Raw genomic sequence first — 144,179 nt, 5'->3', positions numbered from 1 at the left:
AAACAAATCTGCCTTGAAAGAAATAAGGCAGTCAGAGTGCTCCTTGGAAGCAAAGACGACAAGACTTCGTCTCAGGTACTTTGGACATGCTATCAGCAGAGACCAGTTCCTGGAGAAGGGCATCATGCTGGGTGAAGCAGAGGGTCAGCAAAAGAGAAGAAAACCCTCAGTGAGATGGACTGACACAGTGGCTGCAACAATGGGCTCAAACATAACAACTATTTTGAGGATGGCACAGGACCCAGCAGTGTTTCGTTCTGTTGTACCTAGGATCGCTGTGAGCTTGAACCAACTCAACTGCATCTAAAAACAACAATATGGGATCAAATTGACAACAGCAACTGAAAAGATTAGCTAGGAACCTCAGGCGGCAGTGAGTTTTTGCTAATGGGGAAGGAGCAACTCAGAAAAGAGGGTGAGACCAGTTTGCACAACTTGAGTGTGATCAATGTCAGTGAATTGGACATGTAGAAGTGGTTGAATTGTTGTATGTTTTGCTGTGTATATTCTCAACAGCAACAACAAAATAAAACTTTGAAAAAAGATTACAGCCAAGAAAACCCTACAGAGCTCAGTTCTACTCTATAACACGTGGGGTCACTATGAGTCGGAATAGTGATTATGGGTTATCACTACATATCATACTTTGTATAGTTATTTATTTATTGTTTTTATCCCATAACAGAATATAAGTTCCATGAGGGCGGTGACATGTTAGTTTATTCACCACTATGTCCCAGCAGGTGGGCTACTGCCTGGTCCATAGGAGGTGCCCAAAATCTATTTGATGTAAAAATGTATAAAGAGTTATTTTCCATCAAACAAACAAAAAAAGAAAAAGAGAAGGAAATGGTGAGAAAGGGTCTCCAGGGTTCCTTTTGTCCTCTCCCTACCCTGCACTGTTGTCTTCTCCTCCGGGATGGATGCTACTGGGCAGGCTTCTGCCTCCTATGTGTGTGGGGGGGCAAGGGGGCTCCTCCCAGGGTAACCTATTAAAGCTGCTCAGAAGAGTGGTTAGCAGTTCACATTTAACCATTTGTACCACCCAGGGACTCCATACATGTATAGAAGACCCTCCAAGTTACAAAGCACTTTGCATTTCACAGACACCTCCCGTGCCCCATTAGACCTGGAAATAGAGGCCAGCTGCTCACTTAACAGATGAGTAAACTGAGGCTCAGAGACAGGAAGTGCCCAAAGTCTAGATGAGTTTAAGGCAGCCAATCCCAGAGGCCATGGCCTTGCAGGGGAAAGGGGAGACTGAAGAACATTCTTGTCCCCCAGGAAATTCTGGTCCTGCTCCCTGCAGGTGGTAAGGACTGAGTCTACCTGCTGTCCCGGCAGAGATCCCCTGCTCCTCAGAGTTCCCACACATGCAGTAAAAGGTGGGCTGGCTTGGGGACCCTGGGCACAGCCTTGGGGCCTGGACAGATTGTCACACTGCCCCATACCTTAGAATTTTGAGAACAAGAAGTGGCCCAACACCCAGGAGGAGACACACCCACACGTTAGCAGTGCCAGATCTGGGGTGTGAAATTGTGGGTAATTTTTATTTCCTTCTTTGTACTTTCCCACAGTTTCCAAAATTTTTATATGGTGTATGTGCACCACTGCTATAATTAGAGAAAAAAAAAACAAAAACTACTGTACTTTTTTTCTTCAGGAGAACCAAGGACCTATCACAGAAAGTGGGTGTAAAATGTGTGAAACTTATTGACCCAAGAAGAGGAAATGGGAGAAGAAGGGAGAAAAACAAGACATGTTGAGTGTCGACTATGCAACAAGCAGGGCGCCGGGAATGCTACATCATTGTCTCTTTAATCCTCAAACCACCCTAGGAATTTGAGGTTATGATCCCATTTTACAGATGGGGATGCTGAGGAAAGCAACGTGCCCAAGTTCACTCAGCTAGTACACAGTAGAGCTAAAATTTGAACCCCAAACTCTCTTGCTACAAAGCCCCTACTCTTTCCACCCCACCAGGCTGCCGCTCCACGAGGTGACAGAAAATGCAACTTCAAAACCAGCTTGGTCGAAAAACGTCCAGAGGACTGACCATCTGGGGCCACTTAGAGAAGGACCCCTGCATCTTCGTGTTGCAGCTGCCCCTGCAGGCATAGCTGTATCGCAACCGGAACAGTGGCTGAGGTTTATCAGTCGTTGTTTTCTTCATGACAGAGGGTCATTCTGATGTCTCGTGCACAGTGTTTTGCCCGGTGACGTTAACGCCCAATGCAGTAAAGCTGAAGTGGAATCAGCCTACTGTTTGTTTGCCAGTAGCACTGAAAATGAGCACAGTTCTTTTAAAAAGCAGTAAGGTGACAGTGGTGCCAGAACCGTAAACAAGCTGGGATCTTTTGACTCAGGAATTCCATTCTCAGGAGTTTATTGCTCTGAACTACTTCAGCAGAAATAGAAAGCTACAGGCATGTAGATATCCATGTCAGCTCTAGCTGTAATAGCAAACAATTTATAATACAATGATGTGATGGAAGATACTATAGAAGAAATGATCTTTTTACAATCCGTAGTTTATCCATACTCGGTACCAGCCTTCTGTGGTTGTTGTTAGGTGCCATCGAGTCAATTTCAGCTCATAGAGACCCCACGTGACACAGTAGAACTGCCCCATAGGGTTTTCTAGGCTGTAATCTTTCCGGGGGCAAGTTGCTAGGTCTTTCTCCCCTAGAGCCACTGGGTAGGTTCGAACCACCAAACTTCTGGTTAGCAGCCGAGTATTTAACCATTGCACCACCAGAGCTCACTGCGTCTCCTAGAGGCCCCCAATGATCCTCGCTTCTGGGTAGCCATGCCCTTGTGAAATCTCCTCCCACACTGAATAGGTCTGGTGACCAATAGGATGTTACAGACATGGCCATGTGTGGCTTCCAAGGACAAGTCATAAAAAACGTTGCAGCTTCCACCTTGGTCTCTTGATCACTTACTCTGGGGGAAACAAGCCACCATGTCATGAACAAACTCAAGCCACACTAAGAAGAGGCTCAAGTGGAGAGGAACTGAGGCCTCCTGCCAACAGCCATGTTGGTGAGCAATTTTAAAAGTAGATATCTTCGAGCCCCAATCAGGTCTTCAGATGACTGCAGTCCCAGTCAATCTCTCAACTACAACTTCATGAGACATGCTGAACCAGAACCACCCAGCTAAGCTGCTCCTAAAATTCCTGACCCACAACAACTGTGAAAGATCATACATGTTGTTATTGTGTTAAGTCACTAGGTTTGGGGGTAATATTTCCACCAAAACAAACACAAACAAACAAAAAAACCCATTACCATCAAGTCGATTCCAACTCATAATGTCCCTAGAAAACAGAGTAGGACTGCCCCATAGGGTTTCCAAGGAGCTGCTGTTAAATTCGAACTGCCCACCTTTTGATTAACAGCCAAGCTCTGAACCACTGTGCCACCAGGGCTCCAATTTGTTCCACAGTAATAGATAAATAATACCCATACGATGGAATACCATACCCCATGATCATGAACAAATCACTGCTACATACTTCAACACAGATGAATGTCACAAACATAATGTGGAACAAAAGGAGCCGGATACCAAAGAGGACCAACTTCAGGATTTTATTGCTGCAACGCATGAAAACAGTCTAAACGAATCTGCTGTTAGAAGCTAAGGCAGCGGCTACCTTTGGGGTGGAGGGGAGAGATCAGGCTTTAGGAGAGGTCAGGAGGCCACTCAAGGTGCTAATAAGCTTCTATTTCTTGATCGGGGGCTGGTTCCCTGGGTGTGTTCAGGTTGTGAAAATTCATGAAGGTGTATATTTATGATTGGCGTATTAGACTGCCGGTACACTCTATTTTGACAAAAAGTATTTAAAATTGTCGTTTCACTGCACCGTGTAAGATCTAGACACTGCTCAAGCTCTGGTCACCAGAAAGGGCAGAACCACAAAAGAGCCCCTAAGGTGATTTGCAGCCCCCATACAATGCACACACACACAGAAGGCAGGATGGAAAAAACTGAAATGTTTGTGTTTCTGGGTAATTTTTCAATATTTAACTATTTCATTTCATAATGTATTACACTGTCTTGTCAAAGAGAATGAAAAAAAAAGAAGGAGGGGAAGAGGGCAGGCAGAGAGGTATATACATTTCTAAAAGGTGTCTAACCAGAGAGTAAAATACAGTCCTCCAAGGAGTTAGGTCTTTATTTGCCAAAAAACTTGGCCACCCAGAAGAACTCCATCCTAGGGATTTTACAAATTGTTCAAGTGTGGTTTCTCTAGCAAAATCGGTTAGTGCAACTACTGTTTTCATTAAGGAAAGGTAAAAACTGGAGGCGTATTTGCAAGGTTCGCAGTCCGGCCGGGCTTGGAGGGAAGCCATGCCAAGCAGAGAGAGAAGGTGTCCGTGACATGGCTGGCAAACAGAGCAGTATCAACTTGCTGTCAAGCCAAAGGGAAGTTTGTGGGTCTGGAGTATCCTTCCCGGTGCTGATAGCACAGAACCAGGGCAGAAATATCACCCTGCAATCCCCAAAGCAGCTGCAGACTCAGACGAAAACAGAGAGAATTCTCAAGTTTCACTGAGCTATGAACTTTGCATTTCCCATAATAGCTTCCCCGAATAGATTTCGCATTGTTCTTGGTAAGAATCCAACATTCCAATACTCAGGTATCGTCCTGAAGATACAGAATCCGTTTTGCAGCCTCTCACATCTGCCATCCCCCTGCTCAAATACCTTCATTAACTCCCCCTTGGTGGTGCGAATGGTTAGCGCTCTCAGCTACTACGGTTGGTGGTTCAAATTCACCCAGAGGCACCTCAGAAGCAAAGCTTGGCAATCTACTTCCAAAAGATCACAGCCATTGAAAAACCTACTCTGAAACACGTGGGGTTGCCAAGAGTTAGAATTGACTCCGCAGCAACTGGGTTGATTTGGTCTGTTTGTTTTTTTACTTATAACCCCACCAGCGGCTGCGGAGTCACTCCTGTCTCCTGGCAAACCCATGTGCATCAGAGTAGAAATGTGCTTCATGGGTTGTCCGCGGCTGATTTTTTGGGATTAGACTGCCAGGCCTTTCTCCTAATGTGCCTCTGGACTTGAACCTACAACCTTTCAGTTAGCAGCCAAGAACAACAACCGTTAGCACCACCCAGGGACTCCTACAAGCCCACAGCACAGCCTTAAAAGGCGTCCCTGATCAGACCCCAAATGACAAGTTCAGCCTTGGCGCCTACCTGTCCCTTCCATACACCCAACACTGTTACCTCCAGCCTCCAGGCCAAGGCCCCATAGTATCTCTCACCTGGGAACTCCCTCAGCCAACTACTCTTTACATGGGGAAGGCCTTTCTAAGCTTCAAAGCTGTGGAAGAAACCACAAAGGAAATGTTTGACTGATTGGTGCTATATGAAAATAAAAAATTCCAGTGTGATTTTAAAAAAAGCAAAATTAAAAGACAACAACTGGAAAAATGTTTGCAGCCGATACCACAGATAGACGCTTCGGGTCCTTAATTTATAAAGAAGCCACATAAAATCGATAAGAAAAACACAAAGATGGCCATGGAAAAAAGGGCAAAGGACAGAAACAATAAAAAGCAACTATAAAATGACCAATCAACATTTGGGAGAGGAAAAGAAAAAGCTCACTTTCTCTAAGGGTCAAAGAAATGCAGACAGCAATGAGATAACATTAAATTAGTCACGGTGAAGAAATGGGTACTGCTCCCTGCTAGCTGCAACGCAGGAAGTTGGCATTAGCTGAGGCACCAGGGTGGGGCTGTGAACTGGTGAAATAGTTCTGGCAAGCCCCTGGCTGATATTCATCAAAAGCCTGAAAAATGTTCCTACCTATTGTCCACGTTTTTTCCCGTTTCCTTAGAAACCTATGGCAAATACTTTAGTGATATTTATCAGTCTTCTTAACTAAAAAAAAAAAAAAAAAGAAAACTAGCCCATTCTTTTTGTTCACGTGTCTGATTATTGTCTCCAAAACCTAGAAGTTGAAATACGACTGGAGATGTACGTACAGAGATGTGCACTGCAATGTAAATGCGTAACAATGCAAAGCTGGAAACAACCTAAACGTCCTCCAAGCAGGGAGGAAGGGTATATGTAATTCACAATACGTCCATGTGACTCAGCGCATTGGGTAAATGTTGTCGCTGCTGTTGTTAGTTGCCATTCGGTCGGTCCCAACTCCTAGTGACCTTCTGTATAACAGAAAGAACGTTGCCTGGTCCTGCACCATTTTCATGATCATTGGTATGTTTGAGTCTACTGTTGCGGCTATTGTGTAGTGTTTTCCAACTTAGGGGGCTCATCTCCCAGCACTACATCAGACAGTATTCTGCTGTGACCCATAAGGTTTTCACTGGTTAATTTTCAGAATTAGATCACCAGGCCTTTCTTCCTAGTCTTAGTCTGGAAACTCCACTGAGACCTGTGTGCCATAGGTAACTCTGCTGGTATTCAAAATACCAGTGGCATAGCTTCCAGCATCACAGCAACACGCAACCCACCACAGTATGACATACAGATAGGATTGAGTAAATAGCCTCACAATATAAGAGTTCTAGACAACATGGAAACACTTATGATATAATAAGCTTGTAATAAAAAGAAAGTAAGCTCTAAAATTCTTAATGAAAAAAAAAAAAATACTAGCCCATAGGCTGGAAAACACATCACAAAATGGGTTGCTTCCGAGTGGTAAAGTTGGGGGAAATTTATGTATGGGTTTCTGTACTTTCCAGAATTTCTACAATGAGCAGAATTACTTTGATAATCATTTAAACAGTTAAAAAACCTTTTAGGAATACCGTCTTGATAACCTGTTGATTTTCCCAGGGGAAAGCAATCATGCCCTTTCAGAGCTGGCACCAAACCACCAAAACCCAGTGCCGCCGAGTCGATCCTGACTCATAGCAACCCCATAGGACAGAGTAGGACTGCCCCACAGTTTCCAAGGAGCACCTGGTAGATTCGAACTGCCAACCCTTTGGTTAGCAGCCGTAGCACTTAACCACTACACCACCAGGGTTTCCAGAGCTGGCACAGAGTAGGCTTAATAAATATTCTAGGGAACAAATGAGTAGCATTCTTGTGAATCGGTTCTCACCTTTTGCTTTTATAGCCTGGCTATTTGTGTTTCTGTCCCTTCTCCATTGCCATTCTGGCAGTTCCTAAAAGGCAGAAATCACGTGTCTCCATTTAGTCCCATCTTCTAGCCAGTGCCTTATACACAGCAGGCACTCAACTGTGGAATTCTTGAATGAAGGGGTATCCTATAGAGTCAATGGTATATCTGTTTTTCAACATGAGATAAAGACTCTGGATGCCAAAGATTCTTTATTAAACACAATCTTTAAGTCCTTAAATTCATCCAGAGAACTCCCTGAAAGCCAAGGAGAATCATGACATCAGGATCAACACATGGTTCTCGAGGCAACTCTGCCCCTACTTGGTGGACATCACATATTTATGCCAAATCCACCTTCTAGTCCTGAGAGCACTATTTTAGGAGTCCCCGCTTTGCAACTATCTAGCTATGGGGCCTTGGACAAATCACTCACCCTTAGTTCCTTCATCAGTGAGACAAGGGGGCCAGGTTGTTTCCCTCGTGATGTCACCATGATCTCTAAAATGCCTCTGACAGTGAATGTCAGTTCGGAATATCAAGTTGAAAAGTAACTTTAGGACACTGCGGAACTTTTTAAAAAGCAAAAATCTCTACTGATAATCAAATCAACACTGTGCACCTGGGAGAGAGGAGCCAGGGATTTGGGCTCCATTTTATTCACATTTTGGTCTTTTTCTCCGATCAAGAAAAAAACTAAATTATAATAGGCAACTTCAAGGTTCTCCCAAGGACCACAGAATTTTGGGAAGATCTATAGAGATCCTAACAAATTGTGGATAACATCGTGAGGAATGGGAATTCCAGACCACTTAATTGTGCTTGTGAGGAACCTATATATAGATCAAGAGGCAGTTGTCCGGACAGAATAAGGGGATACTGAGTGGTTTAAAGTCAGGAAAGGTGTGTGTCAGGGTTGTATCCTTTCACCATACCTATTCAATCTGTATGATGAGCAAATAATCTGAGAAGCACTCTATGAATAAGAATGGGGCATCAGGATTGGAGGAAGACTCATTAACGACCTTCGTTATACAGATGGCACAACCTTGCTTGCTGAGAGTGAAGACGACTTGAAACACTTACTGATGAAGATCAAAGACTGCAGCCCTCAGTATGGATTACACCTCAACATAAAGAAAACAAAAATCCTCACAACTGGACCAATGAGCAATATCATGACAAACAGAGAAAAGATTGAAGTTGTCAAGGATTTCATTTTACTTGGTTCCACAATCAACACCCATGGAAGCAGCAGTCAAGAAATCAAAAGATGCATTGCTTTGGGCAAATCTGCTGCAAAGGACCTCTTTAAAGTGTTGAAGAGCAAAGACGTCACCCTGAAGACTAAGGTGCACCTGACCCAAGCCATGGTATTTTCAATCGCATCATATGCATGTGAAACCTGGACAATGAATAAGGAAGACTGAAGAATTGATGCCTTTGAATTGTGGTGTTGGCAAAGAATGTTGAATATACATACCATGGACTGACAAAAGAACGAACAAATCTGTCTTGGAACAAGTACAACCAGAATGCTCCCTAGAAGCAGGATGGCACGGCTGCATCTTACATACTTTGGACGTGTTGTCAGGATGGATCAGTCCCTGGAGAAGGACATCATGCTTGGTAAAGTAGAGGGTCAGTGAAAATGAGGAAGACCCTGAACAAGATGGACTGACACAGTGGCTGCAACAATGGGCTCAAGCATGACAACGATTGTAAGGATGGCGCAGGACTGGGCAGTGTTTCGTTCTGTTGTGCACAGGATTGCTGTGAGTCAGAACTGACTTGATGGCACCTAACAACAACAACATAGAGGTTAGGAGCAACTCCTCTGCAGTAAACTAATTAACGGAATGAGATGAAATCCTTTGGATAAATGTGCCCAATTAGGGAAGGGAGTGGAGTGAGATCTGGGTTTTCTTCTCCTGCCCCTTCCGTGGCTGGGAAATTTCGGTTCATCCAGCTTACTGTGAGCTCTGCAGACAGCAGGGGGCTGAGCCACCGTTTCTGAGCCAAGAACAGTAGGGGGTGCCTTCTGCTCTCGCTGGCCTCCCAGAGTCCCCTTTCACCAAACAGGACCCCTCCTCATTTACACAATAAAATAGGGTAACAACGCACTCAATGCCTAGTATTGGAACTGTTTAGTTCCACTTCTGTCACCACCAAGGACCCCTCATGGCTCAGTGGTTAAGCGCTTGGCTGCTAACCTAATGGTCTTCAGTTCAAACCCACCAGCGCCACCAACCGCTTGTGGGAGAAAGATGTGGCAGTCGGCCTCTGTAACGACTGCAGCCTTGGAAGCTCTATGGAGCAGCTCTACTCTGTCCTACAGGGTGGCTACGAGTCAGAATCTACTCAATGGCAATGGGTGGATCTGTCACCCCCATTTGATGTGGTGCATCCCTGAGCCTTCTGAGGTTCCAGTAGAAAAAAGCCCACGTGGGGAGCTCCAGGTTCCTCCACTGCTGGGTGGAGAATCAGCCTCCCTGGGCCCCCGCTTCAGCCCCTCCCAACAGAGGGAAAATGAAGGCTTCCAATTCAGGAGCCAGAGGGCCTGTGTGACCTTGAGCAAACTGTCTGGCCTCCCTGTGCTTGAGTTTCCTCATCTAAATGGAGATAACAATAGTACCTACCTCATGAGATTGTTGAGAAGATTAAGGCTAGAAACATGAAAACTAACCTTATAATTTGGCTGAGGAAATCAGAGAGAGGGTACACTTGCAGAAATTGAGGTACATCCATCTCCTATTTTATAAGAAATGGGATCAGAAATGTGTCACTGGCTTTCCCTTTTTACCCCAAAAGATGTCCTGACGCCTGCTCTCCCTACATGATGCCACTTCTCAAGGGGGAGGATCTTCTGCTGGTCCTGGGGCTGAGGGGGGAAGTTTCCCTCTGGAATTGTAGACTGTTTTCCTAGAGAAAAAGTCATCGCTGAAGTCTGAGGGCAGAGGTCACCTCTTCCCAGGGGCCTTCCCTGTCTGTCCTACAGAAGCAGCCCTGACCCTTGGCCACCCACTTTTCAGTGTTACTTCCAGGTGGTACTTGATGTCTTTCAAGGTGGCCTGCTTTGTGTGTGGTTGTCTACCTGTGCGGGCTCCTGGAGAGTTAGGAGCTTGCCCAATGTCCTCACCACCACATCCCAGCCCCTGGCACAGTGGCAGGCACACAGTAGGCCTTCAACAAATACCCTTCAGTCATATGGACGTCAGAGGCCTCTGCGACCCCCGGGGCTGAGGGGTGAGGGGAGGGGCCGGGAGGAGTCCCTCGGCACTAACCGCAGCAGAGCACCTTGCCCTCCCTCGACCCAACTGCCACCAGACCTGTTAGTTTTGCTTCCGAAGCGCTTCCTCCAGCTGCCTTTTTCAACGCCAGGGTTTGCAGAAGTGCTAAAGACCTGCAAGAGCCCAGCGCATGCTGGGCTCTGCATCGTCGGATGGAAGTGAAGCCAAAGCCCTTGGGCGACCTGACCTCAAAGCAGGATCCCGCCCGCCAAAAGGGTACGAGTGGGGGCGGGAAAGGGGGACCTGGCCCTGCTTCTGCCCAGGCAGGAGGCGCGGAGGTGTAGATTAGGGGCTGCGTCAGAGAACGTCCGTTCGACACAGGAAGGAGGGAAGGAGGCCGGAGGTGAAGACAACACGCAACAGCCCTGACAGATCTGATAAAGAGGAAGGAAGCAGACAACGCTGCTGAACCGAGCTGACAGCTCCCCAAACTGCAGCTGTCACAGCCCTGTTTGCAGAAGTGAACCCAAAGGAGGCGAACTGGCGCCCCCTGCTGGTCATTTTAGAACCGCACCCATCTGATGAAGGCGTGCAAGGGCTTTAAGGTCAAGGGCGCCGGTAATGCCTTTTCCAGCAGAAGGTGGTAAACCCATATGGGGGATGCGGGACTTGTCTGGGCCTAGATCCTCTACTTTCTGCCCCAGAGAAACAAACCCATGAATAGATTTGCCTCAGTTGGAGCTCTGCTTACTTGGCAGCCCAATTACCTTGACCATCAGCGATAAGGAGCAAGTCTGTGCTAAAGTGAAAGGCAGAAACAATGTTAAAGATCACATGGCACACTGCACATTGTTACAGTCCCTGGATTCTACTTTGGCTCTGCGACTTACTGGATGTGTGACCTTGGGCAAGTTTCTTAACCTCCTTATGCCTCAATTTCCTTATTTGTAAAATGGAATACTAACAGTCTGTACCACATAAGATTGTTAGGGAGACTAAGTGAATATATGTAAAGTGTTTAGCATAGTTCATGGCACATAAACATGTTTGTTAAAACTTTGAAATTCCTATAAAGGTTGTAGGCTTGTTGCACTTACTGTAAATAACTGCTTCCTTATTCTGGGGATTTTCTTGCTATCTGTCAATTATTGATTTCTAGTTTAATTCCAGAAGAGCCCTGGCAGTGCAGCAGTTAAGCCCTCAGCTAACTGAAAAGTCAGTAGTTGGAACCCACCAACTGCTCCTTGGGAGAAAGATGTGGCAGTCCACTTCCTCGAAGACTTACAGCCTAGGAAACCATATGGGGCAGTTCTGCTCTGTCCTACACGGTTGCTATGAGTCAGAATCAGCTTGACAGCAATGGGTTTGGTTTTTTTGAAAGATCAATTCTACAGCAGACGGAGAACATTACTTTGTATGTGTGATGGTTAAGATTGTTTGTCAACTTGGCTGGGCCATGATTCCCATGATATGGCATTTGTATAATGTTGTGATCACTCCCCTGTTGAAATCTGATATGTGATCACCCCCATGATGGAATCTGCTGAGTGGTACTGGCGGGGGTGGGGCTTGTCCTCAACCCCCCCCCCCCCCCCCCCGCCAGCCTTCATCTCTCCACCTTCCACCCCCTACTTCCTTCCTGCTCACCTTGCAAATGTTGTTGGCTTGTTCTGGATCCAGCAGCTGTCTTTTGTCTGACCTCTGGTTCTTGGGGCTTGAGCTAGCAGCTTACTTGTCTATCTTGGGATTCGCTGATCTTCACAGCCTGCAAGCAAGAGTCCTGCTCCCCAACCTGCCTGTCTTGGGTTCACCAGCCCCTGCAGGTAAGTGATTCAGGAGAAACCTTGCGGTCTTACCTGCTGACCTTGGGGATTCCTTAACTGTCATAGCCTGTGAGCAGGAGTCCTGCTCTTTGACCTGCTCATCATGGGTTCACCAGCTCTGCAGCTCTGTAAATTGGGAAAGGAATCTATTCTGATCCAAGGACTTGGGATGTTCCAGCCCCTACAATCACGTGAGCTGTTTCTTTGAACTAAATCTCTCTCTATATATTTATATGCATTACTGGTTTTGCTTCTCTAGAGAGCCCAGCCTAAGACAGTAGGATTTCAGTCCTTTGAAACTTGTTGAGACTTGCTGTATGGACCAGCACACAATCTACTTTGCTGAAAGTTCCATGTCCAATGGGCATTTTGCAGTTGTTGGATATGTTTATGTTGTCATTAGATGCCGTTGGATCAACTTTCGACTCATAGCGACCCAAGTGGCAGAGTAGGACTGCCCCATGAGGTTTCCTAGGCTGTAATCTTTCCTGGAGCAGATCACTGGGTCTTTCTCCCTCAGAGCCGCTGGGTGAGTTTGAACCACCAACCTTTCAATCAGCAGCTGAGCACTTAACCATTGTGCCAACAGGGCCTAGTGGATATAGAGCTCTAAATATGTCAACTTGATGGAGCCCTGGTGGCACAGTGGTTAACAGCTTGGTGGCTAACCAAGAGGTTGACAGTTAGAATCTACCAGTCACTCCCTGGAAACCTTATGAGGCAGTTCTACTCTGTCCTATAGAGTCACTATGAGTCAGAATCCACTCAAGGGCAACAGGTTTGGTTTTTGGGGGGTTTTATATGTCAATTAGGTTAAATTGGTTAATTGTGTTATTCAAATCTGCTATACCCTTATTGCTTTGTTAGTTTTGTTTTTTCTTGCTGTTCTATCAGTCACTAGGTATTTGTCTGTTTCTCTTTGGCTTGGTCAAATTTTGCTTTATGTATTTAAAACTGGGTTATTAGATGCATAGAAAATTAGGATTGTTGTATCTTCCTAGGAAACAAACCTTTTATCATTATAAAATGTCCTTTATCTCTAGTAATACTTGTTGCCTTAAAGCTTACTTTGTATGATGTATATTACACCTGCTTTCTTTTGTTTATCTTGTCAATGAATTAACTCTATTCCATTCTTGAATTCCAATATTTCTGTGCCCTTAAAGTTTCTCTGTTTTAAACAGTTTTGACTTTTTTTATCCAGCCTGACACTCTTTCACTTTAATTGGGTTGGTTAGTCCATCACATGTAACATAATTCCTAATATAGTTGGGATTATAGCTAACCTTTTGTTTTGTTTTTTTCTGTTTTGTTTTTTTTTGTTACTCTTTCAGTTTGTCCTAGGCTTTGTTCCTTTATTCCTCCTTTTTTAAATATAATTTTTATTGTGCTTTAAGTGAAGGTTTACAAATTAAGTCAGTCTCTCACACAAAAACTCATATACATCTTGCTACATACTCCCAGTTGCTCTCCCCGCAATGAGACAACCCACTCCCTCCCTCCACTCTCTCTTTTCATGTCCATTTCACCAGCTTCTAACCCCCTCTACCTTCTCATCTCCCCTCCAGGCAGGAGATGCCAACATAGTCTCAAGTGTCCACCTGATCCAAGAAGCTCACTCCTCACCAGCATCCCTCTCCAACCCATTGTCCAGTCCAATCCCTGTCTGAAAAGTTGGCTTTGGGAATGGTTCCTGTCCTGGTCCAATAGAAGGTCTGGGGACCATGACCACCGGGGTCCGTCTAGTCTCAGTCAGACCATTAAGTCTAATCTTTTTACGAGAATTTGGGGTCTGCATCCCACTGCTCTCCTGCTCCCTCAGGGGTTCTCTGTTGTATTCCCTGTCAGGACAGGCATCGGTTGTAGCCGGGCACCATCTAGTTCTTCTGGTCTCAGGATGATGTAGTCTCTGGTTCATGTAGCCCTTTCTGTCTCTTGGGCTCATAATTACCTCGTGTCCTTGATGTTCTTCATTCTCCTTTGATCCAGGTGGGTTGAGACCAATTGATGCATCTTAGATGGCCGCTTGCTTGCGTTTAAGACCCCAGACGCCTCTCTCCAAGGTAGGATGCAGAATGTTTTCTTAATAGATTTTTTTATGCCAATTGACTTAGATGTCCCCTGAAACCATGGTCTCCAAACCCCCGCCCCAACTTCACTGGCCTTCGAAGCATTCAGTTTATTCCAGAAATTTCTTTGCTTTTGGTTTAGTACAGTTGTGCTGACCTCGCCTGTATTGTCTGTCTTTCCCGTCACCTAAAGTAGTTCTTATCTACTCTGTAATTAGTGAATACCGCCCTGCCACCCTCCCTCGCTCCCCGCCTCATAACCATCAAAGAATATTTTCTTCTCTCTTTAAACTATTTTTCGAGTTCTTATAATAGTGGTCTTATACAATATTTGTCCTTTTGCAACTGACTAATTTCACTCAGCATAATGCCTTCCAGATTCCTCCATGTTATGAAATGTTTCACAGATTCATCACTGTTCTTTACTGATGTGTAGTATTCCATTGTGTGAATATACCATAATTTATTTATATATTCATCCGTTGAATGGGCACCTTGGTTGCTTCCATCTTTTTGCTATTGTAAACAGTGCTGCAATGAATATGGGTGTGCATATATCTCTTCATGTAAAGGCTCTTGTTTCTCTAGGATATATTCCAAGGAGTGGGATTGCTGGAAACCCTGGTGGCATAGTGGTTAAGTGCCATGGCTGCTAACCAAAGGGTTGGCAGTTCAAATCCTCCAGGCACTCCTTGGAAACTCTATGGGGCAGTTCTACTCTGCCCTATAATGTCGCTATGAGTCAGAATCAACTCGATGGCACTGGGTTTGGTTTGCTTTTTGGTATGGTAATTCTATTTCTAGTTTTTTAAGGAAGAAGTGCCAAATCGATCTCCAAAGTGGTTGTACATTTCACATTCCCACCAGCAGTGTATAAGTGTTCCAGTCTCTCCACACCCTCTCCAACATTTATTATTTTGTGTTTTTTGGATTAATGCCAGCCTTGTTGGAGTGAGATGGAATCTCATCGTAGTTTTGATTTGCATTTCTCTAATGGCTAATGATCGTGAGCATTTCCTCATGTATCTGTTAGCTACCTGAATATCTTCTTCAGTGAAATGTCTGTTCATATCTTTTGCCCATTTTTTAATTGGGTTATTTGTCTTTTTGCAGTTGAGTTTTTGCAGTATCATGTAGACTTTAGAGATCAGGTGCTGATCAGAAGTGTCATAGCTAAAACCTTTTTCCCAGTCTGTAGGTAATCTTTTTACTCTTTTGCTGAAGTCTTTGGATGAACATAGGTGTTTGATTTTTAGGAGCTCCCAGTTATCTAGTTTTTCTTCTGTATTGTTAGTAATGTTTTGTATACTGTTTATGCTAAATATTAGGACTCCTAGTGTTGTCCCTATTTTTTCTTCCATGGTCTTTATTGTTTTAGATTTTATATTTAGGTCTTTGATCCATTTTGAGCTCATTTTTGTGCATGGAGTGAGGTATGGTTCTTGTTTCATTTTTTTGCAGATGGATATCCAGTTATGCCAGCACCATTTGTTAAAAAGACAGGCTTTTCCCCATTGAACTGTTTTGGGGCCTTTGTCAAATGTCAACTGCTCTTATGTGGATGGATTTATGTCTGGATTCTCAATTCTGTTCCATTGGTCTATGTATCTGTTGTTGTACCAGTACCAGGCTGTTTTGACTACTGTGGCCATAGGTACTAAAAATCAAAATCAGGTAGAGGAAGGCCTCCCACTTTGTTCTTCTTTTTCAGTAATGCTTTACTTATCTGGGGCCTCTTTCCCTTCCATATGAAGTAGGTGATTTGTTTCTGCATCTCATTAAAGAATGTCGTTGGAATTTGGATGGGAATTGCATTAAATGTATATGTTGCTTTTGGTAGAATAGACATTTTTATAATGTTAAGTCTTCCTATCCATGAGCGAGGTATGTTTTTCCACTTATGTAGGTCTCTTTTGGTTTCCTGCAGAAGTGTATTGTAGTTTTCTTTGTATAAGTCTTTTACATCTCTGGTAAGATTTATTCCTAAGTATTTTATCTTCTTGGGGGCTACTGTAAATGGTATTGATTTGGTGATTTCCTCTTCGATGTTCTTTTTGTTGGTGTAGAGGAATCCAACTGATTTTTGTATGTTTATCTTGTATCCCGATACTCTGCTGAACTCTTCTTTAGTTTCAGTAGTTTTCCTGAGGACTTCTTAGGGTTTTCTGTGTATAAGATCATGTCACCTGCAAATAGAGATGATTTTACTTCTTCCTTGCCAATCTGGATGCCCTTTATTTCTTTATCTAGCCTAATTGCTCTGGCTAGGACCTCCAGCACAACGTTGAATAAGAGCGGTGATAAAGGGAATCCTTGTCTGGTTCCCGATCTCAAGGGGAATGGTTTCAGGCTCTCCGCATTTAGGATGTTGTTGGCTGTTGGCTTTGTATAAATGCCCTTTATTATGTTGAGGAATTTTCCTTGTATTCCTATTTTGCTGAGAGTTTTTATCATAAATGGGTGTTGAACTTTGTCAGATGCCTTTTCTGCATCAATTGATAAAATCATGTGATTCTTGTCTTTTATTTATGTGATGAATTACATTAATTGTTTTTCTAATTTTGAAGCATCCCTGCATACCTGGTATGAATCCCACTTGGTCATGGTGAATTATTTTTTTGATATGTTGTTGAATTCTATTGGCTAGAATTTTGTTGAGGATTTTTGCATCTAAGTTCATGAGGGATATAGGTCTGTAATTTTCTTTTTTTGTGGGGTCTTTACCTGGTTTTGGTATTAGGGATATGGTGGCATCATAGAATGAGTTTGGTAGTATTCCATCCTTTTCTATGCTCTGAAATACCTTTAGTACTAGTGGTGTTAACTCTTCTCTGAAAGTTTGGTAGAACTCTTAAGTGAAGCGGTCCGGGCCAGGGCTTTTTTTTGTTGTTTTTGGGAGTTTTTTGAATACCTTTTCAATCTCTTCTTTTGTTATGGGTCTATTTAGTTGTTCTACCTCTGTTTGTGTTAGTTTAGGTAGGTAGTGTGTTTCTAGGAAGTCATCCATTTCTTCTAGGTTTTCAAATTTGTTACAGTACAATTTTTCATAGTAATCTGATATGATTCTTTTAAATTCAGTTGGGTATGTTGTAATACCGCCCTTCTCATTTCTTATTCAGGTTATTTGCTTCCTCTCCTGTTTTTCTTTTGTCAGTTTGGCCAATGGTTTATCAATTTTGTTGATTTTTTCAAAGAACAAGCTTTTGGTCTTGCTAATTCTTTCAATTGTTTTTCTGTTTTCTATTTCATTTAGTTCAGCTCTAATTTTTATTATTTGCTTTCTTCTGGTGCCTGAGGGTTTCTTTTGTTGCTGTCTTTCTATTTGTTGAAGTTGTAGGGATTACTCTTTGATTTTGGCCCTTTCTTCTTTTTCGATGTGTGCATTTATTGATTTAAATTGACCTCAGAGCACTGCTTTCGTTCTGTCCCAAAGGTTCTGATAGGAAGTGTTTTCATTCTCATTGGATTCTATGAATTTCTTTATTCCATCCTTAATGTCTTCTATAATCCAATCTTTTTTGAGCAGGGTATTGTTCAGTTTCCAAGTGTTTGATTTCTTCTCCCTGCTTTTTCTGTTATTGATTTCCACTTTTATGGCCTTATGGTCAGAGAAGATGCTTTGTAGAATTTCAGTGTTTTGGATTCTGCGAAGGCTTGCTTTATGACCTAATTAATATGTGGTCTATTCCGCACACGTTCCATGTGCGCTAGAAAAGAAAGTATACTTGTTTGCTGTTAGGTACAGTATTCTGTATATGTCTATGAGGTCAAGTTGGTTGATTGTGGCATTTAGATCTTCCGTGTCTTTAATGAGCTTCTTTCTGGATGCCCTGTCCTTCACCGAAAGTGGTGTGTTGAAGTCTCCTACTATTATTGTGGAGCTGTCTATGTCACTCGTCAATGCTGATAGAGTTTGTTTTATGTATCTTGCAGCCCTGTCATTGGGTGCATAAATATTTAATATGGTTATATCTTCTTGGTGTATTGTCCCTTCAATCATTATATAGTGTCCTTCCTTATCCTTCATGATGGATTTAACTTTAAAGTCTATTTTGTCAGAAATTAATATTGCCACTCCTGCTCTTTTTTGATTGTTGTTTGCTTGATATATTTTTCTCCAACCTTTGAGTTTTAGTTTGTTTGTGTCTCTAAGTCTAAGTTGTGTCTGTTGTAGGCAGCATATAGATGGATCGTGTTTTTAAATCCATTCTGCCACTCTCTGTCTCTTTATTGGCGCATTTAGTCCATTTTACATTCAGCGTAATTATGGGTACGTATTTAGTGCTATCATTTTGACTTCTTTTTTTGTGTGTTGTAGACAGTTTTTTTCTCACTTGATTTTATGTGCTGAGTAGATTATCTTTATATGTTGTCTTTTCCTCATATTTGTTGTTGATTTTGTTTCTGCTGAGTCTCTATTTTTTTTCTTGTATTTTATTTTGATGAGTAAGATAGTTTGTCTCCTTTGTGGTTACCTTATTATTTACCCCTATTTTTCTAAATTTAAACCTAGCTTTTATTTCTTTGTATTGCCGTATCTTCCTCTCCATATGGAAGGTCTATGATTACATTTCTTAGTCCCTGTTTATTGTTTTAGTGTTGTCTTCTTTTATATAATAACATCTCTGTTACCCTGTTTTGAGCTTTTTCTTTTCTTTTTTTTTTTTAAATCTTGCTTTGTTTTTTTGATTTCCCTGTCTGGGTTGACTTCTGATTGCTCTACCCAGTGTTCTGATCTTGGGTTGATGCCTGATATTATTGATTTTCTAACCAAAGAACTCCCTTTAGTATTTCTTGTAGTTTTGGTTTGGTTTTTATGCATTCCCTAAACTTCTGTTTATCTGGAAATGTCCTAATTTCACCTTCATATTTAAGAGACAGTTTTGCTGGATATATGATTTGGCTGGCAATTTTTTTCCTTCAATTTTTTAAATAAGTCATCCCATTGCCTTCTTGCCTGTACGGTTTCTGCCAAGTAGTCCAAGCTTATTCTTATTGGCCCTCCTTTGTAGGTGACTTTTGTAGGTGACTTTTCATTTATCCCTAGCTGCTCTTAAAATTCTCTCTTTATCTTTGGTTTTGGCAAGTTTGATTATAATATGTCCTGGTGACTTACTTTTAACATCTACCTTATGTGGAGTTCAATGAGCATCTTGGGTAGATATCTTCTCATCTTTCACGATATCAGGGAAGATTTCTGCCAACAAATCTTCAACAATTATCTCTGTATTTTCTGTTATCCCTCCCTGTTCTGGTACTCCAGTCACGCATAGGCTATTTCTCTTGATAGAGTCCCACATGATTCTTAAGGTTTCTTAATTTTTTTTAATTCTTTTATCTGATTTTTCTTCAAATATATTAGTGCCAAGTGATTTATCTTCAAGTTCAGAAATTCTGGCTTCTACTTGCTCAGTTCTGCTACTCTTTCTCCTGAGTTGTCTACTTCTGTAATTTTATTGTTAATCTTCTGAATTTCTGATTGCTGCCTTTCTATGGGTTTCTCCAGCTTATTAAATTTTTCATCACGTTCCTGAATAATCTTTCTCATTTATTCAATTGTTTTATCTGTGTGTTCCTTGGCTTGTTCTGCATATTGCCTGATTTCCTTCCTGATGTCTTGAAGGGTTCTGTATATTAATGTTTTGTATTCTGCCTCTTGTAATTCCAGGAATGCACTTTCATCTAAAGATCCCTGGATTCTTTGTTTTGAGAGCTTGTTGAAGTGATCATGGTCTGTTTCTTTATGTGACTTGATATTGACTGTTGTCTCCAAGCCATCTATAAGTTATTGTATTAGTTTATGTTTGCTTAGTGTGTCATAGCTTCTTGCTTTGTTTTGTTTTGATATGCCCAGATGGGTTGCTTGAGTAAGCTAGCTTGATTATTTTCACCTTTGGAGCTCTGACCTCTTGTCCCCAGATGGCTAGAGCTGTTATCAGGTATATCAGTCTAGGAGTCCATTCACCTTTGTATGAATTCAGCTCAGGTGTCCAGGAAGCTGATCATCAAGTGTGCAGTACAGGTTCTGTCCTATAGTCTTAGAGGGGCAGGGGTGATTGGTGTAGGTACCGGTATCTGATTGCTGCAGGGGGTCACACTCTGAACAAGGCAGGGGGCTGAGAAATGACCCCTGAGTGTCTCTAAGCATGCAGGTGGGTGAGTTCTGCAGATGGACCGTGGGCACCCAATGTTTTTGGTTGTAAGGACTGGGAGATAGCAGTTATCCTTGGACCCCTGTTGCCGGTGGCTGGGTGACCTGAGTGGAGCTATCAGTCCTTAGGCCCCTGATGTGGGTAGGTGAGGACCCTGTTTAATAGGCAAAGCAATGTCAAACACCAAACACTCACCTCTCCAGCGCACAGCTGAAATGGTTGGAGTCTGCTAACAAGGGTCTATTCTCCTGAAATAGGCCCACACAGGTCCATGCAGAGGGGAAAGGTGTTCAAAGTCCACAGACCGTTTATGCCTGAACAGGAGCCGATTCTGTCCTGAGCTCCCCCAGTTAGTGGAGCTGGCAAATTATCTTTTCCCCCAAATGCAAATTTTTTCATTCTTCAAGGCCGGTAGGATGGCTCTAGGTGCTTAACAGCGCCTATCTCAGGCCCAGGGAATTCAGCCACTGAAGCCAGCTTGGGGGTATGGGGGCGCGCCAAAATATATGCAAGTATTTAGCTTTTGCTGACAGCGCCATTCTTCTCTGGTTCTGGAGGTGTGAGTAGTCTGTGTGACTGGCTGCTTCTCCCTGAGGAAACTGTGGCCTAACGCTAGTACCAGCTGGCCACCACCACTCTGGAAATGGTGCCTGAGGGCTCCCTGAGATTTAGCTCCAGTAACTCCTCTCTGCTTCTGAATGGTCTCTTCCTTCCCCTGCCCCTCATTTCATTTTCTAAGCTTGCCTTTTACGCTCAGGGCTCCTAGCTTGTCATAAATATACTCATTTCGCTTGTTTTTTTGGGTGTTTGTTGTAAAGAGGGCTCCCCGGAAGCATCTGTCTATTCCGCCATCTTGGTCCACCTCCTCCTTTAATCCTCTTGTCTTGCCTTCTTTTGGATTATTTAGATTTTTAAAAATTTCATTTTCTCCCTTGCATCTTAGGTTTTGGGCTATTTATTCTTGTAAATATTTTAGTTACCCTAGAGATTACAATATTCACCCTTGACTTCTTAGTCTTTTTTATATTAGTACTTTTACCACTTCCCAAATAAACAATTTTACAAGTATTGAACTCCACTTAACTTTTTTCTGGAAACCCTAGTGGCGTAATGGTTAAGTGCTATGGCTGCTAACCAAGAGGTTGGCAGTTCGAATCCACCAGGTGCTCCTTGGAAACTCTATGGAGCAGTTCTACTCTGTCCTATAGGGTTGCTATGAGTTGGAATCGACTTGACAGCAGTGAGTTTGGTTGTTTTTTTAACTTCTTTCCATTCTTGTTACATAATTGTTATATAACTTACTTTTGCATTTCTTATAAATCTTCAAGATATTTTTGTTTAGTCAATATTCTTTTGTATTTGCTACATATTAACCCTTTCCAGTGCTACAGTTCTATCTGGGGTCATTTTCCTTCAGGATGAAGTACTTTCTTTAGTATTTCTTATTAAAAAAAAAAAAAAAAATCTTATAGCACAGTTCTTTTCTCAGCTTTAGTCTTCTAAAAATGGCTTTATTTTGCCTTTACTTTCTTGTTGTGTGTGTGTTTTTAGTGAAAGTTTACAAATCAAGTCACTCTCTCATACAAAAACTTACACATACCTTGTTATGTACTCCTTGCTCTCACCCTAATGAGACAGGACATTCCTTCTCTCCACCTGTATTCCCCGTGTCCATTCAGCCAGCTTCTGTCACCCTCTGCCTTCTCCTCTTGCATCCAGACAGGAGTTGCCCACATAGTCTCATGTGTCTACTTGAGCCAAGAAGCTCACTCCTCACCAGTATCATTTTCTGTCTTATCGTCCAGTCTAACATGTCAGTTTGTCATAGTGGAGGGGGCTTGCATGTTGCTGTGATGCTGGAAGCTATGCCACCTGTATTCAGATACCAGCAGGGTCACCCGTGGAGGACTGGTTTCAGCTGAGCTTCCAGACTAAGACAGACTAGGAAGAAGGACCCAGCAGCCTACTTCTGAAAAGAATTAGCCAGTGAAAACCTTATGGATAGCAGCAGAACATTGTCTGATATAGTGCCGGAAGATGAGCACCCCCCAGGTTGGAAGGCCCTCAAAAGATGACGGGGGAAGAGCTGCCTCCTCAAAGCAGAGTTTACCTTAATGGCGTGGATGGAGTAGAGCTTTCAGGACCTTCATTTGATGACGTGGCATGACTCAAAATGAGAAGAAACAGCTGCAAACATACATTAATAGTCGGAACACGGAATGTATGAAGTATGAATCTAGGAATATCGGAATTCATCAAAAGTAAAACGGAACACATAAACATCGATATCCTAGCCATTAGTGAGCTGAAATGGACTGGTATTGGCCATTTTGAATCAGATAATCAGATAGTCTACTATGCCAAGAATGACAACGTGAAAAGGAATGGTGTTGCATTCACTGTCAAAAAGAACATTTCATTTCAAGGTCTATCCTGAAGTACAACGCTGTCAGTGATAGGATAATATCCATATGCCTGCAAGGAAGACCAGTTAATACAACTATCATCCAAATTTACGCATCAACCACTAAGGCCAAAGATGAAGAAATTGAAGATTTTTATCAGCTTCTGCAGTCTGAAATTGATGAAACATGCAATCAGGATGCATTGACAATTTCTGCTGATTAGAATGCAAAAGTTGGAGACAAAGAAGGATTGGTAGTTGGAAAATATGGCCTTGATGATAGAAACAATTCTGGAGATCGAATGATAGAATTTTGCAAGACCAACGACTTCTTCATTGCAAATACCTTTTTTCACCAACATAAATGGTGACTAGCCTCACCAGATAGAATATACAGGAATCAAATCAACTACATCTGTGTAGATGTATGGAAAAGATGATGGAAAAACTCAATATCATCAGTCAGAACAAGGCCGGGGCCGACCATCAATTGCTCATACGCAAGTTCAAGTTGAAACCGAAGAAAATCAGAGCAAGTCCACAAGAGCCAAAATATGACCTTGAGTATATCCCACCTGAATTTAGAGACCATCTCGAGAATAGATTTGATGCCTTGAACACTAATGACCAAAGACCAGACGAACTGTGGAATGACATCAAGGGCATTATACATGAAGAAAGCAAGGGGTTATTGAAAAGACAGAAAAAAAAAAAAGACCAAGAGGGATGTCAGAGGAGACTCTGAAACTTGCTCTCAAATGTCAAGCACCTAAAGCAAAAGGAGTAAATGATAATGTAAAAGAACTGAATATTTCGAAGGGCAGATCGAGAAGACAAAGTATTATAATAACATGTGCAAACAGCTGGAGATAGGAAACCAAAAGGGAAGACCACACTCGGTGTTTCTCAAGCTGAAAAAACTGAAAAAAAATTCAAGCCTCGAGTTGCAATAGTGAAGGATTCTATGGGGAAAATATTAAACGATGCAGGAAGCATCAAAAGAAGGTGGAAGGAAGACACAGAGTCGTTATACCAAAAAGGATTAGTTGACATTAAGCCATTTCAAGAGGTAGCATATGATCAGGAACTAATGATACTGAAGGAAAAAGTCCAAGCTGCACTGGAGGCACTGGTGAAAAACAGGCTCCAGGAATTGATGGAATATAAATTGAGGTGTTTCAACAAACGGATGCAGCGCTGGAAGTGCTCACTCATCTATGCCAAGAAGTTTGGAATACAGCTACCTGGCCAATCAAATGGAAGAACTGGAAGAGATTCATATTTATGCCTATTCCCAAGAAAGGTGATCCAACCAAATGAGGAAATTATTGAACAATATCATTAATATCACACCCAAGCAAAATTTTGCTGAAGATCATTCAAAAGTGGCTGCAGCAGTATATTGACAGGTAACTGCCAGAAATTCAGGCTGGATTCAGAAGAGGACATGGAACCAGGGATATCATTGCTGATGTCAGATGGATCCTGACTGAAAGCAGAGAATTCCAGAAGGATGTTTACCTGTGTTTTATTGACTATGCTAAGGCATTCGACTATGTGGATCATAACAAATTATGGATAACATTGAGAAGAATGTGAATTCCAGAACACTTAATTGTGCTCATGAGGAACATGTACATAGATCGAGAGGCAGTTGTTCAGACAGAACAAGGAGATACTAGTGAATGGTTTAAAGTGAGGAAAGTTGTGCATCAGGGTTGTATTCTTTCACCATAACTATTCAGTCTGTATTCTGAGCACATAATCTGAGAAGCTGGACTATATGAAGAATAGGGCATTGAGATTGGAGGAACACTCATTAACAACCTGCGTTATGCAGATGACACAACCTTGCTTGCTGAAAATGAAGAGGACTTGATGCACTAACTAATGAAGATCAAAGACCACAGCCTTCAGTATGGATTATATCTCAACATAAAGAAGCAAGATTCCTCACAACTGGACCAATGAGCAACATCATGATAAATGGAGAAAAGATTGAATTTGTCAAGGATTTTATTTTACTTGGATCCACAGTCAACACCCATGGAAGTAGCAGTCAAGGAATCAAAAGATGCATTGCATTGGACAAATCTGCTTCAAAGACCTCTTTAAAGTGTTGAAAAGCAAAGATGTCACCTTGAAGACTAAGGTGCGCCTGACCCAAGCCATGGTATTTTCAATTGCATCATATGCATGTGAAAGCTGGACAATGAATAAGGAAGACAGAAGAAGAGTTGACGCCTTTCAATTGTGGTGTTGGCGAAGAATATTGAATATACCATGGACTGCCAAAAGAACAAACAAATCTGTCTTGAAAGTAGTACATCCAGAATGCTCTTTAGAAGCAAGGATGGTGGGACTGCATCTTACATACTTGGGACATGTTGTCATGAGAGATGTCCCTGGAGAAGGACATTATGTTTAGTAAAGTACAGGGTCGGCGGAAGAGGGGAAGACCTTCAATGAGATGGATTGACACTGTGGCTGCAACAATGGACTCAAGCGTAACAACAATTGGAAGGATGATGATTTTAAGGATGGCACAGGACCAAGCAGTGTTTCGTTCTGTGGTACATAGGGTCACCATGAATTGGAACCAACTCAATGGCACCTAACAACAACAATCCCTGTCTGAAGAGTTGGCTTCAGGAATGGTTCCAATCCTGGGCTAACAAAGGGTCCAGGGACCATGACCTCCGGGTCCCTCAAGTCTCAGTCAGACCATTAAGTACGGCCTTTTAACGAGAATTTCAGATCTGCATACTTCTGTTCTCTTGATCCATCAGGGATTCTGTTATGTTCTCTATCAGGGCAGTCATCAGTGGTAGCTGGGCACCGTCTAGTTCTTCCAGCCTCAGGCTGTTGTAGTCTCTGGTTTATTTGGCCCTTTCTGTTGGGCTCATCTTTGTCTTTGGTGTTCTTCTCCTTTGCTCCAGACCAACTGATGCATCTTAGATGGCTGCTTGCTAGCGTTTAAGACCCCAGACGCCATCACCAAAGTGGGATGCAGGATGTTTTCTTAACACATTTTGTTATGCCAGTTGACCTAGATGTCCCCTGAAACCATGGTCCCCAAACACCCGTCCTTCCTACTGTGGCCTTCAAAGAGTTCAGTTGTTTTCAGGAAACTGCTTTTGGTTTAGTACAGTTGTGCTGACCTCTCCTGTATTGTGTGTTGTCTTTTCCTTCACCTAAAACAGTTCTTGTCTACTATCTAATTAGCGAATACCTTTCTCCCTCCCTACCCTCATAACCATCAAAAAATATTTTCTTGTGTTTAAACTTTTTCTTGATTTCTTATAATAGTGGTCTCATACAATATTTGTCCTTTTGCAACTAATTTCACTCAGCATAATGCCTTCCAGATTCCTCCATGTTATGTTTCACAGATTCATTGTTATTCTTAATCATTGAGTAGTATTCCATTATGTGACTATACCATAATTTATCCATACATCTGTTGATGGGCACCTTGGTTGCTTCCATCTCTTGGCTATTGTAAGCAGTGCTGCAATGATCATGGGTGTGCATGTATCTGTTCGTGTGCAGGCTTGTGTTTACTTTTGAGACTATTTCCACTAAGTATGAAATTCTAGGGTTTTGTTTTGTTTCCCCAGCACTTTAAAGATTCTGGCTTCCAAAGTTTCTGCTGAAGTCTGCCATTTATTTTATTTTTGCTCCTTCAAAAGTTATGTCACTCTTCTCTGGCAAGTTTTGGAATTTTCTCTGTCTTCCAGTAGTTTGACCATAATATTCTTAGGTGTGGTTTCTATGTTTTTATTCCACATGGAGTTTGCTGAGTTTCATGAATCTGAGTCGATGCCCTTCTTTAGTTTTTGAAAATTCTGAGCTATTATCTCATCAAATATTGCTTCTGTCCCGTCCTCTCTGGAACTTGAAATTTTTTTTTTTTTTTTTTTAGACTGTGTCTTACATGTCTCTTATGCTCTATTCTTGTTTTTTGTTTTTGCATTCTTTTTAATCTCTGTGCTGTGCTTCAACTCGGATATTCTCTACTGACCTATCTTCAAGCACTAACTCTGTCTCCTGCTGGGCCTATTCTGCTGTAAATCCATCCAATTTAATTAATTTCAAGTTTGCTTTTTTTTTTTTAAGCTTTAAAAAAGATTTACTGGAGTATAATTTACATACTATAAAACCCACCCGTTGAGAGAGTTGTGCAAAAGCAACACGATTCATTTTATATTTACTTTGGACATTTAAACTGAATTTATTCAAACACAAAGAAGGAAACTCACATCATTAACTATGCCAATCAACCTGTCAATATACTGATTAAAACCTTTAGCAAGACAGAATTGCTCCCTTCAAATTTGTTTATTGATATAACTTACATACCATAAAGTTCACCCTTTTAAAGTATATGTTCAGTGGTTTTAGTATATTCCACAAAATTGTGCACCTAATCCCCACTAATTCCAGAAAATTTTTACCACCCCCAAAAGAAACCTCATATCCATTAGCAATCACTCCCCATTCTTCCCTACCTCCAGCCCCTGGCAATCACTAATCTACTTTGTCCCTATAGGTTTGCCTGTTCTGGACATTTCATATAAATGAAATCATTTGTGACTTCTTTCACTTAACACGTTCCACATTCACGCATGTTGTAGCATGTATCAGTGCCTCATTTCTTTTTGTTGAATACTATTCCATTGTATGAATATACCACATTTTGTTTATCCATTTATCAGTTGACGGATTGTCTCCATTTTATCATGAACAATGCTGTTGTGGACATTTATGTGCAAGATGGTGCTTGGACATTAGTTTTCAATTCCCTTGAGTATTAAACCTAGGAGTGGAATTGCTGGGTCATACAGCAGCTCTATGCTTAAAGATTTGAGGAACTGCCAACCTGCTTTTCAAAGTGGCTTTACCATTTTGCATTCCCAACAGCCACCTATGAGGGTTCCAATTTGTCCACATCCTTGCCAATATTTGTTACTCATTTTTTACAGCCATCTTCGTGGGTGGGAAGTGATATATCATTGTGGTTTTCATTTGCATTCCCCTTTAGGTTGTTATGGAAACCCTGGTGGCTACGACTGCTAGCCAAAAAGTTGGAACCCACCAGGCACTCCTTGGAAACCCTATGGAGCAGTTCTACTCTATCCTATAGGGCCACTATGAGTCGGAATTGACTCAATGGCAACAGGTTTAGTTTCGTTTTTATAGTTTGCTATGAGTTGGAATCAACTCTACCGCTATGGGTTTCGGTTTTTTTGAATGATAAATGATGAGCATTTTTAATATGCTTGTTGGTCATTTGTATATTTCCTTTGGAGAAATGTCCATTCAAATCCTTTGCCTATTTTTTAATCGGGCTCTTTTTATTGTTGAGTTCAAATAATTTTTATATATTCTAGACACCACATCTTTATCCATTTTTACAATATTTCCATCACCCCAAAAAGACCCCTCATGCCCATTCACAGTTAATCCCCACTCCCACCTCAGGCAACCAAGCTGCTTTCTTTGTGCTTGGGGCAGGCTCCCCCCTCTAATAAAATGTTGTCTCCTGAGCATTGTTGAGATCACAGATTTTAGTCTGCTTTTCAGAATCCCTGGGCTTAGCTTCCAGCATGCCATGTGCAGTTCTAGAGTTCAGCAAATGTCCTGTAGGAAAACCAGTCATATGTTTAGGGTGCCTCAAGTTTCCAATGTGCCCTATAACCAAGTCTTTTTTTCTTCAGTAGAGCCCCTCTGCATGGGGCCAAATCCAACCCCCAGCATGGGCCCCAAATTAGCAAATGCATTCGCGGGAGAAAATGGCCAGAGCATCAGCTTACCTCAGAAGAGCTTCCCTGCCCTCTGAAATTTCAAATTGTTTAGTCCTTATTGCTTCCAGAGTTCTCTGGTGTTTAAAAATATTATTTTGGTGTTCTAATCCAGCCTTTGCTGGTTGTTGCAGCAGGAGTGTTGTGTTGCTGTGACAAACTGTATCTTATCCATCAATTATTGCAAGCTTTTAGTAAGTCTTGATATTTTGTCAGGCAACTTCCCTTTCTCCCCACCTGGCCACCTCCAGACATATCTTAGCTATTTGGGGCATAACTCTTCCATATCAATTTTTAGACTCCTTTCACCTAGTCCCCCCGCCCAAAAAAGTCATTGGATTTTGTTAGAAATATACTGAATTTATAAATTATTTGGGGCAGAAGTGAAATCCTTAAGTTTTTGAGTTCTATATCCATTAACATGGTATATCTAACCATTAGGCAGATATTCTATTAGGTTCTTCATAATATTGTTCAATTTTCTACATAAAGGAATTGCATATTTTTTGTTAAATTTGTTCTAAATACCTTAAAATTTAGTATCTTTTTTAATCTTTAAAAGCACTTTTTATTTCTTAGAATAATATGTTCATGTTACAAATTTTTAATGACTCAAGCAAGTAAACATTAACAATCTCCCACCTCTTTTCCTCAGTCACCCAGTTTTCCTGCCCCGGAAGTAACCAAATGCTTTACTAAGTCTTTAATGTGGTTAATATTAGTATATAGTAATATACTGATTTTGTTCCACAATCTTGTGTCCAGTAGAATTCTCTTATTTCTAATGGCTTGTAAGTTCTTTTGGATTTTTCTATTTATATAAATCATTTGAAAATAGCAACTGTTTTGTCACTTGTCATTCATTATTCCTTTTCCTAGTCTTACTGCATTGGCTAGGGTGTCTCTAATAAAAAAGCTGTGGAAAGTAGCTGGATAGTAGCTGTGATAGAGGGCGATTCAGTCTTATATCCTGACTTTAAAGAGAGGGCTTCTGTCTCATCTTCATGTACATTTGCTGTAGATTCTTTGTAGACATCTTTATCCAAGTTAAAAAAAAGTTACCTCTGGTCCTATTTTGCTAAGAAAGAGTTTCATGGAAGTGTTTATCGAATTCTTTTTTTGCACCTATGGGATGATCATATGGTTCCCCCCCTTTAATTGATTAAATATGCTGACTCCTCCACTTGCATAGGGGGGAAAAAAAAAGGTAGTCTCAAAACAGTTTTATCGCAAGTTGTTATTTATATTCATGAAGGGGGGAAAAAAGAGCCCTTTGTGATAGTGAAAATATACTTTATTTTTTTAATACAATAGCTGCCAGCAACATACTGGTGTATAATGTTCCAGAGAGAGAAAAGAAAATATTAGCATTCTGGCTTGGGAAGTTGAAATTTTTTTCCACGATAAAAATACAATTCTGGTGGCTCCAACCTTGATAATTTAAAAGGGTAGAATGAAAAAAAGGCCATATAGTATTAATGAATGCTTCCTTCTCTTTGAATCAAATACTGATTAAAATCAGTGTAAGACTAGACATTGTTTAAGCAATAAACTTAATGAAATGTGTACCAAAATGTGCATGGAAAAAATACATTTCTATTTCCTCTCATTTTTACTTTGTAGCATTTTCTAAATGGATTTTTCTTTTTTTAATGCACAGAAATAAAAGCTACCTATACACAACTCTAGAGATTCAAAACTCCACAGAAGTAAAAATGCCTAAATTCTAGCATTTATCAACTTAGTGTAAGAATAAATGTCAGCAATCTCTTAATTTTATACAGGTTGCTTAAGGATTTAAAAATAAATCTTAAAAGCCAAAGTTACTGAGAAATAAGATCTTATTTAAATTCTATCACAAGTTAACAGTACTAGTAAAAGAAGATAACGACTGTATAAAAAATTTTCGTCTACATAAAAAAGGTGGGGAGGGGATTATGTCAACAGAAACAGTAGAGAGCTTTCTTCAGAGAGTAGGAGGACCTTCCATTCAGATGCTAGTCTCCTCACTGAAGTGGAATAAAAAGAGTTCAAATGTTTGAAGGGGGAAATGATTTGGTAGTTGTAGAAACAATATCAGATGATTTCATACACTATATGAATTGCCATGAACTTTAATGTCCCAAATCTCCCAAGATTTTAAGCTATGATCTTCCCACAAATATATGATGAAGTAAAAGCATGTTGTAGGACCATCCTTTTTCTCAGTTTTTGTCCATTTTCCAATCTCAATTTCATTTGACTATCTTCCCTGATGATGTAATAAAACCTATCTTTCTACAGATAAAAATAATTCTGCCTTGGTCAAAATCACATAGACCAGCCACGTACGACAATTAGCACAATGCCTTCCTTGAACATCCAGTCAAGTATACTCACTGGATAAGTACTTTAAAAAATGATGAAGAGAATAGATATCCAAAGTGAAAATAACTTCACAGCCGAGTTTCAGAATGTGTTTTTGATCACTGTATTTTGAGGAACATAGCTGCTTCCTCCATTTGCCCTCCCCTTTGTACCACTTAGTCCACCATTCACTAGGAAGAATACACAGCCCTTCTCCGGAATCTTTTTCACACCATGTCATCTGCATGCCAAGTTACCACTATTTTAAAAGTAAGTGAAGTGATGATTCCTGCCTCTGTACTGGTACAGATATAACACTCTCACCCACTCAAGCTGGTGAAATGTAATTTCTCAATAATTTGCTTGATGCACCTGACAGCACTTCTTCCTGAAACCAGATAAATCACTGTCCAATATTTAATTACAAAAAGATAAGTGTCAGAATTTTTAATTCAGCAATAAGGAGTTCTAAGAAATGAAAGACAAAGAAATCTCCCTGAACCAAACGGATGAAATGTGGAACTTATCTTTCTATACCAAGCTAATTACTGATAGGTAAAAAAATGCAGTATGCTTATAAAAGTCAGGCTGCTATCAAAAAGCCAGAGTTTACTAAATGTTAGCATATAAGAGGGGGAAAACATTGCCATTTTAAAGCAATGTACTTAAAATTTCTAAAACTAGCCTATGAGAAATAGCACTTCTTAAAACAAGTTAGGTATAAAAATTTACCAAAAATGTATTACAGTCACAACCACAGTCTTTGGAGTAGTACTTAGAAAATCTATTAAAAAATAAAAATGAATAAATACATAGAAACTTTTGTTTATTTTCACCAAGTCTGTCCTCCCCTGTTAGAACACAAATAATTCCTGGTTTAGGACTTCTAATTTAAATAAACAAAAATATGCAGAGTGCTACTCCTCAATATAGCTGTAGAAAAATTAAAGTCACAGAAGTGTGTTGATTGAGATTAGGCAAAACTGTAGAAAATACATAGTCATCACAACTACAATTTAGTTCAAAAGGTGTGAACAACCCTCTACCCAAAGTCTAACGTTAAATGGGGGTGGAATGGGAAAGTTGGTGAACTGTGTTTTACCTTATATTTAATATAGGATGGTTAATGCACTCTTTAGATTAACTATCTACATTAAATATGCTTTAGAAACAAAACTTCACTTGATATTTTGACAAGCCCGGTCTACATTACTTAGGTTAATTTCTTTAAGTGTTAATACTTACGTTACTAATCATTGTACTGCTATAGCTAAATCAACTAAATATTAGTTTACGTAGTGAAGTTCAAAAGATCTACAAGCAGCAGAAGTCTATGCTTACCTTAAAAGGAACTTTAACAATTAATACAAAACAGAAAAAAGCAATAATGTTCCAAATGAATGGCACTGGGCAAAATACATATACCAAACAACAGATTTAGACAGAGTGTTATCAGGTGCCCATCAGCTTCTCTTAGAAGGATAAAACGCTTGAGCAAGATCTTGCAAGCTTTTAGCTTATATACAGTGTCAGATGTTAAAATTGATATAAATGATAGATGCCTTTAGGCAAAAATAAAAATCCCTCTACAAAGGAAAACAGCAAGATCTGTAGTGACTTTTCATAAAAGGCTCTCTTCTCTGGTGGTAGTACATATCCAGGATAGACTAAATTGAAACAGCATATTTCTGATACAGTAGCAATCCTTTCACATACTCTTACTAAATATTATAAAATTCCAAAAATACATAAATAGTCCTTGTACCATGCATTGTGCACCAGTTTGGGGCTGACTGATGAAGTCATGGCTATGTTAACAGTTAAACATTGCACCTTGAAAGTCCTGCCAGCTATACACAGTGAAGGACATACAGTGAGGGCTCCAAAAAGATGGCAAACTACCTCTAAACTGCAAAGTTTGTGACAAAGTGTCCTCCAAATTAGAGGAGAGGAGGAAAGGGGTAGGGAAGGTAAGCGGGGCAAGAGAATTTTCAAATAATACTGCTTAGGAGTGTGTATTTTAAGATAGCTACTATACCATCGTGTCTATCCCTTTATCCTAATCTTGAGTAACTACATGTCCATGCAAAATAAAATTTCTGCGTCACAGGAAGAGGAACAGTCTGTTAGGAAAAGCATATTCTGTTAGGGCAAGATGTGAAAGCCTCACTAGTTTAAGTAAAGCCTCCTTTACTTGGTAAGCCTTTTGGCTACATCACTGTATGCTATTTCAACCTCCTTATCGCTGGGACAAGTATTGGTAAACTCATCCCTACTATAAGCATTCGTTAAGTATCTCCAGATGCCAGTCATTTCTTTTGGAATATCAAAGTTGCGATATTTTTTGGCCACCACCTGAAAAACAAAGAGATCAAAAGTTAACAATTATTTTCCATTTCTTATAAATCAGACCTATCTGTGATTTTAAAGCAAATTATTAATTCCGTAAATCTTTTTAAGAAGTGCTTCTATTTGGAAAGAAGCCCGCTATCTTCGTTCTAACTAGAGGTTTAAATAATGACCAGAACTTCAAGACACACCAGAGGTTTAGAAGTGTGACAGTGATTGCAAATGCCTTTCCTGGACATGCAGACAGCCAAGTGTAATCACTGGATAAATACTTTTGAAAACACACATACTATTTTAGACTTCTGTTTTTCTTACCGTAGACCTCTACTTTTCAACTAGTGTTTATTGCTATTCTATTTACCACTGTGCCTAGCACAGTGTCTCACATAATAAATGCTCGATAAATTTTTTTTGCCTTGAATAGAAAAGGCCGAGTGATCACAGAACAGAATGTAACAATATGAGTCAGTGTATAAACTCCAACTCAAAGTCATCTATTACATCTTTGAATTTTTATGCAGTCATGGAAAAAAAATAATTCCTCTTTCTCATATACCTCAATTTACAAGACATAATTTTCTACTTAATTAACCCTTGGGTGTTTAAACTATTGTCTAAGCATTATTAAGTTCTTAGTCAAATACCATAAGGAGCCCTGGTGGCACAAACAGTTAAGTGCTAGCCTAACTGAAAGGTTGGTGGTTCAAACACACCCAGCGTTTCCACAGGAGAAAGGCCTGGCAATCTGCTTCCATAAAAATTACAGCCAAGAAAATCCTATGGGGCAGTTCTACTGTGTCACATTGGGTTGCTATGAGCCTAAACTGGCTCGATGGCACCTAACAACAACAAGTATCAGACCATCAGAAAAGTTTTAAGCACAAATGAAGTGCTATCTTAGTAAAAAGACTATTGGGTCTAATGGCAATTTGAAACCACATCCAACAGGCCTACCTTGACAATGTGCAGTTTGGGCAGCAGGTTGCAATCGGCTAATGTCATTTCATTGCCATCCAGAAATTTACGTGTAGAAAATTTAATGTCCTCCATACTATTCTCATCAATTTCATCAGGGAGGGGAGAATTCAGATATTCATCCAGTTTCTGCAGCGTTTTCAAGAGACCCCTTTCTAACGCTGAAACAAAGACCGGAGTGCTGTTAAGAAGGGAACTATCAAAACCTCAAAGTAAAAGCATTGCTTTTTCATCCAAAGCTGTTTATCTCATGTTTGCTCTGACACTAGGCACTATAAAACACTACAGATAAAGGTTTCTGTTCTCCTGAAGTTTATTGACACTGGGGGGTAAAGGTGGAGGAACAGGGAATGAGACAGACAAGTTTATTCAGGTAAACACAGAAGCAGGACAGTTTCAGGTAGTGGCATCTGTAAAAACTGGCTCATAGCTAAATGTCTCACCACGAACACATATGGCCTAAAACAGGTAATGTTTAAACTGGAAAAATGGATGAAAAGAAGCAAACCTATTAAATCTAGGGGAAGAAAATCTTGCAGAGTCAGAGATTCTTGCCCTCAATTCTAAATCTTGCTCCACCAAGACTATTAGATTTAGTACCAAGAAATGTATTAAGAAACTCCAATATAAACAGTCTAAGCAGAAAACTTTTAAGTCAAAGCGTTTCTTTTTGGAGTTTTTACACTATCTTAAAAATAAGAAGCCCAGACCAGCACGGGAAAAACACAGGGGTCAGATGAGAGCGGTTCAGAGACTAATCCAAAGAGACTAAGATGTTATGATTGTTACAATTCAGAGTGAAGTGGGACAGAGCCACCACTGTGTATCTGGAAAGTCAATGTTAGTGACCCTTAGCACAGGGGAACTGGGAATGTTACTAGAAAAGAATGACCGATACGTAATAACAACAGATAGGTCCTCTATTCTCCCTTTTTATTCTTTACATTCCCAACCCACCTTCACTCCCACCTCCAGAATAAAGTAACTTAAACTGATAATTACAGTACTTGGCCATAAAAAAAGTGAAATCCATGAGGTGACAATCTATATAGTTACAAGTTTGAATAAAGTGTCACTGTTGGGACCTTTAAGGAAAAAGGCAAAGTTTCAGATGTTGCACACTGGATATTTCACCAGCAACTTAAATATGTCTTACAAGCCAATACTACTTCTTTCAAATTGTTCCCACCCATTCATCCCTTGGTCCCTTTATGGCAGTCCAGGAAATAGATGGCAGACTTGGCTAGGTAAGGGGCTGGAGGCAGAAAAAGGACTGAATGGATTTTAGACCAAAACCAACAGAGCTTGGAAACCAAAGGGAATATGGAAAAATGGAGATGGATGTGTTCAACAAAATAAAAATTGAACCCCTACTACGTGCCAAGTATTGCTCTAAGCATTGTTAAATTCACTATTAAACAAAACATTAAAGGTCCCTAGTCACAGAGAGTTTACATTTTAGGACAGCAGGAGAACTACAGAGAAGCTGATCAACAAACTGCTCCCAGGGTGAATGCTGGAACCCTAGAGGAGACGCACATTTAGGGAATATGGAGAGGTCTTCAATACATGTTGAGTCTGAGGTGTCTGTAAGACATTTGAGCAGATGCATCCAATAGACAGCTAGGTGTCAGGGGCTGGAACGAGACTGAGGCTAGAACAACATTTTTGGAAGTCCTTAAAACATAAATGAAAACTGAAGCCATGGGAGTGAAAGTTTCTGCTTAGCTTTCACTTCTGAAGAATATTTCACTGCTTATAGAATTCTAATTCATATATTTTTTTAGCTCTTTGACGTTCTCATACCATTGTCTTCTGAATTCCATTGTTTCTGTTGAGAATCAATGCTCAATCTTACTGAGCTGTCATTTTTTAGATCTTGTCTCTAGCTTTCAGCAATTTAACTAGGATGTATATAGGTATAGTTTTCTTCATACTGGGCCTTCTTGGGTTTCGTAATGCTAGACTCTATTGCTTGTTATCTTATGTCAATTTTGGGAAATTCTTGGCAATTACCTCCTTAAATATAGCTTCTACTCTCTTCCTAACATTCTAATTACATATATGTCAGCCTGGAACAGGCTGCTTAGCCGTATCTTGAACAAAACCTGCACCATTTTTCCTCCCCTAGCCTGTCTCTATCTCCAAGTATGATTTTGCTGTTTAGTTCCTCTAAAAGTTAAAAATTAAACAATGTTCCTCTTAAGACTTTGGAAAAACAAGTGATATTGATCTAAGTCCATTAGACAGGACGATGCACCCATCTTGTGATCACGAACCAGGATGGTGCCAGTCACCCCTTGGGGTGATGAGATAATGACAGAAAAAGGTCAACATGTCTCAGACATGACCACCGTGACCACACAGAAGGAGAACAGACATTCCACAAGTTCCTAAAACCCATGTCCCCTTTCCTATAAAACCTCAAGCTCGCCTACAGTTCAGAGAAGCAGGTTTAGGAGGAGATTATTCTCCTCTGTCTCCTATATATCAGTATATAACAAAGCTCTTGCTACCCACCTCACCCGTCTCAAGAACTGGCTGTTTGCAGCAGGCAGCTCTAACTTGCAAAATTTCGGTAACAAGCCCTTTTCCACTGTGCCCGTATTTGTCACATTATTTCCTATATTTTTTTGTCCTTTTGTCTTTCTGTGCTTCCATTTAGATATTTTCTTCAGACCTTTCATTTCACTAATTCTTTCTTCATCAATGTTTAATCTTAAATTCATCTATCAAGTTCTTTAATGTCAGATATATTTTTTCATTCTAGAACTTCCATTTTCTTTTATAATTTCCAGTTCTTTGCTGAAATTCTCCATTGTCTTTTAGTTTTTGAATATTTTAAAGTTATTTTAAAGTCAGTATCTGATAACTGAATATATTCTATTTTGAAACATACTTTTAAAATGTATTAATTATGTTCAGTCCTTGATATGAGTACCTACCATTACTATTAGACTTCTAAAGGTATTAATTTTTTAAACTCAGGGCTAGTTTATACTAAACTTATAGTCTACCAAATCATGAACTTCTCCCTTCTAATGCCTGTTATTAAGTTAATGCACTATTCTTGCTTCCGCAACTTCATTATACATTCTTTGAAGGTAAAATCTGTGTCTTGTGCTTCTTTTGAATCCCCTACAATTCCTGGCACTACTGAAGTACATTCTGGGCACTTAGTCAACAGCTGGCCCAGACTTAAAAGGCCCATAACTAAGTATACGAATTTTGGATTTCTGAAATATATGAAGAAGGATCAAAAGGAAAATAGGTGAAAATGTAGAATGGACACTCAGTTTTAAAGTAAGATGAGTGGAAAATTTTGTAGTTGATGGTTATATCTTTATGGGCAGCTGAGAAGGTAGGCATTGTATATTTCTACAGAGAGAAAAAAACTTTTGTAGTAGTTTTATGTATCAACTGGTTAAGCTATATTACCCAGTTATTTAATCAAACATTAATCAAGGTGTTGCTATAAAGGTACTCTGTAGATGAGATTAACATCGACAATCAAATTTAAGTAAAAGGGATTACTCTTGATAATGTGAGTAGGTATCATCCAATCAGTTGAAAGGCCGTGGTGTTGTTAGGTGTCAATGAGTTGGTTCTGACAACAGAGTGAAACACTGCCCAGTCCTGGACCATCCTCATAATCGTTGCTATGTTTGAGCCCATTGTTGCAGCTACTGTGTCAACTCATCTTGGCAAAGGTCTTCCTCTTTTTTCCTGACCCTCTACTTTAACAAGCATGATATCCTTTCCCAGGGATTGGTCCCTCCTGATAAAATATCCAAAGTAAGCAAGACAAAGTCTTGCCATCCTCCCTCTGAAGGAATAATCTGGCTGTACTTCTTCCAAGACAGATGTGTTCTTTCTTCTGGCAGTCAATATTCTTCACTAACACAATTCAAATGCATCAATTCTTCCTCGGTCTTCCTTATTCATTGTCCAGCTTTCACATGCATATGAAGCAACTGAAAATTTTGCCCACAGAATCCTTAATATTGCAACTCAATGCTTGGATTTTCTCTTCAGTTCTTTCGGCTTGAGAAATGCCAAGCGTGTTGTTCCCTTTTTGTTTTTCTAACTCCGTCTTTGAAAATTTCATTATTATACTTTGTTTCTTGAGCTGCCCTTTGAAATCTTCTGCTCAGCTCTTTTATCATTTCTTCTACTCGCTTTAGCTACACTAAGTTCAAGAGCAACTTTCACAGTCTCTTCTGACATCCATTTTGGTTTTTTCTTTCTTTCCTGTTTTTTTAATGACCGTTTGCTTTCTTTATGTATGATGTCCTTGATGTCATTCCACAACTCGTCTGGTCTTCAGTCATTAGTGTTCAATGTGTCAAATCTTTTTTTTTATTGTGCTTTAGGTGAAAGTTTACAAATCAAGTCAGTCTCTCATACAAAAAGCCATACACACCCCGCCATGCACTCCCAGCTGCTCTCCCCTTAATGAGACAGCACATGCCTCCTCTCCAACCTATATTCCCCGTGTCCATTCAACCAGCTCCTGTCCCCCCTCTTCCTTCCCATCTCACCACCAGACAGGAGTCGCCTGCACAGTCTCATGTGTCTACTTGAGCCATGAAGGTCACTCCTCACCAGCATCATCGTCTATCTTACAGTCCAGGCCAATTCCTGTCTGTAGAGTTGATTTCGGGAATGGTTCCAATCTCGGGCTATCAAAGGGTCCAGGGACTGTGACCATCATGGTCCCTCCAGTTTCATTAAGACCATTAATCCTGGCCTTTCTACGAGAATTTAAGATCTGCATTCCACTGTTCTCCTGCTCCATCAGGGATTCTCTGTTGTGTTCCCTGCCAGGGCAGTGATCAGGGGTAGGTGGACACCATCTAGTTCTTCAGGTCTGAGGTTGATGGAGTCTCTGGTTTATGCGGGCTCATATTTACCTTGTGTCTTTGGTGTTCTTCATTCTTCTTTGCTCCAGGTGGGTTGAGACCAATTTATGCATCTTAGATGGCCACTTGCTAGCATCAAATCTATTCTTGAAATATTCTCTAAATTCAGGTGGAATATATTCAAGGTCATCATTTGGCTCCTGTGCACCTGTTTTAATCTTCTTCAGCTTCAATTCAACTTTAACTTGCATATGAACAACTGATGGTCTGTTCCACAGTCGGCCCCTGGTCTTGTTCTAACTGATGATATTGAGCATCTCCATCATCTCTTTCCACAGATGTAGTCGATTTGATTCCTGTGTATTCCATCTGGCAAAGTTCACGTGTATAGTTGCCATTTATGTTGTTGAAAAAAGGTATTTCCAATGAATAGGTCATTGGTCTTAAAAAATTCTATCATGCTATCTCTGGCATTGTTTCTATCACCAAGGCCTTATTTTCCAACTACTGATCCTTCTTTGTTTCCAACTTTCACATTCCAATCACCGGCAATTATCAACGCATCCTGACTGCATGTCTGATCAACTTCAGACTACAGAAGCTGGTAAAAATCTTCAGATTTCTTCATCTTTGGCATGAGAGGTTGATGCATAAATTTGAATAGCAGTTATATGAACTGGTCTTCCTTATATGCGTATGGATATTTTTATGTCACTGACAGTACTGTACTTCAGGATAGACCTTGAAATGTTCTCTTTGACAATGAACGTGATGCCCTTCTTCAATTTGTCATTCCTGGCATAACAGACCACATGATTGCCCAATTGAAAATGGCCAATACCAGTCCATTTCAGCTCACTAATGCCTGGGATACCTATCTTCAAGTGTTCCATTTCATTTTTGACAACTTCCAATTTTCTTTGATTCATACTTCGTACTTTCCACGTTCCGATTACTAATGGGTGTTTGCAGCTGCTTGTCATTTTGAGTCACGCCACATTAGCAAATGAAGGTCCCCAAAACTTTACTCCATCCACATCATTAAAGTTGACTCTGTTTTGAGGAGGCTGCTATTCCTAATTGTATTTTGGCTGCCTTTCAGCCTGAAGGGCTGATCTGCCAGTACTATATCAGGCAATGTTCTGCTCCTATCCATAAAGTTTTCACTGGCTGATTTTTTTCAGGAATACAGTAGATCACCAGGTTCTTCTTTCTAGTCTGTCTTTGTCTGGAAGCTCCACTGAAATCTGTCCATTAAAGATGGCCCCGCTGGTATTTGAAATACTAGTGGCATAGCTTCCAGCTATGTGGGTATCACAGCAATACCCACACCACCACAGTACAACAAACTGACAGACAAATGGAGGTGAAAGGCCTTAAGAGTAGAATACTGTGGGAGAAGAAATTCTGCCTCAAGACTGCAGCATCAGCTCCTGCCCAAGAGTTCCTGGCCTGCTTGATTAGCCTACAAATTTTGGATTTGTCAGAGCCCACAGATCATGTAAGCAAATTCCTTGAAATCAATTAATGAATCGATTTCTCATTCTTTACCTATATATATATATATATATATATATGTATCAATCATCTATCTATTTATCTCTGTATCTATCCTACTGGTTCATTTTTCTGGAGAATCTTGACTAATACGCATTTTAAAAATGTAAAGAAGAATTGGTAGTGTTTTTTATCTTAGGTAAATATCAAACAGATAGGAATGTGTTATCTCAAGCAATAGGTGAAAAGATTAAAGATCAAAGAATTACCTATTTTATTAATAAAAGGTCACCCTGGCCATAGCCAAGATCAAACTAGTTTATTTCTTAGAGAGAACAGATAAGCAGCAGAGGGTACTAGAACCCAATAAGATAAAGTTGATGAGTTAAGAGTTCTCAATTGGAATTGGAGAAGTGACAGGGAATGCAGCCATTAACAATAAAAGACTAAAAACACAAACATAATAGAGAGATCTTTTTATCAATTATACGCATGTTCTTCAAAATGCATACAGTTAGCTGAGATGTAAAGTTTATAAATTAACAAGAGAATGCAATGTGAGAAATAGCTAGGTTAGTAAGAAGTCCAAGGTATGATGGAAAATTTTTCATGGTAGTCTTAAAGGGAAAAAAGAAAAAAATGAGACAGCAAAATCTCAGCATTATAAAAGAACAAACTTAAAGATTCAATACGTGTCCAAAGAAAAGCAGTGAGTACAGAATAACTGCATATTAGAGTCTAAGGACCTATTCTTCGATTTGATTACAATGAATACAATCATGGTCTATAAAGTAAATAATATTGCCTGAATTAAAACACTGAAATAAATGTCTTCAAAGTGGATTTGAGAGGTATAGCAAGTTTATGATCTCGGAACTACAGTGCAGTAATCCTCTTCCTGAATTAATTTTCAATGTGTCCAATACAAAAATAAAATAACCTACATTTACAATGCTTATTACATACAATGTTTATAATCCTTGAAGTAAGACACTGACAAAATTAAGAAAAACATGATAGTTACACTTTTCTTTCTATAATTTTGGCCTTAACAAAACTCCTGTAATGACACTGGCTTCTCTTCTGTACCTGACTGGAACATCAGGGATTTTTCTTCGTCAGTTAAGAATGTCCGAATGAAGGCCATATTAATGAAAACAAAGAGCACGTTAATGAATTAGTTTGATATAATTTTTTATCTACCAACATAAGGAACGGCCAACAAAACAAACAAAAAAAAGATACTAAGTAGTCCTAAGACATACTAAAGAGCATCATTCAATAAACCTAATAAAAGTTTTGAAGACAAACCATTCCCATTACCAGAGAGAAAGAAGTGTTTTTTTTTTTTTTTCTCCCATTACCAAGGAACATGAAATTGGCTAATACAAAGAAAGTGTCAAGCTTAACCACTAGAAGGCAGTAGAAGGCCATTAAAGTAATACTTGTTTTGTAATTAGTAAGGAACACTGTTATTCTCTAACACTCCTGTTGTAGTAATGTTGATGTCCCTGAGACTATTTCAAATAATCTTCAAAAAAAGGAAAAGAAAAGAAAAAGTGCTAGAGAGGCTGCACAATCACTGAATAATTATGAAAATCAAATCACTTTTTTGCCTATGAATAGAGCGAAATTAAAAAATACACACATACACACACACCAGGGTTGGAGTGTGGGGAAACAAATACTCTCATTTAAATGGAAATGTAAACTGGTATAGACTTGGGGAACAATATGGCAAAATCAAGCAAAACTTAAAATGTATGAACTTTTGGACCTATTCGACTTCTAGGAATATAGCACCAAGACATCACTGGCAACAGAGTTTATCAGGGTAAAAAACCTGAGACAACCTAGATGTCTATCAACAGGGAAATGGTTAAACAAAAATCCATATTATAAAATATTAAGCAGCATTTTTTTAACGAGGGTATACCCGCATTTTTATGCAAATAACACGCACCCTCACGAGTGCTGCCATGCCAATCCTCTTACACATATTGCTGTAAAAAAAAAAAAAAAATAGCACAACTTGCTAATAAAAATACCTCACAGGAGCAGCTGGCGAACACACACAGAAGGCACACGCATTATCTGCACAAAAAATACGGTATTTATATTTTGATATAGAAGGATTTTTACCCTAAATGAAAAAAGCCAACTGCAGAATTTAACTCTCTATATAAATACATTTACATACAATATTTGCAAAATTACACAGAAAAAAAGAAGGGTGCATATTAAATTTGGGGGGAGAGGTTATGGAACAGGATTAAGGCAGGGCTATGAATTTTGTTAAAACTTACTTCCATGCTATTTTTACCTTTTAAAACACACACATTCCTCCATAATTTATATAATTTCAATGTGTAAGACTCAAGTCAAAGAGCATTAAATGTAACAAAGAGGGTATCTGTTGTTGAAAAGCAATACAAGTCACAATGAAGACCACAAAGACCTTTTAAAAATTATGAGCACTTACATGGATAAAATTATATTTTAAAACTACTATTAGTTTTAATAAAAGTGACCTTATAACAATTTTTAAAGGCCAGGTTACATAATCAGTGGAAAATGGGTATTTAAAGACTATTAAATATACTGTGTGCTTTCACAGATACCGTAATGATCAAACATCCTGATTCCAGAGACTTTTCCTTAGAAAGAAGATCTTGAATAAAAAGCAACTACAAAATAAGACACCTTAGATTTCTTGCCTTCATTTAAAAATAGGAATTTGGACATTATAAAAGATGCTTCAAAGCATATAATGACATATTTCATCACTACCAAATTAACTGATCTCTTAAGAATATTATAAATACCAAGAAACTACATATTACAGTTGTGAGCTTAATAAAATATATAAATTGATGAAATCACAAAACAGAAAAAAATTAAATCTGAAACAAGTCATACCTAAATCATCCCCATAAAATGATTTATCTATTAATTGCTCTTTTAATGCTTCAAAACACTACGTAAACTCTTACTCCCTATCAATTTGGACAACTTACCAAAAGAATCATATAGTTTATTTTTCTTTCTTCCTCCTTCCCTCCCCTCTTCTTCCCTCCCTTCCCTTCCTCCCCTACCTCCTTCCCCTACCTCCTTCCCCTCCTCCTTCCACCCACCTATCTATCAATCAGTCATCAGGGTTTCTCTTCATCTTGTTCTTTAAATCTTATTTGTTTACTTTGTACCCCAATCTAAACATTAGTCCTTTTGTTTCACTTTCACTAGCCTAAAACCATAGCATCTAGGCATCGAGCCCCTTACTCAGAATTGGGTCTTAAAACAATCCAAATACATTAGATCTTGTAAAATACTTTAAAACAAACAAAAAAAAAAAAACCCACTGCCATCGAGTCGATTCCAACTCATAGCGACCCTAGAGGACAGTGTTGAATTGCCTGATAGTTTCCAAGGAGCGCCTGCTGGATTTGAACTACTGACCTCTTGGTTAGCAGCCGTAGCACTTAACTACTACACCACCAGGGTTTCCTATAAAATACTTAATAGGCTAATAAATCAAAGACTCGCCTACTCTGAATTACCACACAAATGACAAATCTCTGTATAAGTTGTTTATTGTTTGGGTGGGTATTTAGGGGAATAAGAAGGCAGATCACTAATTTCCCAGGCTTATAAAGAGCATTTCATTGCACTAAGCAGACAGATAAGGGACCTGCAACACACACCCATCAGGGAGGCCCATTAAGCTCCAAAGTGATTTAGAATATGTTTTCTAATGTCTCATGCCAATGACAGGTCCCTGTGGGGAGAAGTTGCTTGGCAGCCAAAATTCTTATTTATCAATAGGTAATTTGATATAAAACCTTGTAAGCTGTGCACTATCTAATCCATTATGTCATTTGTTCTTATTCGGTACAGCACTCTGAGGACAGTAAGCGTAGGTGGCTACTTAAGACAGTATTACGATAGGAAAAAATAGAATACAAAGTTATACTTAAATGAGTCACTTTTTCCCTTGCTCTCTTCCCCCAACCGTGTCCCCAAAAGCAATTGTTTTTTTAAAAGTAAACACATTTTCTTCCTCTCTCCTTCCCACCAAGTGTCAGAAGAAATTCAACCACCCTCCAGTTCCCAGAAGTCACAGGGAGAAATAAAAACATTATGACTCTAATCAATCAAAGAACTATGCAGCAAGAGCATCAGGGTCTAAGAAGACAGCTTCATGAAAAGAGCAGTCGGCCTACATGAAGGAAGGGGAAAACAGAGAAGACACTGTCTGTGGGGAGCAGGGGACTCCAGTGTAACTGTTAATGTATAAATTGCTGCAACAGAAACATACAGTCAGGAAAATAAAAGGCCAATTACTAAGGAAAATTGCTCCCAAACCAAGGAGCTACTAGAACACCTTCAATAGATGTAAGCCAGGCCTGTGCAGTACAGTTTTTCCCTTCCCACCTGCCCGCCTTTTGCTGTAGAAAAACATTCATGCAGTGGATATTACTGCAGAATCCAAGAGCAAAAAAATGGAAACTCAATACTAAAATACGAAATATTGCAATTATGAAAAAATAAACAGCGTGATGACCTGGACACCTGCCTACTGAGACAGCATGAGGAAATGAGCAAGTGCTTCGGTTTTTAGAAGATACTTACGCCCGCTTAATCAGCACTGATTTTCCCCCTCTGGTATTCTTGTTCATTTGCCACCATAAACATCTAGTCAAGATAACCCCACCCAAGCTACCAACTTATCTAAAACTATGATGAATTAAAGTGTTTTTAGAAGCTAGGTATTTTGGTTATTGTTACATTTAAATAAACTCTAATGTTCTTTATACAGCTTTCCTAGAGAGAACAATACTTAACATCCCAAAGAGAGGAAAAAGGGAAATTACCAAATGGTATAAGACACACTATTCATTAAATGGGCCCTCTGTCAAAGTGACTTCATGTCACTATACCATAACTTTGAAAAATGAAATAATAAGATAGTGTCCTTGATTAAGTAAGAAAATCCTATCTGTACGGCCTAAGCAATTTTCACCATGAAAATATAAATTAGAATTAAAATCCTAATTAGCACAATGCAGAAAAATTTGGGAAGGCTAGTAAGTCTAATTGCCTTTTTAAGCAACTCCAGTTATTACTTTTTAAGGGTAGTTAGCACACACACACACAAAATCCTCAAAACTGGACTAACATCACAATAAATGAAGTAAGATTCCATTCTACTTGGATCAATAATCATATGTCCATGGAAGCAGCAGTCAAGAGGTCAAACGACATACTGCACTGGGCAAATCTGCTCCAACAGACAGGCCTCTTTAAAGTTTTAAAAAGAAGTCACTTTGATGACTAAGGTGTGCCTGATCCAAGCCCATGGTCTTTTCAATAGCCTCACATGACATGCATGCAAAGGTTGAACAATGAAAAAGGAACACAGAAGGAGAACTGACGCATTACAATCGTGGTGTTAGCAAGAAATATTAAGTACATGGTGGACAGCCCGAAGAACAAACAAATCAATCTTAGAAGAAATACAACCAAAATGCTCCTTAGAAGCAAGGATGGCAAGACTGTCTCGTTTACTTTGGACACGTCATCAGGAAAGACCAATCACCAGAAAAGGGCATCGTGTTTGGTACAGAGTCATCGAAAAGGAGGAAAACCCTCACAATGAGATGGACTGACAAGATAGCTGCAAAAATGGGCGCCAACATACTAACGATGAAGGTGGCGCAGGGCCACGCAACGTTTCATCATGTTATGAACAAGGCGTATGCCAACTTGATGGCGACTGACAACAACAACACAAAAAACTACTCAGACTGATATTAGGTTGTTGGCACTTCATAATAAACAAAAGATTTAGATTTAGTAATAGTTTACATTAAGCTAAATTAATCTATTCCAAACTGTCCCAACCATACAATCCATTAGTTTTTGATACCATTAATTCTCTGCAAAGCTATCTTCACAGTAACTTCTCAGAAGAACAGGAGAACAAATTCACTCAATAAACATTTTATCAAGCACCCACCATGTGCTAAGCACTGTGCCACTAGCTGGGGAAGCAGCAATTTAAGGGTTTATCCCCATTTATCATCAAATCTCTGACAGACCCTAAAAGACAGTTTTTCATACTTATGGAAATGCTTAGACTCCAAAATATTAATCTATAATCACTGTCATGATACATTTTTGTTTTCATTTGTTTGTTTGCAGGGCTAATTCAATCTTTTCTCTGTTACCTTCATTCGCCTCTGGTCTTGAATTCTTGATATATGCAGAGAATTTGGCAAAGATGTCCATTCCAGCAGTGTTTGATTCTGGGTGTTTTGGTGAAAGCTTTAAGTACCTAAATAGAAAAAGTGACAAAGATTATAGATCCTCTAAAGACGCATCAGCAGAACTTCTCTCAATCAACAAACCATTTGCTAGTAGTTCCTGGACATCTTCTAAATAGTTTATTACTCAAAGAAATGCCATCGTCTGTTTTCTATGGTAGCTTTAAGATGCATTTTTCCCCTCCTTAGGAAACAACAAAGCTCAGCAGTTTGTTTTTAATTCACATACTAATATTCTTGGCAACAAAAGGGCACTTGTGCTCTATTTCCATTTTATAAATTAATACTGGGGTAAACAGTCTACTTGTTCAGAGATCTGCACCAGGCCAGCGGGTATCTAAGAATGAGAACTTAAGAGCAGCGCTGTCCAAGAGGACTTTCTGCAATGATAGAACTGTTCTATATCTGCACTGTCCAATACAGCAGCCACTGGTGACACATAGTTATTTGAATTTAAATTAATCACAATTAAATAAAATAAAATTTTACTCCTTCAGTTGCACTAGCCATTTCAAGCACTCAAAAGCTAGTAGACAGCATAGCTCTAGGGCTTGCTCAAATAGCAATGTCCACAAAATCCTTGGTATGCCATGCCCTATGCAGCAGAGAACCTTGACAGTAGGAAAAGAGTCTAGGCTGGTCAAGCATCTTGATCATCCACAGCAGGTTAAGGTCAAAAGCAGTAGGAGGCTGTTATGGATTGAATTGTGTCCCCCAAAAATGTGTGCCAACCTGGCTAGGCCATGATTCCCAGTATTGTGTGGTTGTCCTCCATTTTACAATCTGATGTAATTTTCCTGTGTGTTGTATATTCTAATCTCCATGTTAGTAAAGCAGGATTAGAGGCAGTTATGTTAATGAGGCAGGACACAATCTACAGGATTAGGTTGTAACTTGAGTCAATCTCTTTTGAGATATAACAAGAGAGAAGCGAGCAGAGAGGAGAGGGACCTCTACCATCGAGAAAGAAGAGACCGGAGAGGAGCGCATTCCTTGGACCCAGGGTCCGTACACTGAGAAAATTCTAGACCCAGGGGAAGATTGAAGACAAAGACCGTCCCCCAGAGCTGACACAGAGAGAAAGCCTTCCCCTGGAGCTGGCTTCCTGAATTAGGACTTCTAGCCTCCCAGACAGTGAGAGAATAAATTTGTTTGTTAAAGCCATCCACATGCAGAGTTTCTGTTATAGGACCAGTAGATGATTAAGACAGAGGCATATCACTCACTTCAATCCTCTACTCAGGATTTTCCAAAACTAAAAATTTCCATGGTAAATTTATAAGGGTATCCTGAACGACAGAAAAATAAGCTATAAGAAACTATCATGACAAGTGCTCTGTTGTACTGTTCAAAGTTTTTTTTTTTTGTTTTCTGTTTTGAGGCTGGGCATTTAAGACACATCAGCTTTAAAAAAGAAAAAAAATCACACAAATGTGTATTTTACATATTTGATTTCAAACACATATACTCAGTGTTGACCATGACTTTCAGAGAGGTATTATTTCTTCCTTTAATTGGAAAATGCGTGTGCAAAAGCTCAACCGTCCACTCATGCCTGCAGCAGAGCTCGCGTCAGTTCTAGTGAGACTCGCCAGAGGAAGTCCGATTCTTAGCAACATTTCAGGGAAGATCTATTAGCTTAATGGGCCTGCAAAATTTCACAAGAAAATGGTCTCTGAAGCAGTTAAGGCTTTGGAAAGAATCTCACATGGAACCAGTTATTCTGATTTACTCATATATTTTAAGAGGCACTGTCTTGCCACAATTGTTTAAATTAAAAATGGGGTTATATTTAGAAAGAAATTTAGTTCAGTTGCAAGCTGTAGTTTTAGGTTAGTTTATATATTCTTCTCATATTTCTTCTGGTTACTATTTAAAATTCAGGAAGAGATATAGCTTCTAAAAATTGGACATAGATATTGACAAGAAGGATATAAAGGAGGAGCTGTAACAGGAGTTAATCCCCAGGCTCAATATATCCCTAGGTTTCCCTTCAACTATAAAAACAACCAAACCAGCCTCCAGTTTAAAATGTTTTTACTGCTTATAATACAGTACACTCATTGACTCATTCCAAACCAAAAATAGTGCCAGGAACATAAGTACCTCTCCAATAAATCTGTGTCTTCCTCTAGCCAAGTTTCTAAAATTAGTCTTCTTTTCCCCAACCAATATTTAGCTGTACCTACTTTATCTAATAAAGTAAACCTCATGATTCTCGAAATAACTTATAGGAAGGCAGGCTTGAATTACACACCATTTATATATTCGCTTATTCATGCACACATTCATTTGCTCTTATAACTATTATCTACTATGTGCAAAGCATTGTACTAAATAAGTGCTAGGATGTAATGATGAGCACACAGAAACACACTTAATACTTTTTAGAAAGTTCCAACTAGAAATATATTTTAGTAAACAGGTAAGAATGAAGAATGACTTAAAATTAGCATACTTTTATTGTATGGAAATGGATGCTACCAGGATTCTTAAAAAACACTGCTCTCTAAAGCAAATTAAACATGTCCATTCTCCCCCATCCAAATTATTAAATTTGTACGATTAATTTAATACATATAATAGCATAGCTACACGAGGCCACTCATCCCGAATGTCTCAGTCTGCCTAAAAGGAAAGGATGTTCCAAAAAGCTTACATATTTGGCCCTCAAAGTCACTCAACAAGTTAAAAGTATGACAAAACTAAAACTCAGCTATCCTGCCCCTTAGCCCAGTGTTTCTTTTCTATTACAGAGCAGATTCTCTCTAAAAGACAAATCACAAATTCTGAACAAACTGGTCCAAAATCAGTTGCCAACTTTGTATGCATCACCCCAGACACTGAATTTTAAATAATTCGCCCGTTGTTTAAGTTTCAGCAAAGAGCTTGATCAAGCAGTGATTTACTTAATGTGAGCATTTGTTTTAACATTTAACAAAAGAAGGGCAAAGATTCAGAAAAGGCCGAGTGCCAACGCCAGAATGGGTATGAGCTTCCAGGGGCTACGGACTTCAGATCAGTCCCTTGTGCTGTATGACATCACGGACTATCAGTGGTACACTGGCGAAGAATATTTCCATCCTTTTAGGAAAGAACGCAGACATTTTCTCCTTTCTCACATTAATCTAAGACTAAAGGCTGTTGACACTGCCTATCGAATTATTCTTGGAAGTCAGTTTCTGAAATTCAGCATTCAGTGTCTGCATTTCTCATTTAAAAAAAGAAAAAAAAGCCTAACGCTGTATAGAGCTCTCCTCCAAAATTATTTAGCTTCCTTCTATCTTCCTTCTCGTCTTTTACGAGTAAATTAGCCAGGTAGAGAGGTCTGCTTCAATTAAAAATCCAAGTTTCAAGGCTTTTTGACAAAGTAGCTCCTTCATTCACGTAAAGGGGAAAAAAATACAGAAACACTTTCCCCAGAGGAGACGAGAAAGTTCATTTTAAAATCTGTAGTTACACAGGCCAACAACAGTTCTTTAATTTAACGTTTCATTAGTCTCTAAATTATAAACAACTCTAGGGCAGACAGTTGCTTGCATTTATCTATGTTTATATGATTAAATCAGGAAGTGCTCACATCAAAACACCGTTCTCAGGAGCATCAAATGCCAGAAGCATGTTATTAGAAACACTAGAGTTTTTTTTTTTTTTTTTAGAGTTTAGTCTACCAGCTTGCACAACACTTCTGCCTTTTCTCCTCATCCTAAGAATGTGAGGAGGATCTGCAACACTGGTCCCAGAGGGAAAGAGCAATGAGCCAAGATGGTCCCCAAGTACCCTACAACAACAGGAGAAAGGAAAAGGGATGCATGCACTGGGCCCAGAAGCATGTCCTCTTCCCACTCACCCTCTAGAAACAATTCCCCCTGACAGAGATTATGTTGTTTGATCAGCATTTCAATTATGGGTTGCAGCGCCCACTAAGGGGGAAGGTAGGTCCAACGCAAACACGCTGTTCCCTGTATTTTCAATGTACAGAACAAAAAAATTTCATCTGATGTTATGTACCTCACCTGCTTTTTCAAAGGATTCACTGAGTTAAGTCTGACAACCTCCTCAGCTCCACTTGCTCATCACTGTCAAGTAAACTGTCTTTGGTTTCTCTTCCACCCTTCCTCTAAGCTTAGGCTAGCCTCTAATTTTGTACTGATTAAAAGCACAATCCCAATTAAAGACTTATATTTTACCTCTTTTATAAAAGCCAGCCCCACTGAAATGAGAAGTGGAAACCAAAAAACAGAAGAAACAAATTTTTAAAGTCATATTGGCCTGGCTTTGAAAGTATCCCAGCTCTGCCACCAGTAACTGTCAATATTTGGACAAATTATTTGGATTATTCATCTTTAGTTTCTTCAAAGCCTCTGTGAGGATTAAGTGAAATAATTCACAGAATAATCTAAAAAGCATAGTGCATAAGTATTCAAGTGTTAATTAATAATAACTGCACAGACATTAGCAGCATCGAGAATTATCCTCCCCATATATAGTAAAAATTTAAAAATATATTTAGAAACTTTCTTCAGACCAGCAACTATAACACAAAGACAAGGAAAGTACCACTAGAGAGAATTTAGCATGCTATGAACACTTTATAACAGAAATGTCTTCAAGGGTTTAATCTAAACCAAAAGAAAAGCCCATCTCTGATTACAGTGTCTTTATGAATGTACCCAAACAAAAGTGAGAGTGTTAGAATGTCTATATATAAAAAGCAAAATGACAATGCTTATTTTTAAGGTCCAATCCACAGTTATTATGTCTTGCAGAGAGCATTGCATGCCACCAAAAAAAAAAAAAAAAACACCAAACCCGTTGCTGTCGAGTCAATTCCAACTCATAGTGACCCTAGAGGACAGAGTAGAACTGCCCCATAGGGTTTCCAAGCAGCGCCTGGTGGATTCAAACTGCCGACCTTTTGATTAGCAGCCATAGCTCTTAACCACTATGCCACCAGGGTTTCCACTGCATGCCAAGAAACCAGAATACTCTGATATTACCTCTACTATTTCTCTTAATGTGTATTCCCTCTGAGAGAAATAACAAGACGGAAAAATAAATTCTCGATTTTTGTTGTTGTTGCTGAAGGCCAGAAGAGAATATGAGAAAATGTCTATTTTCTCTATTTATAATTTAATACTGATACAATGATCTGTAGTTACATGAGAGGAAGACTACTTTCAATTAGTGTCTGAGGACAAGTCGGTAAACGTGAACTTCCCTTAGAGCTGGCCAACTTTAAGAGTAAAAAGAGATCAAGGGGGTTCCATTATGCAATAATCTCTCAAAAGTCATTTCCTCTAAGTTGAATGCATGCTCATAACAGTTCCTAACTCATGTGCATAAAACTTCAATTTACAGTTTACAAACATCCCAGCTTTGATTTATTGGTGTTCTAACATAGCCCAGGGGAAAAGTCAAGATACAGTTTTGTTAAAATTGGTCTGGAGATATGACTTTATTGGGCATGGAAGGAAGCTTTAGCATTTCTGGAAAGTAGAGATAAAGGACGTTTGAGGCTCTGAAAAGCACAAGAAGGAAGGCAGAGGATATGCTTCTAGAATATAGCATTAAAAAGGTTTAAGAAAATGAAATTTTAGGCTTAACACAAGATTGCTAAACAGAGGGCAGTTCTGTTCACCACAGAAGGTGGCGAGTTGTAGGCAGAGGTATCATTACTCATACTTCTCCTAGCAGCCTTCCTACCTACCGTCTCTGATCCTGACCATCTCACTGGCTGAACCACCATCTGGTCCCCCCAAAAAACATTATTCATTAAAAATATTTCTCCTGCCTAGAATGCTTGTCACTCTCTGGTTCACCTGCCAAATGCCACCTTTTTTGTTTTTTAATTAAAGCTCAGTTCAAGTTTATCTCTTCTCTAAAATTTTTCTTGATTCCACTCACCTTCCCATCCCCACCAGCCCACACCTGACTGTGCTTCCTAAGGACACGAACTGTGTGCCTTGTTCACTAGGATACTCATAGTGCTTTGCTGCTCAGTAAACTGCAGAAGGAACAAATAAATAAATGAATGGGTGAATACTGAGTGAGTGATTATTTTCGAGCCTCCTAACTCACTAATCTCATTCCTGACAATTTATTTGGACATGGAGTTTTTTTGTAGAAGTCAAAAGTTGTAAGAAGCAAGAAAGGCTCGGGTCAGAGAAAAAGACTAAAATACAATATTTCTGTTTTCAGGATAGTGAACATGAAAAACCTTAAAAGAAACCAATTATGATTTGAACCTATGCCAAGATTATAGTATGATGCAAAACTGCACATTTGCAATTTAGGTTAACTAAGATAAAAAAAAAAAATTTTTTTTTTTTATCTTCACAATACATCTGTTCTTCAACTGTACCTCACATTATAGAAATTACTTGAGCACTTTAAAATCCTTAACCGTGTAGGTTAATATGCTCAGTCTAGGGACCTGAAACGCCTTGAAAAAAGTAAATACAAAACTCTGAATCCCAAGGACAAAGTCTGAAAAGTCAATTCCCTTGCAAGTTCCATCAGAAAGTTACCTTTAAAAAGGCCTGACGGCAAATCACCTGACAGCCTGCACTACACTCCTGCTTAAACATTCTGGCTGCTGGGGGTTCAGCTTGAAACCTGGCCTTCTCCCATTTTTTTCTCCCCACTAAACTTCCATCTCTGTTTGGGACCTATATCCCTCAAATAACCAGTCTCTCCTCACCTATCTCACATGTTCCCAAACCTGCTTTTACCATACAGCTTAGCCAGCTTCCCACCTTTCTTAGAATGGCTTAATAGCCTAGCTGAAAGCCAATTCTGACATCTATGTAGCATTAATGATAAATCACCTTAGAAGGGACTCCTAGTCATCGCAAAATTAACCCTGTGAAAATTAAAGTGCCATCAGGAGAAAGGTCTCTAAGGGTCAGATAAGACAAAGCTTCAGTATTTCCACGCACATTCTGTTTCATACTCACTTAGGAGGGCATAAGACTTCTTCGAGAAATTCCTCTATCTTATTTACATCCGTTCTGACTTCATTGTTGTAAGTTATAAATGGTGGGTGGGTCCCTGGTGCCAAGTTCTGCAGGTCTGCAGGCTTCCTGTTGGGCAAAATAATGGTCAAAATCTGATCTTTTTTATGTTAAGAAGACAACAATACTTTAAATCCTCAGAAAGAGTCTTTAATTTTAACCAAAAGACAAAGTCCTTCATTCTCATTCCAAAGTAAACTTACGTGCTTAATAGAAATGGTGGTAGGATGAGGTTAAAAAAAAAAAGACTTGGGAAGTCAGCCCCTGGTCTCAACTCTGGCACCAACTCATCATGTAAAGACAGATAAGTCAGAACTTCTCTTCATGTTTTCCTAAGAGAGAAAAGCAGCTGATTCCTACAGTCCTTTCCAACAGCAAGATTCCAAATTCTGGTTCAACCTCTTTTTCATTCTCCTGGAAGTTCTGGCTTACAAGGATAACAATTACCACATATGACTACCTAATAACTACTTCAGATATAAAACATAGCAAAAGAAGCCCTGGTCGCACAGTGGTTAAGTGCTTGGCTTCTAACTGAAAGGTTAGTGGTTCAAACCCGTCAGCCGCTCCACATGAGAAAGATGTGGCAGTCGGCTCCCGTAAAGATTATAGCCTAGGAATCCTGATGGGGCAGTTCTATTCTGCCCTATAGGCACTATGAGTCTAAATCAACTGGGCAGCAACAGGTATGAAATACACCTCCTCCTCATTTATGGACTATCTTGTATCCAACATTTTGCATTCACAACAATAGTAAAAAATCTACTCTCCGACTATTTTACACATTAACGACGTATGTCTGGCAGTAACAAATGCCGAGGTGCAACACAAGAGTAACAGTGGCTGTGATGGTTAAGGTTAGGTGTCAACTTGGCTGGGCCATGATTCTAAGTGGTTTGGCAGTTATGTGATGATGTAATCTGACAGTTGTGTAATAATGTAATTTGGCAGTTATGTAATGATGCAGTCATCTTCCATTTGTGATCTGATGTGGTCATCCTCCATCTTCACATTACACCAATTTTCACATAATGACTGGACTTTGGACAACTGCAAAAATGGTGTGGGGGCAGTGTCTGACGTCCTCTAACTTCAAAAAGGGAAAGGAGAATCAAGATCAACAGCCCAAGGCTGATTCCTATGAGGTGGAAGTCAGACATGCCTCCTCTCTCCGCCATCTTTACCAGTTCTGACATCTATCGCCCGCTCCCCCCCCCGCCCACAGTACTTTCTACTTCTCTTCTGAGTTCAGTACATCATTGCAATGGCTACACAGAACTCACAGACAATACTCCTGATTATGAGGTTTATTAGGGAAGTAACAGATTACAGTTCAAGCTAAGGAACACTCAGAATACACTTCTTCCATCAGGACAGCCTCTTTTCAGCTGTGCTCACAGGCACACCTCTTCCTGGCCCTGGGCCTCTGCCCAAAGGCACTCATCTTTCTCTCTCCTGGGCCAGGAAGCCCACCATACCATCTCCTGCTGCCACGTCTCTGCCACTGCTTCTCACTGTCTTCAGGGTTACAACTCGCTCATGCTCTCTCAGTCTCCTACTTCCAGGAGCTTCTCAAGTGCAAAGATCCCGAGTCCAAAGGATGTGGTGACTCCTGGCTGTTCTTCCTTGGTGGTGGTGAGTTTCTCCCTTTCTTGCCTCTGGGGTGGCTCATTTCAAACCCAGCAGGATGGTAAAACTGACCAGTTCCCTTGGTGGGCCGCAATTACCCTAACACTCAGCCCCACCCAATCACCTGGGTGGGAGTTACAAAACCATGGCGAGAAAGGCCACACAAAAGCAATCCATTACACCACAGACCCTAACCATGTCAATAAGTGAGGAGTGGGTATAGCACAGCCAGAAGAAAAAAACGAACGTATAGCATAGCCAAAGGAAAAAGGCAAAACAAACTGGACAAAATAACATGGTGAGTAAGGCTTAAAATCTTTATTACATAAGGATCTTGTCTAAATTCATTTTGAAACTCATAAAAAAAAATCAAATAGGTAAGGGTCAAAAGCAATTGATAAGTGATAGATATAATAAGTGAACACATGGAAAATGTAAAACATCACAAGTATCAGAGAAATTCAAAGCTAAACAATGAAGACATTTTTCTTCTATGAATTAGGAAAAACTGGAAATACCACAGAATACATAATACGGTGAAATTGATATCTTTACAACTCTTCATATCAAGGAATACTGGTACTACCCTATTAAAAAGAATCATTAAGTGACAAATCATCTATTATGTTCCTCCTAACCTGCAAACACTATGGGGCAGTTCTACTCTGTCCTATAGGGTTGCAATGAGTCAGAATCTACTCTGCAGCAGTGGGTTTGGTTAATGATAAAATATAAAGCATACACACCCCTATGAAAGATTCCTTACCAAAAAATCTAATCAAGTCTCTACAAGAAGAGTGGTTTCTCAAAATGTGATCCAGGTGACTGGTGGTCCATGAGGTCAAAACTATTCCAATACTAGACGATCATTTACCGTTTGCACTCTCATTCTCTCAAGCGTGTATAGCACAGCTTCCATAGGCTACTTGGCATGTGATATCACAACATAATTAATATAGAGCCACCAATGAGAATCCAACTGTCTTCTACTAGGAAAGACATTAGAGATTTGCAAAAATATAGAACTCGTCTAATTTTTTTGTTTTGGGAAATAGTTATTTTTTATTTTAAGATGTTACTTTTAACAAGTGATAGGTTCATTATTGTTATATTTGAATTAATTAGTATTTGTTAAATTTCTCGGCTTTAATTTCTAATACAGTAAAATCTATAGGGATAACCGCATAACTGAAAGTTATCTGGTATCCTTGATAATTTGCAAGCATGAAGGGGCCCTGAGACCAAAGAGTTCATTTACGGGAAACACAGAAGTTAGAGGACAAAGTGAAATGATAACACAAGGAAGCATTGAGCCAAATCCAAAATCTGGGACAAAATATACCTCCACTGATCTACAAGTCAACGGCATAAGGAAAAAAGTCCTAAGTGGGAACTGGGAGAGACTTATGGATTAAGAAAAACTTAAGAGACATAGCAACCAAATATAATGAGTGGAATTTGTCTGGGTCCTGGTTTGAACAAGCCAACCATGGACAAACAGATATTTTGGAGATAAAAGGACAAATCTGATTATACAATGACAACAGGATGTGATAATGGCATTGTGGTTAGATAAGAATATGTCCATACTGCCTGGAGATATACACTGAAGCAAGTGTGGGGAGATGGTATGTCCCGGATTTGCTTAACATTTCAGGAAAGAAAATTAAAAAAAAAAAAAAAGAGGGACAAAGCAGATGTGGCAAACTCTTGATAACTGTACTATTATTGCTATTCTTTCATAGGTTTGAAATTTTTTCATAATTAAAGAAAAAAGGCAAGCTACAAAAAGCAATATGGCCTGACAGCACTCAGTTAAGTGCTCAGCTGCTAAGCAAAAGGTTGGCAGTTCGAACCCACCCAGAGGCTCTGAGGGAGAAAGAACTCTGTCACATGGGGTCGCTATGAGTAGGAATCAACTCAATGGCACCTAACAACAATTATAAGAATATATGCTTACTGTAAAAAAAGTGGAAAACACAGGACAGTTAAAGAAAGCAATCATTTAGAAAATCAAGCTAACTTAGAATAGTACCTCCTTCCAACCTACTTAAGTTTTAACAGAGAGATCATACTGTATTTACCAATTTTATGTTCTTTTAAAATAAGTAAGGTGACGTGTGAGCTTTTACTATGGGCCAAGCACTGGGCTTTACATGCATTATCTCACATAATCTTTACACCTTACTCCCAGGAGGGAGGTATCCTACCAGGCAGGATGCTCACAAAAAGCAAGTAACTTACTAAGGCCATAAACCTAGTATGTGGCAGAGGTGGACCATGACTCACGTTTCTCCAATTCCAAAGCCCAGAATCATTAAAAACATTATAAACATCTTAAAATGATTGTCCAATATGTCACTGTATAGTTGACTCATAATTAACTTAATCATTTTAAGGCACATTTACAACAAAAAAACGGGAAGAAAGTAAATAACATTGCAGCGCACAACTTTTATTATAAGTAAATCTTCCTGGTTTTTAGGTTACTCCCTTAGGATATACAGGCAGTCCCTGGGTTACAAACGGAAGCCATCCCTAACTGTGTCTTCAAATCTTTCAATCGAATTTGTAGGTAAGGTGGAACGGGTGAGTACGGTTCTTGTTTAGCCTCACTTTAGTGCAAGAAAAGGCTCGAAGCCTTCTCAATGATTTAAAAGCTGCACATGCAGCAAGTGAAGGTGCCTGTGATGAAGATTTTGTTCCAAGTAGGGGCTGGTTTGATTGTTTCAAAGTGAAGGTGAATTTACATAACATTAAAGAGCAAGTATGAGTTGTCCATAAATTAGAAGAGCTGTCTGTAAATTAGACGTTGGTAACCCAGGGACTGCCTGTATTCCCCAAAACTGAAATTACTGGGTAAAAAAGGGTAGGAACATGAAGTTCGTGACGCACATCTGGCAATATGATTTTAAATTTTTTATTATGGAAAATGCTTTAACTAACCAGAAGTAGAGAGAACAGGATTATAACCCCCCACGTACCCATCACACAGCTTCAACAAGAAATCAATTTTGGTCCATTTTATTTCATACACATCCCACCCTACTAACCCCCACTGGATTAGACAATGGCATTTTAAAATCCATGAAAATGTTTATATCCTTAACTCAAGTATATATAACTCCGAAGAATCTGTTGTAGGCAAATAATAGCTAAAAAGTTCTGCAGTATTATGTAGCGAAGTGTACGAAACAATCTAGATGTTTAATTATAAGGGAATAATATATCCACCGCCATCGAGTTGATTCTGACTCACAGCGACCCCATGGGGATTCCAAGGCTGTAAATCTCTGGGGAAGCAGACTGCCACGTCTTTCTCCCACAGAGCAGCTGATGGTTTTGAACTGCCAGCCTTTCAGTTACCAGTCAAGTTGCTTTAACCGCAATATATTACGCAATCATTAAAAATAATTAATATTAATGTAAAAACACTTAAATATCACGTAAAGGAGAAGAAAGCAATACCGTGTCAAAGCATATGTACAGAAATGAGCCCAACGCATACCTGGAACGGAACGAAAGAACACTGAAAATTAGCAGGCTTTTAAAACCAGAACCCAAACCCACTGCCGTCGAGTCAACTGCGATTCACGGCAACCCTGCAGGGCAGAAAAGAACTACCCCCTAGAGTTTTTCCAAGGAGCACCTGGTGGCTTCGAACTGTAGACCTTTTGGTTAGCAGCCATAGCACTTAACCACTATGCCACCAGGGTTTCCAGTAGGCTTTTTAGGATGACAAATTAGGATTGTGGAATTGTAGGTGTCTGCTTTAAAAAAAATTTTTTTCTCTAAAATTTCTAAATGGTTCTTTTCTATATCCACCTGTTCTTATTTCCTTTCTGCCTGTTCTTGTTTCATCTCATGTTCTTTCTTAAGAATGTTATTCTTCCCTTTATCTCTTTAAAGGTCACAAACCAACTTTTTTTTATTCTTTATTTTTGGTGAAAGTTTACACAGCAAATTAGGTTTCAATTTAACAATTTCTATATATATTGTTCAGTGACATTGGTTACACTTTTCACAATGGGTCAGCACTCTTATTATTTCCATTCTGGCTGTTCTGTTTCCATTAATCTAGCTTCCCTCTCCTACCCGTACGTTCTCATCTTTGCTTTAGGGTAAATATTGACTGTGGGCTCATATAAATGATTATTTAAAGGACAGCAGTACTCACGGGAGATATTATTTTATAAACCAATCTATTATTTGGCCAAATGATGACCTCCAGGAGTGGCTTCAGTTCCAAGTTTAAAGGGTATCTTCAGGCAATAGTCTCAGAGGATCCATTAGTCTCTACTGGTCCAGTACGTCTGACCTTTTTTTAGGAATCTGAAGTTTGTTCTACATTCTTCTTCCATTTTATCTGGGATCATCTATCGTGCCCATGTTAGAATGGTCTTTAGTGTTGGGTCCCAAACTAATTTTACAGAATTTTTCACATCTCACATTGTTCCACTAATTTTGTCTGGAGTGAATTCATCCTAATTTTTATTTTATCATCTTTCTCTTTCATATTATTAGTTTTCTTCTCATTGTTTGAAATCTTGTTTACAGACGTATCTTGAATGTAGGGTACTGTTTTGTATTGGTTTTATTTCCTCCTGATCTGTGCTCATCCTTCTTTGATTAGTACTTCTATACCTGCCTCCATGTAGATCCTGTGGATCTCTGATCCAGTACCAGATTGTGTATTAATAACTTGATGCTCTAAGCCTGTGGTAACATTCTAGGTACAAACCCTGTCACCAAGAGAGCAAGCAATCTGAGGTATTGTTATGCTCCCACTTCCCTGGATACACACAGCTTCACATAAGCCATAAACCCAGGCATTAATAAGTAGCTTTTTCCTAGCTTTTTAAATGGGTGGAAGAGTCCCTGCCAGCCCCTGGTTTCAATCAATGGACCACTTTACACCCTCAGAAATCAAACCCCTGGTTGCCTCTGCCTGCTTCTGAAACCAGAGTCCATCACACTTAAAGGTTTCAGCCCTACTCCCTGGATTTCTATTCTGTATCTAGCCCATAGAGATGTTTATCTTGTTTTTGAAATAGGTTTCCTTCCTTCTTTTTTTAAGGAACACAAACGCACAGAATTTGCATAAAGTAAAGGTACTGTGAAAGTGAAATACATTTTCATTAACAAGAGTTTTCACAATAGAGTGTGCCCTAAAAACTATACTGAGCCTTATAGCCTAACTTATCCATTTCCCCTGGTCTTATTCATTCTTCTTCCTTTCATTTCTCTCTCTTTCTCTCCCAATTTCTTTCTCTCTCAACCTCTTCCCTCCCTTATTTCTTTCAAATTAGGTTTCGATAGTATCTCATTTTCCTATAAATACATTCCAACCAAAGATACAAAACTTACTTAATTACCTGACTTGTCCAAATTAACTTTTCTAACTCAGAGTCCTCCCTCCATCCAAGTTCTAAAGCCTATGTCTCCTCCCAAAGCTAAAGAAAGGAAAAGAAAAAAAAAATGTTTTCTATCAACTCCTATAAGAGCTTAGGCTTCAAAGGTGGACTTTAAAAAATCAAAATCTGATTTTATTTTCAACATTCTTTCACTGCACATTCTTTGGTCTAACAATGTAAAAAAAATCAGCACAAAAATGATGGGAATACATGAAACTTGAATGAGGTCTTCCCACATGTATTTAAATAATGAGATAAAAGATTCCAGTTACTTTTGTAACTCAGCCTCAAATTAGAGCTAATACTTTTCTTCATTTCATCGGTTTCTTTTAGTTATTCCTTTTCACTCATCATCCAGACCACCTGTTCTACCTTGATCACTAAAGGATGGCATCATATCTAAGACTGTAGTTACCTTTTGTCTTCAAGTCTCCCATTCACATTCTCACACACAGATGCACATTTTTTTCCCACTTATAATTTGTTTCCTCCTCAACTCAGGGAGACCTTGACACAATCAAGAATCTAGAAACCCTAATAAGTTAAAGATTATGTTTATTTTCAAACCTTAACATCTTAAAAAAGATTTAAAAAAAAAAAAGGTAGCACAAAAGTCAAGAACAACAGTATCTGATCAAAGTAAGTAGGATTAAAAAATTTTGTATAAAATACACAGGAAAAAAGAGAACATATACATCTCAAATGGATTTATGTCAGTGATAAGAATGTTCTTTAATCTTATCATGTACAAATTGCAAGTATCCGGAAAACAATTTGCTCATTCCAAAGTTGTAAAATGTAACCATCAGCATTTTTTATGATTAGCAAATAGTCAAACGCTTAAGTGTAAGGTTATAATATAAATCTGTCTTTTTACAAATAACTTTTCCATAAGCAAGTGGAGGTTTGAGTAAAGAGGAAGAAAGGGGCCAATGCTTTAAAGTGACCCATAATGGTGGGGTGGGGGGACGGGCAAACATAAGTAACAGCTATTGCTTCTATAATTATGATAGCTTTTAAGGTCTCCAAACAAAAGTAATTATTAGAGGAGGGAGAACGCTAGCATGGTAGAGACAAACCAAAGACTATAAGAAAAAGAGCCTGGTTGAAGCCCCAGATCGAATAGCTCTGCCAATTCACCAGCTATGTTATTAACTGAATCACAGCTTTGCGCCTGGGTTTCCTCATCTGTATTGTACTATGGATCTAACACCTACTTTGCCTGTAAAGATCAAATCAAATAATATACGTAAAAGTGAACTAAACAGAATTATGCAAATGAAAGGCATTACTACTTTCGGTATCACAGGAGATAAAACTGGCAGTTTTAACTTAAACTCTATTTGAGTCTGATGGTGCATAGCTGATTAGGCAGCATTAACTGATTAGTAATAAGAAATTAAGAAGCCCTGGTGGAGCAATGGTTAACCACTCAGCTGCTAAATGAAAGGCTGGTGGTTTGAACATACTCAGCAGCTGCATGGGAAAAAGACCTGGAGATGTGCTCCCATAAATATTACAGCCTAGAATACTGTATAGGGCAGTTCTATTCTACCACATGGGGTTGCCTGGAGGCAACAGCGGCCTAACAGCACATAACAACAAGAAGAAACTGGATTAATTTAGAGGCATATACACAGCCAAGGAAAGTGAAACAAGGCCTATCATTACCAATATTTCATTAATATTAAAAAACAAAACCCATTGCTGTCGAGTCAATTCCAACTCACAAAGACCCTGTAGGACAAAGTAGAACTGACCCATAGGGTTTTCAAGGCTGTAATCCTTACAGAAGACGACCACATCTTTCTCCTTAGGAGCGGCTGGTAGGTTCAAATGTTCGACTTTGCAGTTAGCAGCTGAACGCTGTAACCACTGTGTCACCAGGGCTCCTTCAGTAATATTAGTGACTAATTAATAGTCAATCTTGTTTTTCTTCAAAGGCTATATAGATTTAAAATATCAAAGATAATAAAATTATTTTCTAGGATTAACTGTTGAGATGAAGAACAACTATGTCAAGTCCTTATTCCATTTGAAAGTAGATTTGAGGAGAAGATTTAGTGCCTCTAAAAAAAAAAGAAAAAAAAAAAACTAGTAGACTTCAATGAAAGGGCAAATTCTAAGCAGTGAGGTGATTAGCTTACAGCTATCTCAAGTCATCAATCAAATAGAATCTAAGATTCTTCAACGTCTAGGGCTCACCTGGCACTCTGAGGTCTCAGATGTTTTATCTGACCCACAAAGGTTCATTTTACAGATGCTTCACAGAAATGTAACATTACAGGAACTGCCATTTGAGATAAATGCTGAACCAATAGGCAATGGTTGAAGATTTCATGATATCTTTGGCTTCTTTCAATACATATTCAACAATTCATTCCATTTCATCCAAATGTTTATATCTCCCTTAAAGTGATAAAAGGCAGTCCCCGGGTTACAAAAGAGATTCGTTCTTAACGGTGTCTTTAAGTCGAATTTGGAGGAAAGTCAGAATAGGTGCATATGGTTCTTATTTAGCCTTATTTTAGTCCAAGAAAGGCTTGAAGCCTTTTCAATGATTTAAAAGCTGCACACGCAGCAAGTGAAGGTGACTGTGATGAAGATTTTCAGGTTGGTTCAACTGGTTAAAACTGAGGGCAAATTTACGTAACACTGAAGTGCAGGTACAAGTTGCCCAGAGTTGTCCAGTAAGTCTGAAGTTTGTAACCCCAGGACTGTCATTACCTATAAAAAGCATAGGGTATAGAACTCACAAGCCTTGAGATGAGAACACAGAAACTCTTTAGATTTTGTTTTTTAAATCTTACCACACTAGCCTTTTAGATAAAGGAAATTATTCTGTTCTACTTTGTTTCTAGATGAAGAAAAGGCAATAAAGAGAAATAAACAAAAAGAAGAAACGGGAGGAAAAACGAACAATAAGGAGGAGTCTTGTAGGAGCTAATACTTTAAGCAACTTAAGTGGTTTAGCTTCAATTAAAATTTAATTTGGTGCACTTGCGACAAGTGGAGAATGTCAGGCTGGTGGCTCAGTTTCAGCTGCTTGGTATAAAATAAATTCAGCACAGGTACAAAATACTGAGGACATTGGAGCTGGCTCTTGGAGATGACCTACCTATAACTGGCTGACTCGATAACTGGGGGGCAGGCAGGTGGAGGGAATACTAAGAACATAGAACACAGACTTTAAATAAGCTCCCTTTTGAAGGCTGTCTTAGCTATCTAGTGCTGCTGTAACAGAAGTACCATAATTGGGTGACTTTCCAATAAAAATTTATTTTCTCACAGTTTAGCAGGCTAGAAGCCCGAATTCAGGGTGCCAGCTGTAGAGGAATGCCTTCTCTCTCTGTCAGCCCTGGAGGAAGCTCCTTGTCTCTTCTGAGTTCCTGCTACTGAGCGATCTTCATGTAGCTTGGCATCTGTCTTTTCCCATCTCCGCTTCTCTCCCTTGCTTGTTTAATCTCTTCTATATCTCAAGAGGCTGAATAGAGACCTACACTAATCCTGCCTCATTAGCATTACAAAGACAGCCCACTCCCAAATGAGATTATAACCAAAGGCATAAAAACCTGGTAAACCAAACTCACGATTTCGACTCACAATGACCCTTTAGGACAGAGTAGAACTGCCCCCATAGGATTTCCATGGACCAGCTGGTGGATTCAAACTGCCAACCTTTTGGTTAGCAGCCAAGCTCTTAAATACTACACCACCAGGGCTCCTAGAGGTTAGGAATTATAATACATACTTTGGGGGAACACAATTCAATCTATAACAAAGTTTCAAGGCATAAAATTAATTCACGCAGATCAAGAGAATACTGGACACACAAAAGAAGTTACCACAGAATCCTACATTTGTTTCAGAACAATTTAATTATTCTTTACTAGATTTGCTGCGGAGCCGTGGTGGCACAGTGGTTAAGAGCTCAACTGCTAACCAAAAGCTTGGCAGTTCGAATCCACCAGCTGTTCCTTGGAAACCCTATGGGGCAGTTCTACTCTGTCCTATACAGTCGCTATGAGTCGGAATCAACTTGATGGCAACAGGTTTTTTCAGATTTGCTGTATTCTGGCTTGACTAATATAAAAGTCGTTAAATGAATGATAAACGAAAAAACCAAACCTGCTGTGGTCGGGTTGATTCCGACTCATAGCGACCCTATAGGGCAGAGTAGAACTGCCCCACAGAGTTTCCAAGGAGCACCTGGTGGATTCAAACTGCTGACCTTTTAGTTAGCAACATAGCTCTTAACCACTATGCCAGCAGGGTTTCCAATGAATGATACATAACTCAAAACACACAAAAGACTCCCAGTTATTAAGCATTTGTCTATTTTCCCAATTTAACCATTTAAGAATTTTATTTGTTTTTATTATTATTTTATTAACTTTGCTAAACTGCTAATATTTGCATAATTTAATGTCAACTTGTACATCAATCATTTTAAAACAAAATGGTAGCTATGAAGTTTTCAAATAGTTTCTATAACTCTTAATGAACTTTATAGAGCTTATAGGGATGACAGGGATAGAAAAATATTCACCAGCAACTAATTTTTCTAATTCAGCTTTTGGTGGCCTCAACAGGATTTATCATTTTTTAAATCATCTTAAAAAGGAACACAAAAACATGCAGCAGGAAACTTCTCGTACATACCCTATACGCGGTAAACGTGTAATTCTGAATACATACATGACATACATGTATCTTGAATCCAGGACTGTTGTAGTAAAGTAGCGAAAATGCATTTTCTTTAGTGTTTTAATATTAGAGAAAATATATTTTCTCATTTGTTTTAATATAACTATATAAACTGTAATTAATCTCTGCCCATCCTAGTCCTTAAAAAATAGTACAGACTCTGTTCAAAATATAACTGAACAGCCTGTTCCACTCTTAAACATAACAAACACCCTAATACCTTACGACATGTTTTCCCCTATTCAAAATAGGTGATTTAAAACTTAACATGACTAACACCATAATACTCTAATCTCTAAACATTTTTTAATTACACCAACCACACCAATCTCTTCCCCCAAAATACAAAACTATCTCAACTCCTGTAGCCTCAGTCTCTCTTCTTCATTCTGTTAAAAAATGGCCTTCAGCCTAAAAACCAACAGAAAAACTTTCTTTCTTACTCCCTATCTCAGCCACAGTAGACTTAACAAAATGACTCTGCTAGCCGAGAAATTCTTATAAAAGTTTTTCAGCCTATTATAAATATACTAATCAGAGTCCAAGTACCTGACATATTTATCTTTAATTTAGTAAAGAATTTTTATAATTGTTTTATAATGTATAAAACCATCTGTAAACTACGTACTCAAAACATTAAATAACCCTGATCTTTCCCGTATAAAACACTCCCATCAACCCTTTAAGACGGACAAAATTTTTTAAAAATTTAACCCCCTGTCTCTTAAATACCAGTATTCAATAAAACCTTCCTACTACTTTTTTTTTTTTTTACTACTTACCTCCTCCTGTCTCAATATTAACTTTACAACAGACAACTCAAACCCACAATTTACAATAACACTAGCAAGAGGTTCAAGTAGCTCAAGTTAACTTTACAAAAGGGAAGAGCCAAAAATGTATTGTCCTGACTGGCCAGCAATACAAAATGAATGGATGGTTTCTCTACAATACTGATCTGTTCCATCCCATTTAGTTTCTCTGCATGCGTCATTCGGGCTATTACTGAAGAACTTCCTGGAAATCAGTGTCTCAACTTGCTGAAGACTGTTTTTCAGGAGAGTGGAACTACAGAGACATGATAATGAAAGCAAAACTAACAGAAGAATCTATTCGGAAATCAGATTTTGTTCTGAGTTTGTAACAGCCATTTAAGATGTGCAGAACCCTCGATTTCATATTTCCATTATAAAACTTTAAACTATTACAATATTGTTAAAGTCTAAAGTATGACAATGATCTTCCAAACCTTTATGCCATTATTACAGCAACCTGCACGTGGGTTGGCTCATACAACAAGTTACAAATTGTATGTTTACATATGAAGAAGGAAATCATTAGTGACAATGCAAAGGATGAGACAGTTTCTGTTATTTAAAACGGGTATGGGAGAATGGAAACATTCATTTTCCAAACATTTTATAAGTGGTATTGCCCAATTTATTTATTCTCTCAAAGAATACCAGGGATTTTACTCACTGGTAACGTAATACAGAATTGCTATTATGTTTAAAAAAAAAAAACTGATTTCTGAAATAGTTATCATTTCTATACCCATTTCTCAAAACACAAGTTTACCCTAACATACATGACAATATATGGTCACAATCAGCCATATCCAAGTCAGTGTCTCAATGTGTCTGTCTCTCATCACAGTTCTACTACTTTCTTCTTTCAGGCTTATTTGTGGCACTTACAGGTTTCACTAAGATCTAACTGTGGACTAAAGATGCTGATCTCTGATTTAGGAACTTCCGGGTATAATGAAGACAGTGGAAGTCTTTCAGATAAAGATCTTGATCATGGCCATGAACATGTCAGCCAGAAAGGCCCTATGATACCAGCAAAACGAAGCACTGCATTCTATTCAACAGCAGGTCCGAAAATAGGATGGTAAGAGTAGTACCCCCAACAGTGTCTTGCACACAGTAGACACTGAAGAAATATTTTGGTTTTTTTCCTTTCTCTTATGGATCAAATTGTGTCCCCCCAAAATATATGTCAAATTGGTTAGGCCATGATTCCCAGTATTGTGTGGTTGTCCTCCATTTCGTGATTGATGTAATTTTCCTATACGTTGTAAACCCTAATCTCTGCCTGCAGTTAATGAGGCAAGAATGGGTTATGTTAAAGAGGATTAGGGTAGGATGCCAACGTTTTTACTCAGGTCTCATCCCTGAACCAAAGGAAAGGGAGTTCCCTAGAGTGTGGCCTGCATCACCTTTTATCTTATAAGAGATAAAAGGAAAGAGAAGTGAGCAGAGAGTGGGGGATCTCCTATCACCAAGAAAGCAGCACTGGGAGCAGAGTGCGTCCTTTGGACCTGGGGTTCCTGTGCAGAGAAGCTCCTAGTCCAGGGTAAGATTGATCACAAGGACCTTCCCCCAGAGCCAACAGAAAAAGCCTTCCCCTGGAGCTGACACCTTGAATTTGGACTTCTAGCCTCCTAAACTGTGAGAGAATAAACTTCTGTTTGCTGAAGCCATTCACTTGTGGTATTTCTGTTACAGCAGCCATAGATAGCCAAGACAACTTCCCTTTTGTGAATTTAAATATGAGGGTATGCTCACGGTCCCAGTAAGCCCTATCCACGTAGAACCAGGTTTCTACTCCTGGTACTTTCTACATACCATGGCTACTCTTTATTTGATGACCTGTAATAACACCTTTAAATATGTCCTGTATTTTTGTATTTTCATTTATAATATGGACAGAATTTTTTTTTTTAATTTTTATTGTGCTTTAAGTAAAAGTTTACAAATCAAGTTAGTCTCTCACACAAAAACTTATATACACCTTGCTACATACTCCCAGTTGCTCTCCCGCTAATTAAACAGCCTGCTCCCTCCCTCCACTCTCTTTTTTCGTGTCCATTTTGCCAGCTTCTAACCCCCTCTACCCTCTCATCTCCCCTGCAGGCAGGAGATGCCAACATAGTCTCAAGTGTCCATCTGATCCAAGAAGCTCACTCCTCAACAGCATCCCTCTCCAACCCACTATCCAGTCTAATCCCTGTCTGAAGAGTTGGCTTTGGGAATGGTTCCTGTCCTGGGCCAACAGAAAGTCTGGGGGCCATGACCACCAGGGTCATTCTAGTCTCAGTCAGACCATTAAGTCTGGCCTTTTTTGAGAATTTGGGGTCTGCATTCCACTGCTCTCCTGCTCCCTCAGGGGTTCTCTGTTGTGTCCTCTGTCAGGGCAGTCATCAGTTGTAGCAGGACATCATCTAGTTCTGGTCTCAGGCTGATGTAGTCTCTGGTTTATGTGGCCCTTTCTTTCTCTTGGGCTCATAATTACCTTGTGAAATACAGACAGAATTTTTAATTCTCATGGAATCCACGTTTTCTGGAGCCACAGAGGTTGAAATGACCCACCTGAAACTACTGCCCTGAGGTAATCTTAGAACCTTAAAACTGGTCTCCTGAAAGTCATCTTTAAGTCAAACAATAGTTAGTTTGCCCCTGGTATTCTGCTCTTTTAAAGAATCATCCATGTGCAATCAGTTTTGACAACAGCAATTCCAAAAGTCAGGCTAGAAGTTTTGTCTTAAGGTCAATCAGTAAGTATTTTAATTGTCTTCAAAGAAAATATATGGAGTTCTCATAAAAAGACCAGACACAATGGTCTGAGACTAGAAGGACCCTGGTGGTCATGGCCCCCAGATCTTCTGTTGGCCCAGGACAAGAACCATCCCCAAAGCCAATTCTTCAGACAGGGATTGGACTGGACAATGGATTGGAGAGGGATGCTGGTGAGGAGTGAGCTTCTTGGATCAGGTGGACACTTGAGACTATGTTGACATTTCCTGCCTGGAGGGGAGATGAAAGGGTAGAGGGGGTTAGAAACTGGCGAAACGGACACAAAAAGAGAGAGTGGAGGGAGGGAGCAGGCTGTCTCATTGGGGGAGAGCAATTGGGAGTATGTAGCAAGGTGTATATAAGTTTTTGTGTGAGAGACTGACTTGATTTGTAAACTTTCACTTAAAGCACAATAAAAATTAAAAAGAAAAAATATATATATGGAACCCTGCATGTCCACAATAACCCGTTGATAACCCACTGCTGTCAAATCAATTCCCATTCACAGCGACCCTATAGGACAGAGTAGAACTGTCTCATAGGGTTTCCAAGGAATGCCTGGTGGATTCGAACTGCAGACCTTTTGGTTAGCCACCAGAGCTCTTAACCACTACACCACCAGGGTTTCCCATGTCTACAAGTTATTCTATAAACTTCATTCTGGCCCTGTTTCCATGGCAATGTATAATTACTAACAATAAACTGGGGTATCAAAAAAAAAATCTGTGAAGGTTCTTTCTTCTTTGAAACATTTTTGACTCTCTAGTAGGAAATGGGAGCCCTGGTGGCACGGCGATTAAGAGCTTGGCTGCTAACCAAAAGGTGGGCAGGTTGAATCCAAAAGCCAGTCCTTGGAAACCCTATGACGCAATTCTACTCTGCTGACCCGACAGCAACAGGTTACACGTTAGTAGGAAATGCTGCCCCGATTTGCAAATCATATATTAAATAAACTTCAATTTCTATTATTGGCTTAATATTATTTTTAGTTTTAACAATAACTACCTGAACTTTTTATTCAAATGGTAGTTGATGTAAACCTAAATTTCTTCTGAAGACTCTTTTTTATCCAAAAGTTCTTTAATACATTTGCAGCATGAACAGAAAATTAGGTTTAGAAATGACTTCCACAAAAGCATTAAGGCTGCACTGGCAGGCAAGTAATGGGAGACTGTTCAAAACCTCACAAGGGATACATGAACACTACCAGGATAGTCATTAACACCTATTGAGATTCAAAGAGAACATGTCACACAGTGCCAAAACTCAAAATGGTTTTGTTCTTATGGGTATAATGCCATATAACAATCATTTTTCCAGAGCATAGAGTAGGCTGCTAAAATGGCTCTCAGGAGAGGTCTATTGCTCTCCACTGGTTTGTTCTGGGATCAGTACTTTCAGCTGAGGAATTAGGCAACCACCAGGAAAAGCAAGAAAATAAGCACCGTGGGCATTTTCTCCCCCACAGCTTTCTAAAAACAGTCATATTTAATGTTTTAAAATAAAAGAGATATTACTATAGGATGTTTTATTTCTCTATGACAACTTTATTTTACACTGTACTTTTGAGAGATGTTCACTCTCTTGGAGTACCTTCTTTTTGAAACGCTTTTCAAGGCTGTATTTTTATATTTTAGCACGTAAACTCATAGGAAACATGTGGAAGGATGAACACCAAACCTGAACGCAGTTACCTCTGTGAAGGAGAAGTTGATGACCAGTGGCTGGTGGAGAAGGGAACTCATTATCACGTATCTAACACTTACATATTTTTAATTGCCCTTCAGAAGTATTTTTTAGATGTACTGGAAACCTAAAATTTTTTAAGAAACACTAAAAATCTAGCCTCTAATTTTAAGTGCTATTAGAACTGTTGATTTTAATCAAAGCCCTAGGAAATAAGCATACATCTTCTTTTGAGTGGCAATATTTTCTAATTATAGAAAATAAAACAGATCTCTTTGAAATAAAGTTGGTGGGTTCACTTTCTTTTCTGAACCACAGATTCACATCATTTATGACACTATTACTGGTATGTACCATAATCAAGCACTGTATTGAGCTGTTCAAAGAGGGCTTTTTCAAAGCATGGCCGTCAACTCACTTACTCCAATCCAAAAATGGAATAGGAGAAATCCATGTATTTTAGGACACAGTAAGGGTGTGTGCTGGACAGCAGAGTCTATTTTTAGGAGTTATGCTGGGAAACTTACTTTGTGAATGCATGTAGGAAAAAAACAGTAATAGAAGGGTAATTCCATGAATTATTTCATTCTTACAACAGCTCTGTCCAACATGAAAAGGTAACGTCTTCCAAGAGCCTAGAGTTTTAATTTTAACTCTTACTATTCTCCAAATTTTATCTCTATATTCATACATATAACAAAAAAACCCCATTGTCATCGAGTCAGTTCCAACTCATAGCTACTGTCTTAGTCATCTAGTGTGGCTATAACAGAAATACCACAAGTAGATGGCTTTAACAAAGAGAAGTTTATTTTCTCAGTCCAGTAGGCCAAGAAGTCCAAATTCAGGGCATCAGCTCCAGGGGAAGGCTTTCTCTCTCTGTTGGCTCTCGAGGAAGGTCTTTCTCGTCAGTCTTCCCCTGCACTAGGAACTTCAACGCACAGGAACCCTGGATCCAAAGGACACGCTCTACTCCTGGTGCTTCTTTCTTGGTGCTATGAGGTCCCCACTCTCTGCTTGCTTCCCTTTCTTTTTATCTCTTGTAAGATAACAGGTGGTACAAGCCACACTCCAGGGAAACTCCCTTTACACTGAAGCAGGGATATGTCCTTAGTAAGGGTGTTACAATTCCACCCCAATCCTCTTTAGCATAAAGTTACAATCATAAAATGGAGGACAAACACACAATACTAGGAATCATGGCCTAACCACATTAACACATATTTTGAGGGGACACAATTCAATCCATGTCAGCGGTCCTACAGGACAGAGTAGAACTGTACCCATATGGTTTCCACAGAGTGGCTGGTGGATTTGAACTACCGACCCTTTGGTTAACAGCCAACCTCTTAACCACTGTGTCACCAGGGCTCCATACAAGGTGTTCCTAAAAGACTTCATGGCTCATTTTCAATAAATAAATTTTAAGTTTGGGAAATTTCAAATATGTGTCACTGGCAGTTAAGTAAAGGATAAATTTTAAGGAACTGATAAAGACCCCAGAGTATGACCACCTGTAACTCGGAATGACATCACAGCTCTCAAACAACTTTCAGTATGTGATGCCCACAGAGAGGTAACAGACAAAGAGTTCTGCCATCTATTAGGTAATGCCTTGTCTATATTTTCTCTTGGATACCATTCATGACTTTATACATTTAAAAAATAAACAGCAAACCATGCTGTGGCATTTGTGCCCAGAGTAATACATTCCCACTGCCAAAATCCTAGATTTTTCTCTTGGTACCAAAAATCAAACCCACTGCCGTCGAGTCGATTCTTATTCATGGTGAGCCCATGTGTTACAGAGTAGAACTGAGCTCCATAGGGTTTTCTTGGCTGTGATCTTTATGGATGCAGATTGTCAGGGTGGGTAAGTTTAAAAGTGGGGCTGCTGGGTGAGTTTAAACCGCCAACCTTTCACTTAGCAAACTATTTGCACCACCCACGGACCAGATAGCCATTCTTAATCCTTGACATGATCTTTTCTTTTTTTTTTTTTTTTAAGTATGAAGTTCTTTACCTTAGACCTGTTTACTAAGGGAGAACAGAAGTTCCTGAGTACAAAGAGCTTACACATCAGGGTTCTTCTCAGCTCTGCCCACTATGAAGAGAAAGCTAGAAGCAAATTTTCAACTTGCAAGAACAATCGCAGGACAATGGAAAATTGCTCTTATTTTACTATTTCATTTAACCAAACATGACTAAAATCATTTTATGGAAAACTCTAGTTATTCCCTGAAAAGCAGACTAAAGGAAATAAGCATCAGTGGTATTTATCCTCCTAAAATTCCATTCTTGTCTTTAGGGATCCGAATTATATAGGCCATGTGTTATTTGCTTAGAAAGTACTTTATAGCTCCAAGTTTACACTAGAAAGTTCAAAGAGTTCCTCGGGTCTTTGTGAAAATTTAGGTCCTGGTGCTCCTCTGGTAAATTTAAGGTAAACACACAAGAGTTCCTAAAAAGGCTGAGAGGCTACATGTAATTTACTGACATTGTGAGTTGTCCAAAATACTTATTGTTGTTGTTAGGTACTGTCAAGTTGATTCTAACTCATAGCAACCCTGTGAATAACAGAACGAAACACTGCCCTACCCTGAACCATCCTCACAATCATTCCTATCTTAGAGCCCATCATTGCAGCCACTGATCAATCCATCTCATTGAGGGTCTTCCTCTTTCTCAAATACCCTCTATATTACCAAGCATGATGTCCTTCTCCAGGGACTGGTCCCTCTTGATAACATGTCCAAAGTGCATGACAGGATGTCTCACCATCCTCGCTTCTAAGGAGTATTCTGGCTGTACTTCTTCCAAGACATATTTGTTCAGTCCAGGGCTTCAAACTGGTTCGTTCCAGTTGGAACCCCTGCTGAGAACTTACATTTCTACCCCAGATATACTGAATCAGAAGCTACGTTTAACAAGATCCCCAAATGGTTTTCATGTAGAGTAAATTTTGAGAACCACCACTCCACTAGTGGTTCTCAGAACTGGTCTCCAACCAGCAGCTTTAGCATCTCCTGGGAGCTCATCAGAAATGCAAATTCTCAGCAGGAGTTCAAACCGGAACAAACCAGTTCAGAGGCCTGGTTCCTTCTTCTGGCAGTCCACAGCATATTGAGTATTCTTCACCAACACCACAGTTCAAATGCATCAATTCTTCTTCGATCTTCCCTATTCACTGTCCAGGTTTCACATACACACGAGGCGATCGAAAATACCATGGCTTGGGTCAGGCGCACCTTAGTCCTCAAAGTGATATCTTTGCTTTTTAACACTTTAAAGAGGTCTCTAGCAGCAGATCTGCCCAGTGCAATACGTTGTTTGATTTCCTGACTACTGCTTCCATGGGTGTTGATTGTGGATCCATGCAAAATGAAATTCTTGACAACTTCAATATTTTCTCTGTTGATCATAATGTTGCTTACTGGTCCCGTTGTGAGGATTTTTGTTTTCTTTATGTTGAGGTGTAATCCATACTGATGGCGGTGGTCTTTGATCTTCATCAGTAAGTCCTTCAAGTCCTCTTCACTTTCAGCAAGCGAGCTTGTGTCATTTGTGCATCGCAAGTTGTTAATGAGTCTTCCTCCAATCTTGATGCTGCATTTTTCTTCATATAGTCCAGCTTCTCCGATTATGTGTTCAGCATATAGACTGACAAAGTATGGTGAAAGGATACAACACTGACATGCACCTTTTCTGATTTTAAACCATGCCGTATCCCCTTGTTATGCTGGAATGACTGCCTCTTGGTCTATGCACAGGTTCTGCATGAACACAATTCAACCCACACAGTCAAATGCCTTTGCATAGTCAATAAAACACAGGTAAACATCTTCCTGGTATTCTTTGCTTCAACCAAGATCCAGCTGACATCGGCAATGACATTCCTTGTTCCACGTCCTCTTCTGAATCCAGCTTGAATTTCTGGCAGCTCCCTGTCCATGCACTGCTGCAACTGTTTAATGATCTTGAGCAAGTTTTATTATCTTCAGCAAAATTAAATTCGTCTAGAAATCAGATAAACTTTAATACAATATATGCAAAATGTGAGACTGGGGAATGGATCAAACTGAAAAGACAGTAAAGCATATGCTCTCAATTTAAGTTGATCCCAAACTGCAATCATGTCTTACCTTTTCAGGTCAACGGTTGTGACACTAAACACAACTCCTTTGAGCCAAAGAATCATGAAGAGCCTCTGGGAGAAGGGGCAGTTTCCTATGCTTTCACCATCACTGCCGGCCTGAGGAACAGAAGTGTTAAAAAAAAAAAAAAAAAAAAACAAGGTCAAAAAGATGATACTCAAAACAACAGACCTCTTTCTGAATTTTAATCAAGAGTACAAGAAGACAGGAAAAGTTATATTGTGGAAGGAAGGGCAGAAATCCAGGTCTTTATTATTTTACTCTTTCCTTTGCTTCTTTCCTTTCTAAGAAATGGCCAGTATTATACAGTACTGTCCAAAAGAACTTTCTCCAATGATAGAAATTGTCAATGTCTGCACTGTCCAATATGGTAGCCACTAGCAACATATGGTCATGGAGTACTTGAAATGAATTTTTAATTTCATTTACTTTTTAAAAATTCTTAATAGCCACACGTAGCTAATAGCTGCCATGTTAGATAATGTCAATCCTAGGGCGTACATATAACTTTGCCTCAGGACAAAAACAATGTCTGTCATGGGTTTTATGAAATGTAGAAGTCATTTCTTATCCTATTTGACAGTATTCATTACATGTCAACATCAAAAAGGAAACTTACAAGTGTACCTGTCTCCAAAGAACTTAAATAAGCACCACTCCCCCTCTCATTTTAATAAATATTCATAATAAATATCCCATATCTTGTTTAATATATTCCTTCAGGGAACAAGAACATAACAAAGGTATCTTTATAAGCTATTTCTAATCCTGCTTAATGAAGAGCAGTTGGCTCCCAATTTCAACCATGAGGTAGAAGAAGAAATCATCTTTCATTCAATCATGTAGGGCCCAACTTTAAAAAGGAGGGAGGGAGAGAAGAAATAAAGTAGGCGGGGGAGGAAAGAGAGTGGGCCTGCTGGAAGAGGCTGCTCTAGCACTCACTAGGGATCAACACAGCCCACTCAAGCATGGAGTACATGGAGAGAAAGCCAGAAGCAACTCTTAAACAAGTCATTCAAAGATGCTGGAAAAGTACCATGGATTTTCTTAAAGCATCCCTCAAAAAAACTCGAGGGCACTTGTGTAAAATGCTACATTAGTAAAAGTCATTAATTCCTAAACCAATGGTGGGGTGGGGGGGGCATTAAAAAAAAAAAAAGGGCAGTTAACTGTTTAAATATAATGCAATCAACAAAACAATGGGCATACAAGGAGGATCCCAGAACCCTACCCTAATAAGAGAGCATGAGTTAATCTGAACTTGGTTTAAAAAAGGCGATCATTCTTTATTAGTAACCAAATACACACAAAATTTTCACCAGAGCAGGACATATTAATTCCTAATACTGCAACTGGTACAAAAAGTTACTTCCTAAAGATGGCATCTAACTAACAAGTTTTTAAACTTGAGTGGGATTAATAACAACCTACAGGGAATTTTTAAAATGAAGATTTCTGGGGCTTAAATCCAGAGATTCTGTATGCAAGAGATTCCGTAGTAAGGCATTTGCTGACCACATTGAGAAACACTGGTCTGGGAAGGCTAGGATATTCCTTCCTCAAGGCACAAGTCCGTTTATAGGACTAAATCGCCCTGCTACTGGGTGGGTATATAACAAACTACTACCCAAAATTGCTTTTTTGAAGATGCTGACTGTTCATTCACAGGATGGAACAAAGGTGATATACAAGTGATTTTATAGACAAAATAAATTTAACACATTACCTTTCTAATTAAATAGCTTAACGGTGAATATTTTCACACCAAGTTCTGGCTTTCAGATATCTTGTTGTTTTTGTTTTTTCCCCCTACTGGTTTAAACATGCTTGCAGTGGTATAAATACAAGATACAACCTCTTCTAAGAAAAAGTATCCCAAACTTGAGACTTACTGAAAAAGCAGAACAGTTTGATAAACAAAAAACTAGTCTTGACTCAAGATCTTTGTACTAGTCCATTTACTTAATCTATAAAATGAACTATAAATTCCCAAACTACGCGTCATAGCAGTATTAAAATAAGTAAATTGGTAAAGAAGATGTCATAAAGATCTTACATGTAGACACTTAGAAACTCACATTAAACTAAAGGCCAGTTGGAAAAAAAACAGGCTGGTGCTTAGATCAAAAACACCACACCGCAATCTCCCACAACGGTCTGCAGAGTATACTTTAAAGCACAGACATGAGAATCCCTAAACACCAAAAAAAACCCAAACCCATTGCCGTCGTGTCGATTCCGACTCATAGCGATCCTGTAGGACAGAGTAGAGCTGCCGCATAGAGTTTCCAAGGAGCGCCTGGTGGATTCGAACTGCTCACCTTTTGGCTAGCAGCTGTAGCACTTAACCACTATGCCACCAGGGTTTCCCCCTAAACACAGGCAGGTTCAAAATACCTGCTCAGTATGTAAATGCCCTTTTGCTTTCAGACTGCCTCCTCTGTTTATAATTCTCTGGAAAACTTCTCAATTTACTTCTCCTTCAGGTATATCAGAAACTTGTTACACATTTCTTACTCCACACCAAACTACTTTCCTTCACACACATGCAACATGCCCATCCTTCCAAGATAGGTCTGAAAAACAGCCTTTCGTTAACGAACCCCCCAAAACTCATGACAACTCAAACAAGAAATACTGCCATGTACAAGTTCTTTCAAAGTTTTAGGAGTATTAGAAAATTGGAAGCTACTTAGTCAGATGATATTTTCAGTAAATACTGTGAAATTGTGGAGAAATTCTGATTTTTAGAAGTTACAAATAAAAAACTACCTCCTTTAAACCAAGTTATACGGATAAAATGCCATTTCAACAAAGAGGTATGATCAAAAATACATGTTATCTAACACTAGCATCAAAGAAAAGTATGTCTTTTTAAAAAAACTGCTAACAGTAATATAGGCTCATTATTTTAAAAATAAATAAAACACTACAGGAAGTCAAGAGTTCTCTTACCCTGAGGTAACCATCCAATAGTTTGTCACATACTCTTCCAGATTTATTTTCTATGTATATACCTTTTTCTTTCAAAAAGTGATCATACCAAACATAACTTTTTTACAATTTATATTTTATTCTAAACTTAATGTAATCAATCTTAAACTCTTTTTCTTATAGGTGTTCTATAATTTAACAAAATTTCTTACTGATGGGTGTTGGATGGTCTCCAGTGTCCTGCTATTACAAGCAATGCTTCAATATTTCTCCTTTTTTATTTGTATCTTTGGACAGCTGCATAAGTGTTTCTATAGAAAAAGTTCTGTATGTATAATTGCTGGGTCAATAGAATAAAATGAAGCCTCTGAAAAGGACAGTTAGATGGATAACATCAAACCTGGAAATACAGAAGTATTAAATGTTCAGTGTATTTGTTATTCAGATTGGGTAATTTCTGTTCATCTGTCTTCCAGTTCACTGATTCTTCTGTCCACTCCATTCTGCTGTTAAGCCCATCCACTGAGCTTTGTATTCCAGTTACCGCCTATTTCAGCTCTAAAATTTCCCCTTGGTTCTTCTTTATACCTTCCATTTCTTTGCTGAAGTTTTCTTCCTCCCCCCGCACCCCCACCCTGCCGCCCCATCTGTTTCAAACATGTTCATAATTGCTCACTGAAGCATTTTTATCACAGCTCCTTTAAAACCTTTGTTAGGTAATTCTAACATTTCTGTCATCTCAGTGTTGGCATCTACTGTCTTTTTTCATTCAGTTTGAGATGTTCCTAGTTTTTGGTCTGGTAAATGATTTTCAACTGAAACCTGAACATTTTCGTACTATGTTGTGATACTCTGTATCTTGTTTAAACCCTCTTGTTTTAGCTGGCTTTCTGACACCACTCTGGAAGGGTAGTGGGGAGCACTGCCTTGTTACTACCAAATGGAGCCAGAAGTCCAGGTTTCTCACTCAGCCTCCATTGACACCCAAGGAGAGAAGGCTCCTCATTATTGCCAGGCAGGAGTGGAAGCTCCAGCTCCCCATGTGGTCTCCACTGACACAGCAGTGGATGTGACTCATTAGAGAGTCCTGACTCTCCACTAGGCCTCCTCTGATACCACCCATGCGGGCAAGGAGAAGGGCTCCTCTTTACTGGACAGCAAGGAAGAAAGCCCCGGCTCTCTACCTGGCCCTCTCTGATACCACCCTGGCAGGGGTGTTACAGTCTCTAAGGGTAGAAGTCTAGGCTCCCTATTCAGCTTTTGTAGGCATTGGCATGGGGGGCAGTTTTTTCTGTGGCATCTGGCTGAAGCAAAGCAGTTATTGTCTAAATGTTTTGTCTTAGTAGGCTGCCCCTTTCCTGGTTCTCTGACTAGAGAGAGCAGACTTTTGTTAGAGCTTTTTTTTTTTTTATCTATACCTGCTGGTGTTTCTAGGTTGCCAGCTTCTTCTGCTTCAAGTCTGGGATGTATGAGGTCAAAAAAACCTCAGGGAACTCAGCACTGCATCATTTCTTGGTTCCCAAGGTCCCTAGCTGGTCTTGCTTCTCTCCCCACCTTTCAGATTGTTTTTATGTTTGTTTTATACATAATGTCCAGGGATTTTCGTTGTACTAAGTGGGAGGAATAGCAAAAAGTATATCTACTCCATTTTCCCAGTAATGGAAGTCCCTTAGAAGTACAAAATTGAAAAAGCAAAATAAAAAGTATATAAAATGTGGCATGAAAAATAGTGGAATATTATTCAGCAATAAAGAGAAGTACTGATACATGCTATGTGGATGAACTTCGAAAACACTATGTGAAGTGAAAGAAGCCAGTTACACAAGACCATATATTATATGATTCCATATACATGAAATGTCCAGAACACGTAAATCCACAGAGACAGAAAGTAGACTAATGCTTGTTAGGGGCCAGGGGAGAGGAAGAAAGGGAAACGAGGAGTTACTGTTAATGACTACGGGTTCCTTTTATAGTGATGAAAATATTCTAAAATTAGATGGTGGTGACAGTTTTATAATTTTGTGAATATACTAAAAACCACTGAACACTCTACATAGGTGAACTGTACAGTGTGTGAATTATCTCAATAAAGCTGTTTAAAAACATATACCGATAGATTCTCGTCATCATTTAGGTGCCACTGAGTCAATTTCAGACTCAAAGAGACCCCATGTAACAGAGTAAAACTGCCCCATAGGGTTTTATCGGTTGTAATCTTTACAACCGATAAAACCCTATGGGGCAGTTACAGAAGCAGATCACCAGGTCTTTCTCCTGTGGAGTGGCTGGGTGGGTTTGAACTGCCAACCTTTTGGTTACAGCTTAAACTGTTGTGCTACCAGGACTCCTCAGATATAGATTACAAGTATAAATACACACACACACACACACAAACACTGAAAAGAAATTTATTAATTTTGAATATATATTTTTCAAATAATGATTCTGTATTACAGAAAAACACACATCTATGAAATTTTCTTAAAAATTTGGGAACCCAAATAATCAAAGAAAAAACTTGAATAATCCCACCAACTCAGAAATAACTGCTATTTTCCAGACAAAGAATGAGTTTTGGCATTAATTTGGTTTTATTCTTACAAAAGGGGGTATTTTTGCTTACCTTGCTACCTGTGGTTCCTCTCACATACTATTCCTCAGAATAACTACTAGCCTCACTTTCCTTTCCCCAGACCTCTGTTGTAATTATTGAATTGTATAATACTGGTATTTAATCAGAAACTGCTGGATTAACTCCTACATTGCAGAATAGGGGTCAACAGTAAATGCAACAAATATTTTAATGTTTTACTAATTCAAGGTTAAGGAACTGCTCACTTAGAAAACCTAGCTTAATTAGTCTTTAGAATAGTTAGACTTTAAAACACCCAAAAAGGAGAACCTTTTAACATCATTCCTATCTATTTCTTTGTGTTTATGGCAGGGTGAGGGGTGAAAATGACTGGGTAAAAGAGAGATGCTGGGACCTAAAGGTAAGAATGAGCTACTCAATCATTAAATTATTTTCCTTGATACATCTTCTATGGAATGTCTGAAGCAATGTGCTGTCAAAAAGAATAAAGTTAAACACTTCAAGACACAAATTAGTTTGCCTTGATTTAGGTTAACTTAAAAGTCACAAAACAACCTAATTATTGAACAAAGTCACCTGATGCCATTGCCTATTTCTTTCACGTTTTTGCTAAACACATGCTGGAACCAAGGTTGCAGTCTAGAGGTTTAATAAACTGTTATCCTTCTACAGGGCCTACATAGCACGCAGGAAATAAAAAGGTTTTAGAATCAGATATATGTGGATTTGAATCCTGACTTCACCACCACTTCTCAGCTGTGTAATCTTTAGTAAATTACTTTCGTATCTGTGAAACTCCTGTCTGTTCACAAAACTAAAGATATCTTCCTATACCATGTTACTACTGAGATCAAATCCATTAGAATACACACGATTCCTGGCATACAGTAAGAATTTAGTGTTACCTTAAAGACACTTCATGCACAAAACTTAAAGGTTAGCAACAGGTTTTTCAGTTCAACCACTTTGTCATTAGAATCCCTATTCTTTCAAAAAACAATAAGAGGAGAAAGAGTCTGAGTATTTTTAATATAAGTTCTTCTAAATGATATATATTATGGCCCTATGCTGTAAGAATTAGTCTATATAAAGTTTAAACAGTCCAATAAATGGAGGGATGCAAAGATAGCCTTTATTTAAGAAGATGTTATGCTGTAAGAATTAGTCTATATAAAGTTTAAACAGTCCAATAAATGGAGGGATGCAAAGATAGCCTTTATTTAAGAAGATGTGAAAAATCTCTGGGCCATGCAAAGAAGAATGTATTATTTTTTCCTGGCCATAACCATATCATAAAACTCCAGCTAGGACTAAAGAGTTCCCATGGAACATTTGCCTTACTAAAGACAAACTCCCTGCTTTCCTAAAACAAGCTCTTTACATGTATTAATCTGTTTAATCCTTATATCCTCCCACTCAGCAGAGCCGGCCAGACTCCAGAGCCAGACTGCCAGACAACTCCACCACTTTCTAGCTGTGTGACTTTGAAGAAGTGTTTTTAGTTTCTCTGGGCCTGTTTTCGGCTTCTATACAATCATGATAATAACCACCTATCTCATAAGGTTGTTGGGCGAACTGAATAAATTAATATATAGAGAGAACTCAGAATAGTACCTGCTCAATGTTTGAAAACTGAGAGACAGGGGAGGGAGATTTACTTTTCATTAAATTCTCTTTTCATACTTTTTGATATTTGTACTATGCACATGAATCCTCCATTTAAAGAAAAAAGCAAGCAAACAAAAATCTTCCCGCCCTTGTTGCTGTATGCAGTCGAGTCAACTCCGACTCATACTGACCCTACAGGGTAGAAAAGAACTGCCCCATATGGCTTCCTAGGCTGATATCTTTACAGCAACATATATACAGATGTTTTCTCTCAAAGAGCAGCTGGTGGGTTTGAACCACCAACCTTTTGGTTAGCACCCAGAGCTGAATGATTTCATAAACACATGCAAATGAAGTAAAACACCATAAATTATAAAATGAATGTGAAAAGCTCTGAAGATGAAGGAAATACAGATAACAAAAGTACATAGGAGGATTCTAAATCTTAAAATACACAAAAATCCTTAAGTAAATGGGTTTAAAATGCAGATTACCAGGTCCCACCTCCAGATATTCTTATTCAGAATGTCTCCACTGGTGGAGCAGTAGTTAAGTGCTTAAATGCCAACAAAAAGGTTGGTGGTTTGAACCCACTAACCACTCTGCAAAAGAAAGACATGGCAGTCTGCTTCCGTAAAGATTAAACCCGGTGCCGTCGAGTTGATTCCAACTCATAGCGACCCTATAGGACAGAGTTGCACTGCCCCATAGGGTTTCCAAGGAGCTGCTGGTAGATTCAAACTGCCAACCTTTTGGTTAGCAGCCGAACTCTTAACAACTGTGCTACCAAGGCTCCGCTCCATAAAGATTACAGCCTTGGAAACCCTATAGGGCAGGGCAGGGCAGTTCTACTGTGTCCTGTAGAGTCACTATGAGTCAGAATTCGACTCAAAGGCAATGGGTAGATGGGTGATTGGTAGAAAAGCATTTCGTGTGATTTTAATTCTGATGCATTTGATGGGCAGACAAACACTGACTTAGAGAAAAAGTACACCCCCCCCCCCCCCGCCAAAAAAAATCAGGACTGGAAATAAATTCGCTCCATGGTTAACCTTTGAATTCTTTCTTCACGATGCCTGTTGGACTCTGCCCTTTGTAGGCCCGTAACCTGGTCACTGTCAGGGTCAGATTAGGTAAACAGCAGCCTCCTCTCTCACTTTAAAGGAATGCCAAGATATCCTGCCTCTAATTTGGGCATATCGAGACTTAAACCAAGCCAGCCTGAAGCTTCATAAGACCCAGACACTCTAATCAAAGGACATTCTTATGCCACACAAACTAAGAAGCAGAGGCAAGTATCTCTTAGTGTAAAACAGAAGATTAACATTTCTAAGAGTCTGTCTTATAACCAAACAGGGACAATTTCAGTGATACAGAGTCCCTTTATAGATCCAGTGCTGCAGGGTAGTTATATCTGGTTTAGAACAACAATTTTAAGTTGTTATTACTATATGATTTCTCACAGGAAAAAACCAAAAGATTCTGCTGTGATGTTGCTGACCAGAGATAATATATGATTTTCAAAGCAGGATCGATTTTCCACTTAGAAGTATATAATCCATGGGTAGTTCCTCTTTGAGTCTTAATTTTTTATTCTGGAAAGGGGCGGGGAGAAGGCAGGATTGATTTACTAAAGTTGTCAATTATAATGTTATAGAAGATATCACTCATCTTAGGGAATACACACTAAAATATTTCGAGGTAAAGGGCCATGATATATGCAACTTACGAGTGAAAGAGCAAATAATTCAGCTAATGGGATAAAACACTAAAAATAGGCAAATCTGGGTAAAGGGTATGTGAGTGTTCTTTGTACTGTTCTATTCTTGCAACTTGGTAGTTTGAAATTATTTCCAAACAAAGTTTTAAAAAATTATCTAGCTACCACTTTAGTCCTAATGGTTTCTAACTATATTATAGTTCACTTTTATTGTATATACATATTATCTCCAAATGTAGATAAAAATCAATCTTTTAAAGTTAAAATTTTTATTTTTTATTCATTCACCAACCATGTAAAGACCTACACTAAACACTGGAGATTCTGTAACAAACGAGAAGATATGACTCTCATCTTTGTATCTATGTTCTAGAAAGTTTAATCTGAATAATTTAAAATTTGAGAACACACCAAAAGTAAATATTCCTATTTAGGATACAGTGCAACCTGAAAATATATTTACTGCCCCAACTTTATCACAATTGAAATAATACCTGTTTAACATTTTTCAAAACCTTCATGAACATTCCCCCAATAAATCCTGGTTTTGTGAGCTTCAGTTTTATAAGCTTGCCAGTGGCTCCTCCTGTGAGTTGGTGATTCAGCTTATAACACTAGATTTGATATTTTCTTTCTTTAGTTTAAATCAGTGTGAATTCAGAAATCATTCAAAACTATAGAAAAACATGTCTTTTCATTTTGTTTTTAAATTTTAATAAAAGGAAGAGGTGACTAAAGTTATAGCCAAAGTTTATCATGCTTACCTATCAGAAATAACCTACTAAAAAATGTATAGTTATTACTAAAATCATTAAGATTCAAAGTAACCTGAATGCTGCTTGAGGAAATAAACTAAAATATACAATTTTGCAAATGATTTCAGCTAATATCACAGTTTGGGGAAACAGCATTCTTTTTTTTAAGCTGTTCCACCCATAGCTATCCACGTTTAAACTTACTGAATGGGAAAGATGATTCCCCTTCTAGTAGTTTCAAGGGTTGTCTGCTTCTCTTTCCTTTAGTTAATAACTAAATTATAATTCAGTTACCTAATGCAGCCATTTAATTTAAAAACAAAAACTCTGAATGTCTACAACACTCTCTAAAAGTGAGGTCTTATGCATTGTCCTTTCCTAGGATAGCTTTCCCTTTGGTGTTCTGTAGGACCCATACCACTCCTCCACATTCCCCCCATTCATCCTGTACAACAAGGCCACATAAATCTGGACACTTAGGTGACTAAACTCACATCAGCTTAAACCTAAAATGCCCACTGCCACACCCGTCCTTCAGGTCAAGCTTAAGTCTTATCTCTAAGAAATCTTTCTAGATCGTTCTAGCTTAAACCAGTTACCTGTCCTAGAAACCTCTACTGCAGTGCTTTCAAATCACCAAGGGATCTTGTTAAAATACAGATTGCGATTCAGTAGATTTTGGGTGAGGCCCAAGATTCTGCATCTCTAACAAGCTCCCAACCTATACCAGGTGTTTAACGACTAATCACGGCTTGCCTCTTCATCTCTCCAGCTGTTACTCCACATTATTACTTTTCACGTGTCTACGCCTTGCCTCTTCATCTCTCCAGTTGTTACTCCACATTATTACTTTTCACGTGTCTACGCCTTATCTCCTGAGCTAGGCTGTAACCTCACTAAGGGCATGCTTTTTTTTTTTTTAAGTTTCCCACAGGACCGCACCGGCTACAGATGCTTTACTGCTTATCAGCTTCTGCTGACTGCATGACAATAAAAATCTTTGAGTTCTAAGTAGTGTATTCCAGGTTATCAGTATAGGAAGAAAAGAAAATCTACTAAATCAAATCTTCCTGAATAGTTCATTTTTCTCAAAATTTTAAGTTAGGTCTCCGAATCATCTAGAGGCAGTTTACAAGCCATAAAAGCCACTACAGCAGACTTTGAGAGCTGGCTGCTCAGCATCTATCCTCCCACTTTTTTCTGCCAATTCAACGCCTATTTTTGATCAGGCACCCATTCCTCCTTCCCTCAAGAGATGCGGGAGATGATGACCCAATTCCCCAATTCTAAGAGTAAATCCTGATTGATTTTCAGTCAGTCATGAGAGTTCCATTTCTCGTACCAGTGACTGATGTAGGTTTAATCGTGTGATCAGTTCTAGTCAATGAGACACAAGGGCAGGCCTGCTCCAGGACATCTTGGAAAAATTCCTCACTCTTCAAAGACACCAGAAGAGGAAACCCTTGGATATGACACCTGTTGCTGCAGTGGCCAGCTAGATACTAGTCGGGAGCTGAAACCAACACCAGAAGAGCACAGAGCCAAGAGAATCACAAAGAGGGAGAGCCACACCCTGACATACTACACTTGAAGCAGTTCTCCTACTAGACTACTACTTCCCCTTAGAGGTTAAAGCCCATTTGAGGTGCCATTTTCTGTTATATGCAGCTGTAAGAATCCCAACTGATATTGCTATCTATCTCTAATTAAGACTAGTAGAAAGGTCCCTGGGTGGCACAAACAGTTTGCACTCGGCTGGTAACCAAAAGGTTGGCGGTTCAAACTCACTCACCCAGCGGCACTATAGAAGAAACAGGCCTGGCAATCTGCTTCCATAAAGATTAGCGCCAGAAAAACCCTACGAAGTAGTTCTACTCTGTGAGATGGGGTCCCTCCAAAGTCAGAAACCAATCAACAATAAAACAACAACAAAGACTAGTAGGAAGAATAAAAATGTTTGAGTGGTTAAAAATAAGAAAATTCTACATATAAGTTAAAGGAGAAATAGCAGCCATTCCAGGGCTCTGGTTGCTTATAAGTAATTATATTTTCCATAAGCTGCCATTTAGACTTTGCTCTAAGAATTCAGGGGTCACGGTAGCATTTACCACTTAAGTTCAAACTGTGGCTCTTTTTCCTCACTCACCTAACATGTTACAGAACACCTCCTTGCCTACCAAAACAAAAACCCATTCCCAGTGAGTTGATTCTAACTCACAGCAGCCCTGTACGACAGAGTAGAACTGCCCACTGGCTTCCAAGGCTATAATCTTTACACAAGTACACTGCCCGTATCTTTCTCCCCCAGAGTGGCTGGTGGGTTTGAATCACCGACCTTTCAGTTAGTAGCTGAGCACTTAACCACTGAGCCACCAGGGCTCTTTTCTCCTTTCCTAGAACCCCAATATACTTCCTCACCATTCAACAGCTACTGAGGACTATGTGGCATTGGGGAAACAACTATGAATGAGACAGGTAAGACCTGGCCTCATGAGACTCAGATTTTTGTAGTAGAAACAGACAATAAATATATCAAGTTAGAATTTTTAAACTGTAATAGCTGCCTAAAGAGAAACAAAGTACTAAGAGTGGACAAGAAGCACCTACTGAAAAATTGGACCTAAAAAATTAGAAGGAGCCAGCCATGCAAGCAGCCACTGTAGATGGACTGCTGAGAGTACAAGACGCAGCTGGTTAATGATAGTAGGGGCCAGATCATGAAAGACTTCCTAGATCTAAGTAAAAAGCTTGAATTTTATGCTCACCAAAGGGAAGAATTTATTCATTCAGTTAACAAATATTTACCAACCACCTACTGTGTCAAAAAAAAAAAGCATAACACAATAGTTAACTGCAAGGACTCTAGAAGCAGACTGCCTGGTAAGAGACATTATTGATTCTTTTACTTAACCACCTATGTGACCTCAGGCAAGTGACTTAAATTCTCTGGCTCTCAGTTTCCTTATACATAAATGGGGAAAATACCTATGTGGTGGTTAAGTTATGTGGTTTGGCAGTTATGAAATGATGTAGTGTGGCAGTTAGGTACTGATGTAGTTACCCTCCATGATGTGATCTGATGTGAACAGTCAACGGAGTTTCCTCAAGGGTGTGGCCTGCATCCAATATATATATGGATGTCCTGGCAAAGCTCGCTGGCTTTTGCTCCCTCTGGATCCTGCATCCAGCTCGTTATCATCCGACCTCCAGTTCTTGGACTTGAGCCAGTGGCCTGCCATCTTAACTCCCAATCTTGGATTGGTCAGCTTTCGCAGTCCATGAGCCAGGGGCCTGCCATCTGATCTGTCAATCTATCTCTCTACATGTAAGACAACATGCTTCGTTGAGTTGTCATAAGTATTAAATTAGTTAATATATAAAAAGCTCTTAAAATATTGCTCAGCATATGGTAAGCGCTCAGTAAAAAATTATGTGCCAATCAGAGAACACGCTCCTGACTTCATGGGGCTTCCACTGAGGAGGGAGAGGGAGGAGATGCCAGCGAATGGGGTAAGAAGATACCACTGAAGGGTTTTGGTGGAGGCATATGAGGGCAAAAACCAATTTCCATCTTAAGACAGTAACACTCGCTACCTTCCGCAAAACAGAGCGAGAGCATGGTGCTGATGAAGAATGGAAGCTGGGGTATCTATTACAACAGTCCTGGTGAAATTTGGCTTGAATTAGCGTAGAGGCAATGGAAAGAAATGCATGGATTAAATGTAATGGTGAGGGTACAATCCTAAAGATTTGTCAATGGTTTGGATGTGGGAAGTGAGAGAAAGAATGAAATTGAGTAACTCCTAGTTTCTGGTTTGAACAACTCGGTAGAGGAAAGCCTTGGGTTGGGGTTGTAATACGCTTTGCTAATGGGTAGAAAGGAAAATCCCTCCAAGAGCTAGTAACTAATAACCCTCCAAGAGCTATAATCTTTGCATTTATATCTGGACAATATTTCTCAGATGGCGGATGGCTACAAACCAAAATTAACGTTGTTTTCCCAGGACATACTTGGGGAGAGGGCTACACACTCTGTACTATTTGCCTTTTTATAATGAACATGTTTTACTTTTCTTTTTTCAGATTTAAGAAAATCATACAAGAATATGTTCCAAATGCTTAGACACACGAGAACCTCATTCCTTACCCTAATCCTTGCCAAAATACGAACTTGCTTGAACACTATAAAACTTCTTTTTAATTCTTTATACTGCCTGGAAAAATGCTGGATGCAAAACTGCCACTCTAAAACTACTAGCTGAAAAAAGAAAGGGAATTAATGACAGTTGAGAAAAGATTCTAAGGAGTACTTTTTGTTCTGTTACATATGTGAAGCACATGCTTAAGATGAAAACTAAAGCTCGCTATGATTAGGAACAACGATGGTACTAAAACCAAATCCGAAATGTCTCAACCAGAACTTTCTTTAAAACGAAGTATCAGATATACAAAGACCAGACTTTCTACCTAAACACAACAGAATCATAATGAAACAAGTTCTGCTGGGATGTTTACATCATTCATCAAAAGCCTACAACAGGAGGAGCAAAGTCTGTTATTTCTTCAGAACGAATTATAAACCGTCTGATTAAAAATACTAAATGACAAGAAAGAAAATCAAAAGGTAACCAAAGGCATAATCCATTTTCCTGTCTGGATTAATGCTAATTCTACTCCCCGTTAAGTATCACCTAGAAGAAATCAAAATGTCTCCAAAACTGCCTGGAAGCAAGTTAACAGTGACCGTTCATTTAGCACTTGATATGCACTATAATCGTAGTGTTTTACATATATTAATTCTCACAATAACCATATGAAATTAGGTATTGTTTTCTTCATATTTCAGATGAGGAATATGAGGTTCAGAAAAACTAACTTGCAATAGGTCACAGAACTGATGAGAGGCAGAACTGAGGTTAGAATTCTAGGGTCCATGCTATCACCCACGACTCTACAGTGTCTTACACCAAGGTAGGGATGAGATGTTGGAATCTCACCTGCTCAGTGTCACGATTCTTACTGTACAAGCACTACCTCACTCACATGGACATTACTATCAAATAAGATAAATTCTGAACTACAACTAATAAAATGTAACTACAAATGCTACTTTAAGTTTTCTAGCGGCCACATTAAAAAAGTAAAAAGAAACAAGTGACATTAATTTTTAATAACATATTTTGCCTAACCTAATATATCTAAAATATTACCACTTCAACATGTAATCAATATATGAAGTTATGAAGTATTATTTTACATTATTTTCTTTTTATGAAGTATTTTACATTATTTTCTTTGTGCTAATAAGTCTTTAAAACTGATGTATATTTTATACTTCACAACTCAAATTAGATACATTTCAAGGACTCAACAGTCACATATGGCTAGAAGCTACCATACTGGACCGCACACATCTACATAAAAAGCCTCTGGACAATCAACATCAATGTCACCAAGATCATGTACCTGACTCATAAATTCAACATTCAAGCTCTCAGAAATTATTATTTCAAATAAATTTTAACAAATTTGTTCATCTGGCTTACTGAGCCACAAACAGATTACAATAGCAAATTAAAGGAAATGGATTGCCTCAGTTGAGCTAAACTGCCAAAGGAAGAAATAGAAAACACACACACACACACACACGAAAACACACACACACACGAAAACACACACACACACACACCCAGGTTCCTAAAGCCTAACAGCTGAGGCCATTTTGCCGAAAGGCAAAAGCTGTCTTACATACCTCAACAGCTCCTGAGGCCATCACTGCACTGCAGAGATTAATTTATATTTGGAGTATTGAACCTTAATTGGCAGTTACATTCAGCATTTTAAGAAGTTCAGGAAGCATTAATACATTTCAGAAATAATTTCATTTAGAATTAATTTGCAAACTGTGTACTATTTTTGCAATTTTTCTGTAAATTTAAAACTATTCTAGAATTTAAAAGTTCATTTAAAAAATTTTGTTTTGATCAACCTCCTCACGCCTCCTCATCACCCCATAACCATGATTAACTTCTAGATAAAAACAACCACCTGAAAGTACTGGACAGTAAAAAACAGACAGATTTTGGAAGGGAGTTGACACGTGAAAGAAAAGATCTGCACTTGGATGACTGTCCCCAATTTTTATCTATTCCCCAAAAGTGCCATGCAAAGCAACTAAAACGCCAATGGAAAATGCACAGTCCTGCTGGTTTGAAGAACCAAAGGAGAGAGTTTGAAGCAACCTAGAAAATGAGGTTAAGAACCCCCTGAAAAAGAGAACCCAAGGAGGGAAGCCCCAAATTCTGTGTTATAAACTCTGTCCAAATCTTTGGCTGATCCCTGAAGCACACATGCAGAGTGGATTCCAAGGAGGCCAGCTAAAGGAAATGAACTGAAGTTTGAGCTGCCACCTACCACAGTGGAGACAGAGTTTTGAAATTTAAGTTCAGCTAAATTAACTGCCTACTTTAAAAAAAAAAAAAAAAAAAAAAATCAATATTCTTCAGCGGAACATCACAAAATCCAAAATTCCTAAAACATGTTATTCACAATACCCAAAATTACTCCACATAGGAAGTACGAGGTACAGATAGCAATTTGGCCTTTGGTTCTGGGTTCAGAGAGCTGGACCACCCAGGGGACTGACACTAAGCCTCAGGAGGCACAATGAAATTTATAATGGCCACTTGCTGAAGCTGACAAGAGTCCCAAGGACAGAGGCTCACCTGGGGGCCCAATATTGACTAAGCCTCACTATCGTGAGCCATGATGTAATTGATCATGGCCACGGGGCAGCTGGCAACTAAGGATGGAGAAGTGGGAAGGTGAGGACTGAATCCATTTCCAGGTGGGAATTCAATTCATGCTGCACGCAGTTAGCAATGAAAGTGGGACTGCCTACTCTGCCCCTTATTTAGCACAGGAAGAAAACAGAAAAATACACGATATCCTCTCAAGAGAAAAAATAATCAAGGAGGCAGACCCTAAAATGACCCAGATGCTACAATTTGCAGACAAGTATTTTAAACCATTTATTGTAACTATTCTCAAGGATATAAAGGAAAATATGCTCATAAAGAAAATAGAAATTTTCAGTAAAGAAAGAGATCACAAAAAAAGAACCAAATGTAAATTCTAGAAGTAAAAAATATATGAAATTTTTAAAATCACTAGATGGGCTTAACAGGAGAATGGAGAAAAGAGAAAAAAAGGTCTGTGAACCTGAAGATAGATTCAAGAAATTATTCCATCTGAAAAGGAGGTGGGGGGAAAATTAAAAAAAGATCTTCAGAGATCTGCAGAAAATATCATAATTTCTATATGTTTAATTAGAGTCCCAGAAGAAGAGGAGGCAGAAAAATATTTCAAGAAATAACAGCCAAAATTTCCCAAATAAAGACAAATCTAGAAGTTTTGTGAACATCAAAATCAGGATTAATATAAAAAAAACACATGTAGGTATATCATAATGAAAACGCTAAAAAACAAAAATAAAATCTTTAAAGCAGCTAGAGAAAAATATACTGCACACAAGGAAACAGTGATCTGAACGACAGTTGAATTCTTATCAGAAACACTGGAGGCCCGAAATCATAAAACAACATATTTAAAGTGCTGGGGAGGGAAAACAGCAGCAGCAGCATAAATCAACCCAAAATTCTATATCCAACAAAAATATCTTTAAAGAATGAAAGCAAAGGCAAGACATTTTCAGATAAAACTATTCTGAATTTGAATGTTTGGCAATTAAACGAGCTAATTTCCGGACTACAAAAAGCTAATTTGTGTTTACTAAGGCATGAAAATATTTAAAAAAGAAACATGCACCCTTTATAACTGGCTACTCTCACTTTGGTCACATTAAAAAAAATTGTCTCAAGCTTTTCATTGCCTAAGTCTCATTCTTTTAATATCCTCTTTTTTTTTTTTTTAACTAAAGATAATAAAATCACTAACTGCCAGGGCCTTCCCCTGTTTATCAAATAAGTTAGGAGATTAGTGAAATTCTTCTGCAAGTCAAAATCCAGCAGTCCACTTTCCCTAGAGTAGTTTAAAAATATACATGCCCTAGCATAAACTGGGTTCAGAAAGAATCCTAAGAGTGACAGAAACCAATTAAGTGTTCAAGAAAAATACCCTCTTCCCCCATCTGTGCTTATGGCAGCTACCTAAATTTAGTGGGTGAGAGAGCTACTGCTGTTTATCAACAAGTTCCCAGACCAAACAATTTTAACTAGAATTCCAAGAGTTCAGCAGTAAAGTAAAAATCCAATTTCTCCCTTTGTACAAATTCAAATTCTCCAGAAAGCATTTTTTTTTTCCTAAGAGATTACACGTTAGGCAAACAAAAGAAAAGTAAAGAATTGAAAGGATAAGTGAGGTTTGTGTGGGATTTTTAAAACAGAATCCCACGATATGGATATACACAAAAAACTGGCTATAAAGATATACCTCACAGTATTGTTTAAGAGCAGAATTTTGAACCTTTATATGACTAAGTGAATTAGCTACTCTGAATGATGACAATGAGCAATAAAAAAATTATAGTGGTTCAGATGCTAAAGAAAAATATTTCAATAACAAAATAAGTGTATCAATGAGTGTATCTGAGATATTATTTTGAATTATCAATTTTCCATAAAAACATTACCAAATAAGTTACTAATGAAGCTGTGAAAAGTTAATATTCAGAATTCTTATCTATCTTCTTGGCTGGCCTAAAATAAATTTTGAACCCTGAATAGTACAAGACAGTATGCTTATTGAAATTTTTTATTTACCACTTCAATGCACAAGTGCTTTAAATATTATAAAGGCACATTTTAACTTGGAATAGTTCTGTGTGCTTTATTTTAGATTTAAAAAAAAAAAAAAAACCTTCCCTTCAACTGTATCGTTCAGCTAGTTCACATTTGGAAAATATATTCTTACAGGTCAAAGAATTCACTCTAGCAGTATTTTCTACTTGCAGAGCAAATTTCCTATTATCACAGAAGACTTTTACTTGGTCCACCATTTTGTTTTCTAATAGGGTACTTCTAGTTATGAGAATTTAATTCTCCGGATCTGACTTTGGAATCTCAAGTCTCAAAGTTATGTCTTGAACTAAACACCCAAGACTAAGGTTAATCTGGTGCATAAAATAAATCCATACTAGGTTAGATATCACCTCTAAAAAACATACCCACTTTATAGATGAGAACAATAGCAGATCAGTATGATACACACAGGACTTGAACCTGGCCTTCCAGTCATGTAAGTTCAAGATTCTAGTCCTCTAAACTAATCTGTTACTAAGTTTAGCTCAATAGCTATCTAGTGAGCGACTAGTCATAAAACCCAAATTACATGTTCAAGTTCAGTAACTGAATACTTTTATCTCTGGTATTTTACTATGAGGTAACACACAACACAACACTAGAAACAGACCTGATACTCTCCTACATGCTTCTATCCCCGTACCACTCATACCAATTTGCCCAAATGAACTAAAAGATGTTTACTGAATTAATGCATTATCTCCCAAATATCAAGGTTTGTGGTTTATTATTAAATTTATTTTAGTCCCTGAGTAGTGCAAATAGCTAAGTGCTTGGCTGCAAACCAAAAGGTTGGTGGTTTGAACCCACCCACAGGCGCCTCAGAAGAAAGGCCTGGTGACCCACTGCCACAAGGCACTGCCACTGGAACACTACGGAACACAGTCCTACTCTGTAACATACGGGGTCTCCATGAGCAGGAACCAACTCCACAGCAACTGGATTGGTTTTGATTTGGTGGCAGGTGTGGTAGGTAGATATGGTAGGTTTGTGGCAGGTAAAATTCACATTCTAGCCAGGATCAAAAATGTGAGAAAAAATTATTCAGGTTAACTGGCAGAGTATGAAAATGCAAAGTACTCCAGAGAGACGGGAGGAACGATTATCTCAGCTAAAGCAGCAACAAGGTCACGGAAAGAGTCAGAAGATATTTGAACTAAGTCTTGGAGGGCATTTGGTTTCATGAACTGACCCCCCACCCCGCCCCTAGAAATGAGATGTTAAGCTAAACTTTTTACAGTGAAGTTGTATTCCAAAATATCTCTAATAAAATATGCCATAACCCAAAACCCACTGCCGTCAAGTCAATTCCGATTCATAGCAACCCTACCGGACAGGGCAGAACTGCAGAACTGCACCCCATAGTTTTCAAGGCTATAATCCTTTACAGGATTGCCCCATCTTTCCCCTGCAGAGCAGCTGGTGGTTTCAAACCGTTGACCTTTCGGTCAGCAGCCAAGCGCTTAACCACTGCGCCACCTGGGCTCCTTAAAATATGCCATAAACATATATAATTCTTCTCTTCAGAAGCCAAGCGCATTCATAAGTGCCTGAACGTTCTGGCATGCTTGCAAAGAGCTCTGCAGAGCAAAGAGCTGAAAACAGTTATCGTGAATAAGAATGCTTCTGGGGGGCTTTTAAAAGTCTTTTTCTGAGAACAACATGTGCTTTGGCCAGAAGCAGATTTATTCCCTCTTTCTGTTCTACCAGAATCTCTATAACCAGCCAACCAACCACATGAGACCTGACTTAATGGTTAAAAACAGAATAAAGCAAGAAAATACTAAGTAAAAGAGATGTTTCTTACACAAGACAAGAAGAATCCAGCCTCACGGTGAAAAAGACTTAAGGATAATACCAACTTAAAAAAAAAAAAAAAAAAAAAAATTGGCAATAAGAAAATGACAGAATAAAGAAATTTAAAGGAATTACTATACAAACAACCTCACCTCAAAAGGAGACACATACAAAGTAGAATTTGTTTTAAGGAAAGATTCCTTGTAAAAAAAAAAAAAATTTTTTTAAGGGACATAGAAAGGCAGACTATAGGACTAATCAGTTTGGCAACATTTTAAAGAGAGTCAAAAGTTAAAAAAAAAAACAAAAACTGGCTCTAAAAGCACTGGCTGATCTCATAAGTTTTGCTTAAGAAACTATTTATAGATGTGACTTCACCTCTGGATCATACAACTATATTTAGTTTATACCTAATATGGATAAAGTCCTGAACTGACAGCCATTTCCTCTCTCCACGAAAAGAAACTTCCTTGCTTTTTTGTCTATCAACAATGTAAAGATTAAGGATTGGGTCCTTTGAACAAGAAGAGTTATTTAAAAAAACAAAAGCTCAGAGAAAAATACCAACAGTTTAGTATGTGACTTTTTAAAACCCAGACCACTTTCAGATTTCTAAGTTGGAAAACAAACCTAAAACCAAAAACCAAATATACGTGAAATTCAAGTCAGCTTCCTTACAAGTTTATAACTCTTAAAAAAATACTAATTACCCAGGTCCCCAAACAAACCTAAAACCAAATATATGTGAAATTCAAGTCAGCTTCCTTACAAGTTTGTAACTCTTAAAAAAATACTAATTACCCAGGCCCCCGAAATGCAAAGAGGTGAGATAATGGAAATTTTACAGTTTCCTTTCAAAGTTAACCAAGAGACTAAAAGCAGCCACATTCACCTACTGAGCATCTAGGCTCACTGGTGTTAGTATGTTTTAGAAATATTCTTAAATGTTCTCAGAATTTTTTCTTTTCTTCTTTTTTCAAAGTAATTGAAAATAGCAAATAATGAAAACCAAACCCCTGTTAGGTAAAAACTTAAGTTTTAAATAGAGAAGAATATAAACCAACAACAAAGCTCTTTGTTAGGTGCCCTGGAGTCACCATTCCAAGCCCCCAGCAGCTCCACAGGAGAAAAGGTCTGGTGATCTATTCCCTTAACGACAACAACCTTTGCAGCACTGTGTACAACAGCAGAAGACGGAAGCAACCGAGGAGCCCATCAGCGGATGAGTGGATAAATCAATTAGGGTGCAGTCACACAACGGAATACTACACATCGATAAAGAACAATGGTGAATCCATGAAACATTTCATAACATGGAGGAATCTGGAAGGCATTATGCTGAGTGAAATTAGTCCGCTGAAAAAGGACAAATACTGTATGAGACCGCTATTATAAGAACTCGAAAAATAGTTGAAACAGAGAAGAAAATATTCTTTGATGGTTACGAGAGTAGGGAGGGAGGGAGGGAGAGGGGTTTTCACGAATTAGATAGTCGATAAGAACTATTTTAGATGAAGGGAAAGACAACACACAATACAGGGGAGATCAGCACAACTGGACTAAACCAAAAGCAAAGAAGTTTCCTGAATAAACTGAACCCTTCAAAGGCCAGTGTAGTAGGGGCGGGGGTTTGGGGACCATAGTTTCAGGGGACATCTAAGTCAACTGGCATAATAAAATCTATTTTAAAAAATTCTGCATCCCACTTTGGTGAGTGGTGTCTGGGGTCTTAAACGCTAGCAAGCGGCCATCTAGCGTCCATCAATTGGTCTCAACCCACCTGGAGCAAAGGAGCATGAAGGATACCAAAGGCACAAGTTAATTATGAGCCCAAGAGACAGAAACGGTCACATAAATCAGAGACTCCGTCAGCCTGAGACCAGAAGAACTAGATGGTGGCCAGCTATAACTGATGACTGCCCTGACAGGGAACACAACAGAGAACCCCTGAGGGAGCAGGAAAGCAGTGGGATGCAGACCCCAAATTCTCATAAAAAGATCAGACTTAATGGTCTGACTGAGACTAGAAGGACCCCTGAGGTCATGGTCCCCAGGCCTTCTGTTAGCCCAAGACAGGAACCATTCCCAAAGCCAACTCTTCAGACAGGGATTGGACTGGACTAGGGGATAGAAAATGATACTGGTGAGGAGTGAGCTTCTTGGATCAAGTAGTCACATGAGATTATGTGGGCAGCTCCTGTCTGGAGGGGAGATGAGAGGGCAGAGGGGGTCAGAAGCTGGCTGAATGGACACAAAAATAGAGAGTGGAGGGAAGGAGTGCGCTGTCTCATCACGGGGAGAGCAACTAGGAATATATAATAAGGTGTATATAAATTTCTGTATGAGAGACTGACTTGATTTGTAAACTTTCACTTAAAGCGCAATTAAAAAAAAAAAAAATACTCAATATACAGAAGGTCAGCTCAAATGGACTGGACCAAAAGCAAAGAAGTTTCCGGGATAAACTGAATGCTTCAAAGGTCAGCGAAGCAAGGGCGGGGGTTTGGGGACTATCGCTTAAGGGGACTTCTAAGTCAATTGGCAAAATAATACTATTATGAAAACATTCTGCATCCTACTTTGAAATGTGGCATCTGGGGTCTTAAATGCTAACAAGCGGCCATCTAAGATGCATCAATGGGTCTCAACCCACCTGGATCAAAGGTGAATGAAGAACACCAAGGTCACACGACAACTATGAGCCCAAGAGACAGAAAGGGCCACATGAACCAGAGACTTACATCATCCTGAGACCAGAAGAACTAGATGGTGTCCGGCCACAACTGATGACTGCCCTGACAGGGAGCACAACAGAGAACCCCTGAGGGAGCAGGACATCAGTGGGATGCAGACCCCAAATTCTCATAAAAAGACCAGACTTAATGGTCTGACTGAGACTAGAGGAATCCCGGCGGTCATGGTCCCCAAACCTTCTGTTGGCCCAGGACAGGAACCATTCCCGAAGACAACTCATCAGACATGGAAGGGACTGGACAACGGGTTGGAGAGAGATGTTGATGAAGAGTGAGCTACTTTTATCAGGTGGACACTTGAGACCGTGTTGGCATCTCCTGTTTGGAGGGGAGATGGAAGGGTAGAGAGGGTTAGAAACTGGCAAAATTGTTACGAAAGGAGAGACCGGAAGGGCTGATTCATTAGGGGGAGAGTAAGTGGGAGTATGGAGTGAGGTGTATATAAGCTTATACGTGACAGACTGACTTGATTTGTAAATGTTCACTTAAAGCTCAATAAAAATTATTAAAAAAAAAAAAAGATTACAACCTAGTAAACCCTATGGGGCAATTCTACTCTGTCATATAGGGTTGGTATGAGTTGGAATTGACTCAATGGCACACAACAACAATTTTATGGGAGTAGATCTCCAAGTCTTTCTCCCACGCAGCCACTGAGTGGGTTCAAACCTTCAACCTTTCTGTTAGCAGCCAGGTGCTTAACCATTGTGCCACCAAGGCTCCTTACAGCTCTTAAAAACCCAAACCCATTGCCATCAAGCCATTTCCAACTCATAGCGACCCTACAGGACAGAGCAGAATTGTCCCATGGCGTTTCTGAGGCTGTAAATCTTTACAGAAGCAGACTGCCACATCTTTCTCCCATGGAGTGGCTGGTGGGTTTGAACCACCAACCTTTCAGTTAGCAGCCAGGCGCTTTAACCACTGTGCTACCAGGACTCCTTAAAAAGAAAAAAAGTTCTTAGTGGTCAAGAATTCATGCTCTGTCATCACAAAGACCTTGGTAAAAATTCCTGCCCTATGGACAAGCAATGACCTGTCTAAATCTTATGTGTAAAAATTGATAGTACTTACTTTAGAGTGTCTATTTTTTTTTTATGAGGATTAAATTAGCTAACATATATAAAAGGGCTTGTACCTGGTCCATAATAAGCATTAATGTTATGGGAAAACAAAAACCTACTGCTCATTTTTATCTATAGTGTCCTCTATCCTGTATAGAAATAAACTAAGCAGTTTCAAGGGGTTTATAACATTATCATAAAATGAAGAATTTTAAAGTCATTTCACAATCCTTACCTCTATCAATTACGGCCATGCTAAAGTTTTAAAACATTATTACCATCCTATTGTGGTATAAGGCAAAAATAAAAAAGTAAAAATTCTTAGGGTCTAGAAACAAATTAAGAAATAGGAGACTTCAACTCTACCCTTACCTCTTCACCTAACCCAGTTGTCGTGAATCGATTCCTACTCACAGTGGCCACATAGGACAGACAAGAACTGCCCCATAGGGTTTCCAAGGCTGTAATCTTTACAGAAGCAGACTGCCACATTTTTCTCCCACAGAGCCCCTGGTAGGTTCAAACTACCAACCTTTCGGTTAGCAGGCGGGCGCTTAACCATTTCACCTCCAGGGTTCCCTACTGCTTCAAATACTAAGCATAAAACCTATAAACCTACAGTATCTTATTTTCTTCTGCTAGAAATTAGATAAAGAATTCTCTGGGATAATAAAGATTAAAACATTATTAAACATGTCTATATTTCTCCTAAAGAGATCATTAGATAAAATGAACTGAATACCATAAAAATAAGGGAATAGTAAAATTTAGTAGCAGAGGGAGAGAAACACATAGAAGCCAAAATCCATAATTCAAAGGTACTCCTCAGAACCACTCTGGCCTATATGTAGTATCTTATTCCTATTCTTTTAACATCCACTTAAAAAAAAAAAAAAACTTACTAATAACGGACTCTCAGCTTTAGCTACAAGTCCAGAAAGAGCTGCTGAGGCAGACGGTCTAAGATGTCAGAGTCCAATCGCATTGTCTTTTAGTTACCTAGTAAGTGTTGACACATATTAGGATCACGCTTCACTGAAGTTCACAGATAAATGCAAGTCTAACCTCAGACTTTTTTTGCACTAATCATGCTTTTCTGATAAATAAGGGAAAGTTCCCCACCTATGTGTAGTGGCAGGCTGGTAGATACTCCTCTTAGTAACATCCTGGAGGTTTAAACTACACATATTGAACTAATATAAACTAATCAGGGGTCAACACATTCTCAACTCAGCATCCCCAGAGGTTCATGGAAGAATAAGCAAACAATGCTCACTATGTGTGAGGCACTGTTCTAAGTGTTTTTCTAATATTAACTCTTTTAATCACCACAGAAACTCAAAGAGGTAGATCCTATGACCCCAGTGGAGATTCTAGGGCATAATCAGGATTCAAATACAGGCTACCCAGCTCCAGAGTCCACGTTTTAACCACTACGCTATGACAACATAACACTAAAGATCCAGTCTTCCACACGAAAACTCAATTGCCTAGTTGACATACTAATTCCAACAATCTTCAACTTCAAAACAGACTATTTCAGTGCCTACGCAGGGAATACAAATGATACTTCAATTCAACAACCATCCCGTTGCACTCATCTTGAGATTTCAAGTCTGCAACATTACAAAGGATAGAAATAACCTTCATAAGCAATACTGAGGCAACATTATCATCCAGCATAGGGGTCCCTGTTGGATCATCAGGACAATGACTGTCACGGCTCTTCATTCCAGTGACAAAGAAATGGAATCACAAAGACCTTGCTGAGGGCCGAAGCACATTACTTTGAGAGGAAAAAAAAAAAAAGTAAATCTCTTCATCTCAATCTAGAAGAATCATTTTGAAGCACTAAATCAAAACAGCAAATACGAACTGAGCCCTTGTTATTTGAGGTGATTTGTAATCACTCTCTCAACCTATTTCTATGGCTTCTTATACAATGATTTCTGTAAATTTAATAGGCATTTGCTTTTTCCCAGACAATTACATGATCTTTTATTTCTTTTGTTTCCACCACCCTCTCTGGAATCAAGTCTGTGCAAGGAAAACAGAGCTTCAGTACATTTCTTCAACATTTTATTGAGTAACAACCAAATGTATTATTACAGGAAATGCACTTAACACAGTGCCTGGCATATAGAAAATGCTGTAAAAATGTTTACAATTATTAAGCATGAAATATTCTTCTATATCATGTATTTAAGAAATGAACAGAAAAGTAAGTCAGTGGGAATAAATATGCAAACCAGACCTTCCAAATAGTGAAAAAGGCCTCAGTCTCCCCTGCTGATGAGTTATGATGATTCCATGGATAATATTTTCCCCTCTAAGAGGATGGTGTACAGTATTCCTTCCTACATTATGGACCATGTCTGGTCTACTGGAGCTTGAAGACACATTTTCTTTGTTTCCCCAGAGTGTAGAGCAGTTCCTGGCACTTAGCTTGTTTAATGAATGATTGCTTAAACTGGTACTAAAAAAGGAGTTGCAGTAGAAGAATGCACAAACTCCTTCGTAAATAAGAAGGAATTTAGGGCTTTATCGGTGAGTCCTAAATTTGAGCACAAGATATTATTTTAAATAAAAGACAAAGGAATAGGTTTAGGCAAGTATCCAAATGCCTTACATTACAACCGTCTTACCACATTTAAAGGGATATTTGCCAGTAATAAAGGAAGGAAGCAATGATAAAAATTCTGTGAAATGCCAGGAGAGGATACCAGAAGCAGGGGAAGTTTTATAAGAGGTCAAATTAAATGGTAAAGGACAGATTTTATTCAGGCTAGAACTTCATTTTGCCTATGGGAAGGACTGTTCTTAGTTCCAACATCAGAGAAAAAATGTACAATATTAATGCCCCCAAATGTACCATCTTATGGAGAGTTAATCTTGCAAAGTCTAGCCAGGCATCAGGAGAAAACTTTTAATACTTTGCATTCAATTTCCAAAACACAATCTTATCTTACTTGGACTCCCAGCAGCTGCAACACAACTGGTCAGTCTCACCTTAAAACTGTCTCCTAGATACATGTGGGGTCGCCATGAGTCCAAACCGACTCACGCAGCTAGCTAGTAGCTTCTCAAGCACTTCACTCTCATAGTTGTCCTCTTACTACTACTACTGTATTTAAACCCCTCCCTGTTCTCCTTTCCCAGCTTTTCCTCCATTACCCAACCCTTAAAAAAAAAAAAATTTTTTTTTTCCCCCCAACCCTTAAGTGTTGAGAATTCCTGAGAACTTGGTCCTGGGCACTTTCCTTATTCTTCACTCATGCAGAGAATGACTTCGACCACTTTAAATAAATAGCACCTGAATATCATATATATGTCAAGTCTTGAATTTCTCTCACCTGCCTAGACTTCTTTCTAAGCATCAGACCTGTACTAAATGCCTACCTTTCTACTTGATATCTCAGTCACTTCAAACTCATTAGGTAAAAAAAATGAACATCTGATAACCCCTCCAACATCTGCCCCTCATCCATCTCAAAGGCACCTCATCAATTAGAAACCCAATTCTCCTGCACACACACGTGCTCTTTGTCAACATCTCCTATTCCGCTACCTCCAAAATCTCAAATCTCTTCTCTTCTCTCCATCACCACCCTAATCCAAGTCACCATCATCTTTCCTGACTGTAATGGCCTCCAAAGAGTTTTCTTTGTTTCCACTCTTGCTTCCCTTCAATCTATCCTCCAAACAGCAGCCAGAGTGCTCATCTTAAAATACAGATCTAGCCGTATCACTCCCTCACTGAAACCCTTTTGAAAACTGCCATTTTATGATAAAATTCATACCATGCAAGGACCGCCATGATCTAGCCTCCCGCATTCCCCACTTTGGTTCTCTATATTCCAGCCATACTCACCTCAATTTCTTGAGTATTTCCAGCCTTTACATACGCCGACTCTTTCAGGCTGGAATGCTCTTCCCTATGTCATTTCCTCAGAAAAGCCCTCAGTGAGCTTCCAGCTAATTTCCATCATTCTTTCTCAAGATGCCCTATTCTCTTCCTTAATTACATACTGTATTTACTTTTGTGTTTAACAGAAGTCTCTCCCACTAGACTACAGGTTTCATGAAGTCTTAACATATTTAACATGTCAAAAATTGATTTTCTCCCCATCAGAACCAGCTCTTCCCACAGCCTTCCCCCATCTCAGTTAATGGCAACTCCACCATTCTAGCTACTCAGGACAAAAACCTCAGAATCATCCTTGGGTGCTCTTTCTCTTGCATTTCACATCCAAGCCATCGGGAAACCCTATTATCTCCACATCAGGAAATGCTTATCTCCACTTCAGAAGTATATCTAGAATCAGACTACTTCTCACTCCTCCCTGTACTGTATCCATTCTGGTCCAAGCCACCATCATCTCTTGCCTGAATTATTGAGACAGTACTCCTGCTTCTGTCCTTGTCTCCCTATATTCTATCATGCACAGGGTTACCAGAATGATCCTATTAAGCTAAAACTAGCACCCACTGCCATTCTCTATGGGGCCCTGGTGATGCAGTGATTAAGAGCTTGGCTGCTTACCAAAAGGTCTTGGGGGTTTTGGGGTTTTTTGTTCGTTTGTTTTGTTTTGCCATTCTCTATACTCTCTACGCTATTTTATTTTTCTTCATAGCACGTTATCACTAGTAGACATATATTTATCATTTGCCTCTCCGAACTACAACACAACTGCTATAATGCAGGGACTTTGTTCATTGATGTATCCCAGCACCTAGAACAGTGCCTCAATTATTTGTTAAACAAATGAATGAAAGGAGACAGATGTTATTCTGACAGGCAGAAATTAGGGATAGGGAAAGAGGCTGGAGAGGCCAAAGGTATGTCAAGCAACGGAACCATCAGAAAAAATCTTCTACAAAGGTAGAAAAGTACACAGCATGTTCAGGACCAATCTTGCTAGAATATGAAGTATATCTGGGGCTGCAGTGGTGAACAAGGCTGGAAATATAATACATCATCTGAAAGACTATAACTACAGGATCAAGGAGTTTATACCTAATTCAATAAGCAACTAGGGACGGTCGGATCCATTTAAGATTTGAGGCAAAAAACATCAGTTTTATTTTAGATTAAAATTGCAAAATATAACACAGAACTAGTTATTGAGGGAAAATATACGCTTCTTTAAATAAATGGCAATAAACTGCACTTAGCAGATTTAGAAATACCAGCTACCTTTTACCTATTAGAATATAACATAAACACCTCATTTATCTGTAAGTCAATTATCTCATTTAAGTTGCCACATAAATCATTTCTTAAGGCTTTAATTCAGCTGGATTAAAAAAGCACATGAGACAAAAAGTCAATATATTTTATGGAAAAAAGATGATGCTAAGAACCTGACTACCATCATCAACCATGACGGTTTACTTGCCATCTGACTGTTCATTAGGCTACATTGTGAGATCCTTGAAGACAAAGGGCCTGTTCTTACTCTTTGATCTCTCGGCACTTAGAACATGGAAAATATTCAACATTTACTTCTATTTTAGTCCCTATACTGTGCTAGACTGTTCCTAGCCAAAGACTGTATCTTATAATCTCCAACTATAAAATGGGCATATCTTACCCATTACATAGATATTAAAGGGAGAAATTAATACTAAAAAATAATTTGGACTTTCAGAACAAATTTCTCCTAAAGGCCAACAAAGGAAACGCCTGCCTTCACACCATTTAAACCGTATGTACTGCATGAGCAATTCTAGGTGTTGCCAGATGTCACAACATAAAGGTTTGTATTTGCTTCCTTCCAGCAAAGATCAAACAGAGTAAATGCTCTTTTAGTGTTGCTAGAAAGATAAATTCAGATATAATCTGAGTTTCTTTTATAAAACCTAAATAAAATAAACCAATTCACTTGATTTGTTGCTGTTGTTGTTAGGTGCCACCAAATCGGTTCCGACTCATAGCAACCCTATGTACAACAGAATGAAACACTGTCCGGTCCTGTGCCATCTTCACAATTGCTGTTATGCTTGAGCCCACTGCTGCTGCCACTGTGTCAATCCATCTCCTTGAGGGTCCTTCTCTTTTTTCACTGACCCTTTACTTTACCAAGCATGATGTCCTTCACCAGGGACTAATCCTTCCTGATAACAAGCCCAAAGTATGTGAGACACAGTCTCACAATTCTTGCTTTTCAGAGCACTCTGGTTGTACTTCTTCCAAGACAGAGTTGTTTGTTCTTTTGGCAGTCCACAGCATATTCAATATTCTTTGCCAACATCACAATTCAAAGGCGTCAGTTCTTCTTCAGTCTTCCTTATTCTTTGTCCAGCTTTTGTATGCATACGAGGTAGCTAAAAACACTTGAGTTAGGTGCACCTTAGGCTTCAAGGTAACATCTTTGTTTTTCAATACTATAAAGAGGTCTTCTGCAGCAGATTTGCCCAATGCAATGTGTCTTTTGATTTCCTGACTGCTGCTTCCATGGGTGTTGATTGTGGATCCAAGTAAAATGAAACCCTTGACATGACTAACTTAATTCATAACATGCTACATATCATATTGGATTTCATTTTTCACTGATCTAAATATTCTATTACTATGAAGAACATTAAAAGATTATATATAAACTTTCATTAATAATTCATGCAAGTTTATGAAAAATGACTAGGACATATAACAACATAACAATAGTCATTTCTAGGAGGTAGGGTTATAGTAATGTTTATTTTTATTTTGTAGGTTTTACAAATGCAAAAAACACTTATTTTCAAAAAGCATAATACACACGTGAATATACTAGAAAGCAGAAAGGCAATGACATTACTTTTCAAATTTTGAGCCAATAATTAAAAACAGACTTAAGGTTAAAAATTAAAAAAATTACTCATGCTAAATTACTTCAAGTGAATTTATAATCAAGGATCCTACTGACAATTACAAAATGTAAATAAAGTCTGTGTTACTGATGGCTAGCAGCAGTTTTTACATGATTTAATGAAGAACTGACAAGCTCTAAATATTTTTAAACCAAAATTTTAGATCCCTGTGTTAACTGAAATGTGCTGTAACCTAGAACATCAAGTAATATAAAACTGCACATTCTTCAGAAGTTTATGTCTTTGAGAAATTTTCACTTCAGTCTTGTGAATATGTTCTCACAGCTACCACTCTTGCACTTTTCTAAGTAGCACAACAGCCTAATTTGGTTTTAATCAACATCCACTCTAGGAACTTTTCTGAATATGTTCTAGAATAACTGCACCTGGTCTCTACCTCCAAAATTAAGTATCTGGTTGTTATTGGAGGAAAACATACATGGAATTCACCTATTCTTAGAAGTTTTTAATTAATCACCTCAGCTTTTGTCTAAATGTTTTTGTATTCATTCGGCAATGTTTGTTCAGATTCTTTTTCTTCTCCCACATACAAAACTGCACAGCTAAACTGCATGGTGGTAGAATTCAACACTTGCAGTCTTTACAGATGACTGACACTTTTATTATTCTATAACAAGAATTAAATCCTTTTCATGAGAATGAATTATTGCACAGGTAAAGCTGGAAAAATAATTTTATTACCATAAAGAAAAAAATAAAATCTGTTATACTCCTAGCGTAAACTTGAGTCATGCTGTATTGCAACTTCAAGAGAAACAAAAAATGTATGAAAGGTAGTTTAAAAGTATGTAAAATACATACAGGATGAACTTTAAGGCCAATACTTGGCACTGGTTCTAATACTATTACTTCTTCAAAACATGGATGTTAAAATTTAAGATATTCCTAATCTATCTTCGGCACAACTTTCAAATACAGTCTTATTTATCTACATTAAGTTGTCGCTTTCATAAATTTATAATTAGGATAATGCAGTCTCTTGGTTTTGTATTTTAAATAAAGGAAATAAACAGAACCCAAATAAGGCTAATTGATATTCCTTATACCTGTACTTGGTACTGAGCGCTGAGGGACAGCCAAGATTCAAAAATGGCAACAGAATTCAAAGTTCCAAGAAAATTCACAAACTGATACCCTGAATTAAATTTGTTAAATCATACTTAGGTGCTTTGTAATCATGCCATAAACGTTATTTTCCTTCAGAAATTCCCTGTCCATTCCTTATCAAAGCCTCTAAAATGGACAAACCCATCCTAACTTACTCCCTACTTGATCAAAATCTTAATTCATGCCTTAATCATACTTCCCATCCTAACACATTTCCCTTATATGAACTCACTAATTTCCTATTCACGAGGCTCCAGAACACTAAGGCTCCACAGCTCTAAAAAACAGGAAGTGGGAAAGTCTTGCTCACCATCCTTTTATCGGCTTCTAGACACCTCTGTAAGCATCCTTCTAAAACAACTGTGACTTTTAGTGACAGTCAGGTCCTCCTGATTGCCTCTTTCCTGTCATTGCTCAGGCTACGTTAGGTTTCTCATGTGTCCAAACCACTTGGCTAGGAAGCCTCCTGTCTCTTCCCCATTCTGGGCCCCTTTCTCTCAGAATTTTACATTTAACCAAAATCACCACCTTGGGTTTTTAGGAACAGCTCAGGCAAAAAGTAACAAAGAAAAGAGTTTTCAATAACTTCACATTTTATGTTCATTTCTATCTCCTAAATTTTCCCATCTGGAAATCCTGAATAAATGGCAAACCTATTAGATTCAAGGCAATACTGTCTTGATGTTAAAATACTTTTTGTTCAATTACTGGAACAAAGTTCTTGGCATAATTTCCTATAGAAATTTTATTTCATTTGCTCTGTGTATATAAAACAAAAAGTTCAGGTTGAAGTCTACCATTGAAACAAAGTATAAAGAACTTCCATTTTAGACTGGCAAAATAGCTGAGAGTCTGCTCATCTGTATCATCCATTTTCCCCTTCCTAACTGCTACCGACAGGAGCCTTTGGTGGTGCAGTGGTTAAAGTGCTCAGCTGCCAACTAAAAGGTCAGCAGTTTAAACCCACCAGCCACTCCACAGGAGAAAGATGTGGCAGTATGCTTCTGTAAACATCTACATCCTTGGAAACCCTATGGGACAGTTCTACTCTGTCCTATAGGGTCACTATGAGTCGGAATCAACTCGACAGCAGTTATTGAACAGACAGCAATCTGAAAAATAGGCAAATGCAGGAGCCATGAAAAAGGCTAGAAAAATTGTAATGTATGAGCAAAGACCTAAACCATCCTCAAGTTTTAAATAACTTGTCTCCCTGACATTATATAAATTGTCTCCCTGGCACCATGGATTTGAATCATTCTTGATTTCCTTCTTTCAATCTTACCAATCTATCAAATGTTTCCTGCATAAGGAGTTTGTAACTGATGGCCAAAAGCTAACATTCCCATTCTTGGATACTCCCAATCCACCTATTCACTCACTTTTTCAAGCTCAGGGTCGATCCTACTTCCATCTTTCCCCACATCTCCTAGCCCAACTTAATGTGAACCACATTTGACTCCTTAAGCATATGCCATCTTTTTGTTATTCTCTCCAACATAATGTATAGACCTAAAGACAGGAAATATAACTTTTTATATCTTCCACAGTACCTAGCTCAGTATTAGGCACTTAGCTCATGCCTAATACTGTAAGTCACAGATAACCAGAACCAGAAATGACCTTAGTGATCACCTAGCCCAACCCCTTTGTCATGGATTGAACTGTGTCCCCGAAAAATATGTGCATCAATTTGGCTAGGCCGTGATTCCCAGAATTGTGTGACTGTCCACCATTTTGTCATCTGATGTGATTTTCCTATGTGTTGTAAATCCTATCACAATGATGTTAATGAGGTGGATTATGGACAGTTATGTTGATGAGATCTACAAGATCGGATTGTGCCTTAAGACAATCTCTTTTGAGATATAAGAGAGAGAAGGGAGCAGAGTAATTTGGGGACCTCATACCAAGAAGCAAGGGCCAGGAGAATAGCGGGTCCTTTGGACCATGGGTCCCTGCACTGAGAAGCTCCTAGTCCAGAGGAAGACTGATGACAAGGACCTTCCTCCAGAGCCAAAAAAGAGAGAAAGCCTTCCCCGGGAGCTGATGCCTTGAATATGGACTTCTAGCCTATTAAGACTGTGAAAGAATAAGCTTCTGTTTGTTAAAGCCATCCACTTGTGGTATTTCTGTTATAGCAGCACTAGATGATAAGACACCCTCCTTTTATATTTTAGTTGTATGAATTATTGTAAACTCTCAAAATTCTACCATTTACTTCTTTTACAATAGTGGTTCTTAACCAAGGGTTAGGAACCTCTAGGAAGAAGGTTTACATGGAGTTTTATATGTAATTTAAAAGATTTACAGAATCCTCTGAATTCTATTGATGAAGCCTGCAATTAATATTAACAACAATTCAGAACAACCAAGCACCGTTCTTAGCGCTTCACAAAAAACCAAAAACCAAACCCAGTGCCGCTGAGTCGATTCCGACTCATAGCGACCCTATAGGACTGAGTAGAACTGCCCCATAGAGTTTCCAAGGAGCGCCTCGCGGATTCAAACTGCCAACCCCTGCGGTTAACAGGCGTAGCACTTAACCACTACGCCACCAGGGTTTCCCGGTGGTACACGGCTAGTCAATATTTCTCAGCCTTTTTTGCAGTTAAATGAGGCCATGTGATTAAGTTCTCTGCAGTTAAATGTGAAACGAAATGACAGGTGGAACCTCTGGGCTGGAAACCGTGAGAGAGATGTAGCTCCTTTACACTCTCCACTTCCCACTAGCTGCAGTCAGGACTTGCCAGCCACTCTGACAACTCAGAGGAAGACAATAGCCGAGGGGGTGGCAGAAAAAAAACTTGGTCCTTAAATTACTCTGAGAGGAAAGCCCCCCAACATCTACGACACCCTCCCTGGACTGCTAGGTAACAAAGAAACTTCCATCTCATTTGAGCCATTGCTTTGGGGGGATACTTTTATCAAAAGCTTGTTGGTGGCATTGTTAGCTGCCACTGAGTCAGCCCCTGACTCACAGAAACCACATACTCAGTGGAATAAAGCACTGCCTGATTCTGTACCATCCCCACAACATTCCCAACATAGGTTGGGTACTGGACCATTGTGATCCATAGGATTCTCATTGGCTGATTTCAGAAGTAGATCACCAAGCCTTTCTTCCTAGTCCTTCTTGGTCTGCAAGCTCCACTAAAACCTGTTCAGCATCATAGCAACATGCAAGCCTTCACTGACACGGCTGCAGATGAGGTGCACTGGTGGGAAATCGAACCCGGGTCTTCAGCATGGAAGGCAAGAATTTTATCACTGAACCACCATTGTCCCCTTAGACAACCCTAATTAATACATATAAGTTATCATTTAATAATTTAAATTATTAAATTTAAATTTATTAAATTATTTAAATTAAATTATCAGCAATGATAAAAAATAGCTGTTACTATTCACAGCAGTACAACGACAAGTTTAAATTCTAGCCCCTAAAGCTCTGCAAAGAGACCACTTCCAAAACTGACATCGGAAACAGCCATCATCTCACACAACACTACGTGGCAGGCCTGAGAGAGGCAACAGCATCAACAGGAGCTGGGCTTATACAAACAAATGAAAAAAATCCAGTATCCTCCCAACTTCTCTCATTTTGTGGCCCAACAGATGTTTACTTTTACCCATTACAGAAGTCTTGGTTCTCCAAATTAGGAACACAGCCAAGAAGAACAGTCGGTAGAAAATATGGTAGATACAGGAAAAAAACTAAAAGTAATAATGGAGGAAAAAAGAGATGGGTAGATAAAATCACATGGAGTTTTGGTGCCTAGGTAAAGTTGGACAAAGGACCAAGGTTTGAAATTCAGATAGTCAGGATCTATTTAAGTGGTTTCTGATTCAAAGCCCAGAAGACACATATATTGACAGCAAAATGCTGTGAAATAGGAGGGAGAAACCTCATTTTAAACACTTGGTACCCTCTATGTACCAGGCACTGTGAAAACAAAGGTCCTACCCTCAAAGAACTTATTGTCTATTTAACACATGAGATCTACATATAAACATTTACATACAAGTGACAATAACACATATTTGCTTACTGAGTACTGGACAACATTCTAAACTTATTGCATACTAAAACCAAAAATCCAACCCACTGCCGTCGAGTCGGTTATAACTCATAGTGACCGCACAGGACAGAGCAGAACTGCCCCATAGGGTTTCCAAGGAGCAGCTGGTAGATTCCAACTACAGACCTTTTGGTTAGCAGCCAAATGTTTAACCACTGCGCCAAGAGGGCCCCATACTACATATATTTAATCCCATGAGGCTGAGTTGATTAGTATCCCAATTGTGCAGATGAGACACAGACATGAAGTAACTTGCCTTGGGGTTAGAAATCCAGAGAGAGAGATCAGATTATAAGGGTGATTCCCAAATGAGGCTGGTATCAGAACATACACACCTGTCTGGACCTACTCTGTCCTACAGGGTCGCTGTGAGTTGGAACTGATTCAACGATAATGGCTTCGGTTTTTGTTTTTTGGTATTGGGATCCTTAGGGTGTGCAGGAGGGCATCTCCACAGTGGAGGAAGACTGCCATTAGAAGCCTCTTTTACTAATGAGAGGGTGTCTTATCCTCTAGGTGTTGCGGTAAACAAACAAAAATGGGAAACAACGCCAAAACAATACTCAAAAGGAAGGAAATGTGGCTGTAAGTTTAGTCACGTTAGTTGGGAAGCATAATTCTCTTAAATTTAAAGCTCAGTCCTAGATAGATACCCTCCATATCCTCTTAGACCCCCTATATGCCCCCCTCCCATTTCTAATTATCCTATTTCTGCTATGTGCAATAACTGTAAATAATAGTTTTCTGCTACAGACTCAGACACCTCTGGGCAAAATAATTAGCACGGTTTAACACACTACTCTGGACAACTGGAGCCTCTGCCCCCTCACTGCTTTCAAAATAATTACATTTACAAGGTTGTTACTGTCTTTAGGTGCCGTCAAGTTGTTTCTGACTCACAGCGACCATATGCACAAAAGAATGAAAAACTGTCTCGTCCTGCGCCATCCTCACAATTGCTATGTTTGAGCCCATTTTTGCAGCCACCATGTCAATCCATCTCGTTGAGGGTCTTCTTTTTTTTCACTGACCTTTGACTTTACCAAGCATGATGTCCTTCTCCAAGGACTGGTCCCTCCTGATAACATATCCCAAGTACATGAGACGAAGTCTCACCATCCTCAACTTCCAAGGAGCACTCTGGCTGTTATTTCTTCCAAGACAGATTTGTTTGTTCTTCTAGCAGTCCATGATATATTCAGTATTCTTCACCAACACCATCATTCAAAGGCATTGATTCTTCTTCAGTCCTCCTTATTCATTGGTCAGCTTTTGTATGCATATGAGGCAACTGAAAATATCACGGCTTGGGTCAGGTGCACCTTAGTCCTCAAAGTGACATCTTTGCTTTTTAACACTTTAAAGAGGTCTCTGGCAGCAGATTTGCCCAATGCAGTATGTCGTTTGATTGTCTGATCGCTGCTTCTATGGGTGCTGATTGTGGATCCAAGTAAAACGAAATCCCTGAAAACTTCAACCTTTTCTCCATTTATCACGATGTTGTTTACTGGTCCAGTTGTGAGGATTTTTGCTTCTTTTATGTTGAGGTGTAATCCATACTGACGGCTGTAGTCTTTGAACTTCATTAGTAAGAGTTTAAGACCTCTTCGCTTTCAGCGAGCAAGGTTGTGTCATCTGCATATCGCAGGTTGGTAATGAGTCTTCCTCCAATCCTGACGCCACATTCTTCTTCATATAGTCCAGCTTCTCAGATTATTTGCTCAGCATACAGATTGTGTAAGTATGGTAAAGGCATAACAACCCTGATGCATACCTCTGGCCCCTCACTGCTTTCAAAATGATTTATAAGGTCATTTTCCCCCATGTGCATATCCCACACACAGGTACTGACAAGAAATCAAGAATAGCTTTACCACAATTGACCTGGTCCCTTTCTTCGTCTTTGAAATAACTATCCTGGTCTGTAACAGTGCAAAATTTTGCCTACGCTGAATCCCAGGGCAGCAGAAACCTGTCATTTCACAAATGAGGAAAATAAATCTCAGAGAGGGGAAACAACTTGCCAGTAAGTACAGAACTGTGACTTGCACCCTGGTTCTCTGCCATCAAACCTAGTGAGAAAGGCTCACAACTAATAGTAAACAGGACACTTTTAGGCAGTTCACAAACATTTTTTACTTTTAAAAGCTATGCATATAAAAAACATAATTAGCACATTTAATCCATAGTTTTATAGATATTATGTCTACAACTAAGCTGTTTTTTAAAAAAAAACAGGTTGTATTAGTAAATAATAGCACAGATTTAACACAAATATAGAAACCTGGGAAGGGGTAAAAGCAAGTAACTGAAGTTTGGAAAACAGTGTACCACACCCACTTCCTTCTCACTGAAGGGTTACATTAATACTGGGGGATTCTGAGGAACTCTGGTGGCACAGTGGTTAAGCACTCAGCTGCTAACCAAAAGGTTAGCACCCACCAGACACTCTGCAGGAAAAGATGTGGCAGTCTGCTTCTGTAACAATTACAGCCTTAGAAGCCCTGTGGGGCAGTCCTACTCTGTCCTACAGGGTCACTATGAGTTGGAATTAACAGCAACAGGTTTAGATTTTTTGTTTCTGTTTTTGTTTGGGGGGGGGGGCACTCAGCACTGATCTCTTCCCTTCTATGCATCATTTCTTTTTCTTGTCTTATTACATTAGTGAGGACCTCCAGTACAATGCTGAATAGAAGCCATAACAGATAGATCCTTATCTGATTCTAAATTTAATGCTACTTCTAAAGTTTCACTATTAAGTATCATTTTTGGTGGATACACTTTTTGAGTTCATGGAAAGTCCTTTCTACTCCTAGCTGTCATGGATTAAATTATGTTCCCCCAAAAGCATTTTGTATCAGTTTGGCTGGGCCATGATTCCCAGTATTGTGGGGTTGTCCTCCATTTTGTGATTGTAATTTTATGTTAAAGAGGATTAGGGTGGGATTGTAACACCCTTACTAAGGTCACATCCCTGATCCAATGTAAAGGTAGTTTCCCTGGGGTGTGGCCTGCACCACCTTTTATCTCTCAAGAGATAAAAAGAAAGGAAAGCAAGCTGAGAGTGGGGGACCTCCTACCCAGGAAAGCAGTGCCCGGAACAGAGCATGGCCTTTGGACCTGAGGTTTCTGTACTGAGATGCTCCCGGACCAGGGGAGGACTGGTAGCAAGGACCTTCCTCCAGAGCCAACAGACACAGAAGGCCTTCCCCTGGAGCCGGTGCCCTGAATTCAGACTTCTACTTTGCTGAATTGTGAGAGAATAAACTTCTCTTTGATAAAGCCATCCACTTGTGGTATTTCTGTTGTAGCAGCACTAGAAGACTAACACATTAGTTCAGTAAAAAAATTTTTAACACTGATCTCTAACCTACATCTCTCCCTTCTCCATGCTGCTTCTCACTCTCCTCTTTTTCTTTCTTCCTTTCTCTTATTTGAGGTTCCTTCCTACACCTTCTGAACCACTAAAGTACCGTGTCAGGAGAGTAAAGATGCAAATAACCAAAATAAAAAATTAAAGAGGGGACATTACAATTGACCTGATAGAAGGAGAATTATGACAGACTATTAGGAACACCATATGACAACAAACTAGATAACCTAGATGAAATGGACAAATTCTTAGAAGCACACAATCTAATAAAACTGACTCAAGGGGAAATAGTCTCACAGACCCATAACAAGTGAAGAAATCAAAAACCTCCCAACAAAAAAAAAGTCCTGGACCAGATGGCTTCACTGGGGATTTTTACCAAACATTTAGAGAAGAATTGACACGGATACTGTTTAAACTCTTCCAAATATAGGGAAGGAATACTCCCTAATTATTCTATGAAGCAAACATAACCCTGACATCAAAACCAAACAAAGACACGACAAGAAAAGAAAACTACAGCCCACTATCTCTCATGAATATAGATGCAAAAATCCTCAACAAAATACTAGCAAACAGAATCTAACAGAACATTAAAAGAGCCATACACCATGACCAAGTGGGATTTATTCCAGGAATGGTGGGACAGTTCAACATTAGAAAATCAAACAACATAATACACCACATCGATAGAACAAAGGAAAGGAACCATATGATCATCACTATCGATGTAAAAAAAAGCATTTGATAAAATTCAAAACACTCTCTTACTGAACACCCTAAAACAGGATTGGAGTAGAAGGGAAACTCCTCAATATGATTCAGGGCATACATGTAAAGCCAACATTATACTTAATGGAGAAAGACTGAAAGCTTTCCCCTTGAAACTGGAATAAGACAAGGGTGCCCACTCTTGCCACTTCTACTCAATATTGTATTAGGAGTCCTAGCCAGAGCAAATCAAGACAAGAAAAAAAAAAAAAGGTACCCAGATTGGAAAAGTAGCAAAATTATCTCAATTCATAGACGATATCCTACATAGAGAAAATCCCAAAGAGTCCACAAGAAAACTTCTAGACCTAATAGAGGAATTTAGCAAAATTGTAGGGTACAAGGTCAACAAACAAAAAAAAACTGGGGTTTCGATACACCAGCAATGATAAATCTGAAAGGGAAATTAGGGAAATAATTCCATTTACAATAGCATCTAAGAGAATAAAATACCTAGGAATAAATCTAAGCAGAAACATGAAGTAGTTAAACAATAAAAACTATAAAACATTGCTGAAAGAGATTAAAACCAAGAAAATCAAACCCATTGCCGTCGAGCTGATTCTGACTCATAGCAACCCTACAGGACAGAGTAGAACTGCCCCACAGAGTTTCCAAGGAGCACCCGGTGGATTCCAACTGCCGACGTTTTGGTTAGCAGCCCTAACACTTAACCACTACACCACCAGGGTTTCCGCAAGAGATTAAAGAAGACATAAATAAATGGAAAGATGTTCCATGTTCATGGATTGGAAGACTTAATATTGTTAAGATGTCAACACTACCCAAAGCAATCTATAGACTGAATGCAATGCCTATCAAAATTCCAATGGTCTTCTTTACAGAAATAGAAAAACCAATCCTCAACTTTATATGGAACCGAAAGACGAACCAAACAATGCTGAAAGAAAAGAACAAAGTAGGAGGACTCACACTTCCTGATTTTAAAACATACTATACAGCTACAGTAATCAAAACAGTCAGGTACTGGTATAACAAGAGACACACAGACCAATGGAAACAGAAATGACAGTCCAAAAATAAACTCACACATCTATGGTCAACTGACTTTTGCCGAGGGTGCCAAGACCATTTGAACGGAAAAGAAGAGTCTCTTCGATAAATGGTGCTGGGAAAACTGGATTGTCACATGCAGAAAACTGAAACAGGATCCATGCCTCATACCATACGCAAAAACAAATTCAAAATAGATTAAGAACCTAAATGTGTAAACTAAAACCATAAAATTCTTAGAACAAGCAGAGGCAACTCTGTCAGGCCCACCTTTTAACAATGGATTATCCAATATAATAACAAAAGCACAAAGAACAAAAGACAAATAATTGGGACCTCACAAAAACTAAAAATTTTGTTCATCCAAAGGCTTTACCAAAAAAGTGAAAAGACAAGATACCAAATGGGAGAATATCTTTGGAAACCATGTATCCGACAAGAATCTAATAACCAAAATGTATGTAAAACTTTGACAACTTAACAAAAAGACAAATAACCCAATCATAAAATGGACAGAGGACCTGAATAGACATTTCACCAAAGAGGACATTCAAATGGCCACCAAACACATGAGAAGATGCTCAGCATCATTAGTCATCAGAGATGCAAATCAAAACCACATGGAGATACCATTTCATTCCCACTATGATAGTTAAGATTAAAAAAACAGAAAATAATAAATGTTGGCAAGGATGTGGCAAAATTCGAACTCTTACCCGTTGCTGGTGGGAATGCAAATGGTACAGCATTGTGGAAAATAGTGTGGTGGTTCCTCAAAAAATTAAAAATAGAACTACCATATAACCCAGCAATTCCACTCCTAGGTATATATCCATGACTTGAAAGTAGAGATTCAAAGAGACTTGTATACCAATTTCACTGCAGTACTATTCACAACAGCCAAAAGGTGGAAACAATCTAAACGCCCACCAACAGATAAATGGATAAAGAAAATGTGGTACATACATACAATGGAATACTACTCAGCGAAAGGGAGAAATAAAGTCTTGGTACATGCTACAATATGGATGGAACCTGAAGACACTGTGACGAGCGAAATAAGCCAATCACGAAAGGGCAAATATTGTATGACTTCACGTATACAAGGAGACAAAAAAAGGCAAATTATATGTATAGAGACCAATGTTTATTAGTGATTACCAAGGGTGAGAGGAAGGGGAAAAAGGGGGGTTAACAGCGATAGAAAAATCGCACTGATTAATGGTAGGGTCGCACAGCCAATTATTGTAACTGCAGCCAATAAGCTGTACACATGTAAAAAGTTGAACTGGCAAAAGTTTTGTGATATATTTACATCAACAACAACAAAAAAGTTGCTGCTGAGGCTGCTTCTGTACAACCAAACACCTCACGGGATTTGATTCCTTGGTTTGGAGGTTTAGGGTCATGGTTTCATGGGACATCCCAGTTAATTGCTTAATTAGTGCTCCTGATCTACCTCCTAGTTCACTGTGTAGTGCCTGGGGTCTTAAAAGCTTGCAAGGGGCCATGCAGGGCTCAACAAGAGTTCTCTATGCATCTGCAGCAACAGAAGAAGGTGAGTCAGGAATAGGAGGATATGGAGTGTGTGGCTAATTGCCTCCATGAACTACCTCCTTTGCCATGAGACCAGAACTGGGTGGTGTTGGCTACCATTACCGAACATTTTGATCAAAGATTCCATCGAAGAATCTTGATCAAAAGGAGAAAATACAGAACAGAATTTCAAATTCTCATGGACTCCAGACTTTCTGGAGCCATTAAAAAGATCTGCCTTGAGAATTATGCTCTTTGAAGAACTATCTCTATGGGATCAAAGTGACAACAGTTAACTTGAAAGATTATATAGGAACCTTAAGGGGCAGTAAGTTTATGTTAATGAGGAACAACTCAGAAAAGGAGGGTGAGAATGGTTACATACCTCAAAGGATGTAATCGGTGTCACTAAATTGCACATGTCGAAACTGCTGAATTGGTGTATGCTTTGCTGTGTATGGAAACCCTGATGGCGTAGTGGTTAAGTGTTACCGCTGCTAACCTAAACGGTCGGCAGTTCGAATCCGCCAGGCGCGCCTCAGAAACTCTATGGGGCAGTTCTACTCTGTCCTATAGGGTCGCTATGAGTCGGAATCAACTCGACGGCACTGGGCTTGGTTTGGTTTTGGTTTTGGTTGCTGTGTATATTCTCAGCAACAAACTAAATAAAACTTAGAAGAAAAACAAATAAAAACGTGGATGTAAAAAGAAAATACTGTTATCTGCCACCCAAAGTAAGAGACCTTTGGAATATTCTCTAAGGATTCTATACCTGTCTATTTCCGTTCCAGGACCAAATAGCTTCCAAAGCTATTACTTAAAAGAAAATCCTAAAATAAGCACAGTTTTGATCACTTGCACATCATTTCTTCTCTCCATCTCTCAAATACACGCTTCATTGTCACCCTTTCTTGAAAATAAAAACTCAAGGAAAAAAAGAACGAAATAATTCTAGATTCCTGCAAACTTCCCAGTATGTTGCCCAGCTCTGAATGAGACTGTTTAAGGAGGTTACTGAGAACTCTAAGGATTTCCAAGAAGTTTTGAGGAAGGCAGCTGGATCCAGATGTTCTTAAGTTCTACTCTCTCTCCTCTCCTAAACCGAAAAAATATTACAGAAGAAAAAGAAAAGGGGTAGTATTTGTAAGCAAAAAGGGTAGTTCCAGGATGTAAAAAGTCAGGAGACAAGAGGGGAAATCAACCCTTTCAGAGCCCAAGCAAGTTATGAATTCTTTCTCCGAATCAGTTTTTCTTTCAAAACAAAAGAGCACACACAACCTTTCCCGAGGCAACAACACCGGGGGGAGCAGCCAAAATGTTGCATCATACAAAGCACTCCGCGTTTGAAAACAAGAAAACCAGATGGTGGTAAAATACCTAAGGAAGGAAAATCCAAGTTGGGAATCTCGGTCTTTTCCGGCAGCCCAGGTGTGTGTCTTTTTTTTTTTTTTTTTTTTAAGATTGCTTCGAAAATTAAAGTTATGGTTTCATACCTATAGAGAGCGGAATTTTCTTTCAAAAAGCGCCTTGAGAAGTTCAGTTTATCATCTCACGACTGTCTCAAGGCTCCGGCTCCCGGGCTGAGCCTAGATGTAGGGGGGCCAATGGGTGGGGTGCGGTGGGGTGGGGTCGGGGACCACCGAGCGCCCGGGTGGGCTGGGTGACAGGACGCTCCGCCGCCCTCACCCTGGGGAGTCGCGGGAGGGGAGCGGCGCCTTCCAGCCGGCAGCTCTGCCCGACCCACCAGGGCGCGGGACGACCGCCCGACGCCCGCGGAGCCCGCCGCCCCGTTTCTGCTGGTTTTCTGTGTCCCGGTCCCCACCCCGCTCCCTCGACAGGCCCTCGGAGGCGGGAAGGCGCGGGTGGCCCGGAGACAATGGGCCGGGGGCGCGGGGGCCAGCGCTCCCCTCAGACCCGGGCGCGGGGCGCCGCGCGGGGGCGCTTCCAGCACGCTGGGGCGGGGGGCGTCCCACGCCCGGGACACCGCCCCCGCGGCCCAGCAGGCACCGAGGGCTCGTCCCGGCTGGGCAGCGGGGCGAGCGCTCACCTTGACGAAGAGCTCGATGATAGGCTCTTTGTCCTCCTCCTTCAGCCCGTTCAGCGGCATAGACAACGCCATGGCCGGTCGGCTGGGCTCTGCGGTCGACGGCGGCTGCTACTCCGAGGCTGCTCTGGCTGCCGGCTCCCGCCGCTCTGCGTCTCCCTCGAGAGTCCGGGCGTCAAGCTCGCGGCCACCAAAGCGAGTCAGTACCGCCCCACGTCCCGCGCGCGACTCTGAGGCGGCCGCAGCCCGAACCACTTCAAATCGCGGGGCGGGGCGCGGCGGGGCGGGGCGCGGCGGGGCGGGCTCCCGCGCAGGGGGCGGGGCCAAGGCCCTGCGTCTTCGGACTCTCCAAAGGAAATAGAGCGGCTGGAGCTCGGGGGCGTGGCCTCGGGCGGGGAAGGCGGAGGGACCAGCCTGGCGCCGGCGGAGAAACCACTCGGACGCCTCCAGGACTTGCTATGGGGGCGTGGTCTAGGGCCGGGGCGAGGCCTTGGGGGGCGGTTGAGAATCAGCCTCCGGGGAGCGGCGGATGGATCGCCTTGCCACCCCTTTCGAGGGGGCGGGAGAGAAATTCTCCCCGGAGACCCGAGCCTGACACCGCCTCCCGCTGCAGCAGAGGCGAGTCCTCCGCAGCTGCGCCTGGTGTGGTGCCAGGTGACCTCACGCCTTTGACCCGCCTGGGGAGGCGATAAGGCGCCTCTCGCCGTCTCCCCCGGCTCAGGCCCCAGGACTCGTCTCCCCTTCCCGCAGCGGCCACCTCCCCAGCTCCCTCTGTTACACGGGGCTGCCTTTTACTGGACAGCCTTTCGGAAAGTTATTTTCATCCCCTCAGAGACACCCCTTTCTTCCTCTTGTGACTTCTTAGTTTCCCTTTGACTAAATGTTTCTATCTGGGGAGCCAGAATACTAACACTTACAGGCCCTGTTGTGTTCCAGGCTCTGAGCTAGGCCCTGCGTACTAAATAATCCCTCTTTAGAGTCTAGTCCTGAACTCCAGCCCCTGTGCTTAAAGGCTACTGAGGACTTCCAAGCGGCCTATGCTGTTCCCCTGCCTGGAACCATCTCTTTCTATTCACCTGGCAATCTCGGGTTTGCATTAGGATCACCTGGATTCTACACCCAGAGCTGCTTCATCAGATTCTCGGGAAAAGGGAGGAATTCACATTTCAACAAGCTCTGGGGCAATTCTGAAGCAGGTGATCCTCAAACCAGTGGAACTGCTTTGAGTTTGAAAGAAACTCTTGAGGGCAGAGACTGTGATGTGTTCACCCAGGCACGTGGTAGGCACTCCCATCAAATTTTCTGCTGTTGACGGCTTGACCAATACAAGGTCATAGGAGCTTCATAGACAGAGCTAGTCTCCCTGAGTGACCAAGTTACTGGGCTGAGGGCTGAGGACCGTGGTCTCAGGGGACAACTACTTCAATTGGTATAACATAGTTTGTAAAGAAAATGTTGTACACCCTACTTTGGTGAGTATCATCTAGGGTCTTAAAAGTTTGTGAGTGGCCACCTAAGATACTCCACCAGTCCCACCACACCTGGATCAAGGAAGAAGGAAGAAAACCAAAGACACAAGGGAAAGATTAGTCCAAAGGACTAATGGACCATAACTACCACAGCCTTCAGCAGACTGAGTCCAGCACAACTAAATGGTGCATGGCTACCACCATCGACTGTTCTAACAGGGATCACAATAGAGGGTCCCAGACAGAGATAGAGAAAAATACAGAAAAAAATTCAAACTCACAAAAAAAGACCAGACTTACTGGTCTGACAGAGACTGGAGAAACCCCAAGAGTATGGCCCCGCGGATACCCTTTAACTCAGAACTGAAGTCATTTCTGAGGCTCACCCTTCAGCCAAAGATTAGACAGGCCCATAAAACAATAATACATGTAGCTCAACCACGTAAATGAGACTAAATGCGCACACCAGCCCAGGGGCAAGGACAAGAAGGCAGAAGGGGACACCGAAAAGCTGGATGAATGGAAATAGGGACCCAAGATCGAGAAGGAGAAAGTGTTGACATGTTGCGGGGTTGCAACAAACATCACAAAACAATATGTGTATTAGTTGTTTAATAAGAAACTAATTTGCTCTGTAAACCTTCCTGTAAAGCACATTTTTTATTTATGTATTTTTTCCTGCTGTTGAATGTCTGGGGCAAATGTCACGTCCTCTGGAAACAGTTATTTATCTCCTCTTATGACTTTCTGTAATATTTGACTGGTAGCTTCTGCTCCCCACTCCCCAGGTTAGGTTGAATGGTGAGTTCTGGAATGGCTAGACTTTGGAGATTTGTCTCCATACCCTTAGTGTACAGCACATCTCAGAATGTTTGAACAAATGGAAAATACAGTGAAACTTAGAATTTCTTCCTCTCCCAGCAAGTTGCTCCAGTTGAATTTAATTGCAACAACTGTTAAAGAGACAGTGTATCCCAGAGATTAGGAGCACTCTGGAGTCAGACTGTTTAAATCCTGACACCTGAAGGTCCTTAAAACTTCTAAACCTGTGTTTGATTATCTACAAGGGGGTGGGGCTAATTACTGGTACTTGCCCAACCTTGTATCAGCTCAATGATGGCTGTTATAACTGCATTGGGTCTTGTACTGTCCCCTTTTGCCCCTGCAGGCCATACTCAAGGCACTCAGTGACTCGCTTGTTTGTTGAAAAGGAAGTCCACCAGTCTGCCCCTTAGATGGGGATATGAACCAAAAACAAACTGAACTGACTGGCTGGATTCTGAACTGGATCCAGTGTTAATTTTTTACCAGATCGTGAACTGAACCAAAGTCCCTTCCAGGCTCCCCCTCCGCCCCAAATGAAAAGGAACAAAAATGGTGAACCTGTTCAACGCAGATCCAAGCAAAAGAAGATCAAATGGAACCTCAAAGAAAGTCCCAGCTCGGCTCTTAGGCAAGGAACACCTTGTGTGTGTTCCTGTTGGGGGAGGGGCGGAGATGTTCCTGTTTTCTGAGGTGTGCCTGAGGGATTCATCAAACTCAGTTTGAGTCAGCAAAGAGTCCCTGTGGTGAGTGTTGTAGGCCCAGCTCTGCATCCCAGCACCGTGTACGGAGATGACTTGACCAAGGAAGCAGGAGAAGACCAGGGTTCTTCAGGCCTCATTGACCAGGTACAGATATTATGTTGGAGAAAGTGAGTGGCATTCCCCTCCACAGAGCCCCGAGGCAGTGAGGATCTCTCAGGGACTCTATCTGCTCCCCAGAAAGCCCCCAGGCAGAGGCTCCAGAGCCCAGTCACAATCACTCATACCTCGGGTTTCCCAATTATTTCCACCCCTGTGTGGCTTACTTAGATTGACAGAGCTGGCCTGGGGAGATAGAGAGGAAGAGATATTTATAGAGGAGAGGTTTCATAAACACATGGCATTCAAGGCTCCTCTTCCAACTTTAACAATGTATGCGTGTTTTATATTCCAAACTCATGTTTGTTTTTATAACACACACACAAATCTTGAAGATGGGTGGAGATGCTCTCTCTCACACACCCCTGCTGCTTTATCTCTTACTGCTCTTAGCTTTGTTCCCTCCTCATCAGCCATGTTGGCCTCCTTGCTGCTTTCCTGAGCCTACCAAGGACACTGCCTCAGGGCCTTTGCATCTGGAACTTTCCTCCCCCAGAATTCCTGTAACTCTCACTCCCTCACCTCCTTCAAGTCTTTGCTCACATGTGACCTTTTCATGGACATCTCCCCAAATACCACCCAACTCAATATTGCAGGCTGCACCTGCCATTTTATTTTTCTCCATAACACTTACCACCACCTGATATATATTTTACTTGTTTATTTGTTTATTACCAGTCTCCTCCTACTGGGGAGTCCCAGTGATGGTTCAGATGGTCAAGCGCTATGAGTTGGAATCGACTCCACAGCAATGAGATGTCTAATTCATATATCATCAGGAAAGACCAGTCACGAGAAAAGGTCAGGGAAAACAAGGGAAACCCTCAGGAAGATAAATTGGCACAGTAGCTGAAACAATGGACTCAGACAATCATGACGATGACTCAGGACCTAGTAACATTTCCTTCTCTTATACGTAAGGCCTCCATGATTTGGGGCTGACCCCATGGCAACTAACAAGAACAACATGACTAATACACTACCTGGCACATAAAAGAAATTCAGTCAAACCAGGTTGAGTGAAAGAATAAATAAAATAAATGTCCCAGCATTGCATTTAATCACCCATCTCCTAAGCTACATTATCATTTGTTTCCCTCACTATACCTATCACATAACGGTGCTCAATTAGTCCCTATGATGCCAGTCAACCCAGCTATGGAAAATCCCAACTCAGCTTTGAACTTCAAATGTAACCCCAAGGATACGTATCCTGAAAGGTCTTACAAAATCTGCTAATTGTGACTTAACCACAACTTTGGCTGAAGTTTATCCTGTCTTAAATACTGTGTCCACAGAAGCACCAACCTTTCCAGCCTCCCTGTAGATCTAGGCTCCTGGCTGGAGGGGTGGGGGAGGTGGGGAGTGGGGAGAGTAGTCACTTAATAAAGGAGCTGGAGACACATTTTGAATTCAACTTTTCCAGGCTCTAGGAACAGAGTTCCAGTTTGTGGATGCTCCAAGTTCTTGACTCCAATGCTCCCTGGCCACAGCTCCAGGAGATGGATCTTCATTTTGGGGAAGACTACCCAGGTACTACTGTAACAAGAATACAGTAGAGAAAATTGAGACTCAGAGACGTTAAGCAGTTTGCCTAGGTTCACACAGTGGGTAAATGGTAGAGCTTATAATCAAACCCAGATCTCTTTGTCCTCATTGCCCATGCCCTGGCCAGCCATCTGCTCATAATGCCAGCCTCAGGGAGTCCTTGGAGTGTTAAAAAAAAGATGATGCATAAAGCTTTTGGCACAATGTAGACACTCAGAAAACGTCACCCTCTGCTTCTGCAAACAACCTCCACCAACTCCATCTCTCCTTTGCCTCCTGGTACTGAGCTTAAAAGGTTTTGCATGACAGTCCTCCATTCGAATATCAACACTGCCACTAACTAGCTTAGGCAAATCATTTCACCTCACTGAGCCTCAGTTTCTTCTTCTGTCAAGTGGGGGAATAATGTCTAGACCAGAGGCTCGTGTTGAAGCAGGGAGGGGGGAGAAAGTTTACACAAGTTTACCTGTTGCCATTGAGTCAATTCTAACTCATAGTGACCCTATAGGACAGAGTAGAACTGTCCCATAGAGTTTCCAAGGAGCAGCTGGTGGATTTGAACTGCTGACCTTTGGGTTAGCATCTGAGCTCTTAACCACTTTGCCACCAGAGCTCCAAGGGGTCATTATTAGCATCAAAAAGAATTTATTAACAAAGCCTTACGGGAACAGGCTCTACTGGGTTAGCTGTCTTCACCTTTAGCTCCAAAGAAAAATAACTGAAAAACTACTACTAACAATAATAAAATTCACAAGATACAAAGTTAATTTTTTTTAAAAGATCAGTGCCTTCCTATATACAGAGCCCCACCAGTTAGGAATTGTAATGGAAGAAAAGATCCCATTTCTTAAAAGCAACCAAAAATACAAAAAAATATCTAGGAAATCACCTTAATAATATGTGCAAACCCCATTTGGGGAAAAAAAAAAAGATTTTAATGCATTTAAGGAACATATATATTAGAAAATGTTTTCTAATTATACCTATTCTATTATTCCCTCATAGGATTGTTACGGGGATTAAGAAAGTTAATAAATGTAAAACACTTAACACTTAACACAGTGCCTGGCAAATAGTAAGTGCTCAGTAAAAGTTAGTTATTATTTATGATCCCCTATGCCTATTTTTTTTATGCTTAACTCACACGCACGCACACACAAAAAGACTTTGAAAAATGCCTGAATAAATGGAGAAGCATAATCTATTTTTAGCTACCCAAAACCCAAACCTGTTGCCATCCAGTCGACTCCAACTCATAGAGACCCTGTTGGACAGAGTAGAACTGCCCCATAGGGTTTCCAAGGAGCAGCTGGTAGATTTGAACTGTCAACCTTTTGGTTAGCAGCCATAGCTCTTAACCACTACACCAGCAGGGTTTCCATTTTTAGCTAGGGAGACTCAAAATTATCATGATTTTAGGTCTTCCTATTTTTTATATTAATCTAATGGAGTCCCTTGTGGTGCAAAAGGTTAAGTGCTCAACTACTAGCTGAAAGATTGGTGGTTCAAACCACCCAGAGGCTCCTGGGAAGACGGGCCTGACGATCTGTTTCCGAAAGGTCGCAGCCTTGAAAACCCTACGGCACAGTTCTACTCTGCACACATAGGGTTGCCAGGAGTCGGAACTGACTCGATGGCAACTAACAACCAAACGTTAATCTAAAATTTAATATGATATCTGTATATCACGTTTGTGTACCTGTATATCATATTCAAAGAAACCCCAGAGGTGCAAATGGTTAAACGCTCAGCTGCTAACTGAAATTTTGATGGTTCAAACCCACCAGTGGCTCTAAGGGAAAAAAGACCCAGCAATCTGCTCCTGCAAAGATTTCCACCAATAAAAACCTGTGGAGCAGTTCTACTCTGTCCTATAGGGTCTCTATGAGTTGGAATCGACTGGACGGCACCTAATAATAACATATATTTGCATAACTGTATGCAGCGGTTAACAGCTTGGCTGCTAATCAAAAGGTCAGCAGTTTGGATCCACCAGCCACTCCTTGGAAACCCTATGGGTCAGTCCTACTCTGTTCTATAGGGTCCCTATGAGTCAAAATTGACTTGACCACAATGCGTTTTTATATTGCAGGTGCATTCCTCTCTGGAAGGATAACCAAGAACTTGGTAACAGTGTTTATCCCCAGGGCAGGGAACTGGGTTGCTAGGGATAGAGGTGTAAATATGTTTATTATACACGGTTTCATTTCATTTCAGACCTTTTAAATTTTGTCCTATGTATATGTATTTTTGCTGTTGTTCTGTGCCATTGAGTGGTGGAGTGCATTCAGACTCCTAATGACCCCATGTGACAGAGTAAAACTGCCCTTTAGTGTTTTCTAGGCTGAAGTCTTTACAGGAGCAGATGGCCAAGTCTTTTTCCCATGGAGTTGCTGAGTAGGTTCGAACCACTAACCTTCTAGATAATAGCCGAGCATTTAAACTTTGCTCCACCTGGGCTCCTTTGTGTATGTATTACCTATCCAAAATTTGGTTTAAAAAAAAAAAGTTGAAGAAGCCTTTTCAGTGCAATTAAGCCTAAACCCATGGACAGACTTCCTTCCCTGTCACATAGTTGAGTGGGAGCAGAACTAACCTAGAACTCACATCTCCTCACTTTGCATCTGACTCCTTTCCATTGCACCTAGCCATCCAGCTGCCTCCCTGCAAGGAGCTGGTTGGGGATGACGATGGTGTCCTAGCCTCTGTGTCTGGCACTGTCAGACACACACAAACACACACACCCTGAATTCAAACCACTTGGGTGCAATGCAGATCTATTCCCCTGAGGGCAGAAACCCTACCCTCAACCCCTTTTTGCCCTGCTTGCCTGAAGACTGTCTCATCCTGGGGATGTTACAGGTTTCATTTTGTTACTTGGAAGCCGCTCCAGCCAGGAAGAGAACCCGAGTTGACTTGGAGCCAGGGCCTTAATTGGATTGGATCCCCTTAGAGACCATTAGACTCTTGCTGCAGCTTGGCAGAGAGGAAATCCTTCCTCCCCCACCCACAGAGGCTCCAGCCAAGATCCGCCAGGGCCTACCATCCAAATAAGGTATTGTATTAAGTTTCCAATTATTATTATTCTCCCTTCCATGTGAACAGCTTTTTACTGTTTCCAGACACTAGCAAATACTATTGCTCATTTGATCTCTTTATTCACTCACACCACAAATTTTGATTGAGTTCCTGTTTTGTCCTAGGCACTGTTCCAGGTCTAGGACAGAAAGTGTTATAAAACTTACATTCTATTTGTGAATACAGACAATTAGCCAATACCCAGGCAAATATGTAGATGTTGGGAGAAAATAAGAGCTATGAAGAAAAACAAAGCAGAGTAAGGAGACAGAGAGAGAGATTGGGGAGGAGGGGAGACAGATGGCCTCTTTGATGACATTTGAGTAAAGACCGAAAGGAAATAAGGAAGATCTCCTGGCAAACAATGCTCTAGGAAGTGAAAACAGCAAGTGCCAAGGCCCTGAGGCAGGAATTACTTGGTATGTTGGAGGAGCAGTAAGGAGAGGCAGATAAGAAAGTTCATGCCCAGACAATTTTGGTGACTGGCTTCTCCTGATCTTATGCCACCAATTTAGTGGCTCTTGTCCTCTACTCTGCCTAGTGAACACTGAAGAGTAAAAGACATGTCTTAGGCTGGGTTCTATAGAGATGCAAAACCAGTAAAGGGTATACATATCAAGGAAATGGCTTACGTGGTTGTTGTTGTTATTGTTGTTGTTAGGTGCCGTAGAGTTGGTTCCAACTCATAGCGACCCTATGCACAACAGAACAAAACACTGCCCGGTCCTGAGCCATCCTTACAATCGTTGTTATGCTTGAGCTCATTGTTGCAGCCACTGTGTCAATCCACCTTGTTAAGGGTCTTCCTCTTTTCCGCTGACCCTGTATGTTGCCAAGCATGATGTCTTTCTCCAGTGACTGATCCCTCCTGACAACATGTCCAAACATGTAAGACGCAGTCTTGCCATCCTTGCCTCTAAGGAGCATTCTGGCTGCACTTCTTCCAAGACAGATTTGTTCGTTCTTCTGGCAGTCCACGGTATATTCAATATTCTTCACCAACACCACAATTCAAAGGCGTCAACTCTTTTTCGGTCTTCCTTATTCATTGTCCAGCTTTCACATGCATATGATGTGATTGAAAATACCATGGCTTGAGTCAGGCGCACCTTAGTCTTCAGGGTGACATCTTTGCTCTTCAATACTTTGAAGAGGTCCTTTGCAGCAGGTTTGGCCAATGCAATGCATCTTTTGATTTCTTGACTGCTGCTTCCATGGCTTTTGATTATGGATCTAAGTAAAATGAAACCCTTGACAACTTCAATCTTTTCTCTGTTTATCACTTGGTTATAGAGGCTGGAATATCCCAAGTCCGCGGGTCAGGATAGAGGCTTCTCCTGATTCACATAGGCACAAAGGCTGGTGAATCCAGTGTCAGCAGGTCAGAGAGCAAGGCCCTGGCTCACAGTCTTCGAAGACAGATGAATCCAAAGATTAGCAAGTAAGATGGCAGGTAAGCTTCTAGCTCCAGTCCCAAGAACCGGAGGTCAGATGAGCAGGGGCCAGCTGCAGGATCTAGTGTGAGCAAAAAGCCCAGGAGCTTTGCCAGAAAGTCCACTTGTATTCAGTGCATGCCACACCCCCAAGGAAACTCCCTTTCAACTGATTGGCTACTCACAGCAGATCCCATCATGGAGGTGATCACATTATATCAAATCTCATCATGCAAGTGATCGCATCATCATTCGACTGCCAGACTACAACATAACTGCTAAACCACTGAGAATCATAGCCCAGCCAAGCTGACACACAAGCTTAACACTCACAAGAGGATATAGAAAAACTTCTTTAGCTCGATCACAGGAATTACCCTAAAATGAATAAATAACCCCATCTCTAAAAGAAAAAGATGATATATCTAAGTATGCCCATAAATGCAAAAGAATAAGAAAAAAATTAAAATTACCAATCATTAGAAGGGAGAACTAATGTTGGTTGACTGCACACTGTGATTATAACATTCTACACTGATCTTGCACATATGAAGCAATTATCACTCAGGGAGTATGTAACTTGCTCAAGATCACACAACCAGGGGCTTAAACTCAGGTCCAGGTACATGCCTGTCTTCCCCTTTAGACTGTAAGCTCTTTGAGGGCAAGGTCTATGTCTATCTTCTTCACCCTTGTATGGCCAGTACATAGTACAGGGCCTGGTGTAAAGCTGGTGTTGAAAAAAGTATGACTAAATGATTGAAGATTTATCTCCAAAGCCTGTTCTGATTCTAATACACCACTTTGCTTCACTAGCAAAATCTGGTCTATCCAGTCATTGAAATATTCTGCAGCTATCAAAAATGATTCCTTGCACTCTGCATCCCACTTTGGAGAGTGGTGTCTGGGGTCTTAAACGCTAGCAAGCGGCCATCTAAGATGCATCAATTGGTCTCAACCCACCTGGATCAAAGGAGAATGAAGAACACCAAGGTCACAAGGTAATTATGAGCCCAAGAGACAGAAAGGGCTACATGAACTAGAGACTACATCATCCTGCGACCAGAAGAACTAGATGGTGCCTGGCTACAACCGCTGACTGCCCTGACAGGGAACACAACAGAGAACCCCTGAGGGAGCAGGAGAACAGTGGGATGCAGACCCCAAGTTCTCATAAAAAGACCGGACTTAATGGTCTGACTGAGACTAGAAGGACCCCGGTGGTCATGGTCCCCAAACCTTCTGCTGGCCCAGGACAGGAACCATTCCCGGAGCCAACTCGTCAGACATGGATTGGACTGGACAATGGGTTGGAGAGAGATGCTGATGAGGAGTGAGCTACCTGTATCAGGTGGACACTTGAGGCTGTGTTGGCATCTCCTGTCTGGAGGGGAGATGGGAGGGTAGAGGGGGTTAGAAACTGGCAAAACGGTCACGAAAGGAGAGACTGGAAGGAGGGAGTAGGCTGACTCATTAGGGGGAGAGTAAATGGGAGTATATAGTAAGGTGTATATAAGTTTATTTAAATGGGAGTATATAGTAAGGTGTATATAAGTTTATATGTGAGAGACTGACTTGATTTGTAAAGTTTCACTTAAAGAACAATAAAAATCATTTTTAAAAAATGATTCCTTGCTTAAATAAAACCTAATTCATCTAAATAATGGAATAATACAAGCCATTAAAAATGATGTTGGAGGTTGCTGAGAAGGCAGCTGCTGACGGGGTGGACACTGGTGGAGTTGGCCACCAGAATGGTTACATTCTGTGCCTAGTGGCCTCAGCTCAGTGACACCCATTGCTCCCTTGACTACTGTCCCCACCCCAAACCCAGTCCCAATTTCCTAGCCAAGCCTAACATAGTAGCCTGGAGGCTCAGAAATAATATTAGTGATCATCGTTGTTATTATTATTAGAGCCTAGTTTTTAGTGGCACAAATGGATAAGTGCTCGACTGCTGACTGAAAGGTTGGTAGTTCGAACCTACCAAGAGGCTCCTCAGGAGAAAGACCTGGAGATCTTCCCCCCCTAAGGATTACGGTCAAGAAAACTCTATGGGCAGTTCTACTGTCACATGGGGTCGCTGTGATTTGGAATCAACTTGATGGCACCCAACAACAACAACAACAATACTGTTATTATAGGGGTATTGAGGATTTACTAAGTCCCCTGGTTGAGTGCATTGTGTATAAAATCCGTTGCTGTGGAGTCAATTCTGACTCATAGCAACCCTATAGGGCGGAGTAGAACTGCCCCCTAGGGTTTCCAAGGAGTGGCTGGTGGATTTGAACTGCCGACCTTTGTGACCTTTTGGTTAACAGAGGAGCTCTTAACCACTACGCTGCCACCACCACCACCACTGACAACAATACTGTTATTATAGTGGTATTGAGCATTTACTGTGTCCCTGGTTGAGTTGATTGTGTATATGAACCATTTAATACCTATAACACGTCTGAGACTTAGACACTAATATTGCCCCCATTTTACAGAGCAGGAAATTGAGGCTCAGAGGGTTTAAACCACTTCCCCAGGTCAAACAGCTCGTAAGTAAACAGCGGAGCTGGGATTTGAACTCAAATCAATTCCGACTCTAGAGCTACACTGCCCTGCTCCCCTCCTCCCCCCCCCCATAGCACATTGTCACCCATTTCCCACTGCCTGAAGGTACAGGGACACCTTGCCCCGGGAGAAGTCCAGGAGTGACTCACTTCCCAGCTCCTTCCCTGTACCATCAGAGCAAAAAACTAACAATCCTTTCAGAGTCATAAAGTTTGGCTTGAATGAGGGCATTCCTTCTCCACCCCTGGAAGTCTCTGGTTCATTTGTTTGGTACTTTAAGCCCTGAACAATCGGCCCTTTAGATCACAGCTAGGTAGCTGAGGGGGTGTTCAACTATTTGAAATTCAAGCAGGCAACTGTATCTTTTTCCAAGCTGAGAAATGTCCTTCACGCTTCAAAAGAATAAACAAGCACTCCGGCTACAGTCGCTGCAACCTGCAACCGAGGGAAGCACCCGCAAGTGTGGGAAAGGAAGAGGGAGTCTGATGTTTTCCCAGCTGCAGCCCACGCACTTGCATCCCGCCTTACTCACTCACTGGGGACCTGGGGGATCCTCAGACGGCCTGGCTGGATTTATTTGTTCGTTCGCTTGCTTCCCGCAGGAGACAGTTGCTAATCTCTTCTCATAGAGCTGTGCGTCCTATTGCCATGTGTACATCCAGATGAGGACTCCCAGTGTTTGTGTGGAACACTGTGTAACACGGCGCTGTGCCCTGCTGCGACTGAAAGCACACGAGGGACAGTCCCTGACAGAAGGAAAACAGGCTTGCCTGAGCTGATCACAGACACAGCCAGGTCCTCAGTTTGGAGTCCAACTCTTACTTTCTTTTCCCATCTGGTTGCCTCTTAGTTTTTAGGTGAGGCTAAGGAAGGAGTCCTTTTTTCCCCCAGAACTGCCCAGACCCTTCGGGTGCCGGCTCCACCCCACTAGAGTCCCTGGTTCCCCTCCCACCCATGCAGGCTCCCAAGGAGGGGTATGTACAAGCCCCACAAATGTCCTCTTGCTAACATCAATTGCATCTCATAGGATAATTTTGATACATTATTATACTAAGTCCTTGGGTGGTGCAAGCAGTTAAAGCGCTTGGCCACTAACGGAAAGGTTGGGGGTTCGAGTCCACCCAGGGGCACCTCAGAAGAAAGGCCTGGGGATCTACCTCTGAAAAAAATCATCCATTGACAACCCTATGGAGCACAGTTCTACTCTGACACACATGGAATCACCATGAATCAGAGTTAACAAAACTGAAACTGGTTTTTGTTATGCTAAGAGAGGTCCATCCCAGCCCCCACAGTCGGTGAGGATGACAAGGATGAAGAAGGTGAAAGGGCACCCAGCACTTCTTGCTGCTAATCAGAAACAAACACTGCAAGAATCAGCAGGAACAGGGTATTTACCTGGTCTTAGAGTGTCATTGTAACTTATACAGTGGAAAAAGCAGACCACCCCTTAACCAGGTGGTAAACATTAACATTACTGTTGCAAAGCAGACAGACATGTGGTGTTTCTGGAAGTGATACCCTGAGAAGCACACAATATTACTTTTGTAATAATCCAGTCAGAAATGCATAACCTGAATCTAATCATGAGGAGTCATCGGACACACCCAAACTGAGTAACGTTCTGTAAAGTAACTGGTCTGTATTCTTCAAAGTTCAACACCATTCCTCTTTGAGTTGTTATTCCCAGCATAGTAGACTATTTGAGTGTCCAATTCAAAATGGCCAATACCAGTCCATTTCAGCTCTCTAATGCCTAGGATATCGATGTTTACACATTCCATTTCATTTTTGATGATTTCCACTTTTCCTAGATTCATACTTCGTACATCCCAGGTTCTGATTATTAATGGATGTTTGCAGCTGTTTCTTCTCATTTTGAGTCATGCCACATCAGCAAATGAAGGTCCCAAAAGCTTTACTCCATCCGCATCATTGAGATCGACTCTACTTTGAGGCGGCATCTCTTCCCCAGTCATCTTTTGAGTGCCTTCCAACCTGGGGGGCTCATCTTCCAGCACTATATCAGACAATGTTCCACTGCTATTCATAAGGTTTTCACTGGCTAATGCTTTTCAGAAGTAGACGGCCAGGTCCTTCTTCCTAGTCTGTCTTAGTCTGGAAGCTCAGCTGAAACCTGTCCTCCATGGGTGACCCTGCTGGTATCTGAATACCCGTGGCATAGCTTCCAGCATTACAGCAACACGCAAGCCCCCACAGTACGACAAACTGACAGACACGTGGGGGGAAAGCAAAGATGTCACCTTGAAGACTAAGATGCGCCTGGCCCAAGCCATGGTATTTTCAATCGCATCATATGCATGTGAAAGCTGGACAATGAATAAGGAAGACAGAAGAAGAATTGACACCTTTGAATTGTGGTCTTGGCAAAGAATATTGAATATACTATGGACTGCCAAAAGAATGAACAAATCTGTATTGGAATAAGTACAACCAGAATGCTCCTTAAAAGCAAGGATGGTGAGACTGTGTCTTACAGACTTTGGGCATGTTGTCAGGAGGGATCAGTCGCTGGAGAAGGACATCATGCTTGGCAAAGTAGAGGGTCAGCGGAAAAGAGGAAAACCCTCAAAGAGGTAGCTTGACACAGCGGCTGCAACAATGGGCTCGAGCATAATGACGATTGTAAGGATGGCTCAGGACCGGGCAGTGTTTCGTTCTGTTGTGCATAGGGTCACTGTGAGTCGGAACCAACTCGACAGCACCTAACAACAACATTCTTCCAAATTTCTATGTCATGGAAGACAAAGGCAGAGTTGCTCTTCCGAAGAGTAACACGACAGCTAAATGCAATATGTGATCAGGGACCGGATCCTGTAGGAGGGGAAAGAATGCTAAAAAGAACGTTATTAGGCCAGTTGACGGAATTAGAATACAGATGGTAAATTGGACAATGGCATTGCATCAATGTGAAATTTCCTAAATTTGATCGTTGTTTTGTGGTTGTATAAAAGGATGTCCTTGTTCTTAGGAAATCCACCCTGAGGTATTAACAGGTAAAGGGGCATGGCGTCTGCAGTCAACTTACAAATGGTTCAGAAAAAATTAACTGTGTGTATGCACACGTGTATATATTGTTGCTATCAAGTAGATTACGACTCTTGACGATCCCACGTGTGCAGAGGAGAATAGCGCTCCTCGCGGTTTTCAAGGCTGTGACCCTTGGGAAGCAAATCACCAGGTCTGACTTCTGAGGCACCTCTGGGTGCATTCAAACTGCCAGCCTTTTGGCTAGTAGTCCAGTGCTTAAGCATTTGTGCCACCCAGGGACTCTGTGTGAGTGTGTGTGTTGTGTTGTGTGGTGTTGTGTTGTGTTGTTAGGCGCTGTCAAGTCAATTTTTAAGTCATGGTGACCTCATGTGACAGAGTAGAACTGTTCCATAGGATTTTCTAGTTTGTAATCTCCATGGGAGCAGATTGCCAGGTCTTCCTCCTGCAGAGCCACTGGGTGAGTTTGAATCTACAGCCTTCCAATTAACAGCCAAGTGCTTAACCCTTGCAGTACTAAGGATTCCATATACAGTATATACACAAATATAGTCATGGCATATATGTACATATATACATATACATGTATGTATAGAGAGAGAGAGAATCATAAACAAAATGTGGCAAAATGCAAAAAAAAAACTGGTGAATCTGAGAAAATTTAAGAGTTCTTTGCATAATTTTTGCAACTCTTCTGTTTATTTGAAATTATTTCAAAATAAAACAGCCATCATTGAGGTTCAAAGGGAGGGCAAAGCTGAATCCCCAACTGAAATCCAGGCTATTTTTTTCTCCTAATCCCTTTGAGAGTGAATGAGGTGCCAGAATTCATTCTATTATTTCTGTTTTTAAGGACTTTTTTTGTGGGTTGTTTAGTTTCCCTTTTGCTAATAGCCAGGGAGAACATCCAGCCCTCTTAGATCATCATCACTGGGGCCACGGTGTCTGGCAGACGGGGCTGGGCCTCAGAGACAGGCCAGCTTGGAACACAGCGGGCTCATCCGTTGCATTTTTCCAAAGTGAAAACGTCAAGGGATTCGGAGCCTCTGGGGCCCACCCTGGAAAGTGGAGGAGGACGAAGTGCTGTTATGACCTTCCCAAAAAGATGGCCATAAGTCCTTCCCTGGCAGACTTTAGTTCAGCACCTCCCCCTGCCAAATCATCTCAAGTGGGGCTGGAGAATCAGCAGGACGTAGGGAACCACCTTTTCTCTGGTTCCTGTTTGTCAGGCGGTGCTGGAAAGACAGTTGTCAAGTGCTCCCATTCAGTATGTGGTACACATGACTGTGATCTTTTTCGAAGAGGCAATGTATATAGTGGTTAAAGACCCAACTTTAAATCCAGATTGCTTGGTGGTTCAGTGGTAGAATTCTCACCTTCTATGTGGGTTTTTTTTTTTTATGTGGGAGACCTGAGTTCAATTCCTGGCCAATGTACCTCAAGCACAGCCACCACCCATCTGTTAGTGGAGGCTTGCATATTGCTGTGATGCTGAACAAGTTTCAACGGAGCTTCTAGACTCAGAAAGACTTGGAAGAAAGGCCTGGTGATCTACTTCCAAAAATCAGCCAATGGTCCAATCCTCTTGTGCATGGGGTCGCCATGAATCAGGGCTGACTCTATGGCAGCTAACGCTAACAACAGCAAGTGACTTACTTGAGCAAACCTCTGCACCTCCATGAGCCTCAGTTTCCCTCTCGGTAAAGTGGGGACCACACACAGAGACACTGACACTACTCAGTGAGATGCTTCGTGTGAAGAGCTGGTACACACTAAATGCTCAACAAATGTTTGTTATTACTGCTATTAACTTCAGGCCTTGCCTTTCCTGGAGTTGGCAGCCTGGCCAAGAACACCACAGATTTAAGAAGCAATATCAATGAAGCCTGATAACTGCTGGTTTCTGGGAAGTGTACATACTATGTGCTCTGAAAGTAGGGGCACATAGTAGGGACGTCTTTCGTAGTCCAGATGGAAGGCTTTCCAGAAACAGGGATGCTTAACACAGATACAAACTGAGCACCTGCCATGTACCAGGCACTCTCTTAGGCCTCCTGAACACCAAGGTGAACAAAATAGAGAAACTTCCACTGTCATGGGAAGCCTGGTCAGATCACAAACAGACAAATAAATCTATAACATGCCAGGGGGTGATAAGTGCTATGATGAAAAATGAAACAGAGTCAAGAGGATAGAGAATTTATCCATCTGTGAAATAGGGATACTACAAGTACCTAACTCAAACCCTTGTCACAAGGATTCAATGAGATAATGTATAGAAAGTACTTAGCCCAGTGCCTGACACCAAGTAAGTGTTCTGATACTTCAAATGCTTTGCCAGTGTTCAAGCAATGTTTATTAATTTGAATCTGTTGTTTCTTTTCATTTATTTAACAAGTATCTTTTGAGAGCCTAATGCGTACCATCATGCTTGGTAAGGCAGAGGGTCAGAGGTAAAAGAGGAAGATCCTCAAGGAGATGGATTGACACAGTGGCTGCAACAATGGGCTCAAACATAGCAAGCATTGTGAAGATGGTGCAGGACCAGCAGTGTTTCATTCTGCTGTACATAGGGTCACTATGAGTCGGAACTGACTCGACAGTACCTAACAACAACAACAATATGTACCAGGCCCCAACTGAGATGCTGCGAACTTTGGAATTGGGATGACGTGACCCAGCCACAGCACTCAGGAAGCTTTTAACAAGCAGGCAATTCCAAATATCCTGTGATAAGGACCAAGAGTTATTGAGGGTTTACTATGTGCCAGGCACTGTTTCCAGCATTTTTTCTGTATTAACTCATGCCTTATTCATCTAGTGCTGCTATAACAGAAATACCGCAAGTGGATGATTTTAACAAAGAGAAATTTATTCTCTCACAGTCAAGTAGACCACAAGTCCAAATTCAGGGCCTCAGCTCCAGGGGAAGGCTTTCTCCCTCTGTCAGCTCTGAGGGAAGGTCCTTCTCATCAATCTTCCTCTGGTTAAGGAGATTCTCAGCGCAGGGACCCCCGGGTCCAAAGGACACGCTCTGCTCCTGGCACTGCTTTCTTGGTGGTAAGAGGTCCCCCTGTCTCTCTGCTTGCTTCTCTCTTTTACATCTCAAAAGAGATTGGCTTAACCCATTATCTGATCTGGTAGATCTCATCAACATAACTGCCACTAATCCATCTCATTGCATCATAGTGATAGGATTTACAACACACAGGGCAATCACATCAGATGGCAAAATGGTACATAATCGTACAATCATGACCTAGCCAAGTTGACAGATATTGTGGGGGGACACAATTCAATCCATGACAGTCATGTAATCTTTACAATTCTATGAGCTAAGTAAGCATTGTTTTATGGATGAGGAAACTGAGGCACAGAGAGGTTAGGTAATTTGCCCAGAGTTACAGGGTAAGTGTAAAAGCGACACCGTTAGAATTCTGCACCAGGGAAGCCCAAGGTGTTATGGGAGTCCCGAGGAATGGTCCCCTGACAGGATTGATCACCAAAAGCTTCCTGGAGGAGGCCTTGTCTAAGTCAAGGTTTGCAAGATGAGTGGATATTAGTTGGGCAGATGCAGGAGAGGGAATGTCAGGCAGAGAGAACAGCTTGTGTGAAAGTCTGGAGAGGAGAGAAAATAGGCCCTTTTTGGTACCCAGCTGGTTTGAGAGCAGGGAGTGGAGAGGATGAAGCTGGACAGGAAGACAGAGCTGGTCAGGGAGGGCCTCGCACTGTGCTAAGAAGTGTGGTCTCTCTCCTTGGGAGGAGGGGCAGTGAGAAGCCAGTGAAGAGCTGCTGCGTACCCCTACCCTGGGCCCTCCAGGTTGAGTGGGGACAGGCATGAAATGACTTTATTAATGTGAACATTGCGGGGACACACAAGCGAAAAAGGCAGGGAAGCATCTTCTAAACTTTGCTCCCTGAGCTGCAGGCCTCTTGGCTGGGAGCCTGGGAGACTCCCCAGGACAAGGGCCTTGGCTCCATCTTCCAGAGCCTTCCATTCAGACCCACGGTCTCCCCAGAAGAGATGTCTCTAAAGAACCAGGACTACGAATGGAAGAGGGGTGTCCAGAGATGGATCCCAAGGACAGCCAGAGGAGGACCCAGTGGGGATTTGGGGCTTGGGTCTGGTTATTCTTCTCCACCTAAAAAACCTTTTTTGGAGAGGTTATGTAAGCATATGGTTTAAAAATAATAATAATTCAAACAATTCCATCGAGCTTACAGAGGAAAAGCCGCCCCCCCCCACTCCTGTAGTCTCTCATGTCCCCTCCCCCAGGCCACCACATTGATCATTTTCCTGGGTTGCCTTCCAAGGACATTCTATTCAAGTATTCATAGGTTTATGTAGATATAGCCCATGGAGGGATTCTAATAATGAATTTTACTGTTCTTTTTTCCTTTTTGGTCCGTTAAAAAGTAAAATGTGCATGTTTTGCTGTGTATATTCTCAACAACAACCACAAACTAAATAAAATTTAGGGGAACAAAAGTAACACATATTCATCGTAGGGAATTTTGAAAAAAAACAAAACAAAAACTAGAAAAGCAGAAGTAAACGTTAAGCCGTAACGGCAATCGTGGTTAACGTTTTCAGCCCAGGATTTCTGCTTTAATAAGGAAAACAAACGACCTTTGAATGAGGTGGGAGTAAGCAGCTTTGCTTTCTTTACCACCTTCTGTCTGCCCCCTCCCATGGCCCGATATTTGAAATAATGAGAATTATTATTTTCATTTCACATGAGAAAAGGGAGACTTGGCTGAAGCCCTGGGAAGCAAGGCCTCCAGGCTCCATATCCTCTTGTGCACACCAGTTCCCCCACCTCCTCCCTGTCTCTCAAGTCTGAGGAGCGAGGCTGTTGTTAGACGCTGTCAAGTTGGTTCCTACGCGTAAACAATGGCTACCTCCCCTGCCCACCAGAGACAAAACCCGGCTTCCTGTCTTTGTCTGCCAGATGCGGGTCCCTGCTGGGGCCACCTCCAGCTGCAGTGACTCACTGCACTGCTGTGTCCCTCTCTCCTCTGTGAGGGGGCACAGTGACGGGGGTAGAGGACATTTTTAGAGCAGTGGCTTTGGGTCAAACTGCCTGGATTCATAGCCCAGCTCTGCCCCTGCCAGCTGTGTGACCTTGGGCAAATTACCTAACCTCTCTGTAAAATGGAGGAGTGATAGTACTTTCACATAGAGCTGTGACGAGGATTAAATGCATATAAAGTGCAGGGCACATTACGCACTCAATGTGTTTAACAATGTGTTAGCGGATATTTTTTTTTTTTTAATATTATTCTCTCAGACCGCAAGCGAGGGTGGAGAGGACCCAGTTCTGTCTTCCGAGGGCCCCTGTCTCCACTCCCAGGCTACCCTCCCCCTAAGCTCCAGCTCCCGTCTGGCTTTTGGCTGGTGCCCTTTTCCCCGCAAGCCGCAGATCCTTTGCTCCTGCTGTACTGCTGACCCCCTTAGCAGACTTTTCCAGCTAAAGAAAGCTTCCTCATATTTCAGGGTTCAGAGGAGAAGCCTCCAGGGATACTCTAACAAACACACCTCCACCCTCAGTGCAAACAAACCACTTCCTCCTCTGGACCTGGCACCACTCGCCACTGGATGAACACATTGTGCTGAAATTATTTGTGTACCTTGGGCACCCTCAGCAGGGGTCACTAATTATTTAAAGTTGCATCCACACACTGCTTCCCCGCATGCCTTCCAAATTGAACGCTCCTCCAGGGAGCCCCCCGATTCTGGGGAAGTGGGCCCCTATCTCAGCTCTGGTGGATGCAAAGGAGTCTAAGCCAGTCAGCTCCTGGCATCCTCCTGGTGCTATTATCGGTACAGGGATGACCACATGGTCCCACTCACCCAATATGACTGAAGGGAGAGATTGAAATGCCTGGTTTAGGGGCACAGCTCCTTTCTCTTGCTGGCGAAGAACAAGGACGACGATTGTCACAGGTGTTGCTGGCAGCCATCTTACCACCAAGAAGGGAGTTACCCTAGGCAGAAGCCAATGTGGAGGAAGGCAAAGCAGGAGACAAAGCTCCTGGGTCTTTATGCCATCACTGAGGCACTGAATCAATTAAACCCTGGGGCCAGAAATGCCCCTTGACTTCCTGTTGGTGAAATAATAAATTCCCTTAACGTTCAGATCCTCTCTGATAACACGTTCGCAATCACCTTATGAGGTAGAAGGTCTATGTAACAGTTAACAGCATATTTTCTGGAGTGAGCCCTGGGTTTTCATATCCCGCTACTTACTGGATGGAGTCCCTCAGTGGCGCAAATGGTTAAGCACTGGACTACTAGCCAAAAGGTTGCTGGTTCAAACCCACCCAGAGGTGCCTGAGAAGTAAGGTCGCAGCCTTGAAAACCCTGTGGAGTGCAGCTCCATTCTGCACACACGGGGTCTCCACGAATCAAAATTGACCCCCATGGCAACTAACAACACTACTTACTATGTAGACTTGGCCAGTTGCTTAATCTCCATAGGTTTCAGTTTCCCCAACTGAAAACAGCACCTACTTCAAAGGATTGTGGCAAGAATCAAATGGGACTATCCACTTAAAGCATTTATATCAATACCTAGCTCATAATGTTGTTGTCGGTTGCCTTCGAGTAGGCCCCCATCTCATGGCGACCCCATGCATTAAAACTGCCCCATAGGGTTTTCTTGGCTGTAATCTTCATGGAAGCAGCCCGCCAGGCCTTTCTTCTGCAGAGCCACTGGGTGGGTTTGACCTGCCAACCTTTAGGTTAGCAGTCACTCGCAAACCACTTGCACTACCATAAACAAAAAAAAACCAAACGTGTTGCCATCAAGTTGATTCCGACTCATACCGACCCTATAGGCCAGAGTAGAACTGCCCCATAGGGTTTCCAAGGAACGACTGGTGGATTTGAACTGCTGACCTTTTGGTTAGCAGCCTGGGATCTTAACCACTATGCCTCCAGGGCTCCATTGTACTACCATAGGGGCTGAAAAAAAATGCTAGTCTTCATTATTATTATTTCTACTTTACAGATGAGGAAATTAAGACTCAGCCCCAAAACTCATTGCTGTCGGGTTGATTCCAACTCATAGCAAACCTATAGGGCAGAGTAGAACTGCCCCATAGAGTTTCCAAGGAACAATGCCTGGTGGATTAGAACTGCCAACATTTTGGTTAGCTGCCATAGCACTTAACCACTATGCCACCAGGGTTTCCAAGACTCAGCAAGTATAGGTAAGTCACCCAAGGTTGTACAGGTAGTAAGTGGGTTGGACTCTAAAGTCTGCAGTGTTAACCACATGGCTTGAACCCCCAGGAGATGTGAAGGTTACAGGCCGTCCCTCCCATCAGCCTCCCAGGGCTGCATGCATTGAATTCTCAATCCCGAGGTGCCTCTAGTGTCTCCTGTTTGCTGTCCACATCCTGCCCCACTCCTAGGACACTGGCCCATCCTTTCGCACTCCCACATTTACCACTGCTGCAGGCTGCAGTGTGACCGATGGTCTGAAAGGCTTGTGGTGACAGTGGGGCACGCCACCGCTAAACAACTGAAATTGGAATATCAAATACCTTTGTTCTTTTTTATATATATATAATTTTTATCGTGCTTTAAGTGAAAGTTTACAAATCAAGCCAGTCTCTCACACGAAAACTCATATACACCTTGCTACACACTCCCAATTACTCTCCCCGTAATGAGACAGCCTGCTCTCTCCCTCCACTCTATCTTTTCCTGTCAATTTTGCCAGCTTCTAACCCCCTCTACCCTCTCATCTCCCCTCCAGGCAGGAGATGCCAACATAGTCTCAAGTGTCCACCTGATCCAAGAAGCTCACTCCTCACCAGCATCCCTCTCCATCCCATTGTCCAGTCCAATCCATGTCTGAAGAGTTGGTTTTGGGAATGGTTCCTGTCCTGGGCCAACGGAAGGCCTGGGGGCCATGACCACCAGGGTCATTCTAGTCTCAGTCAGACCATCAAGTCTGGTCTTATGAGAATTTGGGGCCTGCATCCCACTGCTCTCCTGCTCCCTCAGGGGTTCTCTGTTGTGTTCCCTGTCAGGGCAGTCAGCGGTTGTAGCCGGGCACCATCTAGTTCTTCTGGTCTCAGGATGATGTAGTCTCTGGTTCATGTAGCCCTTTCTGTCTCTTGGGCTTGTAATTGCCTTGTGTCCTTGGTGTTCTTCATTCTCCTTTGATTCAGGTGGGTTGAGACCAATTGATGCATCTTAGATGGCTGCTTGCTAGCATTTAAGACCCCAGACGCCACTCTTCGAAGTGGGATGCAGAATGTTTTCTTAATAGATTGTATTATGCCAATTGACTTAGATGTCCCCTGAAACCATGGCCCCCAGACCCCTGCCCCTGCTATGCTGGCCTTTGAAGCATTCAGTTTATTCAGGAAACTTCTTTGCTTTTGGTTTAGCCTAGTTGTACTGAACTTCCCCTGTATTGTGTGCTGTCTTACCCTTCACCTAAAGTAGTTCTTATCTACTATCTAATTAGTGAATGCCCCTCTCCCATGCTCCCCCCTCCCTCCCCCTTCTCGTAACCACAAAAGAATGTTTTCTTCTCAGTTTAAACTATTTCTCAAGTTCTTATAATAGTGGTCTTATACAATATTTGTCCTTTTGCAATTGACTAATTTCACTCAGCATAATGCCTTCCAGGTTCCTCCATGTTAGGAAATGCTTCACGGATTCCTCACTGTTCTTTATCGATGCGTAGTGTTCCATTGTGTGAATATACCATAATTTATTTATCCATTCATCTGTTGATGGGCACCTTGGTTGCTTCCATCTTTTTGCTATTGTAAACAGTGCTGCAATAAACATGGGTGTGCATATATCTGTTCGTGTAAAGGCTCTTATTTCTCTAGGATATATTCCAAGGAGTGGGATTGCTGGATGGTATGGTAGTTCTATTTCTAGCTAAATACCTTTGTTCTTAAAGGTCCAGCAAACATTTCCACCCTTGGGACTTCTGGGCTGACCTTCCTATGATTCTAGACGGGGTGCTCCTCTCTTCAGGTTCCCTCTCTTTGCTCTCGTCCCTCCCTCCTGCTTTCAGGTTTCAAGTACCTCCTCCCTCACCCCACGCACACACCTCTTATTAGACTTCCTTACCCAGAGTCCTCCCTCCAGCCCTCTAGCCTTCCAGGCCATGACCAGGGTGGGGACAGTGCCTCTCACACCCAATGCAGCCATCAAAGTATTCAGACGAGCAAAGACCTTCATCTTCCTAGAGTAACACAGGGCACAGGTTTTAAATCTAACATATTTCTCCTCTCCCACTAGTCTTTGAGCATCAAGAGGGCCTGGGCTGAGTGGATTCAGGCTTTGGCTCTGAGGCCCGCATTGGGGTCTGGCCAAACCTGACCCCAGCAGCGAACGTCTGAGAAGAGGATGAATGTAAGGAACCCCTTGCCCTTCCCC

General features: G+C 40.4%; 1 protein-coding gene and 1 long non-coding RNA gene across 4 annotated transcripts in view; both read right to left on the bottom strand.

The window, feature by feature from the left end:
- Window positions 1-10,751, bottom strand: part of LOC126072726 (uncharacterized) — an 18,872-nt gene extending 8,121 nt beyond the window's left edge. For 2 of the 3 annotated variants that reach the window (XR_007516563.1, XR_007516561.1), the window contains exon 1: window positions 10,449-10,751. This is a non-coding gene — a long non-coding RNA (uncharacterized LOC126072726). Of the gene's footprint in view, window positions 1-9,805; window positions 9,871-10,448 lie in introns of all 3 variants that reach the window. The other variant, XR_007516562.1, reaches the window with a different exon arrangement.
- A 20,362-nt stretch (window positions 10,752-31,113) lies between these two features.
- Window positions 31,114-120,213, bottom strand: CLIC4 (chloride intracellular channel 4). The gene is made up of 6 exons (XM_049878295.1): window positions 119,987-120,213; window positions 75,126-75,235; window positions 53,913-54,038; window positions 46,858-46,964; window positions 34,251-34,432; window positions 31,114-33,302 (listed from the first exon to the last, which is right to left on the bottom strand). Exons 1-6 carry the CDS (start codon window positions 120,056-120,058, stop codon window positions 33,138-33,140), a joined length of 762 nt encoding a protein of 253 aa, XP_049734252.1. The 5' UTR covers window positions 120,059-120,213; the 3' UTR covers window positions 31,114-33,137.
- Window positions 120,214-144,179: the final 23,966 nt, after the last annotated feature.

This window comes from Elephas maximus, chromosome 3, assembly GCF_024166365.1.
Source record: "Elephas maximus indicus isolate mEleMax1 chromosome 3, mEleMax1 primary haplotype, whole genome shotgun sequence".
NCBI classification, from domain to species: domain Eukaryota; kingdom Metazoa; phylum Chordata; class Mammalia; order Proboscidea; family Elephantidae; genus Elephas; species Elephas maximus.
Note: the sequence above shows the minus strand (reverse complement) of the source record. Positions and strands in the feature narration are given on the sequence as shown.

What these genes read in the sequence shown, in the direction of transcription:
- CLIC4 (XM_049878295.1), bottom strand. Translation starts at nt 120,058, where the DNA reads ATGGCGTTGTCTATGCCGCTGAACGGGCTGAAGGAGGAGGACAAAGAG. An exon ending in GAAGTCTTATGCCCTCCTAA is followed by an intron (nt 46,965 to 53,912) that starts GTGAGTATGAAA and finishes TTTTCTATTTAG; the next exon opens with GTACTTAAAGCTTTCACCAA. An exon ending in CCAAACTGCACATTGTCAAG is followed by an intron (nt 33,303 to 34,250) that starts GTAGGCCTGTTG and finishes TTTGTTTTTCAG; the next exon opens with GTGGTGGCCAAAAAATATCG.